Source organism: Sphaerulina musiva, assembly GCF_000320565.1.
Source record: "Sphaerulina musiva SO2202 unplaced genomic scaffold SEPMUscaffold_11, whole genome shotgun sequence".
Lineage (NCBI taxonomy): Eukaryota > Fungi > Ascomycota > Dothideomycetes > Mycosphaerellales > Mycosphaerellaceae > Sphaerulina > Sphaerulina musiva.
Window position 1 is genome coordinate 278,273 of NW_016017393.1, and position 131,272 is coordinate 409,544.

General features: G+C 50.5%; 43 protein-coding genes across 43 annotated transcripts in view; 23 read left to right on the plus strand and 20 right to left on the minus strand.

Moving 5' to 3' along the window:
* SEPMUDRAFT_151688 (taurine catabolism dioxygenase TauD) overlaps window positions 1-28 on the minus strand; it is a 3,466-nt gene extending 3,438 nt beyond the window's left edge. The window contains exon 1 of the mRNA XM_016906981.1: window positions 1-28. This exon is cut by the window's left edge and continues 312 nt beyond it. The gene's annotated coding sequence lies outside the window, so the exon portion shown is untranslated.
* A 1,290-nt stretch (window positions 29-1,318) lies between these two features.
* Window positions 1,319-4,895, plus strand: SEPMUDRAFT_151690 (uncharacterized protein). Its single transcript, XM_016906982.1, has 2 exons — window positions 1,319-1,462; window positions 1,743-4,895. Exons 1-2 carry the CDS (start codon window positions 1,412-1,414, stop codon window positions 3,753-3,755), a joined length of 2,064 nt encoding a protein of 687 aa, XP_016756860.1. The 5' UTR covers window positions 1,319-1,411; the 3' UTR covers window positions 3,756-4,895.
* Window positions 1,319-4,895, minus strand: SEPMUDRAFT_151691 (uncharacterized protein). The gene is made up of 2 exons (XM_016906983.1): window positions 3,822-4,895; window positions 1,319-3,764 (listed from the first exon to the last, which is right to left on the minus strand). The coding sequence occupies exon 1, from the start codon at window positions 4,602-4,604 to the stop codon at window positions 3,852-3,854; it is 753 nt and encodes a 250-aa protein (XP_016756861.1). The 5' UTR covers window positions 4,605-4,895; the 3' UTR covers window positions 1,319-3,764; window positions 3,822-3,851.
* Window positions 4,896-5,151: 256 nt separating this feature from the next.
* Window positions 5,152-9,211, plus strand: SEPMUDRAFT_72862 (ACN9-domain-containing protein). Its single transcript, XM_016910005.1, has 4 exons — window positions 5,152-5,521; window positions 5,709-6,514; window positions 6,574-8,435; window positions 8,496-9,211. Exons 1-2 carry the CDS (start codon window positions 5,197-5,199, stop codon window positions 5,825-5,827), a joined length of 444 nt encoding a protein of 147 aa, XP_016756862.1. The 5' UTR covers window positions 5,152-5,196; the 3' UTR covers window positions 5,828-6,514; window positions 6,574-8,435; window positions 8,496-9,211.
* SEPMUDRAFT_120647 (uncharacterized protein) lies at window positions 5,879-6,403 on the plus strand (the record flags this gene model as incomplete). Its single annotated transcript, XM_016901624.1, has 2 exons — window positions 5,879-5,925; window positions 6,004-6,403. The coding sequence occupies 2 exons, from the start codon at window positions 5,879-5,881 to the stop codon at window positions 6,401-6,403; spliced, it is 447 nt and encodes a 148-aa protein (XP_016756863.1).
* SEPMUDRAFT_52824 (uncharacterized protein) lies at window positions 6,468-6,883 on the plus strand (the record flags this gene model as incomplete). Its single annotated transcript, XM_016909241.1, has 2 exons — window positions 6,468-6,514; window positions 6,574-6,883. 2 exons carry the CDS (start codon window positions 6,468-6,470, stop codon window positions 6,881-6,883), a joined length of 357 nt encoding a protein of 118 aa, XP_016756864.1.
* SEPMUDRAFT_72865 (multidrug resistance protein 1, 2) lies at window positions 6,997-11,187 on the minus strand (the record flags this gene model as incomplete). The annotated part of the gene is made up of 5 exons (XM_016910006.1): window positions 6,997-8,435; window positions 8,496-9,288; window positions 9,356-9,892; window positions 9,962-10,773; window positions 10,845-11,187. The coding sequence occupies 5 exons, from the start codon at window positions 11,185-11,187 to the stop codon at window positions 6,997-6,999; spliced, it is 3,924 nt and encodes a 1,307-aa protein (XP_016756865.1).
* A 1,301-nt stretch (window positions 11,188-12,488) lies between these two features.
* On the minus strand, window positions 12,489-13,334 carry SEPMUDRAFT_26599 (uncharacterized protein; the record flags this gene model as incomplete). Its single annotated transcript, XM_016908414.1, has 1 exon — window positions 12,489-13,334. A coding segment is annotated over one exon (846 nt), but the record flags the coding sequence as incomplete, so codon positions are not given.
* Window positions 13,335-14,374: 1,040 nt separating this feature from the next.
* SEPMUDRAFT_52595 (branched-chain amino acid aminotransferase II) lies at window positions 14,375-15,589 on the plus strand (the record flags this gene model as incomplete). Its single annotated transcript, XM_016909234.1, has 1 exon — window positions 14,375-15,589. One exon carries the CDS (start codon window positions 14,375-14,377, stop codon window positions 15,587-15,589), a length of 1,215 nt encoding a protein of 404 aa, XP_016756867.1.
* Window positions 15,590-15,615: 26 nt separating this feature from the next.
* SEPMUDRAFT_166418 (cytochrome P450) lies at window positions 15,616-17,389 on the minus strand (the record flags this gene model as incomplete). The annotated part of the gene is made up of 4 exons (XM_016908232.1): window positions 17,081-17,389; window positions 16,661-17,008; window positions 16,017-16,606; window positions 15,616-15,952 (listed from the first exon to the last, which is right to left on the minus strand). The coding sequence occupies exons 1-4, from the start codon at window positions 17,309-17,311 to the stop codon at window positions 15,616-15,618; spliced, it is 1,506 nt and encodes a 501-aa protein (XP_016756868.1). The 5' UTR covers window positions 17,312-17,389.
* Window positions 17,390-17,913: 524 nt separating this feature from the next.
* Window positions 17,914-19,330, minus strand: SEPMUDRAFT_72869 (alcohol dehydrogenase; the record flags this gene model as incomplete). The annotated part of the gene is made up of 3 exons (XM_016910007.1): window positions 17,914-18,657; window positions 18,711-19,109; window positions 19,170-19,330. The coding sequence occupies 3 exons, from the start codon at window positions 19,328-19,330 to the stop codon at window positions 18,132-18,134; spliced, it is 1,086 nt and encodes a 361-aa protein (XP_016756869.1). The 3' UTR covers window positions 17,914-18,131.
* A 1,908-nt stretch (window positions 19,331-21,238) lies between these two features.
* SEPMUDRAFT_158881 (uncharacterized protein) lies at window positions 21,239-34,211 on the plus strand (the record flags this gene model as incomplete). The annotated part of the gene is made up of 4 exons (XM_016907811.1): window positions 21,239-21,487; window positions 21,611-22,300; window positions 22,353-29,251; window positions 29,495-34,211. 4 exons carry the CDS (start codon window positions 21,239-21,241, stop codon window positions 34,209-34,211), a joined length of 12,555 nt encoding a protein of 4,184 aa, XP_016756870.1.
* A 1,966-nt stretch (window positions 34,212-36,177) lies between these two features.
* Window positions 36,178-38,478, plus strand: SEPMUDRAFT_151695 (glycoside hydrolase family 17 protein). Its single transcript, XM_016906984.1, has 2 exons — window positions 36,178-36,568; window positions 36,870-38,478. The coding sequence occupies exon 2, from the start codon at window positions 36,914-36,916 to the stop codon at window positions 38,084-38,086; it is 1,173 nt and encodes a 390-aa protein (XP_016756871.1). The 5' UTR covers window positions 36,178-36,568; window positions 36,870-36,913; the 3' UTR covers window positions 38,087-38,478.
* An 800-nt stretch (window positions 38,479-39,278) lies between these two features.
* On the plus strand, window positions 39,279-40,532 carry SEPMUDRAFT_151697 (protein-L-isoaspartate O-methyltransferase; the record flags this gene model as incomplete). The annotated part of the gene is made up of 2 exons (XM_016906985.1): window positions 39,279-39,575; window positions 39,618-40,532. The coding sequence occupies 2 exons, from the start codon at window positions 39,279-39,281 to the stop codon at window positions 39,984-39,986; spliced, it is 666 nt and encodes a 221-aa protein (XP_016756872.1). The 3' UTR covers window positions 39,987-40,532.
* Window positions 40,533-41,373: 841 nt separating this feature from the next.
* SEPMUDRAFT_151698 (uncharacterized protein) lies at window positions 41,374-44,130 on the plus strand. The gene has a single exon (XM_016906986.1). The coding sequence runs from the start codon at window positions 42,107-42,109 to the stop codon at window positions 43,661-43,663; it is 1,557 nt and encodes a 518-aa protein (XP_016756873.1). The 5' UTR covers window positions 41,374-42,106; the 3' UTR covers window positions 43,664-44,130.
* A 598-nt stretch (window positions 44,131-44,728) lies between these two features.
* Window positions 44,729-45,844, plus strand: SEPMUDRAFT_52476 (uncharacterized protein; the record flags this gene model as incomplete). The annotated part of the gene is made up of 1 exon (XM_016909229.1): window positions 44,729-45,844. The coding sequence occupies one exon, from the start codon at window positions 44,729-44,731 to the stop codon at window positions 45,842-45,844; it is 1,116 nt and encodes a 371-aa protein (XP_016756874.1).
* Window positions 45,845-46,890: 1,046 nt separating this feature from the next.
* SEPMUDRAFT_92866 (PIN domain-like protein) lies at window positions 46,891-49,489 on the minus strand. The gene is made up of 4 exons (XM_016910595.1): window positions 49,458-49,489; window positions 48,738-49,306; window positions 48,408-48,686; window positions 46,891-48,337 (listed from the first exon to the last, which is right to left on the minus strand). The coding sequence occupies exons 1-4, from the start codon at window positions 49,468-49,470 to the stop codon at window positions 46,979-46,981; spliced, it is 2,220 nt and encodes a 739-aa protein (XP_016756875.1). The 5' UTR covers window positions 49,471-49,489; the 3' UTR covers window positions 46,891-46,978.
* Window positions 49,490-49,856: 367 nt separating this feature from the next.
* SEPMUDRAFT_92869 (uncharacterized protein) lies at window positions 49,857-50,924 on the plus strand (the record flags this gene model as incomplete). The annotated part of the gene is made up of 1 exon (XM_016910596.1): window positions 49,857-50,924. One exon carries the CDS (start codon window positions 49,857-49,859, stop codon window positions 50,394-50,396), a length of 540 nt encoding a protein of 179 aa, XP_016756876.1. The 3' UTR covers window positions 50,397-50,924.
* A 664-nt stretch (window positions 50,925-51,588) lies between these two features.
* SEPMUDRAFT_151700 (Gar1-domain-containing protein) lies at window positions 51,589-52,673 on the minus strand. The gene is made up of 2 exons (XM_016906987.1): window positions 52,393-52,673; window positions 51,589-52,336 (listed from the first exon to the last, which is right to left on the minus strand). The coding sequence occupies exons 1-2, from the start codon at window positions 52,517-52,519 to the stop codon at window positions 51,828-51,830; spliced, it is 636 nt and encodes a 211-aa protein (XP_016756877.1). The 5' UTR covers window positions 52,520-52,673; the 3' UTR covers window positions 51,589-51,827.
* Window positions 52,674-52,820: 147 nt separating this feature from the next.
* SEPMUDRAFT_92875 (S-adenosyl-L-methionine-dependent methyltransferase) lies at window positions 52,821-54,547 on the plus strand. Its single transcript, XM_016910597.1, has one exon. The coding sequence runs from the start codon at window positions 52,898-52,900 to the stop codon at window positions 54,092-54,094; it is 1,197 nt and encodes a 398-aa protein (XP_016756878.1). The 5' UTR covers window positions 52,821-52,897; the 3' UTR covers window positions 54,095-54,547.
* A 211-nt stretch (window positions 54,548-54,758) lies between these two features.
* Window positions 54,759-56,062, plus strand: SEPMUDRAFT_151702 (uncharacterized protein). The gene is made up of 3 exons (XM_016906988.1): window positions 54,759-55,289; window positions 55,346-55,544; window positions 55,602-56,062. Exons 1-3 carry the CDS (start codon window positions 55,113-55,115, stop codon window positions 55,772-55,774), a joined length of 549 nt encoding a protein of 182 aa, XP_016756879.1. The 5' UTR covers window positions 54,759-55,112; the 3' UTR covers window positions 55,775-56,062.
* Window positions 56,063-56,850: 788 nt separating this feature from the next.
* SEPMUDRAFT_144577 (Cu-oxidase_3-domain-containing protein) lies at window positions 56,851-59,351 on the minus strand (the record flags this gene model as incomplete). The annotated part of the gene is made up of 7 exons (XM_016903078.1): window positions 56,851-57,010; window positions 57,153-57,339; window positions 57,535-58,075; window positions 58,153-58,286; window positions 58,343-58,725; window positions 58,783-59,012; window positions 59,331-59,351. 7 exons carry the CDS (start codon window positions 59,349-59,351, stop codon window positions 56,851-56,853), a joined length of 1,656 nt encoding a protein of 551 aa, XP_016756880.1.
* An 898-nt stretch (window positions 59,352-60,249) lies between these two features.
* On the plus strand, window positions 60,250-60,934 carry SEPMUDRAFT_111263 (uncharacterized protein; the record flags this gene model as incomplete). Its single annotated transcript, XM_016900907.1, has 2 exons — window positions 60,250-60,463; window positions 60,579-60,934. 2 exons carry the CDS (start codon window positions 60,250-60,252, stop codon window positions 60,932-60,934), a joined length of 570 nt encoding a protein of 189 aa, XP_016756881.1.
* Window positions 60,935-63,254: 2,320 nt separating this feature from the next.
* On the minus strand, window positions 63,255-64,840 carry SEPMUDRAFT_151703 (uncharacterized protein). The gene is made up of 2 exons (XM_016906989.1): window positions 64,496-64,840; window positions 63,255-64,423 (listed from the first exon to the last, which is right to left on the minus strand). Exons 1-2 carry the CDS (start codon window positions 64,501-64,503, stop codon window positions 63,502-63,504), a joined length of 930 nt encoding a protein of 309 aa, XP_016756882.1. The 5' UTR covers window positions 64,504-64,840; the 3' UTR covers window positions 63,255-63,501.
* Window positions 64,841-66,001: 1,161 nt separating this feature from the next.
* SEPMUDRAFT_151704 (uncharacterized protein) lies at window positions 66,002-67,343 on the plus strand. The gene is made up of 2 exons (XM_016906990.1): window positions 66,002-67,156; window positions 67,213-67,343. The coding sequence occupies exon 1, from the start codon at window positions 66,031-66,033 to the stop codon at window positions 66,430-66,432; it is 402 nt and encodes a 133-aa protein (XP_016756883.1). The 5' UTR covers window positions 66,002-66,030; the 3' UTR covers window positions 66,433-67,156; window positions 67,213-67,343.
* Window positions 67,344-67,867: 524 nt separating this feature from the next.
* SEPMUDRAFT_166431 (cysteine proteinase) lies at window positions 67,868-70,292 on the minus strand. The gene is made up of 3 exons (XM_016908233.1): window positions 70,060-70,292; window positions 69,764-69,976; window positions 67,868-69,692 (listed from the first exon to the last, which is right to left on the minus strand). Exons 1-3 carry the CDS (start codon window positions 70,190-70,192, stop codon window positions 68,338-68,340), a joined length of 1,701 nt encoding a protein of 566 aa, XP_016756884.1. The 5' UTR covers window positions 70,193-70,292; the 3' UTR covers window positions 67,868-68,337.
* Window positions 70,293-71,877: 1,585 nt separating this feature from the next.
* SEPMUDRAFT_151706 (OPT superfamily oligopeptide transporter) lies at window positions 71,878-75,782 on the plus strand. Its single transcript, XM_016906991.1, has 13 exons — window positions 71,878-72,666; window positions 72,761-73,035; window positions 73,093-73,177; window positions 73,247-73,337; window positions 73,394-73,529; window positions 73,596-74,006; window positions 74,062-74,216; window positions 74,272-74,625; window positions 74,675-74,875; window positions 74,947-75,126; window positions 75,186-75,263; window positions 75,332-75,398; window positions 75,480-75,782. The coding sequence occupies exons 1-13, from the start codon at window positions 72,486-72,488 to the stop codon at window positions 75,567-75,569; spliced, it is 2,304 nt and encodes a 767-aa protein (XP_016756885.1). The 5' UTR covers window positions 71,878-72,485; the 3' UTR covers window positions 75,570-75,782.
* Window positions 75,783-77,391: 1,609 nt separating this feature from the next.
* On the plus strand, window positions 77,392-77,794 carry SEPMUDRAFT_52826 (uncharacterized protein; the record flags this gene model as incomplete). The annotated part of the gene is made up of 2 exons (XM_016909242.1): window positions 77,392-77,667; window positions 77,753-77,794. The coding sequence occupies 2 exons, from the start codon at window positions 77,392-77,394 to the stop codon at window positions 77,792-77,794; spliced, it is 318 nt and encodes a 105-aa protein (XP_016756886.1).
* Window positions 77,795-79,030: 1,236 nt separating this feature from the next.
* SEPMUDRAFT_72910 (cytochrome P450) lies at window positions 79,031-80,859 on the plus strand (the record flags this gene model as incomplete). The annotated part of the gene is made up of 2 exons (XM_016910008.1): window positions 79,031-79,252; window positions 79,333-80,859. The coding sequence occupies 2 exons, from the start codon at window positions 79,031-79,033 to the stop codon at window positions 80,791-80,793; spliced, it is 1,683 nt and encodes a 560-aa protein (XP_016756887.1). The 3' UTR covers window positions 80,794-80,859.
* Window positions 80,860-106,560: 25,701 nt separating this feature from the next.
* Window positions 106,561-107,324, minus strand: SEPMUDRAFT_120673 (uncharacterized protein; the record flags this gene model as incomplete). Its single annotated transcript, XM_016901625.1, has 2 exons — window positions 106,561-107,070; window positions 107,142-107,324. The coding sequence occupies 2 exons, from the start codon at window positions 107,322-107,324 to the stop codon at window positions 106,561-106,563; spliced, it is 693 nt and encodes a 230-aa protein (XP_016756888.1).
* Window positions 107,325-108,765: 1,441 nt separating this feature from the next.
* Window positions 108,766-109,703, minus strand: SEPMUDRAFT_151708 (Sm-like ribonucleo protein). Its single transcript, XM_016906992.1, has 3 exons — window positions 109,576-109,703; window positions 109,429-109,478; window positions 108,766-109,359 (listed from the first exon to the last, which is right to left on the minus strand). The coding sequence occupies exons 1-3, from the start codon at window positions 109,587-109,589 to the stop codon at window positions 109,025-109,027; spliced, it is 399 nt and encodes a 132-aa protein (XP_016756889.1). The 5' UTR covers window positions 109,590-109,703; the 3' UTR covers window positions 108,766-109,024.
* A 203-nt stretch (window positions 109,704-109,906) lies between these two features.
* Window positions 109,907-111,155, minus strand: SEPMUDRAFT_151711 (Pkr1-domain-containing protein). The gene has a single exon (XM_016906993.1). It carries the CDS (start codon window positions 110,577-110,579, stop codon window positions 110,001-110,003), a length of 579 nt encoding a protein of 192 aa, XP_016756890.1. The 5' UTR covers window positions 110,580-111,155; the 3' UTR covers window positions 109,907-110,000.
* Window positions 111,156-114,142: 2,987 nt separating this feature from the next.
* On the plus strand, window positions 114,143-116,551 carry SEPMUDRAFT_151712 (uncharacterized protein). Its single transcript, XM_016906994.1, has 3 exons — window positions 114,143-114,353; window positions 114,505-114,626; window positions 114,686-116,551. Exons 2-3 carry the CDS (start codon window positions 114,553-114,555, stop codon window positions 115,830-115,832), a joined length of 1,221 nt encoding a protein of 406 aa, XP_016756891.1. The 5' UTR covers window positions 114,143-114,353; window positions 114,505-114,552; the 3' UTR covers window positions 115,833-116,551.
* A 415-nt stretch (window positions 116,552-116,966) lies between these two features.
* Window positions 116,967-118,127, plus strand: SEPMUDRAFT_120676 (uncharacterized protein; the record flags this gene model as incomplete). The annotated part of the gene is made up of 2 exons (XM_016901626.1): window positions 116,967-116,980; window positions 117,626-118,127. 2 exons carry the CDS (start codon window positions 116,967-116,969, stop codon window positions 118,125-118,127), a joined length of 516 nt encoding a protein of 171 aa, XP_016756892.1.
* Window positions 117,516-120,449, plus strand: SEPMUDRAFT_151714 (uncharacterized protein). Its single transcript, XM_016906995.1, has one exon. It carries the CDS (start codon window positions 118,402-118,404, stop codon window positions 118,960-118,962), a length of 561 nt encoding a protein of 186 aa, XP_016756894.1. The 5' UTR covers window positions 117,516-118,401; the 3' UTR covers window positions 118,963-120,449.
* Window positions 117,516-120,449, minus strand: SEPMUDRAFT_136138 (uncharacterized protein). The gene has a single exon (XM_016902754.1). The coding sequence runs from the start codon at window positions 120,401-120,403 to the stop codon at window positions 119,831-119,833; it is 573 nt and encodes a 190-aa protein (XP_016756893.1). The 5' UTR covers window positions 120,404-120,449; the 3' UTR covers window positions 117,516-119,830.
* A 293-nt stretch (window positions 120,450-120,742) lies between these two features.
* SEPMUDRAFT_136139 (uncharacterized protein) lies at window positions 120,743-122,032 on the minus strand (the record flags this gene model as incomplete). Its single annotated transcript, XM_016902755.1, has 4 exons — window positions 121,842-122,032; window positions 121,112-121,788; window positions 120,940-121,056; window positions 120,743-120,859 (listed from the first exon to the last, which is right to left on the minus strand). Exons 1-4 carry the CDS (start codon window positions 121,906-121,908, stop codon window positions 120,743-120,745), a joined length of 978 nt encoding a protein of 325 aa, XP_016756895.1. The 5' UTR covers window positions 121,909-122,032.
* Window positions 122,033-122,066: 34 nt separating this feature from the next.
* On the minus strand, window positions 122,067-123,692 carry SEPMUDRAFT_166441 (uncharacterized protein; the record flags this gene model as incomplete). Its single annotated transcript, XM_016908234.1, has 2 exons — window positions 123,681-123,692; window positions 122,067-123,625 (listed from the first exon to the last, which is right to left on the minus strand). A coding segment is annotated over exon 2 (831 nt), but the record flags the coding sequence as incomplete, so codon positions are not given.
* On the minus strand, window positions 123,242-123,692 carry SEPMUDRAFT_120680 (uncharacterized protein; the record flags this gene model as incomplete). Its single annotated transcript, XM_016901627.1, has 2 exons — window positions 123,242-123,625; window positions 123,681-123,692. 2 exons carry the CDS (start codon window positions 123,690-123,692, stop codon window positions 123,242-123,244), a joined length of 396 nt encoding a protein of 131 aa, XP_016756897.1.
* Window positions 123,693-126,841: 3,149 nt separating this feature from the next.
* On the plus strand, window positions 126,842-129,269 carry SEPMUDRAFT_53456 (initiation factor 2; the record flags this gene model as incomplete). The annotated part of the gene is made up of 2 exons (XM_016909265.1): window positions 126,842-129,044; window positions 129,118-129,269. 2 exons carry the CDS (start codon window positions 126,842-126,844, stop codon window positions 129,267-129,269), a joined length of 2,355 nt encoding a protein of 784 aa, XP_016756898.1.
* Window positions 129,270-129,579: 310 nt separating this feature from the next.
* SEPMUDRAFT_111277 (uncharacterized protein) lies at window positions 129,580-130,575 on the minus strand (the record flags this gene model as incomplete). Its single annotated transcript, XM_016900908.1, has 1 exon — window positions 129,580-130,575. One exon carries the CDS (start codon window positions 130,573-130,575, stop codon window positions 129,580-129,582), a length of 996 nt encoding a protein of 331 aa, XP_016756899.1.
* A 325-nt stretch (window positions 130,576-130,900) lies between these two features.
* SEPMUDRAFT_136142 (uncharacterized protein) overlaps window positions 130,901-131,272 on the plus strand; it is a 7,722-nt gene continuing 7,350 nt past the window's right edge. The window contains exon 1 of the mRNA XM_016902756.1: window positions 130,901-131,272. This exon is cut by the window's right edge and continues 7,350 nt beyond it. Coding sequence (XP_016756900.1) covers window positions 131,031-131,272 — 242 coding nt within the window. The 5' untranslated portion in view covers window positions 130,901-131,030.
* The window catches only part of SEPMUDRAFT_151716 (DUF1744-domain-containing protein), a 7,722-nt gene continuing 7,350 nt past the window's right edge, over window positions 130,901-131,272 (minus strand). The window contains exon 1 of the mRNA XM_016906996.1: window positions 130,901-131,272. This exon is cut by the window's right edge and continues 7,350 nt beyond it. The gene's annotated coding sequence lies outside the window, so the exon portion shown is untranslated.

Genomic DNA, 131,272 nt, shown 5'->3' on the forward strand with positions numbered 1-131,272 from the left:
AGTGTAAGAGGTGGTGGAAAGGAGTGATCAATGGGCTGGTAGAGAAGGTAGCGTTCGCGCAAATAGGCAACAATGTGGAGAGTGGGATCACAGAATGGGATGAAAGAGCAGTGCAAGAGGGTGTACAAGTGTACATGTACCTATATATTCCATAGCTCACAGTGATGGTGGAGGGTGAGAGCTCAGAAGGGTGGTGCAATCTGGTTGGACAATGATGCGAGCTCTTCAATGCCGTATTGCTCACAGGGCATGGCAGCTGAGGTGCACAAGTCATCACGGCGAGCCGGATTGCGTGCTGAGCTGCATGAAAGATATACCTCCTACCTCATGTACCTGACCTTATCATAGCGAATAGCGACGAAAGATGCTGAGCTGGGGGGGAGGAGAAGGGGGGGGGGGGAATAATGTTCCGGAGATCAGATATACTGGATTGTCTACAGTCAGCAGTCAAAAGGCGGTTCGTCGGCAGGCGGTGTGAGGTGATGCGAAGAAGATGAGAGGCCTGAGGCGACGAAGCGAACCCTTCCCTTCAGGTGACCTCCTTGTCTCCTCAGGGCCTCAGGCATACCTCCTACATGTATCGGGTGGTTTCTGGCTTTCCACGTGGCTTTTTCCGCTTCCGCAGTCCCGCCACTCCGGTGACAGGGCCATGGTAAAGGTTGTCACGGCCGAAACAAGTGAAGGGAAGGGTCAACCGAGCACATGTCATCATCATCCGAGTGTGTTCTTCTTGAAGGACATGTCGAATACATGTTCCTTACCTTACCTCCTACACCTTACCTACATGTACCTGACCTTGAAAGGTATCTCGAATGGAATGTGGAGGGGCGAGTAGGAAGCTTGAATCGCGGAATGGGACTACTTATAATGCCCTCTCCCATTCGGGACCGGTGTGTCGCTGCTGCGGCTGAGGCGTCATGATCCTGCCTGGTGCAAGCATGGCATGGCATGGCATGGCAAAAGGTAGGCACCTGGCACTGGCAGGCGTGTTCACGGGACGGTGTACCTACGTGTGCGGAGTAGTCGAAGGATCATAATACTGACAAGACTACCTGACCTCCTATACCACCTGATTCTCCCACGGCCTCAACTTCCCTCCTGACTATACCTTACCTACCTGGCATACCCACCATTAGGTACTTCTACAGGATGACGAGAGGCTTGTGTTTGCTTCCACTCATTGCTTGAACCACTCCAGGCTCACTTCAGCCCCGAAGACCACCCTCCTCAACTGGAACCCCCGCAACACTGGAGGACGCCATCCCTCCCTCCCTCCCTCCCTCCCTCCCTCCCCTTCCATCCCCTTCCATCCCATCCTGGCCTCTGACCTGTCCGACTCGCTCCACCACCTCCCCTCAGCCTGCCCTGCCCGTCTTCCCACCTGAATGCATGCCTGAGGTCAGCCTCCAACATGGCCGCCTTGACGGATAGTGCCAGAGCAGACATGGCAGTCAGCATCACGGTCAGTAGCAGTGCAAATGCCAGTGCCAGTGCAAGTGCAAGTGCAGTGCAGTGCAGTGCAGTGCAGTGCCAGTGCCAGTGCATGCATGCCATATTATGCCATGGACAGGGACCTCGGGCTGTAGTCGACTTCTCTCACGTCGTAGTGCCCCAAATGTCATGCACCTATGGTCGCATACGTGCATGCATGCCACTACCTGACCTGCCTAATCCCGCAACCTGCCTTGCCTCGACCATAGCTATGGCTGATAATCGCTAACGGGCGGAGTAACCGCATACAGACCTGTCTCGATGCTACCAAGCAGGCCTTCTACGACGGCTCCGCCATCCTCGACAAGATCAAGAGAAAGCGCGCCCTGAAACGAGCCCCGCCCCCGCCGCGACTACTGGAGGAGAGCATCGATGCGGCCCCCGACGAGATTGAGAAAGAGAAGCAGCGAGGACTGGCTCGCTTTGGGAAGGCCTTTCAAGAGGGAGACCACATTGCCATCATTCAGTTGCAGCAGGTCACAATACAGTTGCAGGCGAGTCTGCTGGAGAAGCTGCGCCACGCCGCCTTCGACGACGACTATGCCATTACCGACTTCACCTACCTAGTCGACGCCGCTGATGGAGGAAGAGACAAGACCATTGCCGTGTTGCACGAATTCAAGCAGAGGCTGATCCATGGCACCTCGAGAGAAGACTTTCATTCTCCCCACTCCAGCAGGACCGAGCTGGGAGTACACACACCCACACAAACACCACCACTGCAGCCTCCCGTCGCTGAAATACCCCTCAAGTCACGATCAGAGCGAACCCTCTCTCAGCCACAGCCCCCACTCTCCTTCCAACACCCAGCCCAGCGACCGAGTGAACTCAAAAAACATCCAACATGGCAGAGGGACTTTCGCGTGTCACCTTCCGACGACGGCGATGCCACCTCGGGCGCAGAAGAAGTGCAAGATGTACAGCAGCGACACAAGAAGCGAAACTCTCTCCTACACTTTTTGAAGCACACTCGTACGAACAGCACCACCGACAAGAACCTCCCGGATGCTATAGCAGAGGCCACAGCACCGACCAGCACCGCATCATCAACAGCAACGACAACAACGACAGTCCCTCTTGCCCTGCGTCCCTCGGAAGATCTTGGGGCAAGACACTCTCACGATAGACCTACGCGAGATCGATCCAACACAGCTTCTTCTCATGTCACGAATAACAACAATAATGGCAACAATAGCACCGCCACCCGAGAAGCACGCTTCACCTACGAGGACTGGGAGGATAATCCGTCCGAAATTTGGGGTGCTCGTCCCTCTCCGAACGAACGCCGGGAAACCCTTTCTCTCGCTCCCAACGCCACCTCGTCCAGCGATATCGAGAACTTCACCGCCCTCCATCACGCAATCTCCAATACCAATTCCCTCGCACCACCCTCCTCTCCCAACCTCACTCTGAATGGCGTTCGCACAGCTAGTATTGCCCCGAGCTTCGCCAGTTTCGGCGCCGGCATGGCCGCAGGTCTTGGAGCCTCCAATTCCCATGCCTCTGGAGGAGCTGCAACAGCGCCTCAACCATGCCCGGACAACGAATTTCTCGGCCTCTGCAAATCGTCCTGGAAACTTCAAAATGGCGATAAAAAGGGAGCCTTCACCGCACACAAACAAGTCGAGCCGTGGTCCCGTCATCCGGGAGTATACGCTGCCGCCCCCTACTTCCTCGCATGTAACGCCAAATCGTGCTTGTTCCGCTCCTCTCACGCTCACACCGATGTCGAACTCATCTGGCGGAGAGTATTTACTTCCTCGGCAAAGGGCATCAGAGTACGTTGGAGATTTCTGGCAAAATCACATGTGGTGCAAAAAGTGGTCGTCAAAGGACAGTTTTCGTTCAAATGTCTCTTTTGCGTGTTTCTCGGAGTCGTGCAAGGTGGAGGTGGTGTATACCATGGAATCGATTTGTATCTGGATCACATCAATTATGCCCATCGGGGCCAGAAATTGAATGACGTCGTGTTGTATAAGACGGGTTGCGTGATGGATCGGGTCGCAGACGATGGCGAGGATTTTGACATTAATCTGTGGCCGGGGTATGGGAACGCTGTCATCCCCTGCGCGGGCATAAAGGGCGAGGTGCAGTCACGTCAGAAAGACGGGACTGAATGGTTGAGTGATGATCTATTGATGGGGGATCCGAGCAAGAGTCACAATGGAAGAGATGACTCCATGTTCTCTGCGAATGAGCCGTGGAATGAGGGGTTGAGCGACTTCCACTATAGGGGCGAGTATGATCGGACCGAATTGGAATAGGAATCTGATCTGTACTCCAGTCAGCTACCTATCGAGCTCTACCTTGACTTGCACAGGGAGAGCTACTGAACCGAATATGTCAACCGGTTGATGGAACTATGAACGCCAGATTCGCAGGATGCAGAGCTTCTCCCACCCTGCCGACTTCCCACTGGAAGACACAATCTCGGCCTGCCATGACCTCGGCCAGCTTCGAACCCTCCTTGCAACTTCCTCCGGCCTGTTCTGCTTGCACAGAAGAATGTACGCCACTCCACGATGGCTCAGCACTTCCGGGATCTGTTCCAGCAGCCGATCCGTCGTCTCCATACCATCTGCTCCTCCCGCATACGACAATGACAACAGATGTGAGTCTCGATCGAAGCGAGCCGTACGTGAGAGCGACTGGTAGTCCGACTGGTCGTTCCATTGCGCTGGTAGCTCCTCTGTGGGCACGTACGGCGGATTGAAGATGAGCACATCAACGGAACTGGGCCGGAGACAGGTGGTGAGGTCGCCGCATATGCTGTCGAGAAAGTTGGCAGTCTTTCCGGGGTGAGCGTCTTTGATCGCGCCTTGTACCGTCTGTGCGGTGGCAGTGCAGGCGAAGGGATTGACATCCACTCCTATACTGACTGCATCGATCCGTCCTATGATGTGATTGGCATTGGCTGTCGCAAAGGCCAGGACGACGCCAGATCCCGGACCCACCTCGAGGACCAGTGGTGATGGTGCAGTTGCTGGAAAACGGTTGTGCAGAAAGGTGGCCTCGGAACTGGAAGAGAGAGTGTCGAGGAGCAAGTACGAGTCTTCGGCTGGCTCGTATATGTGAGCATAATTGACGTGTGATGTTGATGGCGTTGGTAGCATGGTGGCGGTGGTGGTGGTGCACTGAGAGTTGTTGTTGTTGTTGTTTATTTATGGGAGATACCACTACTGTTTGGCGGGCATTCGCAGGCGAAGAGCTTTTCCTTTGGGACAGAGGACCAATCGCAGTCCTTGAAATATCGACAGTGACGTGCTGGGAGTTATAGCGAGCGTTTTGAGCGTTTTGTTGACCAGCGTATGGTGGTGAAAGGAAGGATTTGTCACATCAGGGTAGTCTGCACTTATGGCCGATGAAGTGGAGATATTGAGCTTCCCGCTGGTTGTCATATGCAATCTCGTTCCCATTCAGCTCTACCAGGCTCTTTCGCGTTCGTGATAATCCTGGATACCTGCCGGTTCGTCGCTGAGTTGAGCGGCAGTACTGGTAGAAGCTTTTTTTCACCCGAGAATCCATTGGAGGTGCCTGAGTGCTAACGTGAACGATGATGTCAACATTCACGGAAGGACGGACAGACTGACTGAACAGCTTCAAGCCTCCACCTTTCACCATTGCACCAACACCACTCTCACACGCCTATCATCGACACGAGCATCACCATCATCCCCGAGTGACACCGAGACAGACACAGCCAAGATGCTCCGCTCCACCCTCCGCCTCCTCGCCACGCCCTCCACCATCGGCTCTCAATCATCCGGCCTCAAACGCGTCCCTCCCGCCCTTCTTCCCCCCATCCTCCTCTACCGACGAATCCTCCGCGGCCATCGCAAATTCCTGCCGCAGGAGATGCGCGTCCTCGGAGACGAATATGTCAAGGCCGAGTTCCGGGCACATCAGAAGATTGACAACCCAATTCACATTGTAGCGTTTTTGAGCGAGTGGCAGAGTTATGCACAGCAGGTCGAGGGCGAGAATTGGAGGGGGGAGAAGATGGACCGGGGCAAGATTGATAAGATGAGTGGTGAGTTGATGTTCTTTTCCTCTCTCGCTCTCTCTCCTTGCTGGTGATGGCGAGGAGAGGCGTGGTGGTGGTGGTGATGGTGGAAGTAGGCGTGGAGTTGACGGTAGCGGATGCCTGGTTGGCGCAACTGCCTATATACATTGTTTGGGAATCAGGAAAGAACGCGTACTGACATGTCCCTCCACAGATGAGCAACTTGCACAAATGTACGAACTCATGCAAGCGATTCGGAAACAGGAACTAGAAGACAACGATCCCGAGTATACACCGCATCAGCCGCCTGCTGCAGCTGAGCCTGAGAAATAGACATTAGCAAACACTGGACACTGGACACTGAACACTGCATTTCTCAAGGACATGGCAAACGCCCTTGCAAACAACACTGCATCATATGCCCAGAAGATGTGCGATTACCACCAAGGAATCTCCACCGAATAGCCCACCTTGGACCTTCCACAATATCACTTCCTCGAATTCATCAGAGCCTTCTGGTACTTTGGAAGGCTGTGGCTGCACCGCGACGAAGCCAACATCCGTCGCCTCCTCTCCTGCGCGTGCCGAAACGAAACGCTGAAGAACCAAATTCGCAACAGCTCTGGAGGATTCACTCTCCTCTACGACGGCCCGACACCTATCACCTTCACCGCCGCATGCGACGGGCCAGTGGCTTGGAAGAGGTATCACGAGTGGTGGAAGTACATTGAACGGGGGAAAAAGTACTGCGAAAGCGCTCCAACAACACCACCAGATATCTGCCGCCAGCACCCACTCTACCCGGCAATCGCCCTGTCTGTCCTCGCATCCTGCGTCTGTGCCCTGGTTCTCTTTGGGCCTTGGCTTCTGGATCAGTGGGAGTCCTATCATCCCTCAGAGAACGAATAAGTCCTCGAAGAGAGGGAGAGAGGAGCGTGTGCGTGAGAGAGAGAGTGTGTGTGAACGAGCGACCATGTGTAGGACCATCTATTGGAAAGCGCCCGATTGCGGCCACACATGGTCAGTCACCCTTGAACTCACGTCACTCAAATTGCAATTCTGACACATCCACCTGACAGGCTCGAGTTAGCACGACCTTGTGGACCAGACATGAACCTTCTCACCTGTCCAGACTTCGGCGTTCGACAGCCTTTTGGCCCAGCAGAGAAGCCTCGTCGCTGTCGATGGGCACCACGCAGAGCATGCCCTTCGTGTAACCACGATTCGCATGACATGCGAAAGAGACGCATGATTGTCGTGAAGCGGTATGGGTGGAGATTTGGTCTCGGCCCGGCTAAGCAGGATATTGGAGTCGATATCATTACGCATCGCTCGGCCAGGACGCCAAAAGGAATGGACGTGGTACCGTTTTGTTGTATTCTCATGTGAGCGGTGCGTATGGTATGCTTGACGTGTGCACATGTTCTATTCTGTTCTTTTGCTGGAGGTATGCTACATTAGGTTGGGACAGTTATGCTCTGTATCTCTTACAACTACGATACCTAGGTAACTACTTCCTCGTTGCTCTCCGAACTCTGCAACTGCACCAGCTCAAAGTACCTCCCACGCAACGCCATCAACGTCGCATGGGTCCCGCTCTCCACAATCCTTCCCCCTTTCCCATCAGCATTATCAAAGACCAAAATAGCATCGGCATTCCGAACTGTAGACAGACGATGCGCCACCGCAATCGTCGTCCGCCCTCTTGCCGCAGCGTCCAGAGCCTTCTGCACCACGCCCTCGGATTCACTATCGAGCGCAGAAGTCGCTTCATCGAGCAGCAAGATCTTGGCATCTCGGAGCAAGGCTCGCGCAATGGCAATTCTCTGCTTTTGACCTCCCGATAACATACAGCCTTTACTACCGACTACCGTGTCGAACCCTGCAGGGAGAGAGGTGATGAAGTCGTAGATATTGGCTTCTTTGCAGACTTGGATGAGTTTTTCTTCGGGGACGATGGTTGTCATGTTTTGTGATTTTGCTTTTCCTTTTTCGTCTTCTTCTTCATCTTCTTCGTCTTGTCGGTTGATTGCGAGTAGCAAGTTTTGACGAATCGTGCCTTGGTAGAGAGTCGGCTCCTGCAGTACGAGCGCGATATGTTTTCGATATGAGCTGAGGTGAAGAGTGGTGATGTCTTTGCCATCGACGTAGATGGTTCCATTCGTAGGGTCATAGAACCGCTCCAAGAGAGCAATGGTCGTGGACTTGCCACAGCCAGAAGCGCCGACGAGGGCGACATATTGGCCCGGTTGTACCTTGAAGTTCAAGCCTGCCAGGACTGGCTGTCCTGTTGGATACGCAAAATGCACATCTCGAAACTCGATCGAGCCTTGGAGATGGTCTAGGACATCGCCATCTGAGCTCCATACGTCGATAGCGGGAGTTTGTTCGAAGAAAGTCTTCAACTCGGCAGCTGCCACTTTTGCTTTTGCCATGTTGGGGGCGAGGGAAAACATGTTTGCCGCTGAGCGTGTGCCGAAGATGACGAGGAAGAAGACCAGGTAGAATTGCTCCAGGGAGTAGGTCCCAATCAAGCTACTGCCGTACCAGAACGCGAGAGCCATGCATAGAAAACCCAGGCTCTGACTTGCGGCGTAGAGCACACTGGATTTGACATTGAATCGAAAGCTTCGAGATGCCTGCGCAACCAGAAGGTTGTGATATTTCTGCCACACTTCATTCTCGAGCGTCAGGGCGGCAATAGTTTTCGTGGAAGACGTGGCTTCGCAGGCATATGAGGCACTTTCTCGATAGGCATCCTTGAGATGCGCCTCGAAACGAGACATGCTGTAGATGGAGAGGAAGCCGGCCAGCAGGAGGATCGGTACTGTGGCAATGCAAACTAGTGCCAGTTTCCATCCGACTGCCAGAGCCACAATGTACCCAATGATGAGAGTCGCTAGTAATTGAAATATGGTCCCGAGGGCAAGGCCTGACATTCCTAGTTTCAACATATTAGCATCGTGTTGATCCACAGCGGGATATATCGTTGGCATCGTACCCGCAAGATGTGTAGTCTCTGTACTCAAAAACGACGTCAACGACCCGACCGTGTTCTCTGGACGATCGAAGAATGTTATATCTTGACGTAAAATGGATCGGAAAGCTTGGTCTCGACTGCGGTGGATGAGACGTTCACTGCCATAAGCGAACGACAGACCGAGTACTGTCGAACAAGCCAGCATCACGAATGCGATCATGACGAACATGCCACTCCACAATGCAATGTCGGAACGAAGTCGTAGGTACTGGGAGGGAGGCAGCGAGAGTGTCACAATGGCTTTCGCCAGGATCACACACTGTACAGGTTCTCCCGCTCCGGACACAATGGACGCTATGATTCCGAGCAGCATAACTTTCCACTCTTTTCGGTTCATGGAGCAGGTGAACTGGATGAGCGACCAGAGTGAAGCCTTCCGTCGAGGCTTCTCTATGGTAGTAGCGGAGTCATCAACAGGGACAGCGTCAGCATCGCTGAGACTGTCGAGCGATATCTTGCGGACAGACTGGAGGTCCAAGGCCTTTTCTCCTCCTGCTGCTTCATATGGCCAGGGGTTGGCCTTCTCGTCCCAGTCCACACCTGTTGATTTAGTATTTTGTGCCATGTTCTGAGCCTCCACGAGCTCGTAGAAGGCACCCTTCGCGGCCAAGAGGTCTTCGTAAGTACCTTGCTCCACAATCTTACCGCCCGCTGCCATGACGACGACGGTATCGACGTTCTTGATGGTACTCATGCGGTGTGAGATGATGATGGTTGTTCGACCTTGAGCTGCTCGCTCGAGCGCAGCTTGTACCTATCCATGCCATGGCAGCGTCAACAATCATTGCTTTCGCACATTCCGAAGAGACTCTCCTACTCACCACTTCTTCGGTCTTGCTGTCCAACGCACTCGTGGCTTCATCGAGGAGCAAGATCTTCGGGTCGCTCACCACGGCTCGTGCGATGGCGATCCGCTGTCGCTGACCACCACTCAGAGAGGACCCTCGCTCTCCAATGAAAGTATCGTAGCCTTTTGTTAACATCATGATGAATTCATGTGCATCTGCGAGCCTAGCTGCCTTTTCCGCCAGATATCTTTTGCTGTGCTCTCCAGTTATCGCCGCACCTCTGAGGCCGTGAAGAATGTTGTCCTCTACCGTGCCCGAGAACAGATTGGGATCTTGGGAGACTAGTCCAATCTGTTGTCGTAGCCAGTGCAAGTCCGCATCCTCGATGTTGCACCCGTCAAGGAGCAACTCGCCGGATACCGGGCTATAGAAACGCTCCAGGAGAGCGACAATGGTGCTCTTCCCTGAGCCTGATGGCCCGGTTATTGCTACAGTGTGTCCAGCAGGAATGTTGAGGCTGAGGTTCTGCATAACCACAACATCAGGCCGCGAGGGGTAGATGTGTTTCACCTGTTCGTGAAATGAGCGTTACTGTGTCACTCACTCACTCTTCGCTAGGTGCAGATGAGATGAACTTACATTTCGAAGCTCGATATGACCCTCTACCTTTTCCATGACTTTTCCCTGGTTTGTATGCTCGCCCCATGGCGGGACTCTGTCGATGGTTGCATAAATCGCTGAAGCGGCACCTGCAGCTTCGACAAATGCTTGAATGTGCTGTACAGCTTTCCCCAGGGCAAAGGATCCCAGCATGAGCACGAGAAGGATAGTGAAGACGGCTGGAAGATTCGTCTCGCCACTGATAATGTACTTGCTGCCCATCCAAGAAGCGAGTGCATATCCCAGGTTGAAGATGCCTATCAAAGCGCCTACCCCAGATGCCATAATGCATTTGGCACGCAGTCCGAACGCTTGTGCCCGATCTAAGCTCTTATTGTACTCCTTGGCTAGGCTTTCTTGTGTTCCGAATCCAGTCACAGTCCGTATAGAGCTGAGAGCCTCTTCGATGACAACAACCCCCTGGCCGTGCGCAGCCAAAGACAATTTGGTATACTTGACGACGTATTCTTTCAGGCCGTACATGAGAAGTACCATAACGGGAGTCATTGAAGTCATGATCAGTGTCAGCTTCCAGTATTTGACAAAGCCAACGACATACGCGGCAATGAATGTGGATATCGCTGACAGTGCCAGTTCGATCTTCTCGGACAAACCCTCTTGAACCACATTGGTATCAGCTGAGATGCGTGTAATGATTTCGCCTGGACCTAGCTGATCAAAAAATGCCGCGTTTTGTCGCAAGAGCGCTTTGAGATACTGTTCCCTGATTTTTCTGGTAATGCTCTCCCCTGTGTATTTGAAGCCGATAGTAGCAATATAGATGGTGAAAACTACAAAGGCTGTTCAGCATAATCTGGCTCAGATGCTGCTTTCTCGCAGAACTTGGATAGGGAAGACTGACACTCGCCAACTGCCAGGTAGACAAAGTATAGCGTCTGTCGATTGACGCGGGCATCGAACTCCGATCTGGAGATACCATTCGTGAAGTCCTGGAAAGCTCCAGCAAGACTGCCTAGGATGACGGTGTTCAATGGCACGGCGGCTCCTGCAGCAATGGCACAGATGGAGCTGACAGCAATGATAACCATGTCTTGCCGCGAGGCAAAGCGGAACAACGACGACCAGGTGGCCTTTGCCGCATCAGGTTTCTCGAGTTGCCTCCTGAGAATGAGGGCTTCATGATGCGGCAGATGTCCGAATGGATCGCTGTTGGCGCTGTCGCCTTGTGTTGCATGACTCGCCATATCTGGAGTTGCACATGTCCTTGCTGTTGGCTTGAAGCGTGAAGATATAGCCATCGTTGTTCTAGAAGATGACCTCGGGTCCGAAAACTAGGCCAACGAGTCTCTCTCTTACCACTCCATGCTTTGGCTTCATTGTTGAGACTACTGGATCCCACAGCTCGCTAGAAGCACCACCAAGATTGCGCGCTCTCTCTCTCTCTCTCTCTCAAGGCCAGCCTGAGGCACGGCGAATCGGGCAGACATGCCTTGGCAGATATGAAGGGGAGCATTCCAGTGTGTGCCCTAGGGGGTCAGTAGTGTGTCCCCATCCCCATCCCTCACCAGTGCGACAATATCGACACATCTTCGGGGGCCCATGCCGCATAGCATGCCAAGGAGTAGTCCATGGACCCGGGCTGTGATGGACCCAGGTGTGGTCACCAGTACAGCAGTAGCGTCTTCATTCGTGCGTTTCCAGTACCCACCATCTTCAACTAACACTTTCGGTACGTCTTCTTCTCGGCTTCGTATTGATGCTCTTGGGCTGCAACGTTGGCCATGGGTCACACATTATTGCTGGTGGCCACGATAATAATGCGTCGTCGTCGTGCAGCCCGGGTGTGGCATGCCCTGGATCTTCAGGCCTCATGTAAGCGATAGGTCGGCCAGAGCACGATAACAGTGATGATAATATTACCTTTGAGCACGGGGTTCACAAACCGGGGGCGGCGTCACAATAGAGCCGAAGTGAACTGTGTCAGCGCGCGCGGGTGAATATTCAGCCTTGGAGTCACTGGGGGGAGTAGTCAGTATAGCGCTCATTCGCTCGGTGTTCTCGCCGAACGTTCGGCGAAACGAAAAGCAGGGTTATTCTCGCCACTCTCCTACTGACCATTTATCTACTCGCCTCGCGCGATCCGCTGGCGGTAGACGCCTTCGTTCCGCTCGCATGCACGCCCCTCCAACTACTCTCACGTTCTTTTCGCCTACCTTATACCGTAGACGATGATAGTCGAACGAAGGGCTACAGTCTACCGGCGCTTTTAGATCAAATGGCTGAATACCGACTGCTCAACGGCTAAATCATAAATGTCCGTCCCCGCCCCTTGCCCCTAGCCCCTGTCTTCCTTCAAACTGGACCCCGCACCTGCGCCGGCGGACCAGAACGACCTCATCCTCTGGCTAGTGTGGACGATTTATTCCGTTTGTAGGTTGTGCAATTCGAGAATACCTTAGCCTCCTAGCATGACTGCATGATTCTAGCTACGACAACGACGACGACATCATTCCCTGTCAGCCTTGCCAGGTTACACATCACCATCCTGATCCTCCCAGAAGACAAAGGCTCTGAGCTCTACGCTTTCTCGTGCCGGACCGCTGTCCGAAGCGCACTGGAATGATGTATGCGGCACCCTCTTCGCGCGACCATCATTCCTGGAATCGTACATTTTGAAGAGCAACACCTCGTCGGGTGTCATCTTCGACGCATAGTACCACTTGTGCTTCTCTGGATCGGTGGGAGGCTTCACTGCCCAGAGATATGTGTCTGGGGCGCCCGCCTGATACTTGTGAATGTACGGATGTTTCTTCTGCTCCTCCGTGAGTTCCTCGGCCTTCATCCACTTGATGGTCTGCTCTGCGAGCTCATCGTCGGTGATGCTGTGTGCGTCTGCCACACAGAGAGCATCGCGCTCCACGGGCTGCCGGGGTCTCCAGAGATTGATCAGAGCCCAGCGACGTCGAGGGCTGACCGCTAGTGGTTTGAGATCATCCCTTCTGCCATTCGCCACAATCCGATCATAAAACTGTTCCGCTCCTTGATACGAGTAGTCGCAGTGGATGTAGCAATTATTAGCTGCGCGGAACTCGATGTCTTCGTCTTTGAAGTTCTCGATATCTTTCATGATGGCCGACCAGGTTTCCCCTCGCAAGACGTGATTGAAGACATAGGCGTGCGACGCGCCCGTCACCTTCTTCAGCAGAGACTCCATGTCTGGATAGTATAAGCGCTCAATCTCCGCGTCATTGTCCCATGTGTTCAAGGCTGCAGGCCATTGCACCCACTGGAATCCTTGCTTGTCGAGAGAGAAGTCGGCTTCGAAACCACGGACGTCTCTGACCTTCGTCGGGACCATCACACGCGGAACGCGCAACGCTTTGACTAAACCAGGCCATATCTCATCAGTGCCACCATTCTCAGGTGTCAGTTGGTACTGGAGTTCGGTATCGACAGTAGGCATCTGAGCGTCATTTCCAGACCCATCAGTGTTGCTTGTGAGAACAAGACGCTGAGTAGTCGTCGTCGTCGTCGTCGTCATGGTAAGGATTGACTTTGCTGGATCGATGGCACGAGGTCGAACTACAGAACAAGATTTCCCTTCCGGATATGGCAGCAGACAGGACTCTCCGGGCAGCCAGTATAGGATCTCCTCTTCGCGCCCGGAGGAAAGGGGGTGACGACTAGGCACAGTCCGTCGAGCTGAAGTCTTTGGCGTGTTGCGAGCCTGAATTGGTCAAAATATCCTGATAGGCTTACCTTTCGAGTGATGAATGATACCCCCACGCGAAATCCCCTAGTTCTACAACACGAGAAGTGGCAGCCAACACTAATGCTTCTGTTATCGAAACATGTTGTCACGCGATAATGAATCATGAATAACTATTGCTGTACCCGACTCCGCCGTCTGGTTCGTATCAGTCCCATCAGCGATCACACTGAAACGGTAAAACCGTACCTACGTACTCGACGAGTACACGGTCCGTGGCACACACTAGACTGACATCGCTACGAAGTTCCAAAGTCCCCAAGTTCATTTTAGCGTAGGGCGCGTCTTTTGCTGGCCTGCAACCCCAGACTGCAGCTGAATAGATAATCGAGCCCAGCTAGCCCCCTGCCTGCTAGCCTCTGTCCAGGGGCTTGTTGAAAAGCTAACCTGGAGACCTGGGGCAACATCGGGTGGGATGTTTCATCTCATCCCAGCCCTTCCAGAACAGTCGTGGACTGAGTATGTAGTATCGACGATGACGGAGACTTTGTTCGGAAGTTCGGAACCGGAATGCTGCCAGGGGCTCGTACAGATGTGAGATTCGCACGCTCCGTCCGGGCTGGCGACAATCTTGCGGAAGAGTGTCGTTATAGCTGCTACCACGAGTGAGTGAGTAAGAGTGTGAGAGAGTGGGAGACAGAGACAGAGAGAGCACAGCCAATATGGCAAACAACACGATTTCAAGGCTCGATGCCAGCCTCCTAACCACGGCATATACAACCTCCCCACGACCATATCCCTCGCCAACTTCTCTTGAAGTTCGATTACTAGAATACCACACCGATCATATGATCATTGCATCCTGGAATGTCCACGCTGGATGGTCCAAGCCAACCCTCCAGCCCTATGGGCCGATAGCAATGTCCCCGGCCGCATCAGCTCTGCATTACTCGACCGAGTGTTTCGAAGGACTAAAACTGTTCCGCGGACCGGACGGACAAGCACGACTATTTCGCTCCATCGAGAATTGTGAGCGTATGCGTCGATCCGCAGCACGAGTGGCACTGCCCGATTTCGATGCTGCAGAGCTCGAGAAGCTGATTGTTGCTTTATGCGCATGCGAAGCACCCAAATGGCTGCCACGGGAGGGTGGTGAAGGGGCTTTGTATATCCGTCCGACATTGATTGGGACTGATCCAGCTCTCGCAACACTGAGACCGCGATCTGCGATGCTCATGATCTTCCTGACGGTGTTTCCCAAAGCGATCAGCTCTATTACAGGTCCAGAAAAGCTACAAAAGACAGCACAGCAGCCGGCGGCGGCGGCGGTGCGTAGATCGATGAAGTTGCTCGCTTCGGACAAAGAACAAGTTCGTGCTTGGCCGGGAGGGTTTGGCAATGCGAAAGTTGGTGCAAATTATGGAACTACGTTGGTATCGCAAGATCAGGCAAAGGCTCAAGGCTTTGATCAAGTTCTGTGGCTGTTTGGATCAGAACGATATGTCACTGAAGCGGGAGCAAGCAATTTTTTCTTGGTGTTGCGAGTTGACGAGAAGAAATGGCAACTCATCACTGCGCCATTGGATGAAGGTCTGATTCTGCCTGGGATCACGCGCGACTGTATCTTGCAGTTGGCACGAGGACGATTACAGCAATCTGTGCAGGATATTGTTGTTGAAGTGGTAGAAAGGCAGTTCACGATAGCGGAAGTTTTCGAGGCTCACAAGCAGGGGGACATAATCGAGGCCTTTGTGAGCGGGACTGCACTCTTCATCACTCCTGTTGGCGCCATTCGCTCCGACGGGCAGGATTTGGAAATCAATTGTGAGCCCGTACATGGAGTGCTATGCTCTCAGATCATCAAAGGCTTGCTGATCGACATCATGTCAGGTAAGCAAGATGGGCATGGATGGACGTTCGTAGTAGACGAAACTTGATTTACGTTACCAATACATAAACCAACCTAATCGTGCTTGTTGCCAAGCGTTATGAGACATTTTCTTCCCCTGGGAGAACTCACAAAGAAGTGATCAGGGGCCATATCATCCAGCGACATGCTTTTTGCAAGGCTTGCCCCTCTGCACTCCCTGAAGAACAAAGCCAACCCCAGTCGGAGTTCTAGGTAGGCGAGGTTGATGCCGAGACACATACGAGTGCCACCTCCGAATGGCACATAGACTTTCTTCTGATTAGGCGTCAAATGACCCTCCGCCATAGAAGGGAGCTTGACGTCCAAGAAGCGAGTCGGGTCAAACTTCTTTGGGTTGGGCCAGATGGCAGGATCGTAGCGCGTGGTATACCTAATTGCACAAGCAAAAATCAGTTTTTCATCCCTCATTTATCGGACATTTCTTCTAGACCTACATCTGTGGCCAGACCAACGTTCCCGGTGCAAGGTCGAAACCAGCAATTCGAGCTCCCCCTGGAGGCACGACTCGTTGTAAACCGATCGAAACGGGACCATGCAGACGTAACGTCTCGTGGATCACTGCATTCAGGAGTCGAGCACTCTCAAGCTCCTTCGGCAGCAATTCACTTGACAACGCTGCAACTTCTTGCTCCAGCTGCTTTTGAACCTCAGGATGGTTGAGCACAGCCCAAGTGGCATAGGTCAAGGTGGATGATGTACTGTCGGTGCCACCAAGCATCAATGTAAGAGCTTCATCATGCACGTCCTCGTCCGTAATGGCTCGTACAGCGTCGTCGTCGGACTCGTCGGCTTGGGCCACGATCTGCGTGAAGATATTTCGACTAACTTCCGCTTTCTGTACGCCACGATTACGGAAGTTCTGCACTGCTTTTGCTGTGTACTTCTCCACCTTTGGTCTGGCGTTGAGAATCTCCTGTAAGCGAGGGATGGGCAGATACTTGAGCAGTGGCATGAGCGTAGGAAAGTTCCTGTTCAACGATGAGCATCGTAGTGTCTTCTTAACTGCTTCGATGTAACCCAAGTGCTAGAAGTATCGTCAGATCACATCTCTCGGAGGCAGGCAGATCTTTTTGCTTACTTCGTCACTCTCAAGGAGGTTAAGGTCTTCTCCAAAAGACAGCGTCGTAATGACAGAATTCGCCATGATATTCCACCATTTGTACGCGTCGCCTTCGCCGTTGGTCTCTGCGTCGTCCTTGATCCTCTGAACAGTACGTCTGGCTCGTTGGCGGACCTCATCAGCCCACAAGGACTGAATCGAAGAGTTTGCCAGAGGCCGAGCGAACAATCGACGTCGCTGACCATGAGCCACAGGATCTCTGGCAGCGAAGAAGCTTCGCAACAGACCATCGTATATGGGTCCCTTGAGATAGCCGCGACTGGAGCGAAATATGTCGGCGACGCCATCCGGATCTGCGACTGCTACCTACGGATCTCACATGTTATCCCATCAGCTACCGTCTTTGCTCCACTTATATAGGCATATGGTGTATCGTACCATCGTGGGCGTGATTCGCACGACTGGCCCATATATGCGGTGCAGATCATCGACCCATACATGCACCCGAGGAATCAATGCATTGATAATCAGGCCCAAGGACGTGTATCTGGTATACCACGGACCCGGTACAAGCGATAGAGGATCGCAACGTGCATGAAGCCATAGCTGCACGAGTTTGTACAACAAGCCCACACATGCAACAATCGTTCCCAGTAAGAATAGTTCCATAACTCGAATGGACACGCAAATGCACCTGGGGACCTCTCGTGATCTGATCGATCAGCAGTGTCGAGAACGAGCAAGAGAATTAGGCTCGTCGAGCGGTGTGGTAGAAACTACTTGAGCACCCTTCGCCACACTGAGGCGTGGAGAATCTCTCTGATGTTGTCTCTGTCAAGAGCCCAAGTCTAGCTAGGCAGCGTCTTAGTTTCGCTTCGTTCCATGAGTACTAGAGTGACTTAAGAGAGTGGAGCCATTGGCGTGCTGCTTCGCTATCTCTCCGCCTCGCGTACATCCTGGCCCCGGCACGAAAGAGGCTGATCCCTTTGCCATTCTGCCGAGAGGAGCCAAGAGCAAAGAGTATGTAGGCGAGTGTGGCGCATGCTTGTCTTCGGCAGGCTACGTTAGGGCTTATTAGTCCTAGGGGCCCGTCGGAACGCTCGTCTCGCAGGTCATACCCCTTCATACGTGGGATCGCTACATACGGCACTGAAAGCAGAATCAAAGCATGGGAGAAGAGAGTAAGAGGTCGACGATGGAGAGACTGGTCGGAATACCTCCTACTTCACATGCTTTCTTGACTCCCTGCAACCATCGCAAACGCCAAGCGCTCAGAAGCAAAGATACCGTACCTGAGGGAACGTGCACAGGCAATGTTTGATTCACTCAAGCCGTGACCACATGATGCAGAACATAGTTTCAAATTCGCCCGTCGCTGCGCCACAGATCTTCCGCTAGCAGTATAATTGAATAGCGCAGAGAGGGCCAATGAGAATAGCTACCCAGCTGAGGGACCCTAAAGTCTCTTGGACGGGGCTTGGGGTTGTCGCTAGACGATCGAGTAAACCAGTTTCCTGCCGTCGGTCAACCCTTTTCGTAGCAAGTCCACGCCTTCTGGTATTGCCGCCAGGCCACCACTTCTCATGTCGATGGGATGCGTCTCAATGCGACCAGAATCCAGCAGCTTTTGGGCCTCGGGATTCCACCTCTGTCCGAACAACTTGTGCTTCGGTCGGGGCGCTCTCGCATATGGCCGCTTCCATCGAATTGCCTCTCCACTCACAGTCCACGCTACAATCCAATCTGGCTGGACGTCACGTCTGCTATGAGAGCGGATGGGGAATTGGTCGAGACCGACATATCGACCGCCCTGGTCGCCTAGCGCATTGTAGCATATGTTCATGCTCACACTGTCTGAGATGCAATCCAGTGCTTTTGACATGCCGTTCTTCGTGAAGTCTCGCACATCGTCCGCAATTGTTCCTGACTTGTAGTCGAAACATGCAACTGCTCCTAAGGTTTTGAGGCGAGCAAAGTGGCGCGGTGAGCAAGCTACAACAGGCATCATACCGGAGCTGCCGACGTGATTAGCAAGTGTGAAGAAGCCGAAGAATGGTACCAAACTTACATGGCAGCACACTGAACAGCCAGAGTTCCTGTGGCTGTTCCTGCTCCGTAGATGAACACGAACTGTCCTGCATCATCTGCTTCTGTACGGTCTGAAGGCAATGGAACTTTCAGTGTATAATGAAGCGCAAGTCCTACGGTCATAACGGACATGCCCAGAGTCGCCGCTTGCTCGAATTTCATCCCCTCGGGCATCTTCCATGTGACTACTTCACGGATAGCGGCATACTCAGCGAAGCCACCATTCCCCGGAGCATCTGATGCATTGCCTTTAACGGGGCCAAAGACGCGATCTCCGACGCGTATCTTTGAACTGCACTTGCTGCCAATGGCGACGACTTCACCGGCAACATCGCATCCGAAGGTGGATCCGGGAGCTGGAGACAAATCTAATGATTTCCTGTGAACAAAGAATCAGCGCCGATGCTATGAATACACATTGCGAACTCAGTCAACGTACCAATCGAATGGGTTCAGCGCCACGCAATGTACTCGCACGAGAACATCCTCATCCTCCACATGAGGCAACGGAGTATCTTGTTCCACACGGATTACGCTGTTTCCAACCACTTTAATCGCGCGTTGTCGTTGTGGCAGACTTGGGAGTGGAGCGATCGCCATTTTGCTTGCGTCTGAAGGTTGTCGTTGCAGCTTTCCCTGGAAGACGACAGCTCTTCCCAGCTGTAAACAGAACAGCCTGAAGTTCTGGCAAGCTTTGGCGTGATTTCTTGCCCCCGAGAGGATCGCCCACTACTCATGGGTGGCAGGCTCCAGTCGGAGTAGTGTAGCCGGTATCTGGCGACCCTCGCACATGCGAAGTAGGCCAGGACATCTTCCACGTCGCCACGCACCGACAGGGCCATGCTCAGGCTAGTAAGGGAGCCATAGCGTCTGTGCCCGCTGTTGACGCGCGCACGTCAATGTCTCACGCCCTCCAAGACGATGGTGATGCATATCATTTGTGGCAGTGACATTGAACAATTAATTCGTGGTTGGGCAGGGTGCGTTAGCCGAGACCCAAGGGGGCCCCCTGGGATAGTGCCATGCGCCGGAGTGACCACCGAGATGAGACAAGAGTCGTCAGTCCAGCTATCACGCTGTCACTACGACTAGCGCATGGTGAGTGAGTGAGTGTTGATGATGTTTTGCATGGAAGTGTTGTAGTCGCGAGGGAAGAGGAGAAAGTGAGTTCGCCGCGGCCGTGCCAAGCCAAAGTGCCTGGCCGTGGGGTGGTGCCCGGCCCCAAGTGAATTTCGGAAGCGGTAGGGAGCTAACGAAGCTCGCGTGTGAAAACAGCGTATTGTGGATGTGACCTGACCTCATCGTCTCCGGGGTACAGTAGCCCAGGAGGAGATACATGTACAACCTGTCCATAGCACTACAGGTAAGCATCCGACGGCCGACGGTGCTATTGAGGGCGCCATCAATTGCACTGCCCTTCCCGTTATCCACTGCACTGGGTGTTTGTCGGATGACCTGCTACGAGAGGTATACTGGCATAATGGTGCTATCCGAGAGAAGAAGATAACAAGTCGGCTGGATTCTGGTCCAGAACTGACCCATCACACCCATCACACCCAGTGCACCCATCATCCATGTGATCCATCTGATATCTGCCGAAAGGGCTGCCCTAGTAAGAAGTTAGTAAGGTCAATAACACACCCACCTGTACAGTGTACTAACTATGGAGCTTCCAGTAGTAATTACCCCTTACCTGACTGGGCATAATGCAGGGGATGGGCACGTTTAGCCTCTGGTCATGTAGAAGCAGCTCAATCTGACTAGTTCTAGACTGTGGGGGTGCCCGTAACCCGTATGCTGTTCGAAAACATCGGGTTCACCATCGACCAACTAAACGGAGACAATGGCGGCGCCGGCGCGATAGCCATTATCGCACTGCGACGCTATCACCAATCATGCCCCTAGGAGGAGGTAGGCATATCACAGCCAGATCTACAAGCCTCAAGCTCGTCTGCTTCACGAGCTTGGCGACAGCGTCGCTTGTCGTCGTTCGTTGGTCAACGCCACACCGCGGGCCACTGGCCACTGGCGATATGAGACATGGAAATTATTATCTACCACCAATGTTGACGAAACCTCCCAAGTCGTCGGCACATTCGTGTATGCCCGCCCCGTTCGTACTCCTCGCCACTACTACGGCATCCCGAGCCAGCTAGCTTGCAATGGCCTGCGAACTCTGGCCGGACGCACGCACTGTGTGTAAGCGTCCTGTGGCCAGGGGACATGAATGGGATGGTGTGGTTATCGGACGACGCTGTAATCGGACGCTATGCGGTAGTACTTCTTGACGAGAAGTGTGCAAAGCAGAGGCCACACGCAGAGCAAGGGCGCAAGACTGATAACAGCCTCTATTCGATGCTGCCCACGTCTCTTGCACCAATGCACATGCACCTCGAATGCACAATCCTGAATAATATCTGTCCTGCCTTATACTTTCGATCGTCGCCAACAGGAATCTTTACTGCTAAGCCATAGTCCCCCCTCGAATACGGGGAAATTTGTCCCAGGATGAATGAGCCTATTGCTGTTGTGGGTTCCAGCTGTCGCTTTCCAGGCGGAGCATCATCTCCCTCAAAGCTCTGGCAACTTCTGAAGAACCCACGGGACGTACTTCGCGATATTCCCAAAGATCGTCTGGGACTGGGAGCCTTCTACCACGAAGACGGCGAGCACCATGGCTCCACCAATGTCGTCCCCAAGGCGTATTTGCTGGAGGAGGATCCCCGACTGTTCGATGGGCCATTCTTTAACATAAATGTGAGTGTGCTTATATCCCGATTTCGTGGTCTCTGCGCGTGAAGAACAACTTCGATATTCAGGCGTCCGTCTTGGGGACAGCAGAGGCACATATGAGACCGTCACTCACTCACCTGCTTGCAGCCGAAAGAAGCGGACGCAATGGACCCGCAGCAACGACTGCTTCTCGAAAGCGTCTACGAATGCATTGAGAGCGCTGGATATCCGCTCGACAAGCTTCAAGGCACTGCCACATCGGTCTATGTAGGCTGTATGACGAACGACTATCATGACATCCAGGGGAGGGACCTGGAAGTCGTCAATCGCTACCACGGGACGGGCTCGACTCCCAGCATACTTTCAAATCGTATCAGTTACTTTTTCGACTTTCGAGGTCCATCTGTGACACTAGATACGGCATGCTCATCTTCCCTCGCTGCCATTCACTTTGCGGTGCAGTCTCTGCGCAATGGCGAGTCGACGAGCTCGATCATCGGAGGCGTGAACTTGATTTTTGACAGTGTCGCCTATATCTCCGAGTCGAAACTACACATGCTTTCGCCCACATCGCGGAGCTCCATGTGGGATGCCTCAGCCGATGGTTATGCCCGCGGCGAAGGAGTTTCGGCCTTGATGCTCAAGACATTGTCCCAGGCCCTGGCGGATGGCGACCATATTGAGTGCATCATTCGCGAGACTGGCATGAACTCCGATGGCAGGACCACCGGCTTGACAATGCCCAGTGGTGACGCGCAAGCTGCTCTTATACGACAGACATATGCTCGTGCGGGCCTTGATCTTCAATCCAGAGACGATCGGCCGCAGTATTTTGAGGTTTGTGCTCACCTCCTCTTATTCACTGCTTGGTTTGCTGACCATCCAATAGGCACACGGTACTGGCACTTTGGCTGGGGATCCCCAGGAAGCGCGTGGGATATATAATGCCTTCTTTGACACTGCCACGACTAATCATAATACCGAACAAGAGACCCTCTTTTGCGGATCCATTAAGACGGTAGTGGGTCATCTAGAGGGCTGCGCTGGTCTAGCAGGATTTCTCAAAGCATCTCTAGCAGTACAGCATGGAGTGATTCCTCCAAACCTGCTCTTCAAGAGCCTGAATCCAGACATTACGCCGTTCTACCACAAACTGCAAATACCTACCGAGGCAATTGCCTGGCCTGCAGGGGCATCAACAAGACGCGCCAGTGTCAACAGCTTTGGTTTTGGTGGGACGAATGTGCATGCCATCATCGAGCAGTATGTTCCCCCTCCGCCGACTACCGCCTCCAAGGAACAAAAATCATGTACCGAAGACTTCTTCGCGGGACCGCTCGTGTTATCAGCATCCACAGGACCTTCGCTCGCAGCGACCATCGATCGCTTGGCGGATATGCTCGAAGAAAATGACCTTCAGTCCAGCATCGAGGAACTTGCCTTCTTCACGCAAGCCCGTCGAACCACATTCCAACAACGCATCTCCTTTCCAGGGGGCTCTACAAGCGGACTGCGAGAAGCTTTGCGAGCTACGACTCGTTCGACATCCGCCTCTGAGATTGGCACGCGAGCTCCTGCGAAACTCAAGTGGCATACGCCTGGCGTGCTTGGTATCTTCACGGGCCAGGGCGCGCAGTGGGCCACCATGGGACGCGACATGGTGAAGCAATGCCATGTATTTCGAGAAAGCATTACAGCTTGCGAGGCTGCTCTCACATCACTACCTGATGCACCAACATGGTCTCTCGTACACGAGCTTTTTCGAGAGCCATCAGATTCCCGACTCGGTGAAGCGGCACTCTCTCAGCCTCTCTGCACAGCTGTTCAGATCGCTCTGGTCGACACTCTTGCTGCTGCTGGCATATCCTTTCGCGGTGTTGTGGGACACTCCTCTGGTGAGATTGCTGCAACATATGCCGCTGGCCTCTTGTCCGCTCAGGATGCCATGCGTGTAGCATATTATCGTGGTGTGCACGCTCATCTGGCTCGGGGCGACACTGGGCAATCAGGGGCCATGTTGGCTGCAGGTCTTGGCATCGATGATGCGGAGGTATTCTGCATGCCCTTCGCTGGTCGACTGAGTGTGGCGGCCAGCAACGCTCCAACCTCGACCACGCTCTCTGGTGACGAGGATGCTGTCCTTCGTGCCAAGAGCCTGCTGGAGGAGCAAGGAACATTCGCGAGGCTGTTAAAAGTTGACACAGCTTATCACTCACCTCACATGCTGCCTTGCGCCAAGCCATATCTCGAATCGTTGCAAGCATGCAAGATTCAAGTTCGCCCCCAAAATGATGAATGCATCTGGATTTCGTCAGTCTACGGCCATGCTGAGCTACTAGAAGATCCAGAAGATCTTATGGCACTGGCCGACGAGTACTGGGTAGCCAATATGTGCCAGCCGGTCTTGTTCTCTGAGGCTGTGGAGTGCTCCTTGTATCGAGCAGGGCCATTCGATCTCGCTGTCGAAGTCGGTGCTCACCCTGCTCTAAAGGGCCCAGCATCACAGACCATCAGTGCCGCATTAGGTGTCAATGCGGTACTTCCTTATACACCCACTCTGCAGCGTGGCCACAATGATGTCGAGGCATTCTCTGCATCCCTCGGATCGTTGTGGACCACCCTCGGCTCCTGGGTTGACTTCAATGGCTGGAGAAGAGCTTATCTTGGCCCTCATTCAGGACCTGTTGTAGCGGTACAGAAAGGAATGCCCACCTACAGCTGGTCACACGAGCAGATTCATTGGAAGGAGAGCCGTGTATCCAGTCGATATCGATTAGCAGAACGAGCGCCACACGAGCTGCTGGGCAGACGTGCAGCTGACGACTCCGACACCGAGATGCGCTGGAAGAACATCATGAAGGTCAACGAGTTACCGTGGACACAAGGCCACGTCTTCCAGCGAGCAATCCTCTTCCCTACCATCGGCTATGTTGCTATGGCTATCGAAGCAGCTGCTGAGATTGTTGGTGGCGTTCATCGACTCAAATTAGTCGAGATTCGCGACCTGACCATTCCACGTGCGTTGGTACTTGAAGACAACCACAGTGGGGTGGAGACTGTCTTCTCTGTGCGGCGACTTCCAACGAGCAACGATGCCATCATCGATGCAGAATTCGTGTGCCACTCTAGCGTCAACAACACTTTGGAGAAGAATTGTGGTGGACGCTTGATCATCGAAACTCTCTCCGAAGAGAACAAAGACGACGACCAAGTCCCTCTACTACCAGCGCGATGTCCTCCGCGCTCTGGTACCACTCTGATTGAAGGCGAAGCCTACTACCAAGCGATTTTGAAGACTACTGGGCTCGACTATACAGGGCTTTTCAGGGGCATGAAACAGGTCCGCCGAACCTTGGGATTCTCCACTGCTCAGGCGTCCTGGACGGTCGAAGAGGTCGGAAACAAATACCTGCTCCATCCTGGGCTGCTGGATGTCGCATTGCAAGCGATTCTTGCAGCATTCGTCAATCCTTGTCGCATCCCCATTCGAGGGTCACTCTTACCATCCGCTCTATCTCGGCTGGTGTTCGATCCTCATGCCCAATCCATCTCTGACGATGGCAAGGAAGTGGTCTTTGAGTCCGACTGTTTCTTGACAAACAATACAGTCCGCTCAGTCGAAGGCGACATTCACGTTTTCGGTCCATCGGGCCAGTGCCTGTTGCAAGTTGAAGGCTTCCGAATGGACAACTGGACAGAACCGAGTGCCTCAGAAGATCGGCCTGTCTTCTCTCGTCTTGACTACCAGCCGGATATATTCTATACGGATGGGAACAACCTGCCTGACCTCCAGCCTGATGGTGCTGAGCTACAACTGATCGAGGCCATCAACAGGGCATCGTTCTACTATCTACGCAGTTTCTTCTCGACTGTCTCGGAGGATCAGGTCGCTGGATGGACGTGGGATCGTCAAGCTTTCTACAAGGCTGTCAAGACTGTTATCCAGAAGACTCTCGCGGGTACACATCCGGTGACACAAAAGTCATGGATGAATGACACAGCCGCGCTCATGGAGAGCTACAAGCAGACAACCGCATTCCAGGACCAAGCAGATATGAAGGCTCTCCATGTTGCCGGAGAGCATCTGGCCAAGGTGATGGCAGGAGACGAGCGTCCTCTGGAAGTGTATCTTCGGCACAACGTCTGGGCTCCATTATACTCACACGGTCGCTACCAAGTCCGCCTAAACCGCACCATCGCCGACCTTGTTCGGTCATTTGCGCACCGATATCCACGAGCCAAGATTATGGAAGTCGGCGCAGGCAGTGCTGGTACTACAGTGAGCGTGTTGGAGCAGGTCGGCGACGCCATCGGCCAATATACCTTCACAGACGTTTCCGCTGGCTTCTTCGAGAAAGCACGAGAGCGCTTAGCCCACACGACTGCGGCAGTATCAGATCGTGTTCAGTACAAGGTCTTGGACCTCGAGCGTGATCCTCTCGAGCAGGGATTTGAGGCAGAGTCTCAAGACGTGATTATAGCAGCAAATGTTCTGCACGCTACTGCAGACTTGACCAAAGCCGTACAGAGCGTGCGCCGACTCCTGAAACCGGGAGGCTATTTGTTCATGCTGGAGGTGACAGGAGAGTATCTCGAAGGACTGTTGCTCATGGGTCCGCTGGAAGGCTGGTGGCTGGCCAACCGCGAAGGCAAGACGAGTCAGCCTGGATTAACACTCCAAGGGTGGGATGAGATGTTCCAAAACACTGGATTCACTGGCGTCGAGAAGTACCAGAGTGATGTGCCCGATCCAAACATGCAAGCGGTGTCTGTCGTCGTAACGCAAGCCACAGACGCCCGGATTGACACCCTCCGCTCTCCTCTCGATTTCCTCGACGACGTGCCTGTCAGTGATCAAGTGCTGATCATTGGTGGAGAGTCATTGGCCATGTCCAAGACCGTACGTGCCATTTCGCAGCATGTCGGGCGGTTTGCTGCTCGCGTTCAAGTTGTTCATAGCGTCGACAAGATCGATCCTGATGTTCATCTGGGCTCGCCTACAGCAGTCATCGCGTTGTGCGATCTAGAGCGTCCGTTCTTCGCGCTTCCTGTCACTGAGGCTCGTCTGAAGAAGCTCCAGGCTCTATTCTCTCATGCCACAGATGTGCTATGGGTGACCACGGGACATCTGGACGATCAAGATCCTTCCGCAGCCATGATGATCGGCCTTTGCAGAACGATGGTCATCGAGATTGAGCAACTGAATCTCCAATTCTTGAACACCAACAACAAGAGAGTCGATCCTCGCTTCGTGGTCGAGGCCTTTGTCCGCCTCAAGGTGGGCTCCTCGGATGCTTTTGCAGCCACGCCAGTCCTGTGGTCGAATGAACCGGAGTTGACACTCTCGTCCAACGGCGAAATCCTGATTCCACGTCTCAAGCCAGATACTGAGCGGAACAACAGACTCAATTCAGCTGCTCGACACATCACCAAAGCTGTCGACTCTACGGAGCTCGCCAGTAACGAGTACACGGTCGTGCCACAGGGTGATCACATCTACATCGAGGAAGACTCGCCATGGTTGCACACTGGCAAGCATGATGGATCGAAGCTCCTCGACGCCATCACTGTTCGAACCACTCTTTCGGTCACTCTACCGCATTGCGCATCGACAACCCTCATAACTGGATACGATCAAGCCGCCAAACCTGTCCTTGCCCTGACCAACTCTCACTCGTCCAAGGCGTCCATATCTCCCGCCTCAGTACTGCCACTGGAGAGCAACACACCCTTCACTGCGCAGCAACTTCGAGCCTACGCACACCTGATCGTGGCCAAGCAGATTCTTGCCGCTGTCCCATCGGAGATCTCTTCACGACGCTCCAAGACTGTCATTCATGGTGCTTCTACTGCTGTAGCCAACGCCATCAAATCTCTTGCCGGAGGGGATTCCACCATACTGTTCACACATTCTACTGCAGGATCAGACCTGAGTGGCATCCAACTGCACGCCCGATCATCCAATTACATCTTGCAACGCTCGCTCCCCGCTGGAGTCGGGTTCGTGGTGGCTCTCACCAAGGACGACGCCGTAGCGGACAAGTTATTGTCTATCTATGCGGGCAGCAGGCTGGATCTGGACGCATCGCTCTTTGGAAACAGAACAGTGTTGCAGAACTTCACCGTTGATGTGGGAGCTTTCGACAATACGAACAGCGTTGGTGATGAGCCAACTATACCTGCATTCATGTTGCCCACCTTGTCAGCATCTGCGCTCAGCTTCCCCTCTGTGGTCGACTGGTCAGGCAGTGCCGAACACCCATTACAAGTCAGTGTGAAGCCCATCGACGGAAGCGGACTCTTCTCCCCTGATAAATCATACCTGATGGTCAGCTTGGTATCCACGCTGGGCAGATCGATCTGCAGATGGATGGTCGAGAACGGAGCACGCCACATTGCCTTGGCCAGTCGCAGCGCCAAAGTAGACCCGCAGTGGTTGGACGAGATGGCTCACTTGGGCGCTGACATTCGGGTGTATCGAATGGACGTTTCGGACAAAGCATCTGTACAAAGCACTGTTGCCATGATGCGCGCGGAGATGCCACCCATTGCTGGAGTCGCCAACGCTGCTCTTGTGCTTCGAGATCGGCGCTTCCTCGATATGGATACTGCAGATATGACCGAAGTGCTCGCGCCCAAGGTCGACGGATCGTGGAATCTGCATGAGGAGTTCAACGATACCTCGCTGGACTTTTTCGTCTTGTTCTCCACTCTCTCCTGTGTCATTGGCAATGCAGGTCAGTCCAACTACGATGCTGCTTCACTCTACCAGGTCATGCTGGCGAAGCAGCGCCGTCAACAAGGCCTTCCTGCATCAGTCATGGAAGTCGGATGCGTCGCAGACGTGGGATATGTTGCGGAGCGTGGTCAATCACTCTTTGACAAGCTCGCACGGACGATGAAACTCCCTCTCTCCGAGTCGGATGTGCATCAGGTGTTTGCGGAAGCTGTAGCAGCCAGTCCAGTCCGAGAAGGCGAAGTTGTAGACTCTACTACTGCAGAAATTGTCAGTGGCATGGGCTACTACACCTACAACGCTCGCACGCCAAGTGAAGCCCATCCTCCGTGGTTCAACAACCTTCTCGCCTCGCATTATGTGAGAGAAGAAGCAGGAACAAGTGCAGTGTCAGGAGGCACTGGCGCCGACGATCTATCCGTCGCCACACGACTCGACGCAACCAACACTGAAGAATCGGCAGCGGCTGCGCTCACGCAGGCTCTAGCCGGCAGAGTAGAAACCATGCTGCAAATGAGCGCCAACAGCTTCAAAGCCGACGCATCTCTCCTCGACGTGGGAATTGACAGTTTGCTCGCCGTGGAACTCCGAACATGGTTCCTCAAAGAAATCCACGTCGACGTGCCCGTACTCAAAATCCTCAGCGGAGACAGTGGTGAAGCCATATGTGCATTTGCTGCCAGTCAGTATCTGGCCGAGAAGAACAAGACTGCAGGAGGAGGAGGGGGAACAACACCACCACCGCTGCCATCTGGAGCGCTCAGTCAAGATATGATGGCCACATCATCAGACTCGGACATGGCAGCAGAAGATGCGAGCAACTCGTCCGATATCGATACTCCTGGTTCCAGCGATGTGGAAGATTCTGCTTTGGCCACGAGCATCAGCAGTATGGGAGCCGAAACCAACCACGGCCACGAGGCAGAGGCAGAAGTAGAGGCCGAAGCAGCGGCAGAAGAAAAAGATGAAAAGGATGAAAGGGGAGAAGATGAAAATCTTTCACCGCCGGCAACGCTTCGAGCAATTGCACCCATGACGCACGCACAGGCAAGGTGAGTCTTTACCCTCATCGTGTCAAGTCCGTCCGTCCGTCCGTCCGTCCATATGTAGTTTTTTTCCAAAACTATATATGTCGATATGATGATGATGATGACAATACCTTTTCTTTTGCTTTCTTTCCACTTTCACATATATCCATCTATCTATTATGTTATACCTTTTGAAAAAGAAAGAAACCGAAAAAATAACTAATCAAACCCCTCCCTCCTTTCTTCGGGGGCCTCTCGCATTCATAGACTCTGGACATCCGACCACATCTCTTCCTCCAATTCTACCACTACTACAACCACTACTACCCCGCAAAACAACAACAATCTCCTCCAATACCATGTCCAAGGATTCATCCACATCCCTCGCCTCCGCCGGGCCATCGAGACCGTAATCGCGCACCACGAAGGTTTACACACATGTTTCTTCCACGACGCAACGACAAATTCGCCTCGACAAGGCCTTCTTGACTCTTCTTCTTCTTCCACGGGCAAAAAGAGTCCAATCGAATATTTCAAACATATTCCCTTCACTGCCAACAATGAAAAAGACAGCAACAACGACAAAGAAACTCTCCTCAAAACCATCCAAACCTCCCTCCTGACGCGAAACTGGCGTCTTCACATGGGAGAAATTCTCTCCGTCGTATTACTCTCTCATTCTCACGAGACGCATACATTGTTGATAGGATATCACCATATCGGCATGGATGGGTCTGCTTGGAGAATATTTTTTCGGGATTTGAATTTGGCTTATCGAGGGGTTGTTTTACCTCCTTCTTCTTCTTTGGGAGGAGAGAAGGGGAATAGGAGGAGTTTAATCGAGGTTGCGAGAATGGAACAGCAACAACAGGAAGAGGAAGAAAATACTACTACTACAACTACGACAACGACAACGACAACGACAATGACAATGTCAATGTCCAGTAGTAGTAAGAGTAAGAACTACTGGAAAACCCTCCTCTCACCACCCCCCTCTCCCTTTCCCCTCTTGGAAATCTCCTCGGTCAAAACACGACCCATGATGGAGAATTTCACGAATAATATTTGTCTTGTGGAACTGGATGCAGAAATTGTCCAAGGTGTGAATTCTTGCAGTCGATCTCTGGGAGTTACAGCTGTGAATTTTTATTTGGCGGGAGTACAATTTCTCTTGTCGAGATTTTTGAGTTTGAGTACGACGAGTACTGGATGTGGAAGCACTACCACCACGGAAAAAGAAGAGGAAAAAGAAGAAGAAGAAGAAGAAAAAGAAGATTTCTGCATCGGCATCACCGACTCCGGACGAGATTCCTCCACAGCAGAAACAATAGGATTTTTCCTCAATTTGCTCCCATTGCGACTTGGACGAACGCGAAAAAACCAAATCAAATCCTTTGGCCAATTAGTCCGGCACGTCAACACCGTCTACCGCGCAGCACGAGAACATTCCCACATTCCCTTCAACACCATTCTCGAACAAGTCGGAGGAATCACGCGCGATCCCACATGTCCACCCCTCTTCCAAATCGGCTTCGACATCCGCCCGGGCGGACAATCTGCCAAACTGCCCCTGGGGGAAAATACGCAAATGACGATTCAAGAGACGCACGATTCTACTTTACCTTACGATTTGGCGTTTTGCGTGACTCCGATGCCTGTATCATCCGGACCGTCGTTTGTGCAAGTCGTGGCGCGACAGGATTTGTATTCTCGCGAGGCGACGGAGTTGTTGGCGCAGATGTATGTTGCTGTGATTACAAATGTGGTGCGGTCGTCGGCGGCGGCGGCGGCGGGGGGCGTCCTGGAGACGCCGTTGGAAGGGTTGAGCATTTATCCTCCTGCGGGTATGCAACGGGCTTTGGAGTTTGGGGCGCCGAGGGAGAAGGTGTTTGAGGAGTGGCCGGAGACGATTACGGGACGAGTGGATGAGATATCTCGACATCGTTCAACGACGGTTGCCATGAAGGATGTCTCGGGGTCAATGACCTATGCAGAGCTATCAACCGCTGTGACTACATTGTCAGGGCGTCTGCTTCCCTACCGAGGTCAACGGATCGCCGTCCTTGTAGAGCCTCAGAGAGAGTGGGTGATTGGCATGCTCTCCATTCTCAGGGCGGGCGCGACATTCATCTCGCTCGATGCGACTCTGCCTCCTGCACGACTCGGAGGCATCATTCGGGCATGTGAGCCAAGCGTTATCCTCGCTCATGCTGCAACTACAGCTTTATCCTCGCAAGTGCTCCTCGAATCGGGACCAAGTGCACAACCATCGGTCATGTTCTTCGAAGACACTCAGGAGGGCGACGAAGATGTGGGGAATTTCGAAGACCCAAGCAGAGCATCGTTTATCATTTGTACCAGTGGAACCAGCACAGGTGTTCCCAAAGCCATTCTGCTGTCTTCCCGCGGCTTTCTCAACAACCTCGCCAACCGGAAAGGATTGCATGATATCCACGCCGACGAAGTCATCTTGCAGAAAAGCGGACTAGGCTTCGATATGGCCATCGCAGAGACGCTGATGGCGATCACGCACGGAGGCACTCTGGTCATCGCTCCTCAAGCCAGTCGTGGCGATCCCGTGGCCATGACCGACTTGATGGTCCAGGAACAAGTGACGATGACTTTTGCGTGTCCGACCGAGTACCTCATGTGGATCCGTCATTGCAGCGATACACTTTCCAGGCTCACTCGCTGGCGGCTGGCCGAGTGTGGTGGGGAGAAACTCCCCAAAGCATTGCGGAGAGCGCTACAGACACTTCGCTGCCATCCCATCCCATTGCTGATGGATGCATATGGACCGGCCGAGGTGACCATCTGCGCAACTCTGCAATGCAATGAAGAGGAAGCGTACAGCATAGATGACGATGATGATGGTCTGACTGCAGGTTCATCTTCCGTCGGTCGACCTCTTGCCAATGTGGGAATCTTCATCGTCGATTCTCGTGGTCGCCTGTGCCCACCAGGTATTCCAGGGGAAATTTGCATCACTGGAGTCGGCGTTGCCTTGGGATATGTTGATGCAAAAGCCACTGCAAAGGCATTTGTGGAGAACTTCACCATTGATCGTGATGATGGCACCACCCTTTCCATGGGAAGAATGTACAAGACGGGAGACCGAGGCGTCTGGCGAGCGGATGGCACACTAGGCTATCTGAGCCGAATGAGCACGGACACGATGGTCAAGATCCGTGGTCAGCGCGTCGATATGAGTGATGTGGAAACGGCCATTCTCTCTGAAGCATCGGATCTCGTCTCCGAGGCTGTCGTCACACATCATGAGGAAGAGGAGGACGCGTTCCTCGTCGCGCACGTGGTACTCAGTGGTACCACCTCCAGTGGTGGTCGAGAAGACATCGCCGCCGCCGTCGATCTTCCCCCAAAAGATGACCTACAACTGGAGCAGCTGATGCAGAATCTAGCGCTTCCGCGATACATGAAGCCAGCACGCGTGAATCTCCTGGAGAAGCTACCTCTAACTGCCAATGGGAAAGTCGACCGTCACGCATTGGCTCGTAATCCTCTCCCTCCCAGACAACAAAAGAAGATTGAACAACAGCGTCATGACCAGGCGAGCAGCATCACTACCCTGAAAGAAGTAGAGCTGCATCTCCTGTGGCAGCGCGTGCTGCGTCGCGTCGATATCCCGCGGCATCGAGACGTCGACTTTTGGGCCATGGGAGGCTCGTCTCTGCATATGGTCAAGCTACAGGCCGCCGTTCGTACAGACATGTTAGTTCAACTCTCGATTCGGGACATGTTCATGCACAGCACATTGGGGAGCATGAGTGACTTGATCAGCAATCGCACAGCGCCGACAAGTGCTTCTATCAATTGGGACCAGGAGACGGAAGTCCCGTCCGCTTTATGCTTGAGTCTGGCCTCGGCACCCGCGAGCCAGCCGCTCTCATCGCTCTCAGGAGGAGGAGGAGGAGGAGGAGGAGGAGGAGAAGTTCTGATGACCGGTGCAGACGGGTTCCTGGGCAGGCATATCCTCTTCGCCCTCCTTCGCAACCCTTCCATTCGGCGGGTGCATTGCCTTGGCGTATCCTCATCCGCTTTTGCGAACACTTGTCCTGGTGCAGTAGACGACTCTTCACGCCTCACCTTCTACGAAGAGAGCAGTCTCCAGCAACAAAACTTCGGCCTGACGGAAGAGACCATCACCACACTCATGGACACAGTCGACGGCATCATCATCGCCGGCGCTCATGGGCATTGCCTCAACAACTATCTCTCCTTGCGCCGAGCAAACGTGACTAGCACCAAGACGCTGGCAGCGTGGGCAGCTCGCCGCCGAATCCCGCTCCATTTCATCTCATCCAATCGCGTCACGCTGCTGCAATCGGCAACGACAGCACTCCCACCAGTCAGTCTCCACCACTTTCCACCCCACAGAGATGGCTCCGAAGGCTTCACAGCATCCAAATGGGTCGGTGAAGTCTTCCTCGAGCGTCTCGCGGCGGCAGCGGCAAAAGGTGGAGGATCGGCAGGGACGGGAAGATGTTTTCCCATCACGATCCATCGACCATGCGCAGTCATTGGCAGCGAAGCTCCCTCTGAAGACTCTCTGAATGCAATATTGAAATTCTCGAGGGTGCTGCAGGCGGTGCCGAAGCTGTCGAGTCTTCCGGTGAAGGGATATTTTGATTTTGCTCGTGTGGAAGATGTCGCTGCAGAGATTGCGGGAGTGGTGATGCAGCAGCAGCAGCAGCAAGCGGAGAATTCGGGAGCGGGAGTGCAGATTCGGCATCATAGTAGTGGGGTGCAGGTGCCGCCGAGCGAATTCCGGGCGTATATGGAAAAGGTTCATGGCGGCGGCGGCGGCGGGGAGTTTGGTGAGGTCGAACTGGAGGAGTGGATAGAAAAGGCGTTGTTGGTGGGACTGGAGCCGATGATTGCCGTGTACTTGCGGGCGGTGGTGGAGAGTGGGAGAGATATTGTGTTTCCGTATATGGGAGAGCCATTGCCTGTGTGTGCAGTGTAGGTAGTGTAGTGTAGGATAGAATACAACACCTACCTTACCTTGCTGACCTTACTCCTACTCGTGTTGTAAAGACGGTATACCGCCAAGGCCTAGTTGATTCCCATCTGTTCTCGCTCTGCGATATTGTGCCATTGATCATCTGCTTCGGACATTCAGCGTGCAGGACATGTCTCCCACATGATGACATTCTACCCATCGGTCAGCGAGATGGCAGGCTAGCTTACCTACCTGTACCTAGGAAGTACCTTATGAAAGGGCAGAAATTGACCAGAGTGGTCAAATATTGATCGAATGATTTGATGAGAAAAAGAAATGGTGGGAACGAACGGTTCATGCATGGCCGGCTGCATACATGTGCTTTATGTACATGTACCTTACCTTATGCATGTATATTCCATGTCTTTTGATGCAGGCCAGAATCCTAGCGTAAGGTACCAGGTAGGTAGGTACACGAGCTTACCATCTGTTTCAGAAGGAGAGAGAACGAGATGATGATGACGATGATGAGTAAGTGAGAGCGATATGTACTTTTTATGGCTGCGTATATCTCGCATACATGATGTACCTACCGCCTACCTCCTACTCTCAGTAACGAACAAGACAAGCAACAAGACACGAACCACACATGTCGTTGTTCTGAGCGAGTGGAACCGTGGTAGAGATGCTTCTTTGATGACTTCTTCGTCGCTCTAGATCGTGTGCTCTGACTGGGTCTGACGGTCTGACCGGGTCGGGGCGAAACCGTGCCACGTTTTTTGGGAAAACTGTGCTGTGTATGTGCCGACCTTTACCGTAGCGTGCATAAGAACGGCAACGCTTTCCACCATTCGGAGATACCTACTAGGTGCTCATGTAGGTACCGCCTAGGTATATGTAGTATACCACTGGAGAGCGAATACGGTAGCAAGAGGGAGGTGGATGTGTGCGAGAATAAAAGATGCAACAAAAGTGTTATTTTTGGGTGAAGAGAGAGTCTCAAGAGATCATACCTCCGTAGATGTGTCTCTAGTAAAATGAAGAGGGACTCTCGAGTCGCATGTTGTCGGTGCGCCCACACGCCGCTTTCCAATAGTCTCCCTTTTTGCTGCTGACTGCACGCGCTCATCACAACCTAATCACAGCTGCAGTGAGCCTAAGGTATGCACCTCCACCTCCTAGTTCGAGGCGCTTGCCTTTATTTTGCCCACCCACAAATGGAACACCTCCAGGCTGCAGGCTGCAGAGAAGAGTCACCGTTTCACACCGTCTCGACTACACTTGGCAGGCACCAGGAACCCACTCTGCCAAGCACGAATCGAATCGAGTCCGGACCTGAACTGCCTCTGCCCTTGACGCTGGTGATGGTGATGGTGGTTGGTGGTTGGGATGATTGCTGATGAGGTCGTCGCTAGGAGGTATGCCTACTGTACATGAGCGACACAGTACTACTTTTACAACACGAGTAGTCGAGATGAGGATCGGAGTGGATGGATGGTGCATGGAGCTGGTGGCGGTCACTTGGCTGAACTGCGGCTTCCGTGCCCTCATTACGGCTGTTTGAGGAAGTCCGTATTATTATTATTCTTGTTTTTCTTTTGATTTTTTTCACGAATCGCGCCTCTTCCTTGGCCATGCAAGCATGTACCTGCAGCACCAAGGGCGGTCATACTGCTGACTATTACCTCCTACCTACAGGTACTTGTAGACCATACCGAGCACACGCTTGTTCTCACGCTCGTGGTAGAGGACACGATGTGCTGTGCTGTATGCCATCATGAATGGGAGAGTACAGGTGAGTGGGTAGGAGGTAGAGACGAGAGGAGAGAGGAGAGAAGAGACGAGAAAATCGAATGAAAATCCGAAGCCAATGCCAATCTCTCAGTGGTGCCGCCCGTCGTGATTCTCCAAAGTCTATTCGGGGGAGTGTGCAGAATTGCGAAAGTGACAGGCACGAGCGGGCGGGTACAGGGATGCCCAAAGTCAGTTTGGTTCCAAGGAGAGAAGAATGCGGCGCTGCCTCGCTTCCCGTGCGCTTGCGACCGTTTTCATCTTTTTCGGCTACTTCGACCACAACAACAACAACCACCACCACCGCTTCTTCTTCTTTTCTTCTTCACTTCGCACCCCGTGCACCCACACTCTCTCTACCACCGCCACCACGCTCTCTCCGTCGTGCCCTCATCCCGCCGACAGCACCACATCCTTTGCAAGGCTACTCCGTCACCACTGTCAACACACACACACACACACGACATTCCGCAGCTTCACCCCCAGCACCAGTCAAGCAGCACCAGCAGCATTCCTTGCGCCTTGTCAAAGCAACACTCAGCATTACTGCACTGCAAAGCATCACTTGACGTGACCCGGTCGCCGCCCTCGTCAGTCTGCCCTGCTCTGCCCTGTCCTGCCCTGTTCTGCCCTGTCATCACCATCATCATCATTATCTTCATTATCTTCACACACACGCCCATCGCACCGTGACCTTCACATTCATTTCCACCGCCGCCGCACATTGACATTGATCACGCCGCCCTGTCTGCCCTATCTCCTACGCGCATCACCTTCCCCCATGACATCCGTTCTCGCACGCTTTGCATTCTTCTTGTAACCCATCACCACTCTCCGACGACTGCACTGCACCTTGCAACCATCGGTAAACTGACTGGCCTGGGTCCGCAGTATCCATACAGAAGCACTTCCATAACCCCGCATCGTCATTCATCATGAAAGCTGGTCTTCTTACCATCGCGGCCTTGACTGCCGTCGCCTCTGCCCAGGTCCACCGCCGTGGCCACAGACACGCTCGTCGCGGAGATGCCGTCGAGTACCACCAGGAGGTGCAGATTGTGACCGCCACCGCTCCTGGCGCCATTGTCTACGTGGATGGCAATGGAAACCCCGTTTCGACCGACTACCCCGGTGCTCCTGCCCCGACCCCAGAACCATATGCGCCACCACCACCTCCACCAGCATATGAGGCCCCACCAGAGCCACCAAAGGCTTCCACCCCCGAGCCACCAGCAGCGCCAGCTCCTGCACCAGTCGAGCCACCAAAGGCCCCAGAGGCTCCCAAGGAACAGAGCCCAGCTCCGCCTACGTACCAGCCTAAGCCCGCTCCAGGCGGTTCTTCCGGCCAGGGCATCGTGTACTCTCCATACAACAATGATGGAACCTGCAAGTCGCAGGATCAAGTCAATGCCGACTTTGCCAAGATCAACGGCTACGGAATGGTCCGTATCTATGGCACCGACTGTGACCAGGTCAACACGGTCAAGACTGCCGCCACCGCCAAGGGCATGAAGCTCTTTGTCGGTATCTTCGACATCAACTCGGTCCAGGCCGAGGCCGACAAGATCATCGCCGCTGTCAAGGGTGACTGGAGCTCCATTGACACAGTTTCCGTCGGCAACGAGCTCGTCAACGCCGGTGGAAGTGTCTCTGCCGTCGTCGCCGCTGTCAACTCGGCCCGTTCGATCCTCAAGGCCGCCGGCTACTCGGGTCCTGTGGTCACTGTCGACACCTTTGTCGCCATGATTGCCAACCCCGAGCTCTGCCAGTGCTCCGATTACGCCGCTGCCAATGCGCACGCTTTCTTCGATGGCGGTCGCACTGCCGAGCAAGCCGGCGAGTTTGTGCTCGAGCAGTCGAAGCGTGTCGCTTCGGCCTGTGGTGGCAAGAAGGTCGTCATCACTGAGAGTGGCTGGCCATGGCAGGGTGCCACCAACGGCGCCGCTGTCCCCAGCAAGGAGAACCAGAAGGTCGCCATCGACAGCCTGAAATCCAAGTTCCCCGAGAACATTTTCCTCTTCACCGCCTTTGATGATCTCTGGAAGGAGAACAACGCCGCCACGCACGGTGCGGAATGCTTCTGGGGTTTCGTCGAGCAGTCCGCATAGATGCCTTGTCTCTGTCACACAGTCAGCCAAAATCATGCATATGCACAGCAATAGAAGTCCCAGGAAACGAGATATGGGTGCAAGCACGCCATTGTACAGAGGTCCCTTTTTGCACTCTCTGCTGCGATTGAGAAGCATTTGCATCGGATGGAAGGGAAGGGAATGGTACCGGGAATCGGGACCAGGGCGTTGGAACTCTTTTTTTTTTCCTCTTCTCTCACTGCAAGAGTCTGTTTCCAGTCGAGACTCCAGTGTCCGAGCGCAGTGCTGGTCATGTGCCTAGTCCTGACAGTATGATAGAACTAGCCTGTGCCTCTTCAACGAATGCCATGTCACAGATTCTCAGCTTCACACTTTTTCCACCACCAGTAGAATGGAGAGTAAGCATGATGGAAAGCTGAGGTAGATGGATGAAGAAAGGGGTCGTGTCAAGGGTAAGTGGGCCAGCAGCAGGTACTTGTACTTTTTTTTCCACTTTGCCTTTCGGAACAACTGCTGCTTTTTTTCATGTGGTGTGGTCACGGCCGATGTTTGCTGACGTGGTGGTGTGGTACAAGGCGATCGGTTGAAAGAGTGGGAGCTTCTTAGGTTTATATTACTCCACCTTTACCTACCTCTTGTCCTCTTTCACACCACCACCTTCTTCTCGACTTTTGACTTGTCCGAAGAACCTTGATTTTGCCTTGTACATGTAGGTAGGTACTGTATGAGGTATGATCTTTTTGTACAGGATTGGTAAGGTCAGGTATTCTTTATTGATTATTGATGGATATTGAGTCTTTTTAGGTTGTTGAGTTTTGATACCTACCTTACCTGGTTTTGTACCTAGGTAGTTCTAACTTCTATGGTACCGTTAGGTACTTACCTACCTATCTTGTCCTCATTAGTTCTTCCAGCGGGTTGAACGGCGCCAACTTCCTCTCTAGGAGATATCCTATCTATCTACCTATATCCATCTAGCTCCTCGTGCTACCTCCTACAAGCTCTAGACCTTCCATGGCACTATGCTCTAATCTCTAGCCTCTAATCCCTACTTACTACATCTCCGCAGTTCCTACTCTGCTCCACCCCATCCACATCACCCCACAGTTCCAACCAAAACCAACCTCTCCACCTCATCCTTCCCCTCATTCCCACCAAAGATAAAGAAACCAAGAAACAAATAAAAAAACAAATAAAAGATAAAAAAAAAATGGCCTGGCGAAGCAGCGGCCTCACAAACACCGACCTCATCACCAACCTCTCCCGCAACCACCTCATCACCTCCTCCCGCGTCCGCTCCGCCATGCTCCGCGTCGACCGCGCCCACTACTCTCCCATATCCCCCTACGAAGATTCTCCACAACGGATCGGTTTCCATGCGACAATTTCCGCTCCGCATATGCATGCGAATGCTGCTGAGGCGTTGTTGGAGTTTTTGCGGCCGGGGAATCGGGTCTTGGATGTTGGGAGTGGGAGTGGGTATTTGACGCATGTTTTGGGGGAGTTGGTGAGGGGGGATGATGGTGATGATGAGGGTGATGGGGGAAAGGGAAAGGGAAAGGTGGTTGGTGTGGAACATATTCAAGCTTTGGTGGATTTGAGTCGGGAGAATACGGGAAAGAGTGCAGAGGGGAGGGAGTTGATGGAAAAGGGAATTCTACAATATGTGAGAGGGGATGGGAGGTTAGGGTGGGAGGCAGAGGCGCCGTATGATGCGATTCATGTCGGTGCTGCGGCTGCGGGGCATCAGCAGAGGTTGATTGATCAGTTGAAGTCTCCGGGGAGATTGTTTATTCCCGTGGAAGAGGAGGGTTTGCAGCATGTTTATGTCGTGGATAAGGATGCCGAGGGGAGGGTGACGAAGAAGAGGGAGTATGGAGTGAGATATGTCCCGTTGACGGATGCTCCGGTGGAGTGAGGGTCTTTGTGAGGATGTAAATGTCGTTGCGGAAGAAGATGATATGGGATATACGGTACCTCGAGGAAGGAAATACTGGACGTTATGGATGGTCACAGCTCACGACAATGTGCATGGCTCTCGTCAGAAACACCACGCAACGGAATCCTGCTCTCCTCCGGGCTGACACCGAGGGTCTCCTAATCTACGGACCTCAAGCAGTCTCGCCACGCCTACCTGTTTACCATCATACTCCCCGGACGGATAACTGATGAATCGTTGCTGGCTTGGACCATGAAAACAGACTGGAATACGAAACTATCTCATACCTACCTACGTTTGGCGAGATGGAGACCACTGATGCGGGATTATTCTTGTCAATGGACGCTGTAGCGATGTCCCTCGCATCTTGCTCTATGGCAATTCTCTGGCGTAAGTGAGAGTACCTTCTCAGGTCGAGTGAGTGGGAATCCATGATCGCTGTCTGTGTCAAATTAGAGGGATGTGACAGGAAGGAGTGGGCTCAAGTAGTACTGTGAGAATGGCTACTAAGGTATCTATCAGGAGGTATGTATGCATGGTTGAGCCTGTGCCTTAATTGGTATAGAGAGTCACCCGTTCCACCACAGCAGCTCAGAGAAAGTTGACATCAGCACGCCAAGTCTACGTAGATTTGCTGCTCATACCCAAGGACTGACTGTAGAGTAAGTAATTACCTACCTCCCTAAGACTTCCATTTGTTAGCCGCAGCTCTACTAGTAATAGTTGTACCTAGTAGTCTTTGTAAGAGTTATCGGGGGTGTTCCTATAGCTAGACTTGTGAATACCTCGAGGTCGAGGGCACCTATATACTATATATTAGCTAAGGTATCGTATATTCCTCTACTACTACTAATAGCAGTAGTTTATAAGCGGAAGAGAGGGAAGGGAAGGGAAGTCTGATAATACATATAGATAGCTGTATAATAAGTACCTTATTAAGGTTAGATAATATAGGTAGAGATAGAGTACACTACGTAATTGCGACTTCATCATTTCACTAGCCAGACAGCAAGCTGCACTAGTCGTACTGTAGAGTAGTATAGTGTAGACTCTTATTATAGGGAAATACCTTAATAATTAATTATATCGTTGCTATATAATGTATCTCTCCAGCTCGTTACTCCCTCACTGACGGCATGAACAACGACGACGACGAGGCCGAGAGAGTAGACAAGGCGGGCTATACGAGGCAATTATACCTTTATGTATGGGGCGCGCATGAAACGCAGGCAGGCCGGTTTCAGAAAAGCATGCTGTTGACGTCGCGCGCAAAAAAGGTGTGCCAAGACGCGTCCATTCGCTGGCTGTAAACCTTGCTGTCGGACCTCACACTCCAGCTTTCTCCTTCTCATTCACCAGTCACCCCCTTCAACACAACTTACTGCCTGGGTATCACCATCGACACCACCACTTCGACTTCAACTTCAACTTCAAGGCTAAGTAGTAGTGACGGCGACCACGACAGCGCTGACTCTCCTTCTCTCCTCCTTGAGCGACACCTTCCTTGAACTCATCACCACCATCAACTCCACCACCACCACCATCAACTCCACCACCGCTCCGACTGCGCTCTTCTGCCCGCCAGCGAGCTCTCTTCTCCTCGACACCACCACCACCACCTCATTTGTTGTCCGTCGCGTGGCTCATCACAACCACCATCACCTCCATCACCACGCCACTGCGACTCATCCGCGACCTTGCTCTTCCTTCCTCCTCCTCCTCCACCTCCTCCTCTTCGTCCGATCACTGCACTGCTGATTCTCCGCCATCACGAGCATTGCAACTCTCTCATCCACCCACTTCTTCTCGGCTCTCTTCCGCCGCTTCACGACACTCTTGACCGCTTCAGTCACCACCCACTATCATCACAACCTCTACCACGCACACATCCACGCACACACCCACGCACCCACACACCCAAACACACACACCCACACCCACATCTCCGTTGCTTCCAGTACACTACTGCATCCGCCCGCTTTCCATCAGCACGGATTCCCACGCGCACGTGTACGTAGGCCAGACAGACAGCCACATCAATCGCAAGACTATACCACACCAACAACTTTCTCTTTTCAACCTGTTCCACCACAGCTGCCATGGCCGAGACACCACACGAACTCCCTGCCCACACTCAGAAGCGCCCGCTCGAGGAGCCATCTTCGCCATCTGCGCCCACCGACCAACCTGACGCCAAGCGCCCCGCCCTCGACAAAATGCTTTCCGAGGAAGTTGCACCTCTGGATGAGCCTGCCGATGCCGCAACAGATGTCGCGCCAGAAGAGCCAGTTGTTGGAGAGGTCAATGACGCCGGCGTCGAGCCAGAGGCGGACGCTGCTGAGACTGCTGAGGTCAACCCCGAGGTCGAGGTCACAGACAAGCAAGGTGATACTGTTGTGCCAGATGCGCCTACCAATGGTGGTGTTCTTGTTGATGGGTCTTCTGCTGCTCCTGTCGCCGTGATCCCAGACCAAGCCCACAACGGTCCAGTCGATACCCGTGCGACCCCACAAGGCGCTCAGTCATATCACCAGCAAGATGAGTCCCAGTGGCTGCACGTTCGCGCCATCATCTCTAGTGCCGAGGCCGCGACTGTGATTGGCAAGGGAGGCGAGAACGTGAGCCAGATCCGCAAGCTTGCGGGCGCAAAGTGTACTGTCAGCGAATACACCCGCGGCGCCGTCGAGCGTGTCCTCACCGTGAGCGGACAGGTGGACGCCGTTGCCAAAGCGTTTGGCCTCATCATCCGCACTCTGAACCAAGAACCACTCGAGGAACCCTCCACCCCACAGTCCAAGACCTATCCCCTGCGTCTGCTCATTCCCCACATTCTCATCGGTTCCATCATTGGCAAACAAGGAGTTCGCATTCGAGAGATTCAGGAGGCGTCCGGTGCACGTTTGAATGCATCCGAGTCCTGCCTTCCTCTCTCTACTGAACGCTCTCTGGTCGTCCTTGGTGTCGCAGATGCGGTGCACATCGCTACCTACTATGTGGGCAGTACCTTGGTCGAGCAGCTGACCGATCGCTTCGGTGGACCCGCGGCCTCGAACTATGCCGGACGTCACGGCGGACCTCAGGGAGTCGTGCCAGGAGGCATGCAAGTTGTGCCCTACGTGCCACAGAACACCGGCGGACAAGTCGGACAGCCGGATAACAACCGCCGTCACAATGGTCCTCCTTCTCGTGGCCCACCTGTGCCATACGGAGCACCGTCCATGCACGGCCAGTCCCCTTACCCTCAGCAGCCAGTCGCACCCGTCCACTACGGTGCTGGCTCTCCACGTGCCCCATACGCCGGTGCCGGACCTCATCAGGCTCATCCTTACGGTCACGCTGCGCCACAGCCAGGCCCAGGTCACGCCGGTCCTCCACAACAGCCCGTGCAAGGCGTGGGTCCGGGTCAGCCCATCACGCAGCAGATCTTCATCCCCAATGATATGGTAGGTGCTATCATCGGCAAGGGCGGCGCCAAGATCAACGAGATCAGACAGTTGTCGGGCAGCGTCATCAAGATCAATGAGCCCCAGGACAATAACAACGAGCGTCTCGTCACCATCACCGGAACCCAGGAATGCAACCAGATGGCTCTGTACATGCTGTACTCTCGTCTGGGCGAATCAAGCAAGAACTCCAACTCGATAATGCCAAGATAAATCCATCATACTCGAGTATACTTGAGCGATGGAGTAGCTGTAAGAGTAATGTACAGTTTACTGTTTCTGCTATTCGGTTTCTGGTTGTGTGTTCACAGTCATACTCGGTTGCGATGGCTGCCAGAATCGGCGGCCAAAGAGTGTGCACGGCCTAATGGTTTGGATCTTTCGGTCCGAACAGAGTTGCTTGAAGCGAGACACGCTTCCCATGATGCTGTACTTAGAGCAGGCGTTCGATTACTTCACGGCCTTTGATGAGGGAGGTTGCACAAGAAAGGCGTTAGGAGAATGGGTGGCAGCAATACCGGGGCGGCATCGTCCCAAAGCCGCGCAATTGGTTAATGGAATGCAAGATTGGTTCTCGATTGTTGCCACGTGCCGTTGACGCATTCCACGGGCTCGGTGCATCTGCTTGCTGCGAACACCCGTAGATAGGCAAACTCAACACAGTCTTCGCATCGACACGAGCCACATATACGCGCGCGTAGACCCATCCTCGTGCACCAGTACATAGGGTAAGTAACTTTTCTGCGTCACCCATTCACTCACACCTTTCATATTCACCCGTATGTCTTGTTCTATTGTTCTCTGCTACAACGTGTCTGTCGGTCCTCCGCATTCGGCGTGAAGCGAGCATGCGTTCTGTCTGACTTTTGCCGCATGCGACAAAGAAGAGAGACTTTGCAACGCAGTGAGATGCGACTGCATTGGTGCGACGGGCACATCTGCTTGCAGGTTTGTCTCGCCGCAAAGCTACTACCATCACCTCTCGACACTTACACTTCCTCTTCTTCTTCTTATTCCTCTCCCTACTTTCGTCGCCATCGTTGTTGGTTCTGCATGATCCCCTTGACACTACTTGTTCCCCCCCCCCCCTCTCCTGCATTACTGCTGTCCTCTTGCAGCAAGTCTGAAAGAAACACTATCCTCCTCCACCCAACCAGCATCCTGGATTCGATCGAGACGCCAGTGTGGTTTCGCCACTTACCCGCTGCGCCGACCACACCTCCCAACAACTTTGGCCCTCCGATGTCGACGACGGTTCATCATGTTGGTGTGCCCCCTATGGAGATACCCTCTCCTGCCCCAAGTGACACTTCGCAATCGACTCGACAAGGCGAGCAAGACACATCGATAGCGCCTCGCCGGACCGTCCGCGCTGGACGATCACCAGTTCGACCTTTGCTACGAACTGCCTTTCGCAACTTTTCGGGTGTGGCGACCGTCGTTGTGGGAGACTCTGGTCACAAGAGCCGACCACAGACACAGTACCTCGTGCACAAAGAATTGCTCACTTCGGCGAGTCCGTTCTTCGCCGCAGCCCTCAATGGCACTTTTGCAGAAGGCATGGAGCAAGTCGTTCGCCTGCCGGAAGAGAAGCCCGAATCTTTTGAGTGGTTCCTTCAATGGCTCTACACGGGAACACTCACCACCCAGCCCGTATCATCCCCGGACTCCTCCTCGTCCTCCTCTATCTCCGCTCGCGGCACCACGTATGGCCGAGGCAACGACCAACAAGCACACATCCGTCTCGCGAATGGCAACGTCCTCCCGCACCACCCCGCTCTCTACGACATCCACCTCGACGGCGACCTTCGCAACAACGCCGGCAGTCCCAAATACTTCCTCCTCCTCGACCTCTACTCCCTCAGTGACCGACTCCTCACCACCCCTCTCAGCAACCACATCCTCACCACCATCGCCCGTCTCTCCGAAGCCACCAACTCGGTCCCCACCCCCAGCGACACATGGATTCTCTACGACACCATCCGCGACACCTCCCCACTCCGCTCCCTCATCCTCGACCTCTTCGCCTACAAAAAAACCGACAAATTACTCGAAACCCACAAAGATGACTGGCACCCCCGCTTCCTACGCGAACTCGTCGTCAAACTCAAACGTCCCGGTCCCGAAGCCATTGAACGCCATTCCCTCGTCGCATGGCGCCCTCGCAGTTGGAGCACGAGCAAAGCGTGTGAAGGCTGCAAAGAAGTTTTGAAACCAGGCTTATCCGTCGACAAGTGTTGTGCGTGTGAGAAGGTGTTTTGCGGCGATTGTTTACGACGCTGTGGGGATGGTGTCGTGGCTGTGGGTCATGATGGGAGTGGATGTAAACCCTGGATGGGAAGGGGTATGTGTGGGAGATATCATGAGCATGAGGGAGGTGAGGCTTGTGGGTAAGGAAGGTTAGATATATAAAAGAAAAGAAACAAAAGATGGAAGAATTATCATCTACCTTGATTGAGATTAGAATCATTAGATGTAGTAGTCTCTAGAGAAATCAAGGGTTTGGGGCGGGGGTGGTTTATCATTTACATAGCGAGGAGTTGGGTTGTTTCAAACTGGGTTTACTACTTACTATACCTATGTACCGTACTTAAAGTGTGAAAGTAGTAATATAAAATGCAATCCGATAAAGATACAATTTGCATTCCGCGCACACGAATCAAAAATATTTCCTACGCAGCTTTTCTCTCATTCATGCCCCTGTCTAGCGATACGATACCCCTTTCCCCCTATTTTCCTCTTACAAAAAGAAACATACATAAAAAACAATCCCTTGTAAAATCCGCAAAACATTCAATCTTCTATGATGTATCAAAAGAGTGTAAGCCAGTTAACTAGCTCTCTCCTTCTCTCTCGCGTACGAATCGAACCCTATCCCCTCGAAATACTATCATATAGACCTCCTTTTTACCTCTAAAAGAATTCCTTACTACCTACCTGGCTACCTACCCTACCCAATCTATCCACCTATCTCCATGCATCTATCCACCTATCCACCCACTACACGAAACCAGCAAGTCGCAATTGAAGCATACCTATATAAAATAAGACAGTATCATGAATTGAAACTTAACAGTATAGTACTCAAAAAAAACCCCCTAGCCTATAAACCTCCAAAAAAGATTTCGAAATGTTCCTCGTATCAGAAAATTTCATTTCTTTTCCTAGATACTTACTACTACCCCCTAAGAAAAAACATGCTAGATTGCTTGTAGGTAAAAGACGTTACTTGTAGGAGACTCACCTGTCATTTTTGTCGCCCTGGCTGCTGCGAGATAACAAACATTAGAATTGTTAGAAGAGCTGTATATCCTAGGGCTCAGAGATGGGTAGAGCAAATCACACTCCAACTTCATTACAACTAATTGTCTCCGTTTCGTGACTTGAATCTGTGAGGATTACAACGCTTGCAATAACAGCGTGGTCTGTTCACCAGACCGGGGGTATCATACTTCGTGCTTATGTACTGTCTCCATCTATTTCATCCGTCGTAAAACTGGGTTGTGCTAGACACTGTTACCATGGTAGCTATCCATCGTAAGCGAACTGACTCAAGTTGAGACCCTGCTTGGCCTCTTCGGGACTCTCTGGCACGATCATGTCCTCACTTCCCTTCACGGGCAACTCCGACAGAGCCCGTGAGAAACCTCCCGGTCCCTTCTCGACCACAACCCATTCTTGCTCGTCCAGGATATCCTCATCAGCTTCAGCCACGTCAGAGCGGAAATTTGCGGCAGGAAGACCAGGCGGTGACTCCAGAACAATGCCGCTGTCGTCGACATCTGCAATGCTGTCTTCCACCTTGAACCCCATGTCCAATGCTGAAGGCAGTCGAGTCGGTGTGCGAGAAGGGAAAAGCGAGGAGGCTGGGCGTGATGGCGTCGTGCGTGTGGTCGATGAGTTATACCGCAGAGCGTTGAAGTTGAGACGGATAGACTTGCTGAACACGCTATGCTCTTGCGACGGGGTACTGCAAACGGAAATTGCGGATGTGCCGAGAGAGGCCGGCGACTCTGCAGTCATCGCACTTGGGGTGGCTGTCGACTGGAATGAGGTGTCAACTGTCGAGTCCTCGGCGGAGTCGGCAAAGACCTGCAACTTCTTCCTCTTTCGAGGAGAAGACTGTGTGGGAGCTGGTGTGGCCTCTGCATGCTTGACTACTTCGACGACCGCCGCGGCAGCCTCCTTGACAGAATCGTCGGACCACAAGTCAAACTCATCAGTCTTGCGACTCGACTTGCGCCGGATAGGAGGTCCTGGCTTCGGGCCATTGTTGACAAAGAAGCGACTCGTGGCTGTCTCGATCCCCGATGTTCCCTTCATGGCAGCGGCAATTCCAGAATCTGAGCATAGACGCTGCCGCTTAGGTGAAGCGCGTTGAGTGGGAGAGGGGTCCGTCACGGTGCGGCGCGAGCCCTGTGATGCCGAAGATCTCGGCTGAGCGTTGCTGGCAACCAAACCGTTGAATATGCGAGGTGCCGAAAAGTGCGATAATCTGGGTGCCGGTATGCGTGAAACTGGTTCAATAACAGAGGTCGGAGCTGCAGACCAAGATGTCAGACCCTGCGTCTCAAGCAGGTTCTGTTGGCTTGGTGAGTGTTTGAAGAGATTTGGGTCGAGCTCAGCAAGAGGCATGCGGCGTGACTTGAAGTAGTCGTCGATTGGCTTGCCACCGTGCTTCTCCATTGGAGAAGAGACTGATCGCCTGCTGTGGCCTAAGTGATGCAATCTGCTTGGTAGGACGATACGAGTCTTGGTATTCGGGTGGAGATCACCAATTGCCACACCGTAAGCATGGTCGGCTTCGACGTGATGTCCTATGTATGGCATCAATTCAACATTCAACCCAGCCGGGAGCGGGTTGAGATGGGTCAGGCATTGCGCTTCCTGGAGTGACACAAGCTGCTGTTAGCGAATGTAGCGCGGTGGCGACCCCGTTGAATGTAGCAGTACTCACTGGACAGAAAACCCATTGGTGCATGAAGGTCCGCTCTGCTCGATAGAAGGCGTCGAGATAGTCCTTTGGAACCTTCATCTTGCCATCAAACTGCACGGTGCGCACGATTTTTTCGATAGTCTTGTGCTTGCGAACTAGACGGTAGGCAGTCTTGAGTCCTATCTTGTCGATGCCGGGCAAGTAGTCGCAGCCACTCAGCATAGCCATCATACGGAACTCCTTGTCAGACCAGCCTACCAGGCTGATGTCGCGAACGGAGGTGAAGTCGGCGCGGTTGACCTAACATGAGTCAGCGAGTGCGCGAACGGGTTGGGTTCAGTCACTTCTTACCATGACGCACTCTCCAAACTGGTCCAGCTTGGTGAGGAGGCAGTTGACGCCAAAGACCAAGAGATCCGAGTCTTCGCTGAGGACGCCGTTGATAATACCTTCCTTCTCAAGGTAGGCCAGTTGACTGTCCGCTTCATACGGCGCCACCACGTATTCCACATCCAACTTCCTCAACTCCTCAATCACTTCTCGTGCCATGACCGGCGTGACATCCACCGCCTTCTGCAACTCTAGCTGCGCCTGTGACGGTCTGCCCATCCTCAACATGTCCAATCCCACACGCTTGCTCTCTTTGCGTCTCGCAGCCCGTTCCTTCTCAGTATGTGCTTTGCTAGGAAGATAATCGCCGTCGAACACGAGGTAAGGTTTCACGCCGAAGTGGATGAGCATACGTACGCGGTGCATGACAAAGTCGATGTGCTTGCGGGTGGGTTTGCCCTCGGCCAACTCAATGGCACACGCCACGGTGCCGCGGTGCATCCAGCCATATGCGTCGACTCCGAGCGTCTGGCCAGCAAAGTGGCGGAGATGAGTGGGCTTGTGGATGCTCTTCAGCAGAGGGAGCAGGCCTGTGCGGGCGCGATATTAGGTCAGTATGAAGTGAGGTGAGGTGAGGTGAGGTGAGGTGAGGTGAGGGTGAGGTGAGGATGAGGTGGTGATGGTGAGGTCGGCGGAGTGCAGGACAGGACAGGAGAGGGAGCGGAGAGGGAGGATGTCTACCTTGAATACCCATGCTGCCTGCGGGAGGTGGTGGTGGCGGTGGTGGTGGTGGTGATATGTGGTTAGTCTCCGGTGGTGGTGGGCATGTCGTCTGACGGTGCAGTGCTGAAGATGTCACTGGCAAGTCGAATGAGACGGGAGCGATTGGCGATGTCGACTGCAGCGCGCCTCAGTACATCCAAGTGGAGAGGCTTTGGCTGAGGTAGGAGGTCCCGTAGTCGCGTCAAGCCAGAGACGCGCTCTTGCCGCCAAGCCTGGAGTACATGCCTGCCCTGCCGCTAAGCAAAACTCTCAATACCACAGCGACTTTTCCGCCGGGAAAATTCATTATTCGAGTGGCAAAGCATCATTTCAGCACTGAACGAAAGAAACCGCCCAGACCCACACGCCACTGCAGTCATGCCGTCCCAGCACAGCAAAGTGGTCAAGCATGTCCACAAGAAGAAGGGCGCCAAGATCAGCTCGCTTCACGAAAACAGCCGTGATGCAAAGAGAATCCGCAACGCCAGTGCTCGAGACGAGCGAGTCGCCAATATGCATTCCACCCGTCAGAAGCAAAATCGCACTTTTCTCGACAGGATCGCTTTCTTCCAAGACCGTCTACCCGAAACTCTGCACCCTCTGTCGGTGGACGAAATCAAATCGCACATTGAAGAGTACATATCTCGGTACGACGAGGAATTGGCAACTCTCAAGTCTGAGCGGAGACCGGGTCGGCCGGCGAGCACGAGGCAAGCTTTGTTGGAGCAGGCGGTGGAGAAGGAACGGCAGGAGTTCGAGAGTGGCTTCTGGGTGCCGGATTGTCAAGATGAGAGTACCTTGATGAAGTTGGATGGGTGGAAGGGTCAATGGCTGGAATTGGGCGTGATGCGCTTTGTCAGGATTGACAAGGAGGGTGTGATGAAGGAGAGTTCGTTTCCGCCGAGAGGTGCGTCGTAGACATGGCGAAACGCACAAGGCGCTGTACGGAACGCTCCCTTCCTAGGGCAGCGACGCCTTCAGACTCGTCCGCGCGAGAGCACAACTCTGACTGATGCCTGAGAGTGGTACCAAGCTCTACGTACGGTAGTCAAGATGGCGCGCACCCCCCCATGACAGCGCTGGTATCGATTCCAGCGGCATCATGCAGGACTCCGATACGTCCCTCGAGTCCGAGCAATGAATCTACCACTTGGAGTCTGAGACAGGGATAGATATGAACTCACATGAGCTGATTCTGCCGAGTAAAAGGACTCCCAAATCCAACGCCACGAGAACTTCCTGAAACGGGGATCGGCAATCGTCTGTCTACCATACTGCTTCAAAGCCGTCGCTCACATCATAGAGCCGAACACATTGATCATGGAGCGCCCGGGAAAAACTGACGCTACGGTCCGAGGTCGCAGTGTCCTTCATCAATGTGGCACCTTTCACCTAGGTTCAATAATGTCAGTAATGTAATCTGACACGCCATCATGGTCAGTCAACCAGCGAGCTACCAGACCAGTGACCGTTCTGAGAAAAACGAGTCCGAGTTCGAGCTCAGTCTCAATAAATTGATGGTAGAGGCCAGATGAGGTATACCCCAAAAATATTATTCCAAATCACCAATACATTTATTACCTATTAGGTGTTTAGGTATGCTCGAAAGCTGTACAAGCCTTCTTTTCTTTTCTTCTTCCTTTTTTTTCTGCTTTTTTTTGGTTTCACTTCTGCCTTCGTTTTTGTTTTTGTTTTTTGTTTGTTTGTTTTCCACTATTTCTTTTTTTTTCTTTTTGGGGAGGAGCCCGGGGAGGGTTTCTCCATTTGGTGAAGCGAGGCTGAGGTTGAGGTTGAGGCTACGTAGGGAAAGGAAAGGACCCTGGAAAGGAAGGCACTGTACTGTACTGCACTGTACTGTAGGTACTGTACTCTATTGGACGGGGGTTTGGAAAAGTGGAAGAATACCAGGTAGCGGTCGTTTAGTCGGGAGGGATACGTGTAAGCCGGGAGTTACATACATGCTTTACTGTACTGTATTCGAGGCGATCACTTACGACCTATTTGATGAATGTATAGGATCGTGATGGCTTCCGTCGTTATTGGCCAGGCTGCGTGGTTAGCGTTCTTTCAGCGTCCATGACCTTATACACGTCTAGGTACCACTGCAGTTGCTGAAGTTTCACAATTGTACAAGGTTGCTAGCTATCTAGGTAGATAGTGGCATGACGCCAGCGAGCTCCATTCCTAGGCGCTCATACTAGCTTTCGTTTGGATAGTCTAACAGAAGACGAAGCTGTCGCCAAACCCTTGCGGCAGAGCATCCACCGTCTGATGATCGTATGCGCCATAACTCCTCGGGCTCCGCCAATTCCACGCCCAAAACGCCTCTCATGATGAGCATCTTGCCATCTAGTACCCTCCTCGACCTCTGCCACGTGGGGCGCCTCCTCGTCCACCACCACGGCTGAAGCCTCCAGATCCAGAGAATCCTCGTGATCCACCTCGACCGCCGCCTCTACCGCCACGATCGCCAAAGCCTCCACGACCTCTCGGCGCACCGAAACCGCCTCGGCCTCTCGGTGCGCCGCGTCCGCCACGTCCAGCACCACCAGCACCTCTTGGCTTCTTCACTTTTGGTGCTCCTGGCGGTGGTTTAGGCTTGGGCAAGAACTTCTCCAGCGGCAATAGCTTGTCTCCTCCAATGTAAAACTTGTCCCCACTCTTGAAGCTCGTGGCTTGAATTCCTTCTTGTGGCTTAATCGTGAAGTGAACCTGGTTCAGTGGGCCCAGGATCTCATCGACCTTTCCTACTGGCGTCTTGTTCTCGAGGTATATTGGTGCGTTGAAGTATGGGATTTTGACGTTGATGGATTCGCACACCATTTCGCCTTCGGTCGCGTGGAGGAAGGTGCCCATTTCTGGAGGTTGTCTGTTAGTTCATTGGCACCTTGGCGAAGATTGGGCTGTCGCATACCGTAGACAGTGTCGGGAGGGCCATATGACTGCTGAAAACCACCTCTTCCGCCTCGCGCGCCGCCTCTGAAACCACCGCGACCACCACGATCACCGAAACCACCTCGTCCTCCACCGCGGAACGACATTTTTTTTGCACCGCTGCTCGCTGGACGTAGTTCAACTGTGAGTCGTCGTCCTCAGCATGCGCAAGTCGTGCGCTAGTACACTGGTATTATTCGTCACTCAAGCAGGAATGGCTAGCGGAGTCGTGTGTAGTCGATAATCGTTGTTGCGTTGTAGCTATGCTGTGGTGAAGCTTGGTATTCTAAATTTTGCAATGGAAGTCGGCGGTCGAGCTATTTCCCGCCGACATTTCTTGGCATAGTTCTCTCCTGGTCACGATCAATATTTGCACAGGGCTTTCCAGGTGGTTCAGTCTGCCACCGGCAACCTCTAATATAGGCGCCAGCACCGCTTTCAGGTGAAGTACTGCACATTCTTCTGCTTCTCGGAGCATCTCAAGCATGACCAAAACCCATCGAAAGGCAGCTACAAGCTCAGTGGATGCATTCGATAGACACTACGTTGCTATATGGGGTGAAGAAAGATGGCAGAAATCACTGCGGCCAGCGCTAGAGCAGCCGACCAGATATGCTTGCCTCCTGAACCGATATGTGCCCTTGGAAGCCTCAAAAGAGAAGCTCAGCCATCCTAGCACTGAAGAAGTCCCCCTTCATCTCCCGAAAGCGAGCGATAGAGAAGCAACAAATGTTCTGCTCCCAAATCTTGTAGCTCGCTATGCTAAGTCTGCAGACGGTCCAAGTTCTGTGCCATCCAGCGAGCCATTTCCAGCACCAATACCGGTGGCAGGTCAGTTGTATTCGCATTGGAATCTCGATGCTGCATCTTCCCTGGTAGCGCATCTCTTGGACGTTCAGCAGGGTGAGAATGTCCTCGATCTATGCGCAGCCCCTGGAGGCAAGTCTGTCAGCTTGGCACAGAACATCTGGGCACACTACCACGCCGACGATTCCGATGCAAAGTCCAAAGCTTTGCAGGAGAAGCGCCTGCAACTAGGTACTCTCCACTCCAATGAAGCCGACACTCCACGACAACGCCGGTTGGCAGAGAACCTGCGAGCATATCTGCCCAAGGCTCTCTTCGATTCACAGAGAGTGGTGACTTTACGTGTAGACGGAACAAGTCCGAAGGCGCACTACGAGCTGGTCGTCAAGACATCTGATGGGACTGTGAATTACGACAAGGTCTTGGTCGATGCGCCTTGTTCGTCAGAACGGCACATCATTCACGCACATGCCAATGCCAGGCTGGGTGGTCGTGAGGCACCCGAGATGGCGAATTGGCGACCTGGGTCTTCTAAACGCCTGGCTGAGACACAGTTGAAGTTGCTGATGACTGGCCTGCGGGTAGCAAAAGTCGGCGCCACGATCATGTATGCCACATGCTCGATTGAGCCGACCGAGAACGATGGGGTCATCGAGAAGATGCTGTCTCAAGTGGAAAAAGAGCGAAAGAAGGGCGTGAAGTGGTCTGTCAAGGTCGGCCTTCGCGCTGGCACTGGCGATGATGTGCTTGAAGCTGAGCTCGAAAAGAACTGGGCCGAAAGGACGAAGCACGGCTGGATTGTGCTGCCCGATCATCCTGGCGGGGGCAAATGGGGTCCGCTTTTCTTCGCTGTCTTGACCAAGGTCGTACAGTGATGTCTTGGGCCAAGGACAGACGCTTCGGCTGAATGAAGACAGATATCGGACGGAGAGCACTCCATACTGCCTCTTCACTCTTGTGTCCAGCTGAGCAAAGAGGTGACTATAAACTGGCTCCGGCACGAAAAATGTGTTCACGAAAGACTGTATAGGCCATTGTTGCTCTCCTTGAGATCCATCAATTACCGACAGCAGTGATGCCGAAGATGCTGTGGTCAATACTGTCACTCAACGATCTGTTCTTGCAATCGAAGAAATGCATTCTGTGCACCATCGCCAGGCAGCATCGGCATGTTTACCGAGAGAACCCCACGAGACAGGACAAGTGGTGTTCCGATTTGCCGCCCAGGACATACACTGTGCAGCATGAGTCGCGCCACATCCAATCGCAGGCGCCTCTCTTCCACTCCTCCATCACGTGGATACACAGCTGAAGGATTGTGGCTCCCTGGCTTCTATTTCGAGCAAGAGGAGGTCGATCGCTACAGCCGCAGCAAGGATTCGTCCACACACGCCAAGACCCTACTCTGGCTTTCTTCCAACGCCCTCGCGTCGTTCCTCCAATCTTTACACAGCCCCGAATCCTCACATCTCACGAGTCACAACTCACATCCATCTCACCGCCCTCGAAGGAGCGCTTGACTCTCGTTCCACCCCGCCCTCGAAGCAATGATCGAGCATGACTTCAGCCACCCTAATGCACATCTTGTCTGCTCCTGGCTCTTGGCTCTTTCTTGTGCTCCCGAAAGGGTGGAGTAATCGCTTTGCTGTCACCAGAAGGATTCGATACAGCATTCGACCAATGCGGTGCAGCGTGCGCAGTAGTTCCTCCCGAAGTGCAGCCAGCAGAGTAATCTATGTAAAGCGGCGCGTGTAACTAGTCGTGTCTTTGCACGTCCTCTCCAGTCTAGCAACACCTCTCGAATGCCAAGTGAGCCAGACACGACATTGACCGTTTGACCGATCAATACAACACTCGTACTGCTCACTCGCAGCGACATTTCCAGTCGATAAAATGGCAGACATTCCGGCCGAGAAACAGAATGCGCCTGCTCCTCCGTACCAGTCGCAGGAGCAGCAGCACACCCCGCCTTCCATGGGTCATCAAACGACAGATACCATCAACAGAGGCAGTGCGGTGTCTCCCGGTCCTCAAATGGCCATGACACCCAACGCGGCACCCTCTCAACAGGTCAGAGGGCACCAATATTTCAAAGGCATGTCATAGACTAACACCTCGAATGATAGCCTGAGATGACACAGCTGAATTTGCTCCGAGAACAACCCGAGCACATATATTGTCCTCGGGTAGGCAGAGTCTGCCTCACCAAGTCCGAGAGCAAGGACTCCGAGAAGACGTGGTTTGCAGTCATCGGTATTTGTCTTATCTGTCCCTGTGTTGCGTGTATTCCACTGAAGGGCTGCTGTGGTGACGGGATGCTGCAGGGTAAGCTACCAGTCGTTCTGCCAACCGCATGTTAGCTATCCTGACATGAGGACACAGACTGGGACCATTATTGCACTGGCTGCGGAAAGCAGCTCACGCATCGTCCATACAACAGAGAAGCTCAGATTTTAGCACCCGATCATGCTGCGGTCAACTCAGGAAGTTTCCCTCAGATGCAATATCAGTCACCCGTATCATCTCAGCCGCAGTATGCACAACAGCAGCATTAGGAACAGCAAGCACATCCAGACAATTGTGGCCGACACGATGAGAAGTCTGGAGTGTGGGTTCCAGTGGTTTGAGGTGAAAGTTGAGGCGATACAGCTCGAATGATGGCGAATGCGACTGATGGCGATTGATGTGGAAGGGCGTTCAATGCAATCATTATCAATCGATACTCATCAATAAAGACCTGTTGTGGAACACAGTACCACACCAATCCAGCAACAAGCTACTCGGGCTCAACCTAAAGCTAGCCTAGCCACGCGAATTAGAACGAACGAACAATATTACACTTTGCGATTGGTAGGCGAAGGGGGCTGTTCACAATGCTGTCTTACTCTGCCATGTGCTCGCCACCTGGCATCATGTCATGTCGATGCGGAGCCTGGTGACAAGGAAAAGGGAGGACGCCACGGCGGCGGCGACGGCGGCGGCGGCGCAATTGCCGCTCGATGCGCCCCGGCGGCTCAGACATAAGCTAGCGTATGATGCGTGCGATTGGACGTTCGTGCGCCAAGCCCAATGACTTTGTCCTCAGCTCACCCTTTTTGTCTAGGGGGCTGCTCACATCTCACAGTCATCTCGCATTAACGTTATATGCTCTCTTGGCGTTGGCTTCAACTTCACTTTGCATCTGCTAGGGTACCCTTTTCGATCCTTGGCCCCTTAGGACCTTAGGTTGCCTAGCAATGCTAGGGTAGCTTTGACCCCTGTCGGAATTACAAAACTCTCGATAATTCGATATGGAGAACACCCAGAAGCAGTCAGTGCAAGAAAGCATTTTAGTAATGACAAGCTACTGAGCATGACGAACGGGTAGTTGAAGGGCTAATGACCAAGTAAATGTAAGTACAAGTAGTTTCAAGGGAGGTCCATACCGCACATCATCACTTCTCTTTTCATTCCTCTCAACCACGACATCTGTCGACAAAACATACATGACAGCCAAAAAACAAAAGCCAACACCAAACATAACGAGATTCTTCAAAGAAAAATTATTCTTTCAACCATTCGTCCTCTACTACGCTCACATCCTCTTACTGCAGCTGAAATCTCAACCTCGAATTTCCTCCCCTTCCTCCCCTCAAATCCCATCATCATCCTGCAAGATCCCCGCACTCGTCTGAAATGTACTCCACGCCTCGCAAGAGTCCTCCAACTCTGTAGAATTATACAACCCCGCAATCTCATCATATCGTTCCACAAACTGCAAAGCAAATCCCTCAGCCGTATGCCACCCAATGCTGTGAAAAAAAAAATCCATCAGTCAATCAGTCTTTCCATCTGGCACAAAAAAATTTTTTTTGAAGAAGAAAAAGAAAAGTCGAAGGTATCCAATAGATAGAAAAAGGAGAGAGGCGTTCTGCAGAAAAAAAAATCACATACTGACAGTGCGCCAACCACACTCCAGGATTATCTGCTTGCCATGCAATGACGAGGTAGCCTGCAGCGGGGAGCATTTGGACGTCTCGGCGAGGAGGATTTTCGGTTTGGAGAACTGCGTTGGAATCTGCGTAGGTTCCGGAGCCGGAGGCGAGGACGAAGAAGTCGTGGCCGTGGAGGTGGATGGGGTCTTTGTCATGATGGTTGATGGTTAGTTGGGGGAGAAAAGGCTTTGGTAGATTGTTTGTCTCCTTTTTGGAAGGGGGAGAGGGGGGGAGGGGATGATATGCTAAGAAGAAGGGCAAAAAAAAGCGATGAAGCGTATGTTCTGTACGTGTGTGTGTGTGTGGATAGATGGGTGGATGGAAAGATAAGTATGACTTACGAGGCAAAGGAAAAGTCTGCTCAATAATCAAAGTCATCCAAGTATCTTTCGTAGGCATCTCCGTCACAGCATAACTTTCATTATACGTATTTTCGCCCTCAACAACCAACAAAGCAGTCGGTTGTTTCCAATTCACCACAAAATTCACATCTCCCAAAAACCACTTTTCCACCACTCCAGTTTCGATATCGCCGGCTTCGACGGTGACTTCATCGTCCAGCGAGACGTCGGCAGCTGTGCTCGCTGTCAACGCTACAAAGGGCACAATGGACGCGCTGGGTTCGCCGAGACAGTCGTTTTCGGTGATGGTGTAGGCTGTTGTGGTGGGTGTGGCTGTACTGTCGTCGTAGTGGATGATGCCTTTGATTAGATCGGGGTTGTAGTTGGTTGAACAGAAAGTGTCGGGGATGGCACGGAGCCAGAAGTCGGATGCGATAGAGGCTTGGTTTGCTGTGACGATCACATCGTAGCGTTGGCCCATGCCGATGGAGATGGAGGTGGTAGTGTAGGGAACGATGGGGACGAAATCGGATGCAATGACCTGGGATATATATAATATCAGCGAATAGACTTTTTCCAATCATCGGAACTCGTGTGGAGGGAGGCAGAAGTTTTCACCTGTAGAGTGTGATTATCGATGGAGAAATCAAAGTGAGTGTCAATTGCAGCATTGACGACTCGAAGGAGATAAGATGAGCCAGAAGTTACAGTCTGCTCCCAGTACGACCCCAGAGTGTCATTCATATTCGTGCCTAGCATCGGTCAACATCGCAGATTCGCGCCCTTCAATACATCGTAAAAAACGTACCATTGATCAGACCCGAGTCTGCAACTGGCGGACCAGTATACTGCACATAACTGTACAGCTGACTAGCAGTGAGATGGTCCCACTCCATCAAGAACAGATTTCCCAGGTCAACATCATAGTTGGCAGTAGCTGGGCCATTAATGATGATGCCACCAAACACACCGTCCCAGGCCTGCATGGCATAGTGGGAGTGATACCAGGAAGAGCCATACTGAGTCGCCTTGAAGGTATATGTCATGGTATCCCCAGGCGCTGTTGGACATTGCGTGATAGAAGGCACGCCATCGTATGGATTAGTGAAGTTTTGTCGAATACCATGGAAATGTACTGTTGTTCCATTGATGTCCAGAGAGTTGGTAACGTGAACGACAATAGTGTCACCCCTGTCATTCGATCAGTTCGTGAGGAAAAGGGATTAGGCAATAGAAAGAAGTTCATACCAATTTGCAATAATGGTAGGCCCGGGTAAACTTCCATTCACTGTAAGATATGTTCGCTCCACTCCATTAGGCGCCAGTGTAACATTCTGAATATCGAACCAGTACTCCACAGTCACACCAGTATCGGGTCCTTCATCGTAGTAATTGGTGCTCGTATCATAATCGCACCAAGTGCTACGATCATCGGCTGTATTTCCAGTGCAAGCAGATTGTCTGACAGCAACATCCCCCTGGTTTGGTGCAGCAAGAACAAGAGCGGCCAAAGAGCTCAGAGAGAAAAGGTTAAGGATGAGCATACTGAAAAAGGCGAAAGAATCGTGCGTTGTGCCAACGTAGGTGGCGTGGTAAAAACTGAAAGGGGCCGTCTCCAGCCGTGTCAATCACAGAGGTTTATACGACGTTCCAACTCCTGCTTTCCCATGCACATTCGGTGTGGTCCAGGTCTCCTGCAAACGACTCGTCAGCTCGGCTAGTCACTCAATATTCGCAATATTTGACGCTGCGCCCCAAAACCGGCTTGGGAATGAACATATAGTACGAGTACGTACACACTGCATGATACCGCTCATCTTTGCCTGTGATTATGCGTTCAGTAGACCTAGACCCCAGCTGGACTCCTGCCTGTAGAGTAATAATTGGAACGTACACATCTCTTACGCCCTGTGATCTGACCAATCGTAGGACTATGGATCATTCTATAGATCGACCCTTGGAACACCATGTTCACATTGCAGTGTATTCCTCCAAAGTCTATTTTGAAGTGAAGTGTACTGCAACCAGCATGTGAGAGCCGTGTCGGGCGCGCATCGTCCGTTGATTGGCTACGAGCTGCGTCTTGGCAAAGTCAAGCGAACTCTGTTCGCATACAAGGAGGACGTGCGCTGCAGAAACATTGTGGTCCCGAGATATTAAAGTGACTTAGAGCGATATCCATTTTCCATCATACTTGTTCTATCGCGCGAGGGTCGGTCGAGCTTCTTACAGATGTCTCGGACGAGAGTCCGTCCTGGTATCTATGGCTCCGCTACAGTACGTGGACGTCGAGCTGTCTCTTTTCGTGACATACTCCTTTGCTGGTAAATAAAGGAGGCGAGCTTACGACGGTGACGACGTGGAGTGGAGACAAGCTATAGCCCAAGAGTAAGGCTTTCTTGAAACAAGCAAGACTAAGACCGTGTTAGTCTATGACCGCCTCTTCTCCAATGTTGCAAACACCGTGACAGCCACCCTTCGACTTACCGAGTGACCACAAGCCCACATGTGCCGAACGAATGGGTTACATAGGCCCACCATGTACGTCTTTCGTCCACTGCTAGCCATGGCGTACGCGTCCCGAACACATCCACTTTCTTCGTCGGAGTAGTATGCCTACCTATGTAAGTAGTAGAGAGACCATGAATCGCTGAGTCCAAGGAAGCCTAAGGTAATCAGCAAGATTCGTTGACTCCCTCCTCAGTACGTCTCATCATGAAGTTCCTCGCATTCACTTCTGCCATCACCATCGCCTCTCTGGTGGGTTGTTGTTCAGCTCTTATCGCGCCTCAAAAGCGAGCGACAAGCAAAGCTCTCGGCGAAATCTACGCATACGGCACCAATATCTCCGGTTCTCAAGTCTTTGTCGACAATGGAATCGCATACATTGGCGACTCAACAGCAATGGACGGCGCAATGAATGTTACCTGTAAGTCCGGCAAAAAGAGAAAACACACAAGCCTGCCAGCCAGCCTTTTCTCCATATCAGCACAGTAGAAAGACACCGATCGCTAACCCTCGAGAGAACCCACCCAACCATTCAGTCGTACAAACCGGCACCGAAATCTCCGTCCACAAACATTACAGAAACGGCACCGATGCCGGCAGCGACGAATACCTCGCCATCGACACCACGGCGGGAGCTTCCAATCCCGTATTGATTGCCAATTCCGCAGCAGTTGCGGATGGATACACAACCGAGGGATTCAACCTCTACGGCATGCAGATTACGTGGCTGACGTCTAGCCGAGCGATGCAATCGAAATTTTACGTCGTGGAGACGGAGACTACGGATGTCTGGGAGCTGTACTGGAACGCTGATAGCGCTACTAGTGATAAAGGCACGGATGTTATTCTGAAGGCTTTTGGACCTCCAGACTTGGGGACCTCAGAGCCGTAATTGGAATGCGAAGCTATGATGCTGTTGAGGAGCGGGATGGAGAGAGAGAAGATGGCGATGAAGCGGGCTTACCAGGGATGGTACTGATCGTGCGTAGTCGTTGCGAGGTCGCTTGTATTTAGTAGTCGTTGGTACTGCGAGAGTCTTTTCTGTATTGATGAACGCTGGCCTGTATTTTTTTCTCCGAACTCAGGCACTTGCCAATCCCCTCAAACATCCTATTTCTAACATTCTCGAGGGCTACTGCACATATATAGTGCTCTTCTCGAGTAGAATGCAGTCGAAGATGGCTGAAAACCGCAGCGCTGAGGCATCTCTTTGGGGCCGTTCAACACTGTTCAACACTGCGATCAGTCAGTCGAAGTGCGCGATGAACTGCGATGTGATACTAGGAGAGTACGTACGTTGCGAACCATAGTTGGTAAGACATCTCATAGTCACCGACGCCACTCCATAGAACTCCACTGTTGACGCACCTCGACGCGCATGCGACGCGTAGGTCATTAGGGATCTTCCGGCTTTTCGGACACATACAGTAGTCTCGTCAGATCCGTCGAAGAGACATGTTATATACCTTACGTATACGTAGTTCAAAGCAGAATGCCGGGTGAACTGCGATGAACTTCGACGTATTGTGAAATTGAACTGCTGCAGCAAGGCATATGCAACAGTGGTTTCATAGGTACACGCAACTCAGTCTCGGGACCACCACATAGTCTCGATGCGACCATCTTCTTCTTCGAGCGCCTTGTTCAACACCTTCTCGTAGTTACAAGGAGTCGGCGTTCAGGCACCTGGTAGGCTGTGTTCGGCTTGCTCGAGCGTGGATGCCCATCGGTTGTGTTCATCTCGGCCTTCTCTTGGGTTGGCTTGTCCTGTACAGAGAGAGAGAGAGAGAGAGAGAGAGAGAGGGCTGCGAGTGAATGAAAGTACAAATGATTGAGCCTGGTCTGTAGTATGCCTTTTGACTTTTATCATGGATGGTAGGTAGGTCGTGCATGCCCGTACAAACAGTCGAGTAATCCTATCCTAAATGTACGCGTCGGAGATAGCAGCCCTAACGCATTCAAGAAGACTTCTTCGTCAATGCCACGTAGAGTATCTGTAGATCTGATGTATGCAATTGTGCAAAAGCGAAGGACTAAGGCGTAAAAAGGTGAAAGGTATACAAAAAGTACAAAAAGTTCGAGAATCGAACTTGTGATTTCCAAAGATTGATAAAGCTGCGTAGTGGAGTGACCCAAGGATTCATCTGGTAAAAGGCAAGGTGAATTTCGATTAAGCCAACTCCGCAGTCTGACAAATCACAATCTCTTCAAAATATGATTGTAAAACTAACCTCTCGCCAAGCCCGTCCCGAAGAAAAGCCCGTGTATGGCCTCTTAACTCTCACTTCTCACACTGACTGTGAACTGCCTCCCGAATCAAATGTACCGCGTCTTGAGTAATATATATATTGACGTTGTTGTTGTATTGCTAATATATATTTATACATATTTTCTGGTCATGCACCACAGAAGCCAAGCTACCCTATGATCCCGTCCCTCTTCCCCATATGCGGTCGCAACCGGGTAGAATCAATTGGTTTCAACTCTATTACGAATTCAAACGCGGCATCGAAGGTACCTTATAGAGTTGAAAGGACTGCGGAATCGGGAAGGATTGCGTAGAGATGGTGAAGTTTACAGGTAGGTAGGTATATGATGGAGAAGCAGCAAGAGACGCAGAGAAAAAAAAAAGGAAAAGTATCAGTTGACTGTCGTGTATCTCTTGACAGATATACCTTGCCTGTTGCTTGCGCCGGAGAAATTTAACAGTAGCTGGCTGGAGGTCCCCGAAGCCACCAGGTATGGAAACATCCCGAAAAGCGAGTTTCAGAGTAAAGTAGCTACCATACCTAGGTGAGTACTGGATAATCGGATTTTCTTCTTCCATATTCATGCCTGATTCCCGACCGAGGTATAACATATTGGTTCCACTCTTTGGCCTTCCCCAAAAGAAGAAAAAGAGGAAGAGGAAGAGGAAGAGAAAATAGACTTACTTTGATCGTCTTCGCATAGTTATAATACCTTGTTATATCATCACTACTGACAAAGATAATCTGATTTTTCTTTTTTTTTCTTTTTTTTTTTCTGATTATTTTCTTGTAGCTGTAGACCACCTGCGGTTGAAGAACTGATGGTATGGTATGGCATGGAAAACAGACACCGGGTATTCCTATTCCCACTTGGAAGGCTTTCGTTCGTGTTTCACGTGTTGCTCGTTTTTCCACACCTTCCTTCCTTCCTGCCTTCCTTCCTTCCCTCTCCCTCCCTCCTCCCTCCCTCCCTTCCTTCCGCATACCATACCCATACCTACCCGTACCCACACCCATATCATCGCGGGGGCGCGGCCAAGTCCATCTCCAACCAACCAACCAGCCTTTCATCATGGTACTCGTGACTTCGTATTATCGTGGGTGTTGTCTCTTCTTCTGCTTCTTCTGTTCCCTAGGGAGATTGGTGGGAAAAGGGTCGCTTTTCACAACACCAGTCAATCCCCCTCGAAACACACCTATCTGAGCCATTCTAAAGTTTCTTGGCGACTTCCTTCGCAACCTCTTTGGCCATGTGTGCGTTGTACTGATGAATGCCCACGCATGTACACCCCGCCGTAGGATCGTGCGACAACGCACAATAGCGGAGCGTGGAAAAGGTATCGCGGAGCGTGCGCAGTTCCTGGTGTAGTCGCACATTGGTTTGTTCAATCTGTTGCGCGTGTTCCTCAATTTCTTTGGCTTTGGTTTTCTTTTTCCGACGCGTCTTTGCCGCCGCGATGCGATTCTTCTCTCGGCTGACCTTGAGCTTCACGTCTCCTGGGCTGTCATCACCAGCTTCACTGCCGGAAGGACTCTCGTCGACAGGGTTTTCTGTGCGGTGCATTTCTTCCGACGGAAGGCTGCCGCTACCGTGGGGCCAGCTGGATGGAGCGACGTTGGTCATGTCCACCGCGCTCTGAGCCGTGCGCAGCCCTGTGATATTGCGCTGGCTGAACATGGGGGATTGGAGCGGCCTTTCTTCGAGGCCGCTCTCTGCGACGTTTCCTGGAGTCAACGTACGCATCCCGGGATGAGCTTGATAAGTTGTTGCAGACGTGTCGCTTGTCGTAAACTTGTGTCCACCCACGGGTAGCTCGTGCGTGTGGTACAGAGGGTGTGTCTGTGTTGGTGGGTATGGAAGAGTGTTGGTGGTGGGCATGTCCGGTGACGCGGTCAGCGATGGGTATGTGGCGATCTGATCATCCCCCCAAAAGAAACCCGCATTGTGAAGACTTTGATATGACTGGGTTTCAAGATCTAGCGAGTAATGTTCGGGGAGCTGTTGCGTGAGCCATGTGTTTGGGGTGGGTAGTGGAATGGTTTTTCGATCATCGGTGGCGTCTGACACCTGGGCGTTGCCCGCTCCTTCGAAGGAGAGCGAAGGCTCGTGGCCTTCGACTCTGGGGGAGTTGCTGTACGTGTACTGTCAGCTTGATGGTGTCGATGACGTCTGGACGTAGCTCCCGTGGCACAATAACACGCACCTTGCCATGATATGCGCGCCTCTCGACTGTCGCTCGCGGTGCTTGTTCTGGTATGTGAGTTGTCAGGCGGATGGCGAGATGCTGGAGCTGCTGCTGTTGCTGCTGCTGCTGTGTTATGACCCCGTGACTAAGGGCAGTGACCTACTACACAAGGTCGCATTGGAGACTGCTCTCCTCCATAGAATACCCGACGCAGTCAATAATTGCGAGTAGGCGCCCAGCGTACCCGAGCACGAGGACTCGCTTGACATGGCCCATATAGCCACGGCTAGCACACTGCCGCCATTGATCGAATTTTGTGGCCATTCCAGTAGCCCACACCTACAATAAGATATCTATACAGCATTGGGAGGCTCGTCCATGACTGCAAGTCTGATGGTAAAGAATTGGAGACAAGCGCACCAGAGAAGCGCCTAGTATCTTCTTTCGGAGCTTCCGTGGCGTCACAACAAGGCACAAGGTAAGAAAAAATATAGGCCACGGCCTCGGAGCCGTGGATTCCTCGGAGGATGCTCCGGCACATGCGCATCCCTCACTGCTCCCGAGGCGTGTTCCGCGTGAAACAGCATCGGGAAATCCTGATGACCGCGTCTTCGCGCATCGGAGCCTCACAGAATAGGCACGGGCCGTCCGCGTGTGGACTGCCATTTGCTACAGGCCTTTGAACCTGGCAGGACACTCGGGATGCCCGATACGCAAAGACGCTGAACCCTCACTGCCAACTGGAGCACGATGGTCGGTGGAATCTCTTGGCGCGCCGTCGCTTACCATCTGAGCTCATCCTGACCTGGGGCATGACAAACCTCGTCTCTTCAGACGTCCCAACGCCACATCACTACCTACCTGATACGACGACCAGCAGGCAACACCCCAATCACCTCCGGCGCGATGGAAGGACGGGCTTGGTTGGCGGGCTGGCTGAATGCAGTTTCGGTACTTCCTCATCTAGCGGAAGAATCATCATATGACGTTGGTGGGCAGCATCCTTGCATGATGCTGCAGATTTCGCTTGTGCTTTCACGTGATGCCAGAGCGGCCGACCAGACGCCGTCCATGTGCGGCAGCGCGGTGGACGCGAGCTGGGGCCAGACTGCCAGAGGACAGTACATGAGGTGTCGTAGAGAATGCTACATATACGTTGCAGCCCATGTGTTGTTGTTGCATCGCAGGGGTCGGAGAGCAGTCCATGCGGGAAGCGGGTGCCGTATGATTGGTGGGGAAGTGGGAATGGTGACCGTGTGTGAATTTGACCGCGGTGTCTTGAAAATTTTGTACACGGCCGGAACGATTGTTATCGGTAGTCCCTCCGAATGTGTAGTGAGTAACCCGTACGGGGACGGAGCTGAGTCCACTAAAGCCGCATGAGTCTGGAACGTCGTCAGCCATTACATACAGGTAAGGTACAGGTGGCCATTGATTCCCAGTTGTGCAGGATACATGTACCCTCAGAGCGTTCGACAGCCGATGAAGGCAGCGCACGCGTCAGAAGCCGCTCGATACCACTGCACCTACCATGTACCTGACCTTACACAGACATGTGTGCACGAGGAGAACGTGTCAAGAGCAGCAGGATGGGGAAGATGGAAAACAGACAGCACGGGGAGGAGTGCTGGGTAAGGTGGGCTGGGAGTCTCTGTGAAGCTGAAGAAGATGGCAGCAGCAGGAAACGTGGACAGGAGCAGGAGCATGTCATTTCGACCACAAGCACGAGCACGACGGCGACCACAACGACGTCAAGAAGGGGCGAGCACGCGGTGTTGAAACATCCAGGCTGGCAGAGATGTCTTGCAGATAGCCACGTGGGATGCGCAGAGGTTGATCGGCCGGAAACCTTAATGGACTCCACCAGCAGACATCATCGTCATCACAGTCTCTCCCGTCAACTGAGTGTTTTCAGGTCCGCCTTCACATGCCAAGGCCAGTCATTCGGACCGTGAACGCATTCCACAGGCAAGTTGCAAGGAATGATGGAAAGCAGCACGCACCTTCTCGCTCTTTCCACCTCGGCCTCGCCCCTTCCCACTTCATTCAGCGTCACATGCCCGTCAAAGCAGCCTGTCCCACCCTACGTCACTGCCCTGATGGGTCTCTCTATTCGAAATTAATTGGCTTAGCTGGGTCGCGCCTTCACTTGTGAGCGCATCACGCGTCATACGCGCCTCCCACCTGCTTGCAGCCCACATTCACTCCAGCAAGAACGTTGTGGAGGGGTAGCAACCACACTTGACTATAAGACCACTTCTTCCAGCCTTCGTCCTCCCTCTCATCTACACCAACACAAGCAAGCCACTTCCACAAGCAACTCTCAACACACAACCACCAAAACCAACCACCAACCAACCCACCACCACCTACCAACAACATGTCTGCACCAAACGCTGATAAGCCAAATGAGGGCATCGTCGGCCAGATCGGCAACTCCATCCAGAACGCCGCCAACTACGTCTCTGAGAGCGTCCAGGGCAAGTCTGCTGAGGCTTCCAAGGAGGCCAACAAGGAGCAGGCCAAGGGCAACACACCAAACTCTGGTCTCGGTGACCGCCTCAGCGGTGCCACCGGCGCTGTCAGCGACAAGCTGAGCCAGGAGAAGCACGAGGGCGCTGCTTCTGCCAACAAGCACTCGGTCTAAAGTGGTTCGCGCTTCGTCCACGATTCACACAGGTTCGTTGCCACTTCCTGGCTCTTGATGTGAATACCATGCTAACTCTTATCTCCAGACACGACTTCACCACCTGAGCATGACTGAAGGATGATTGAAGCATGACTTTACGGCAGCATTGAGCCCGCTATTATGGCGCGGACAGGACAGACCTCAGATACCCCAGAATCAATTGCTTTCTGAAACCCCTACCCATTTGTTACTATGTTTCTCACTTCTTCTCTGGTGACGCCATGTTCTCACCTGCTCCTCCCATATATGTATCTGCCCTTCGCGGATAGTGCCTTCCGTGTCAACGATGCCTCTCATGCGGCCACCAGTGATGAAGTTTGCCTTGCAACAGCTGTGAATGCAAGGCTGCGGCCTGAATGTGTTTGGGAAGTTTCTAGCAAGACGGAGATTCACTACCTTGATGGCGAATACCTTGGGGCTTGTGCGAAGAGTTTACATGTAGGGCGGGAGTATGTATCGCGAACTAGATGTTTTGCCTTGGCTTTCTGTCTTCCTCAAATCAGTAGAAGGTACTAGGAGGTAGGAGGTAGGAGGTCGGTACCAAGGTAGGTACCTAGGTAGGCAGGAGGTAAATGTAAGGTACCCTAGCCTGGCTTGGTCTGGTCTGGTCTGGCTGCCAAGAGGGATAGCTTGACTCCCGTCTCCTAGCATTTTACCTTCAGGTAGGCAGGTACCTTATACCGTATTGGAACGCTCGTAGATGAATACCTGTAGTATGTACCTATGTACTCCAGCAACTTGACAGGAGCCACCAATCATGCTTCCTCAAAACAGGATAGGTATAGGTACGTACATACATGTACCTACCTGACCTACCTTACCTGAACGGTCATCACGACATGTACATGTGCCTACAGTACCTACGTTATGTACCTACTACATGTATGTAGGTACAGGTAGGTAACCAGCCATGGAAGAGAAATGAAAACCAACACCTACGCTATGCTGCTCATCGTCTTCTACTATCCCGCTGCAAATACGAGTCCCGCAGGTCTCGTTGATCTCGTCACTACCATACCGCCTTGCTGATATAATAATCGCTTTCCGCGTTCACAAGTCTTTTGCGTGCTGTATCTTTTGTTCTTCCCCAGACCCCCAGGTATCAGGCTCGTGTGATCAATGCGAGGCTGTTTTCCCCCAAATATCATTGGTGTCATAATCCACGGTGCGCCTACAGCTCAGCTACGACATAAAACAGCATGTACGCTTCGGCATTCAAGACTTCCTTGTCGTCGACTTGCACCACCATACTGTCGTCGAATCGGAACCAGTGTTCAACCTGCTTGCAGTAACAGATGTAGTGTCCGCTGTCGATCTTGCCCTTGTGCACAATAACAGAGGATAACTCGTAGATGGGTTGGTCGGGTGAGATGTCCTCTTCTTCTTCGTCCTCTTCTTTTTCTTCTTCTTCTGTGGACTTGGTTTGCCGCTTTTTCACTGGCATCTTATCTCCGTCTTCGTCGTCGTCTTCACCTTTGTGGTCTTTGGCCGCTTCAGCACCCTTGGAAACACCATTGCCCGCCTTCTTTGCGGGCTCGGTCGATGATTTAGCTGGAGCCGTCACATATGATGATAGGTCCAGCTTGAAGGGGAAGCGAACTCTCGTGTCTACCTTCTGACTCTCTTTGCTGCCCTTGGAATGCGAGAAGCGCTTGAAATGTATCGGAATTACTGGTGGAAGTCGAGTCAAAGTGAGCTTCTTCTTGGCTTCCTTGGGTCCATCGCATTTCCGGCACGTGTAGTTGTCACTGGACAACGTCTCCGCAGTGGTGTATCGATCCAGACACTCCGTCAGGTCCACGGGCAGTTGCTCTTTCACGGTCTGTGTGGCGCCCGTGAGCGCTAGTTTCTTCTTCTTAACGACTACGCCGGCGCTCTTAATGTCCAGACTGAGGTCCATGAAGGCTTCTGATGTGCTGTTCACCGTCTTACACGTGCTGCACGTCACGGTGCTCCTCATCATGCCCGCGAACGTCTGATGCACCACACATTCGCAGTCTTTCGCGTCCTTCTTCTCCTCTTCTTCCGTGTTCGCCTCATGTAGGCTGTTGAGTATGAAACCGAGAAACTCGTGCGCGTCTTGCTGGCTGTAACCTGCGAGATTACCACCATTCTTCCAGCAGCCCTGTAGCATGTGCACAGCGCCGTAACCCTCGTGCTTTTCCGTCCCGTAAAAGTCGGTGATGATGTCGTCGAGAGCGCATGATGTGCATGCTTCGCGCTCGCAATCGGACGATCGATGTCCCTCGGTGAGGTAGTAGGTTCGTATGAAGGGGTTATGAATGAGGGACTGCAGGATCACAGACATGAAGCACGTCTGGCCCATGTTGTAGAGCCCTCGCAAGCCGGTAGCTGCGCATGATATCGATGTAGAGTTGGCAGCCACCAGCTTCTTGTCGTTCTCGTCGGCCAGAGCGGACAACTTCCGCTTCTTGTTCGGAGGTGCTCGAATAGCTTCGAAGGAGATGTCGTAGACGAAGTCCTTGCACACGTGGCAGAAGATGAAGCCATTAGCGGACTCGATGGCTATGATGGGTCAGTCATGGCCGACCACATGTATGTATGCACAAGTACGATATCCATGGATGTTCACGCACCAAAGGTATGGTCTTTCCTGTGCGGCTCTCGCGTGAGGCTGACATAGGGACACTGCAAGCAGAGATATGTCACGCCTCCAGTCACCCCCGTGCCGCTGGGGCCTTTGTGAACTGCCCAGCTAACATTATCCTCCTTCTGCAGAGAAGTAATGGCCTTTTGGTAGCCGTTGATCGCTGCGGGCCGCGCGCTCGTGAGGAGTTGCTTGGTGTGTGCTGGCAATGATTGATTCGGTCAGTTGCACGTCTCATGAATATTTGCTGTGGAGTATTCGAATGTGGAATTGGACTCGGCATACCACAACCAAAGACGGTCTGCAAGGGCGCGCCAGATTTGATGTCCGTCGTGCTCGCCTTCTTGAGGAGCTTTGGCGCTGATGTCGAGGCCGACTCGGGGGTCGCGGACGGGGTCTGGCTGGTCGTCGTCGACATGGAGAAAGGGTCCGACCCACCCGCTGGATCCTTATCTCCCAGTGTGTCTCGTCGTCAAGGACGCGGTCGTTGGCGATGGTGGTGTCGAGTGGTAATTGCGTCGCTGCTCTCTCGTCAACTTAAGGTACTTCTTGACGCTCCGAGCATGTCTGCCCTGAAATAGCTCCGAGTAGCTGCAGCTTAAATCCGGGGAACGGGCCACTCCGCAAAGTCAAAGAGTGTTCAAAGCGCCACTGTGCTATGTCGATCTTCCGACTGCTACAATGGATGGAATACATACACATACAGTACTCCAGTGTGATCGCCTGCAACTCGTTCTCATCTCCGTGCGCATGGACGGGCGTACATCATACAAGACAGTGGCCTGGCCACGTCTATCTGGACACCATAATCAAATGTGCTGTCCGGAACGCGTATCAAGATAACCTGAGTCCTGCGATGTTGCGATCTCGCCTAAATCTCGCCGTGAAAGGTAACAGAAGGCCCCGAAGCCATTCTTTGCCAGTGGCGCAGCTTCCCTTTGGTTATTATGTGCCGGTCGAGATGGTCGGGACGGACACCCTGACATGACACGAAGCTTACGTAAAGCATGCCTTGTCGGGCCAGGTTGCCTCTCGCTGCAGACAATCAGATCGGCTGATTTCTTCGGAGGCATCCTGTACAATCTCAGGCTGTATATAGACGGACATTCAAGCGACAGAGTAGGCGGCGGCATATCCTCGTACAAGAGGTCTTTGATGTGTCGGGAAGCATACAGTCCTTGCCGAAGTGTTTGGTTCCGCAATGTCTACAACTTCGAAGTTGTTGTAGAGTGAGATCTACGGCGAGGAGTCTGCCTCAGGTATAAGAAGATACCTAGCCACGAGGTCCGCGTGATGTGAGACGGCATAGCTTTGAGGCGTCAAGATCTGATCAATCTTTGATAGTGACAGGAACATTCATTGGCGCGAGGCAATGTTGACGATACAGCAATCAGCAACAACCAGATGCTATGCCAATAGGATCACCTTGCCTCATATATACGAGGAGTTTCTAGATGAGTGTGTGCTCATAAGTAGGTATCTATGATCCGGAATACGTAAAGTCTGTATACAGGCAGCTTTACCTCTTCCGGTCATATTGTCGACACAAAATCCAGCAACCCAAATGACCCCTGGGGCCCTGTGTGAGGTGTGGTCGAATTCACGGTATCTCGTGATGCCAGTGTGGTTACATAACCTGTACCTCCTAGCCTCGGCTGTACGTTGAACTCCGTGAAGAGACAGACACTAGACAGAGGACACTGCTAGCTTCATCATCTCTTCACTTCAGTTCCCATCATGTCACATCCGTCATCGTCAATTGCATCTCTACCTCCATCATGACACTTGATGACTGACATAAGTCGTATTGCCGCTGAACATCACCTCAGGACTCAGGTCCTCAGTAATCAAACCACGCCGCCGCGCATCCCTTCCAGCCGGGTAGATCTGGACATGGACCCGACATGGACATGGTCAGATACTGGGGCACCGACGCGCGTGAGTTGCTCTCGAACAACACCCGCATAGCATCAGCAGCGCCGACCAGATGCACACAACCTTTGCGATTTCCTACATCGTCAAGCGTACTCAAGCCCACGCCATACGAGAAGATGACAATGATACCACCATACCTGGCTTGGCTCTCTGCCTGCTTTGAGGAACGCCGAGTACGAACCATCCTTTGAAACCTAGGTACATTTTGAGTTGCAAAGCTATCTGCCACCCCGGCTGTTTCTAGCGAACGAAGCGTTCGCAACAGATACCATTGGCCAACGGGCTGTAAGCCATTGTCAGCTATCGCTAGACGGCAGTTAACATCATGGCTGTCCTGTTCTCTGTCGACCGATCAGATCATCGCGTGAAGCTGGGAGTGGAAATAGTCTCAATGCCCTGCATTCCAGCAGAAGAACCAGCCACGGTTTGTTCTCGCGGCCATAGGACTATTTGCGTTCGGGACTCCGAGCTTACTTTATCAGTGAAGCCAGCATCCCCGTCCACGTGGTCAGTAGCCTATCGCCTTCCTGGCTGCTGCTATCGTGTCCAACACAGAGCTGTTGGTCGAGTTACAGCGGCTGTTTCCTCCAGTCGTACGCACCTTTTCCACGGGTAGGGTTCTAGCTAGACCTACAATGCTACATCTTTGAAAACCTGGTCTAGGTTACATGAGACTGGCTATGAGCTAGATAAGGTCTCGCAACCGCACCTCCTTCACTCGACACGTTTGGGCTCGTGCATCTTTTGCACTCTCTTTCCTCGCGCAGCGACTCGACATGGCGTCTATCGACGAGAAATCTGGCGTCGTCGAAGCCAGAGAGCTTTCAGATGAGAAGAAAGAGAGCACTGATAGTGGATCGTCAGAACTATTCGACGAGCCCTACGTTCCCGACGACAGTGATGAGTTCATTGATCCTCGCCTCAAAGACTACCCCATTCCGCTTGTGGCAAAGACCGGTATGCTCCATTCGGCGCCCTCGATGATTTTGCTATACGGCAGCCGCCTTGTGTGCAACATCGGTAAATTTTGCGCGAAGCTGACCTGCAACAGTGGACTTGCACAATGACCCTACCGAACCAATCTTAACCTTCCGCTTTTGGTTTCTCAGCACATTTTGGGTCATCATTGGCTGTGCCATCTCGACTTTCTACTTCTTCAAGCCATACGATATGGCATTGAGCTCTTACACGATTCAGCTTCTCGCATGGGGCATGGGCGATGCTATGGCTCGATGGCTACCGAAGCGAACGTACACTACCTTTGGCTATCAGTGGTCCCTCAATCCCGGGCCTTGGAATGCGAAAGAGCACGCGCTCATCGTTGTGGTGAGCATTACAAAGGCATCTTTTTCAAAAGCATAGCGTGCGCTAATTCACAGGAAGGCTTACTGGGGCTCCTGCTATACCGCGTATGGACTAGGACCTTTGAGCGCGCTTCAAATATATTATGGGCACAAGATCTCGACTGGTACGTTGCTGTGCCTCAGCCTCTCTCTCTCTGACTCCATTCATCTTCGAATGATACTGACCACACTAGGCTGGAGCATCATATTCCTCCTATCTACGCAGTTGATAGGGTATGGCTTCGCGGGTCTCTTCCGCGATATCTTAGTGCGACCGCCGAGACTGTCAGTGTATTGACAGTCAATTATGACTGCGTACAAGTCTTCTGACACGCTCCCAGGTACTACCCAGGCGTACTGCCGAATGTTGCGTTGTTCAATGCAATGCATCGCAATCCGACCGTCACAAAGAAATCCATCAAGTTCTTCGTATGGATTGCTACAGCTGCCTTTGTGTATCACTGGCTGCCAGAGCTGGTGAGATGATCACTGACTGTGTGAAGGTTACTTTTACAGCGCTAACCATAAACTCTCTATTTCCAGATGTGGCCGGTACTTGCTTCTCTACCCATCATCTGCTATATGGGCCACGGCAATCCCATAGCTTATGTCTTGGGCTCTGGTAACAAAGGATTTGGTTTCCTCACGCTCAGTCTTGACTGGAATTACCTCAACACAAGCGCGCTTGGCGGTCCTATGTACACCCCTCTCTGGTCATATATGACGCAGTCCGCAGGCGTCATTTTCGTGTGCTGGCTCTTGTATCCAATCCTCTACTACACGAAGACGCTCGATGCACAGACCTTCGCTGCGATGTCGTCGGACACTTTTGACAAGAATGGATCTACGTACAACATCAGCAGAGTGATGACCCCACAATACACCTTGGATCAAGCAGGCATGGACGCGTACTCGAGACCTTATTGGGGTGTATCCTACGTCTTCTCCTTCTTTGTCAGTAGACCCGTGGTAGCAACGGCGAAGGCTCACAACTGACTGATCTGGACAGTGGGGATTCGCATCGAGCACCGGTGCAATGCTTTATGCTGCGCTATGGTATGGCTCCTACGTCTGGGCTGCAGCCAAGAAGCCTTTCCAGAAGGGAGACACCCGTGAGGACTACAACGATCCATACGTCAAGCTCATGTCATTTGACCCACGAGTGTGAGTGCACTTACCAAGAAGGCAGTTGTAGGGCGAGACTAACCTTACATCTCAGGCCTCACTGGTGGTACGGCGTTATGCTTGCCATCTGCGTTGCTCTCTCCCTCGGCACCATTTACGGAGCTGGCCTGCAGCTGTCTTGGTGGGGCTTCCTCCTCATGGCACTCATCGCCTGGATCTTCACTTTCCCTAATGGCATCCTCTGGGGCGTTGCGAATCAGCAGATCGGAATGTCCTACCTGTCTGAGGTGATTGCCGGGAGTCTGTTTCCGGGACAGCCCATATCTGTACTCACCAGCATGACATATGCTCGTCAGATACTCGAGCAGAACCTGAACCTCATTTCAGATTACAAGTTTGGCTTCTATATGAAGATTCCCGAGAAGGAGATGTTCATTGGCCAAGTCTGGTGAGCTCAAAAGCATCTGCGTTGCTGGGATTGTGCTAATGCCATACAGGGGTACCGTACTGGGTCCTTTCGTCAACGTCGTTTTGATGCAAGTCGTGATCGATAAAATTGGCATTCCGACGCTCAAAGGCGACATTCCTTCGGTCAATTGGCTGGCTGTAACCTCGAGGAGCTTCTACTCGATCTCTGTTCTCTGGGGAGTCATTGGACCTAAAGTGTTTTTCGGAAGTGGATCGCCATACCACTTTGTGTAGGTCTTTGCCCCGTCATGCTTTCGGAAAGCGGCACACTTTTTGCTAACACAATCCGACTGCGCCGCAGATACTACGGCTTTATCTTAGGACCCGCAGTTGTCCTCATTGTCTGGCTTATACAGAAATGGAAACCCAACTGGAACAGCGAAATCTACTGCAACCCAAGTCTATTCTTTTACGGTGCCTGCAGGTTTCCAAATTCTCCGATGACCAACTTCTTCCCCGGATTCCTTGTGTCGTTGACATTGTAAGTTGGACCTGTCTCTGGAGATTCCGAGAAACGACGGCACTAATTCTTCCGCTCAGTATGGGTGCCCTCTACCGATGGCGACCAGCCTGGTGGCGCAAGTACAACTATCTTCTTGGCACAGGATTGGATTGCGGGTAAGTTGATCAATTATCATTTCACTGCGGCTCTAGATGACTTGGGATGATGCTAACAACTCCCTCAGCACCCAGGTGATGCAAACCGTTCTGATCTTTGTCGTCAATCTTCCTGGTCTGAGCTTTCCAACTTGGGTGAGTGCCCCACAATGATGTGATGAACCGACACAAAAGTCAGATGGATATATCAACTAACCAATGTGTTCTCTTGTGTAGTGGGGAAACAACCCCAACGTCGTGGATCTCTGCTTCCCACCGAATAGTAAATTGCCCCCGGCTATGCAAATCATCCCAGACTCTTCTTGAGGAAGACGCTTGGGGCTGGGGAGAGGAGAAGATGGGAAGGAAACATGGAGAGGCGTAACATTTGCCCTTTGATCTCACACCGTCTCGTCGACATATCGGAGAGGAACTGCGAGCCTGGAAATGTCGCACTATAGCTGACTGATAGATGATGACCCAACTTGAGTAACGATGCTTGATCGGAATAGTTGGTACTTCAATGATTTTACCTGTTTTAGCCACTACATCTGTGCACTACCACTGCACTCTGCTTCGCCCTTTCGCCACGCTCACATGACTGCTTTTGCTACACAGACACGGGTCAATTGGGTCCGAGCAGATATATTTGACTGCCTAGCTCAGGCAGGGTAGCCTCCTAGAAGACCCGCTGGAAGGCATTATTTACATGCTCTTAGATAGTATTGCAAGTGACTTTGGTACCTCTGTTGTAGCGACTGTACTACCCGGAGCCGTGTCCGGTCTCGGCGAGAGAATTGCGTTTCTGAACTTCCTCCCTTCATGTTCCCTCAAACATCGTCTCCGTTCTCCGTACCTTTCATATCATGACCATATCGTCCATACATCATCGTAAGGTAGACGGCCTCATCGCATCAGCCGCACCCGTATGCAGCAATTGCTTGCGAGCGGAGGATTGCAACTTGTCGGTAGATGCCGGAAGTACAGCTCATGCAGTCACTCCCTCGACCTGGCATGCCATGCCATGCCATGCCATGCTTTGCTCTCGCTCTCGCTCTCGCTCGCCACTGCTCACCCTTATTGATCCTGCTTGTAGTCACCATACAAGCCTCGTGGCCACGTCAAGGACTTCTCGCCGCAAACATTACTCAACTTGGCGACACAGGGCACTGTTCCTTGGCAAAAAAGACTGAGCTATTGTCAGAGCTGAAAGTAGGTGTACATGTACTTCACAGCGCTCCGACGGTATTGGTCATCATCATACCCATTGGGGACGCGCAAGCCCATTTGGACTATGAGCTGTGCAGAAGCGCTCAGTCCGGGCCATGTGGACGATCATTGAGCGTGGCACAGCAGCTTGTTCTCGAAACACCAACAAGAACAATCCTGCCGCAAGTATTTCCATCTACTGCACATGTGCTTAGCGATCTTCCAGACTGCATTCTCCACCTTTCTCCTACAAATCATGTGCCGGTGTAGGGGCACCCTTTGTCGTACAGCTCACGCTGCACAAGCAGTTCACTGACATTTGAAGTAGTCTCTTCCCACTTTTTGATCGGCAGTACTGGAAGCGATAGAAGACGTGTTTCAGCGTTTCAGCCCCTACCGACGGAGAATGTCTGGCCAATATTTCGAACCTCCCGTATCCTCTGGGGAACAATTCTACGACTTCACCGATCTTCTCAACGTGCCGCAAACTACACATGCAACCGGCTCAGGCCCAATCTTTGTACCGCATGTGTACGAGAGTGTTGCCGACCAGCATGGACAAATATACAACGGATATCCGCAGTTTTACCAGCAGCCGCCTCCAGCTCAGCAGTATTATATGCAAATACCAGTGCCAGAACAGCAGCAAGAACAGCAGCATCAGTATAAACAGCAATGGCACCAGTCCGTCAGCCTACCTACCGACGCCACCACCGCCTCTCACTCCACAGCAGGCTTCCCGCACTATTTAGATGCTATTGACTTCAGTTCCAGACTTCCATCCTCCACGTCAAGTCGGACACTAGGCGCTCATCTATCCCCCGAGATGAACAACAGCACACGAGCATCACGCGCAACTTCAGTCGCAGAATCCATAGCCAGCTCCGTCCTGAGTTCCCAAACGGATTTCTCGCGTGAAGACTCGCCCAGTACAACAGAAATGTCCAAATGGGCCCACCGCAACAGCTCAGGCACATGGTCGTGCGCATACCCCGGATGCACATCCCAATCGCGCTTCAAACGAGGCTGCGACGTCCGCAAACACTACAAACGACACACGAAATCGTTCTACTGTCGTCACCAAGGCTGTCCGCAAGCGGTGGAAGGAGGGTTTTCGAGTAAGAAAGATCGCGCTCGGCATGAGGGGAAGCATAATCCGGTGATTGTGTGTGAGTGGGAGGGCTGTGGGAGACTGTTTAGTCGGCAGGATAATATGGTGAGTGGAGTTGTAGTTGAATTACTACGTGATGTGTGTGTGTGAGAGAGGAGAAGAGAGATGCTTACTGTTACTTTCACTACAGAAGGATCATGTCAGGCGACTTCACAAGCGTCGCGTACAATGAGCCTACCCACGTGGCAAAAGGGGAACTCAGTGTGTGGTGACACGACAGCTGGACCGCGTCGGCTATTGATCACCTGATGTGGAGAGTCACGCTTGACATATCGTGTGTGAGGGAGAGAATATAGAAAGAAGATATGGGTGGTGGTAGTGTAGTTGGAGTCTATGCTGAGTAGGTATGTATAGTGTAGTATAGAATGATATACCATAGATTGAGTACTGATAAGGAGAAGATAAGGTAGACAACAAGCCGATGTAGTTCACTCGATGTTGCATCCCCAGGCACCTACATCTACTGTACGTGTAGGTATGCATATCCCTATCCTGATCTACACATCTACAAGTGTAAGTAAGACTTGCACTATTGTATTGTATCCACGTAAGCCATCTTCTTCTCGCCAACAACAACAACAAACAACAACAAACAACAACAAAGTCTCAAACTTTCCCACTCCCCGACAACCAGTCCAGTCTCACCCTATCCAACCAACTCTCTTCTCCAGCCTACAGCCTCTCTCAAAAACCATTCCTTTTTTTTTTCTTTTTCCTTATCGATAAACGATAAACCCTCCCCCATCTTCGTTTCGTTTCGTTCAAAACCATCCCGCCAAGCCTCCAAGAATCGGTAAGGTACGGGAGGTACCCGACTAGGTACATGTTAAAAACGCACCGACCACTGCAACGATGCATCCAATCAGATTATGCCAAACAGGCTACTAGTACCTCCTAGTAGAGAGAGAGAGAGAGACAAGAGATCAACGGCTCGGATCGGTTTTCCTCCTCCTGACCTTTCTTTATTGTCTTTCGTAGGTACTAAATGAGTGTTGAGGAACGAGTGTTCTGAAAGAATATTCTTGCTGCCTGGTTTGCCGAGGTGCGTCGTTTTCGTATTTTTTTTTTGTTACTGGAGGTATAGGAGGTAGGAGGTGGAATTTGACATGTGAAAAGGGTTGCCGAGGAGGAGGTTCCCCCACATTTGATTTCTGGGCTAGATCGAGGTAAAAGTAGAAAGTGTACCATGTTCAGCTACTGCAGGTAGCCGTGTATACATACCACATGTAGTGACTAGTCTGTACCGATGACCTAGGTAAGGCTGCTAAGGTAGAGGTAGCTATAGGACAAGGACATACTTTCACCATAAACCGATGTCATCACCTTTTCTTACCTGTACCTCCTACCGCCGACCACCTCACCTCTTCTTTCTCAGCTTCCTCTTACATTCGCCCAATACCATCCGGATATGGCTGCTGCTGTCCCTCCATCTCTGATCCGTCTGGGCATCAACGTCCTCGTCACTTTGACCATTGTCAACACTTTCCCGCAATACCTGCCCGACCATGCTCTCCTCTACGTCTTTGTTCGTCTGCTGGCTCTACAGCTCATCCTTCTCGCCATCTGGAACTTGGCCATATATCCCTTCTTCGTCTCGCCACTGAGACACTTGCCAGGCCCAGGTATCAAGGTCAGTGTGGGAAGAAGGCTGGAAAGAATGCATTGCTCGTCTATCATCACTGACTGACAGCTATACCACCACCACCACAGGGCACATTCCCTTTCATTGGCCATGGCCTCACCCTGTTTGAGAAGCCTGCTGGGACCACTCACTTGAAATGGATGAAGACGATCCCCAACGAAGGATTAATCCACTTCCGTGGCTTCTTTCACTCCGATCGCCTGCTCGTCGTCAGTCCCAAAGCACTTCAGGAGATTTTGGTCACCAAACCCTACGAATTCGAGAAGCCTGCGCCGTTGCGGAACTTTTTGCGATATATTCTGGGAGATGGATTAATCATTGTGGAAGGAGACTCGCACAAGTTCCTACGCAAGAATCTCATGCCCGTCTTTAGCTTTCGTCATATCAAGGAACTGTATCCCATCTTCTGGACCAAGTCGGTGCAGATGATGCAAGCTATTAGCCAACAAGTCGTCGAGTCGCCCGAGTCTGCAGATAGCAAGACGTCGATTGTGGAAATTAACCACTGGGCGACCAAAGTCACGGTCGACATTATTGGTCTGGCAGCAATGGGTCAGGACTTTCAGGCACTGAAGAACAGCGACGATCCACTGGTCAAGGTCTATGAAGAGCTTCTGGAGCCTTCCTTTGAGAAACAAGTCTATTTTGCCGGCCAGATCCTAGGCCCAGCCAAGCTCATTCGAAGTCTACCACTCCAGCTCAATTATCGTACCAAGCACATCACCGAGACACTGACCAACATTTGCCTCAAACTCATTGCCGAAAAGAAGGAAATGATCAAGACGGAATCCGAAAGTCACAAGGACATTCTCTCCCTCTGCATCCGATCCAACAACTTCTCCGATGTCCAACTCGTCGACCAACTCCTCACTTTTCTCGCCGCCGGCCACGAAACCACCTCTTCCGCTCTCACATGGACCGCCTACCTCGTCGCCAAACACCCCGAAATTCAAAAATCCCTCTACGAAGAAATCCACTCGACCCTCCCCTCTCCCAACCAAACCATTTCCTCCGACTCCGACTCCGACCTCGCCTCCAAATTCGAATCCGCCCCTCTCCTCAACGGCGTCTGCAACGAAGCTCTCCGCCTCTACCCCACCGTCCCCATCACAATCCGCACAAACCCGCACCCCGTAACCCTCCTCAACCAACACATTCCCTCTTCCACCCAATTCATCCTCTCCCCCTGGGCCATCAACCGCAACCCCTCCTCCTGGGGCCCCGACGCCGACTCATTCCGCCCTCAACGCTGGATCGACACGGATCCCACTACCGGCGAACCCCGAGCAAACAACCACGGAGGCGCGACGAGTAATTACGACATTTTGACATTTTTGCACGGACCACGAAGTTGTATTGGACAGGGGTTTGCTAAGGCGGAATTGAGATGTTTGGTTGCTGCGCTTGTGGGGAGGTTTGAATTGGAACTTGCGAGGCCGGATGAGGAGGTTGTGCCGCATGGCGTGGTGACTACTAAGCCGAGAGATGGAATGTTTTTGAGGTTGAGGCCGAGGGGGGAGGGGTGGTGAGGAATAGAGAGGGGGGAGTTAAGGGGGGTTTTTTGGAAAGGGTAAGGTAGGTATTATGTATACGAGTATAAGAAATTATTGAAATATATATATAACAAGTAAAGTCTTATTTTTCCTAGGCTATCTCTATGTCTTTAAAATCTCTAAAATTATCTAAGTAGTCTATCTAGTAGTAAGGTAAATAAGAGAAAAGTAGAGATAAGTAAATAGTTCTCTCTAACTATCTCTAACTCTAAAGAATACTCTTAAATTGTCTAAGTAGTCTATCTAGTAGTATAGTTAAGAAGAGACAAGTAGAGAGAGGAGAAAAAGAATTACTTACCTTTAGAAAAAACAAAAAATAATTCTAACTAGTTACCTTCTCTCTAAAGCCTATTAATTCTCTAATCTTACCTCTATTCTCTAGTAGTTAGTATAGTTAAGAAAAGACAAGTAGAGATAAGTAGAGAAGAGAAAAATAACTTACTTGCCTTAGAAATATCTAAAAGAATTCTCTCTCTTTCTCTAAATTCCCTAACTTTCTTTCTCTCTAAAACCTAATAATCCTCTAATCTTACCTCTATTCTCTAGTAATTAGTCTAGTTAAGAAGAGACAAGTAGAGAAGAGAAAAGAGAAAAAGAATTACTTGCCTTAGAAAAAGATCAATTACTTGCCTTTAGGAAAATCTAAAAGAATTCTGACTTTCTTGCTTTCTTACTCTTCTGCTTTCTTTCTCTCTAAAACCTTAAAATCCTCTAATCTTACCTCTATTCTCTATTCTCTAGTAGTTAGTCTAGTTAGTAGAGTTAATAAGAGACAAGTAGAGAGGAGAGAATAACTAGTTTTTGTCTTAGAAAAATCTAAAAGATTTCTTACTCTTTCTCTAACTCTCTAACTCTAAATTCTCTAACTCTCTAAATCCTAATACTTCTCTAATCTTACCTCTATTCTCTAGTAGTTAGTAGAGTTAATAAGAGATAAGAAGAGACAAGTAGAGAGAAAGAATTACTTGCCTTATATAACAGCTAGGCCTAGAGGCATATAACTCTAGAGGGTAGTCAGGTATTTAAGCCTAAGGTACGCTAGCCTAAGACAGGACGGGCTACGGAAGCAGTACGATCCGAGTCGTCGGGCGATCGGCTATTAGGCGACCGCCCGCGTAGCGTAGCGCTAGCGTATACTTGGCGTAGAGGTATATTATACGACGCCGCTCTCTCCTTTCTAAAGGACAAGAATTAGTTTGTTCCTTTTCCTACGTAGTAGGAAGGACGCTCTATATATTACTATATACCTCTACTCTTATATTTCTAATTCTTCTATCCTTCTAAAGGGTAGTAATCTATAGAGGTCCTATAGCCCTACGATAGCAACGCGACTATACCGTAGCTATAGCGTAGGCGGGCCGCGTTATCGGCAAAGTAGACGAAGATGCCTAACCTTCCGAGGAGACGGTATCGGGCCCTATAAGTACCTAGGCAGACGGGAACCTAAGGGAGACTTCTTTCGAGGAGGCTCCTACCTAGCTAGAAGCCTACGTAGCCGACCTGTATACTAGACGTATATAGCTCGAGGAGGCAAATTAGCGTCTCCGTATAGAGTTAGAAGTTTAGGCCCTCGAGAGGGAAAACTAACGTCTATAGGAACAAATTTAGGGCCGAGTACTAACCCTAACTATTATAGTTACTATAGACGACGACGACGCCGAGCCCAACCTTCTTAACGGGCTCGAAGAAGACCTTAGGTTAATAGATCTACGCGACGTATACAGACGGGCTACGAACCTATCGCGTAGCTTGTATTCTCTATATAGAGGTTCTAAGATTCGGGAACTAAAGCCCTTTAAAGGAGACACCGACAAAGAGTACCGTAATTTTATTAGATACCTCGAGGTTGTCTTCCTTAGTACCCTCCGAAAATATCGAACCGATTAAGACAAGGTCCTATATAGTATTATATAGCTCGTAGGCGAAGTATAGGAGACGTAGTACGACGAGTATTCCGACGTAATCCCCGAGGACTATACTTAGGAGGAATTTAAGGGATAGCTTCGTAATACCGTTAGCGATTAGTCGAACCGTTAGATTAGCGTAATAATCGAGTACGAAAGAGTACGTTAAGGCCCGGACTAGAGTGTCTATTATTTTGCAGTATAGCTTAGTTATCTAGAAGCCTAGTTTGACTATACGCAAGCGTAGCTAATACGCTACTTCCTCGCAAAGTTAAAGCCGTCGCTACGTAGACGGTAGGGATATCGTTAAGGGACATACTATCCCTAATACGCGAGTAGAGCTCGTAAACCTAGTAAGGCGCCTAGAATAAGTAGACAACGCCCTAGCAGTCCGTACTAAGGACGAGCCCTATCGGCGCGACTATAGTATATAGAGCAAACGTAAGCGTACCGAGAGCGACGTACCGCGAAACTACAATCGATAGGATCGTAGTAAGAGTAGGGCCCTACGCGACGGCCGTACCTTATCGACCGCAACGCCTTCGATAGTACGCGGATACGAGAACCTAGAGTATTACTCCTATAAGAAGAAGGGACATATCGCGACCGACTCCGTATACCCTAACTACGCGAGCCGCGACAAGGCGAATACGGACTAACGGTTCGTAGGGTTACCGTACCTAAAGAGTAAGCGTCGAAAAAAGAGAAGGTATTAGAGAAGAGTCGTAATCTCTAGATACTAATCTTGACGGCGATATACCTTTGCCTATCTAGGTATACTATACTCGTATCCTCGAAGGATAAGTCGAGACGTATAAGGGGCGTACCCCTACTACTATACTACTCGACGATGCCGCTAACATTAACGTAGTATTACGTAGCTTCGTACTAAAGTATAACCTTGCGGTCTATAGGAACGTACTCCTACCGCCGGCGAGCTCGTTTATAGGCTAGTTAGGCTACTACTACGGAGCGTACTATATCTATATAACCCTTATAGACTCTATAGGTAACGAGTGTACGATAGGCAGCTTGTTTTATACCTACGATACGCTGGAACCTAATCTTATCCTAGGGCGGCCGTAGCGTCGTACCTAGTAAGTAGTAGTAGATAGTACTACCGACGAATAGCGCTATAGTAGCGAGCACTTGTACGTTAAGGTCCGAGAGGTACCTGATTTCTTTAAGGACTTAAAGAACTCGTCCTACGTATACGTAATAATAGTACGTAGGACAGACGTAGGATTAGAGCTTACGGAGTTGCCGATAGAATATTAGGACTACTACGACGTCTTGTTTCCTATAGACGAACAACGTAGTAAACTAGTAGATAGTATAGAGTATACGATCGACCTACGGCTAGGTACTGTTCTACCGTTCCGACTGTTGTACTACTAGTCCGGCGCTAAACTTAAGTACCTATATAAGTATATTACTAATGTACTAGAATACGACTAGATTAAGACTAGTATAAGTAAAGTAGGCGCGCCGGTACTGTTTGTACCTAAGAAGGATAGTTTACTACAATTATACGTAGACTACTATAGCCTAAACGAGATTATAGTTAAAAACCGGTACCCTCTACCCCTTATAGGCGAAACGCTAGATAGGCTTATAGGAGCCGAGTAGTTTACGTACCTAGACTTAGCCGATGCCTACTACCGTATTAAGATTAAGGAAAGCGACCGCTAGAAGACTACGTTTCGTACGCGCTACGGCTACTTCTAGTATAAGGTTATGCCTTTTAGTCTAACTAATACCCTAGTAACGTTCTAGGCGTATATTAACCGAGCCCTAGTAGGATTAGTTAATATTACCTACGTAGTGTACCTTAACGATATCCTTATCTATAGCAAGATACGCGAGTAGTATATAAAGGACGTACGCGAAGTACTTAAGAGGCTCCGCAAATTCGTACTCTACGTATAGCGCGTAAAGTGCAAATTCTTTATAAAGGAGGTTAATTACCTTAGGTTTGTCGTAACCCCCGGCGGCGTAAAGATAGACTCTTGTAGGGTAGACGCAATTAGAGCGTAGCTAATACCGACTACCTTAACGGAGGTATAGTCCTTTCTAGGATTTGCGAATTTTTATCGTAGATTTATCTTCGAGTACTCGAGGATCGTAGTACTCTTAACGGTACTATTAAAGGGAGCCGTAAAAGGTAGGAAGCTAGGACCGATCTAGTAGGGCGCAGCTAAGGAGTATACGTTTTAAGAGATTAAGCAGCGTTTCTAGTAAGTACCTCTATTAAGGCATTTTGACCCGGCGTTACGGCTACGTATCGAAAGCGACGCCTCGGCGTTTGCTATCGTAGGTATTCTAAGCTAACTCTTCGGCTCTAAGTAGTATCCTATCGCTTTCTACTTCTATAAGATAATCCCTATAGAATATAACTACGAGATATACGACTCGGAATTATTAGTAGTAGTCGAGTTATTTAAAGCTTAGCGGCTATACTACGAAGGCGCCTAGTATACGGTTAAGGTACTCGTCGACTACGCTAATTTAAGAGGCTTTATAGGCGTAAAGAAACTTACAGGTCGATAGGCCCGTTAGGCGATATTCCTAGCGGCTTTCGATTTTACTATTATCTACTAGGCAGGTAAGCGAAACCTAGCCGACGGTCCGTCGTAACGTAGCGATTATATACGTAAGTCGCGTAAGGTAACTAACCTCCTCCCTACCCTATAAACTAAGCTGTAGCTATAGGACGGACGTACGCTAGAAGTAGATAGTCCGAAGGTATTGCATATCTATATTACCGGCGATCGCTTGTACTATAGCGTTAAGAGAAGTACCGACGCTAACCTATAGTAGTACTATACGTCGCCTATCCGCGTCGCCTAAGTAGTATTAAAAGACGAACAACTATACGCGAACGTCTCTAACTTAATTCTAATATATACCTGCGCGTAGGCCTTATTATAGGTACAACCTACCCTAGTAGGTATATAGGGTAGGTTAGGTATTAGCAATACCTAATAGGTATAGGTATTTAGCTAGGTATACCTAATTTATCGGGTTGGGTACAAACCTAGTAGGTATTGCGATACCTAGTAGGTATTGCGTACCTATTAGGTATTAAATCTTCGTATATAAAAATAAAAAACCTAGAAACCGGGTGCCCTAACGAGAGCGAAGAAGCGATTTATTTGGACTAGGTATAAGAAAAGAAACTGTATATAAACCCGATATAGATACGAAAGTAAAGATTATAGTTAAATTAAATAAAGAAACTTAGGATTATATATACGCTATACTACAAGTTGTAATATTTTAAATCTTAAGAAGTATAGTCGGTAAATATAGTCGGTAGGTAAACTTTATACAAGCTTAAAGCAATCTCCCTATAATCGTCTCGTAGTATCCCGGAGGCACTCCTACGTAAGCTTAAAGCTTAGATATACTAATCGCCTTAGCTCCTCTACTACATTACCCTCGTTATCGCTAATCGTATCTAAGTTACTAATCCGTTCTATAAGATCTTTCGTCTACTCTCGATCTTTACTAAGGATCTCCTATAAAGTTAGAGTACTAAGAAGCGCTTAGGAAACCTCTATAGCCTCCTAGGCGATAAGAACTCTAGTATCGTACTTATCGTCCCGATAGCGAAAACGAGATACTATTAATCTAGAGAATATTGCTATAGTGTATTAGCGATTAAAACGACTTTAGTATCGAGCGATACTGAAATCGCGCTTATACCTAACTCCGGCGGTAGGAATATAGAGAATATCCCGCGCTATTAATACGAGAGTAGGGTACTTAGACTCTATTAAAGACTACGTCTTTAGTACCTCGAATAGATCCCCTTTATCTATATTAGCGTCTAAATAGTCGGCGAGCTCGTTATCCTCGTTAGTACTACGTCTTTGACTTTAAGAAGACTCTATACTCCTACTAAGAGTAAAGTCGATATAGCCTTTATACCGACTCCTTCTAAAACGGCCCTACTAGGTAGAGGTACTCGATAATAAACGATAGCTCTTCTCCTACTCTACCCTTAGCTTACCCTCGTAATACGCGCGGTAACTTTTATCCCTAAAGTTATCGCGTACCTAGAACTTCCGCTTAAGGCAGGGGGTAAGGAGGACGCTAATACCGTAGTAATCGCTAAATCGATCCTAGGTATCTCGATAATATTTCTCTAGCTTAGCCTAAGCAGCCTCGTATGCCTAAAAGACATCCTTCTTCTAGGGTATCCTCTTATTCTTAAGTCGCTTTATCGCCTCCTCTAGAATATCGAAAAGCTTGTTATAGTATACGAGGACAAGGTAAATCGTCGGACCTTTCGTAGTTCTAATTACCGCTATCGCCGCTGTAAATAGTTTCGTAAGGTCGATAAGGTACTCTACCCTTTGCTATTCTTCGGAATCGATACCTATATCTTTACTTAGGTCAAGTCGCTCGATATAAGATTTAATAACTACTTAGAGTCTGCTAAAGCGATCGAGCATTAACGTTATTAAGGACTACCTTGTCTTTACGTCTTAAACGACCCTTAGGATACGATCTTGAACGCCTTTCTACCGACGGTACTTTGCAAATAGCTACTTCTTTTAAAGTATCTCTTTCTAGAGGTCGATAAACTATTCGAACCTTTAGGAGCTCGAGTTAATAAAGACGTAAAGCTTCCGGATCTAGAGATTAAGATTAGCTAGAGTAACGAACTACCGACTATAATTACCGACTACGTAAGTCGACTATACTTTCGAGGTAGAAGGGTTTATAGTTTATTAGGCGTAGATACTAATCTTACCTTCAAAAGAAGATAGGGCATACTATTAGCTTAAGGATAGCTAATTTGCTTACTCTATACTCTTCTTCTCTATAATATCTTTCTATCCTTATCGTAATCCTAGAATTCGGAAAGGTCGTTCGTAGGACAAAGCCCTAGGCGGTCGAAAAAGGCCTTTAGAGGAAGTTAAGCAGTATAGGCGAAGTAGGGAAATCGCTCCGGACGGCTACCTTAATTATACTCTATAATTGCCTCCTCCTCTTCCTCTCCTATCTCTAATTCGGGACTAGTCTCCGTACCTAGATAGAGAGGTAGCTACTCCAAGCTCGTTAGTAGCTTAGTAACCGTTATACCGTACCTCTCTTAACAAGTATTAATCGCTAAAACACTATAGAATATTAGAGGAGAGTAATAATAGTAGAGTAAGTATCCTTATATCGTATTGTATAGCGTCTTATTGTTAGAGGCGTTGTCGTATATAATAGCAGTTAATCGGCGCTTAATCTCGAACTCTTATAAGATCTCGAATAGTATCTCCGCAAGATAATTACTAGTATAACGGCTAGTAATATAAGGGAAACTAAGCATCCCTTCGTACTAAGTCTATTAGTCGTTAATCTAGTAGACCCGTATAGTTAGGAATAAGGTTTTTATAGTCCTAGATTGCTAACTATTATACGCGATAGCTATCTTGAATCTTCTAGCGAGATAGGCTTTAAGGGAGTTAGCGGAGTCTATAATCTTAGTATCGAGCATCCTTTAGTATATCGATACGTATTTAAACAGAATTGTCTCGACCTGTCCTAGGAGTAGTGCTATATAAGTCTGTTTTACCGAGGGTCGTTCAAAGAACTAGAATAGTAGACTATTGTCGATAATTATCTTAAAGTATAGGCGTAGGAAATCGTCTAGTATATAGCCTAGGTCCCTTATCTACCGTAGATTGCTAATAGTCTAGAAATATCGTCTTAGTATAAGTAGCTAGACGTAGTCGGCATACGTAGTCGGTAGGTATAGTCGGCGTTAGTTAGTACTTACTTGTCGATACTTCGTAGCCGTAAATATCTCCTTTATAAACCCTCGCTTATCTTGTTTCTCCTAGTAGTTCGAGGAGTCGAGATACTTCTCGACAGATGTTATACTAGTATTTAATACTAGATGTTTTAGTATAGCGTTATAGCATCTGTATACGACTTTAGGCGTCGTATCTTCTTAAAGTATTCCCTCCTCTAGGAAATCCTATACCTAAAATGTCCGAGACTTACTCCTCTAGGTAATTAGGGACCGATCGAATATAGTACGACCGTTCCGCTTTTTAAGGCGCTTTCCGGTATAATTCTACTACCGTACCTCGTACTAACGCTTAAAGTTGTCCTTATATCTAAGCCTCTATAGCTAGTAATTTAACTTAATATCCTACTCTCCTATATAATTAGGCTCGATAGGGAGAATAAGGGAACTATCTAGTTCCTCTTCTACTAGACTCGGCCGTCTCGTTCTACGCTGCCTAACGTTAGGTTGTCGTCGGCGTCGACCTAGTATTAGACTCGATAGCGCGTTGAGTATCGTCCTATAGCGCTAGCGTAGCCGTACGCTCGATCGTATAGGGGTCCTAGAAGAGGTATCGGGCTAGGAGGAGGATTCGAGCCGGGAGCTTCCTACTCCTAGGGAGGACGAGAAGGAGGACGAAAATATAGTAGATAGACGACAATAGCGTAAAAGTCTAGAGGTATCTTAAAGAAGTAGGAGTAGAAAGAGGAAAAAGAAAGAGAATTTCCTATACTCAATTATAGTATTACGCTATAACAAGGGTATAGCTAATAGGATATACCGATATTCTACTATATCCGAGCTAACCTATCGAAACCCTAGTTTAGGCGTCGCTTACTATTTACCTATCGCTTCCGCTTCTTAGTCTTAAACTTTAATAAGGGTAGCTAGTCTCTTATCCTTCTTAACTAGTTCCTCGAGACTAGAAATCGAGAGGTAGAGTTCGTCTTCTTAGAGGAGGAGGAGTAGGATAGCTTCGAGAGTAATACTAGTATACTCTTTTACGCTACAATAGATAAGGCTATCTATTACTACTAGCTATATTGTCTGTTCCTTAGTAAGAGAGTTCTCTTTCTCGTACATCTTATACGCTATCTTCGCGAGATACTTATTCTCCTTTATTATCTTTAAAGGCAAAAAGCCGTTAGCTATATAGTCGTAGGTAGGAGGAATAAGCTAAGAAGGGCCTAGCAATCGCCCTCTATAGTAGGCTTGAGCTTTAGTATCCTACGATAGGACATTCCGGCAAACGGCTCGCTTAATAGGCGAGAAGATCTTATATAGTAATAGTATTCGGACTTCTTTAATACAAATCTAGAATTATAATTAGTTTCTATAGTCGGTAAATATAGTCGGCAGATATTTACCTTTATTATCTCGCTACTAACGATTTTCAAGACCTCTTTTATACCTTTCTTATCTAGTATATCTAGGTTCTTAAGGATAACAATCTTGTCCTAGAAGTAGTAAATAGAAGAGCGCTATTGATTGTAGGCCGTCGAAAAAGTAGAAGAGGATGCCTAGATAGCAAAGGTACTAATAGACTTAGCCCTCGCTTCCTCTATCTATAGAGTCGAGAATAGATTAAAAACTAATTCCGAGGGAAGGCAATAGTTGCTAAGGCCGCTAACCCCTTTGTCGTACTCCTCGCTAATAGATAGATACTTCTATTCCTACTTAATCTAGTCTTCTTTCTAGAATGTCAATCGTTCCTTAGAGTCGATATCGCCGAGTTCGAGAAACTAGTCGGCTTTATTAATCTTTGCCTACTTATCGGAAGGAAGTATTATACTCTTTCTAGTCTACTTCTTTATACTAAATCAGAAGTTAGTACTTAAATCTGCCGACTATATCCGCCGACTATATTTGTACTTACGCTTTTTGATTATACTCCTTTGTATATATCTTTCTCTAGCCCTCGATAAGTTCCTATTACTTATCTTTAGCGAGACTTTCGAAACTCGTATACTCCTTAATTTGTACCTTTTTGAATCGCGCGAAGGATTTGTTACGTACTTTACGGTATCGATCCTATACCCTCTTTTCTTCGTCTATAGCGGTAGTATACTCTCGGTCTCGTAAAGTATTTAGCTTAAGGGAGTACTCCTCGAGTAACTTCGAGGCTACGCCGAGCTTTATACGCTTGCTTGCTAGTGCCTCTAGGGTATTACTCTTACGTTTCGGTATAGTAAGGTTTCTAATATTAGTATAGTAGTTAAAGAAGAACTCGGTCTAATTATAAAGGTAGGTATCGACGGCGCTAGTAAAGGTACGGAGGTATAGGTATTATAGAGGTATTATAGTAAGGTAGTAAAGTAAGAGAGAGAAAGTAAATTTACTCTACTAGGGCAATTTAAGGTTTAGGCAGCTGCCGAATCCTAGTATTAGTTATACTAGGCAACGATACTACCTATCTTTCCGGACTAATAACACTCTACCGCACTACTATACCGCCGACGTTATTCTAGATAATAAGTATAAGAACTATACGTAAGTCGCCCCCTCTAGGCGTTATTAATTTCGAATATAAGTTGTTATCCGTTCGTTCGCTACTACTAGGATAACTACTAGTAGGGGTTATATATATATATAGTATATAGATATCTATATTAAAACGATATATATATTAAGTATAGATATCTAGGACCTATATATAAAAACGCGTCTAAATTATATATACGCCCTAGAGAAAACAATAGGTCCTATAGCTATAGAAGAACGTATTCGGCAGACGTAGTCGGCGTATAAGGCGTATATACTACTAGCGGCCTCGGGATATATATAGAATCCCTGTATAGATTACTAATTACCTTCCTACGAGATCCGATATACTCTAGAGATAAGCGCCTTAGCAAATTCCGGGTTTCCCTTATACCCCCCGTATTTTCCTTCTCTCTTTTCTTCTCTATCCTTAACTTTGTTAATCTACCGAGACATACTCAAAGCTCTTAAAATGCCTAATATAGATACTGTTTCCCTCTCTACCTACGTCTCTGCCTCTCTCCCTAGGGATAACGACGACTAACTCGACTATAGACTCGATTTACTATAGGACGAACAATCGAGACCTAGAGGGCTTCCGAAGGCTGCTTTTAATAGCGGAACTAATATAAGGACTTAGAAGTAGTTAGATAGGACATAGGAGGAACGAATAGAGCCGCTCGAAAAGATATCCTATCTCGGAAAGGGGAAAGAAAAGCAGGGAACTTAGGGTACCGCAAAAGTAATCTACGATCCTAATTATAGCGGAGAGAAGGAGGACAAGTAGATAACTTAAGGTACTACGGAAGTAATCTATAATCCTAATTATAGTAGAGAGAAGGAAGAAAGGCAAGCAAATTAAGGTATAGGTCTAGTAATCTATAGTCCGGAGACTAGCGAAGATTCGGATATACCGATTAGGCAGCGTATACGATAACTACCTCAACCGATAGCCTCTCCTAGACTAAGTAAAAGCCTCGCCGAAAGGAGGCAGGGACGTACGAAACTAGTCGTAAAAAAGTCCTATCTAGGGAATAAGAGGCCGATAGGGAGTTAACGGCCGTAGAAGAAGCCTATAATACGAAAGGTACCTAAAGCGAGAACTAAGCGACGAACAAAGCCTAGTATAGCTACTCTTCGCGAGATTAGGAGATACTAGAAGACGACCGAGCTGTTAATACGTTGACTACTATTCTAGAGGATCTGTCGGGAAGTTACTATAGATATCGTAAGTAAATCTTCGAGTAGTATATACCGGTTCTAAGTAGAGGCCCTCCTCTATCTATAGGAAGCGATAGAAGCGTTTCTTATACTTAAGTTCGAAGTCTCTAATATGCTTACAATATATACGAAACGAGTAACGTTGTAGCAAAAGGATATAGTACTTTGTCGATAGATTCGGAAGCGCTTCCTAGGGGAAAATAACGGAAAAGATAACTTTTAAGCTTTTAGGAATCTGCCGACTATATCTGCCGACTATATCTGCCGACTATATCTTAGAGGAAGGATTAGGACTCCTACCGAGAAGACTTTCCGATAATATTTACTACCTATACCGACCGTACCTACCGACCGTACCTACCGACTGTACCTACCGACCGTACCTACTAACCGTACCTGCCGGTTACTCCCGGCAATTAAAGATTATATACGCAAACCTTATTTGGATCTCGTATAAAGTACGCATATATTATTACTTAGGCAGTAAACAATCCTATAAGAGTAGGGGTATATAGTAATATATAGAGCGTCCTTCCTACTGCGTAGGAAAAGGAACAAACTAATTCTTATTCTTCGGAAAGGAGAGAGCGGCGTCGTATAATATACCCCTACGCCAAGCATACGTAGGCGCTGCGCCGTACGGGCGGTCGCCCGATAGCCGATCGCCCGACGACTCGGATCGTACTACTCCTATAGCCTATCCTGCCTTAGGCTAACGTACCTTAGACTTAAATACCTAACCGCCCCCTAGGGCTATATACCTCTAGGCCTAGCTATTATAATTATCTCCTCTCCCTAATAGAGCTGTCCCTAGCGATATATTCTACGTATCGTATACAGAGCGTATATAGAGCGTATACGGAGATACTCGCATTCTATATAGAGGCTAGTCGTTATACTAGGAATCCTAGTAGTTATCCTAGGGTATTCTATATAGTAGAATGTAAGGAAGTTAATAGAACGTAGAATACAATAGAAGAAAGCCTACCTAGCAACAGGTAGTAGCAACGAGTAAGTATATTTCGTCCTCTATACTACGTCTTTTTCTTCGTTCCTTAGTTCTTCCCTAAACTATTTTTTTAGGAAAAACTCTAAGCTCTTCGTACTATCCTCGTAACCTATATGTACGAGATATACCTCCGAAGCGCGCGATAGCCGTAAAGGTACCTAAGAAACCCGCCCTAGAGCGCGATCCGCGTCGCGGTTATACTATAGCTAGAGTATACAACATTTGCCTCCGCTGTATAGAGTATATATTTAAGGGTACGTCGATACCTACGCGTTACGTACGCCTTACCTACGTTTCCTTACTAATCTAATAGTAGTAGACGCGAACGGCGTCGCCGAGCGCGCCTATAACGGCGTAATAGCTCCTAGCCGAAAGAAGAAGTATTAGAGGTATACGAAAGGGCGCTACGCGTACAAACGTATAGTAGACCTAGACCTGCTTCGGTAGGCGCGCTACCTACGCATCCTACGCGCGGCGCTTCGTTCTTGTATAGCTAGTATACGCTTAGTATAGGTAATATAGCGCTTGTAGCGGCTAGAGGGTAAGATTCTAGAGAGTAAGAAGGTGCTTGCCTCTAATAAGGGTAAGGCCGTCGGCGTCTACGAGACGCCGAAGAAGGGTAGTAGTAGTAGTAGTATAGTTAGCGCGCCGGCGTCGAGCGCTCTAGCCGTAGCCGACTACCTAGAGATAGCGAAAGCTACCTCGGCCCTTTAGGGCATTTTTGAGCTATAGTACGAGGTAAGTTCTATCGCTTCGTACCCTACTCGTAGGCGTCGCTAACGTCTATCGCAGATAGCTCGCTTAGCCGGCGCCGCCGGTACTGCCTTAGATAGCGCGGTAGCGACCGCGTATCCCGATTATAGTAGTTAGAAGCTGTACCTATCGGACGGCGAGGCTAAGATAAGCCTGCCTAGCGATAGCGACGACGACGACGACAACGACGACGACGACAATAACGGTACCGGTAACGGTACCGGTCCTACCGTTCCCCCTATTAGCCCTACTCCTACTGCTCCCTCTTCTAGTACTACTAGTACCGGTAGTGCCGTAGGTACCTAACCCTCTTGTCGCGTTCGGTTAGCCTACGCTTCTAGTACGCTATACGTGTTTTTAGTGTTTTGTTTGTATATAGTATTCCCGGCTCGGCCGGTTAAAAGCAAATTAATTCTTAATCGTTCTACCTACGTCTCGCTCGTACTATACTACTACGTTTCCGCTACGCTTCGAACTCGTCGAGGGCAGCGTACTTACTAATATACTTCTTAGGTTCCTATTAATCGAATTCCTCGGGCTAGCTACGCTAGCGTACTAAGTACTATCGGATACCCTTCCTTAGGCGCGTATCTAAGATCTTTTCTACCTTGTAGAGTCCCTCTTTATCGGCGAGTAGGAGGGTTCCCTCCTACGCGTTACCTACGTAGCCCTTGTAGGGCTCGAGGTATAAGACGTAGAAGACGTTATAGATCTAAGATCCTGCTAGTAGGGCTAGGCGGTACGCCTGCTTCCCTACGATATTAATTACCTTAAATAGTCCTACGAACTTATCTGCGAACTTCTTCGTAGGTACCTTTAATCTTAGGTTCTTAGTAGATAGTAGTACTATATCCCCTACCTTAAACCCTATTATAGTATACTTCGCGTTAAAGTACTTCGCCTACGCTTCGCTAGCGCGTTACTAGCGCTTACTTAGGGTTTCGTAGTTCCGTTTTAGTCTCTCTGTAGCGTCTACTACGGCCGGTACCTCCCTCTCCGTAAGCTCGCCCCGAGTGTTACGCGTACTTGTCGCTAGCTCCGGGTTGAATCTATACAATACTTTGAATAGTAACATCTTTAATACAGCGTAGTTGCTATTGTTATACGCGAATTCAGCTTGTGTTAGTATACTAGCCTAATCGTCCTACTAATCTAAGTAGTAGATACGTAGGTACGTCTCGATTACCTAGTTTATCCGTTCGGTTTGACCGTCGGTTTGTGCGTAGAACGCTATACTAAGCCTGCGTTTTACCTACGCCTTATAACAGAAGTCTAACTAGAACTAGCTTGTAAACACCGAGCCTCTATCGCTTACAATGCCTATAGGTATACCGAACCGTTATACGATTTCGTTTACTAGAATATCTACTAGATCTACGCTAGTATATTTCTTCGTAGTTAGTACGAAGGTTACTATTTTAGTATACCTGTCGACGATTACAAGGATTGTATCGTAGACGTAGTCGCCGCGCTTGCTTAGCGGCAAGTCTATAATAAAGTCCTAGGTTAATTCTTAGAACGGCCTTTCTAGTATAGGCAGCGTAGCTAGTTCGCCGTATAGATAGTAGCGTCGCGCTTTCGACTTTTGATAGGCGTCGCAGGTAGCGACGTACTCTACTACCTCGGTAGCTATCCCTAGCTACGAGTACTTTCTTCGGATTAAGGCCGTTGTCTTATCCTTTCCGAAGTGTCCTACTAACGGGTCGTCGTAGTATATACGTATTAGCTGTACTCTAAGGGCGTAGTCCTTAGGCATATATAGCGCGTCGCCTACCTACAAGTTACCTTTCTAGGCGACGTAGTCCTCGAATACGCCCTAGTTGCTTATCGCCTACTTATATACTACGTATACGTTAGGTTCTGCCTAGACGAGCGCGTAAGTATATATTAGAATTAAGTCGGAGACGTTCGTATACGGTTATTCGTCTTTTAATACTACTTAGGCGACGCGGATAGGCGATATATAATACTACTATAGATTAGCGTCGGTACTTCTCTTAATACCGCGGTACAAGCGATCGCCGGTAATATAGATACGCGATACCTTCGGACTGTCTGCTTCTAGTATACGTCCGTCCTATAGCTATAGCTTAGTTTGTAGAGTAGGGAGGAGATTAGTTACCTTACGCAACTCTTATACGTAATCGCTACGTCGCGACGGACCGTCGGCTAGGTTTCGTTTGCCTACCTAGTAGGTAATAGTAAAATCGAAAGCCGCTAGGAATATTGCCTAACGGGCCTATCGACCTATAAGTTTCTTTATACCTATAAAGCCTCTTAAATTAGCGTAGTCGACGAGTACCTTAACTATATACTAGGCGCCTTCGCAGTACGGCCGCCAAGCTTTAAATAATTCGACTACCGCTAATAATTCCGAGTCGTATATCTCGTAATTACATTCTATAGGGATTATCTTATAGGAGTAGAAAGCGATAGAATACTACTTAGAGCCGAAGAGTTAGCTTAGGATGCCTACGATAGTAAACGCCGAGGCGTCGCTTTCGATTCGTAGCCGTAACGCCGGGTCAAAATGCCTTAATAGGGGTGCTTACTAGAAACGCCGCTTAATCTCTTAAAATGTATACTCCTCGGCTGCGCCCTACTAGATCGGTCCTAGCTTCCTACCTTTTACGGCTCCCTTTAATAGCGCCGTTAAGGGTACTACGATCCTCGAGTACTCGAAGATAAATCTATAATAAAAATTCGCAAATTCTAGAAAGGACTATACCTCCGTTAAGGTAGTCGGTATTAGCTACGCTCCGATTGCGTCTACCCTATAAGGGTCTATTTTTACGCCGCCGGGGGTTACGACGAACCCGAGGTAATCGACCTCCTTTATAAAGAATTTGCACTTTGCGCGCTATACGTAGAGTACGAATTTACAGAGCCTCTTAAGTACTTCGTATACGTCCTTTATATACTACTCGCGTGTTTTGCTATAGATAAGGATATCGTCGAGGTATACTATATAGGTAATATCGACTAATCCTACTAGGGCTCTATTGATATACGCCTAGAACGTTGCCGGGGCGTTAGTTAGACCGAAAGGTATAACCTTATACTAGAAGTAGCCGTAGCGCGTACGAAACGTAGTCTTCTAGCGGTCGCTTTCCTTAATCTTAATACAGTAGTAGGTATCGGCTAAGTCTAGGTACGTAAACCACTCGGCTCCTATAAGCCTGTCTAGCGTTTCGCCTATAAGGGGTAGGGGGTACCGATTTTTTACTATAATTTTGTTTAGACTGCAGTAGTCTACGTACAATCGTAGTAAACTATCCTTCTTTAATACAAACAGTACCGGCGCGCCTGCTTTACTTATACTAGTCTTAATCTAGTCGTGTTCTAGTACGTTAGTAATATATTTATATAGATGCTCAAGTTTAGCGCCGGACTAGTAGTACAATAGTCGGAACGGTAGAACGGTACCTAGCCGTAGGTCGATCGTATACTCTACGCTGTCTACTAGTTTGCTACGCTATTCGTCTATAGGAAACAAGACGTCGTAGTAGTCCCGATATTCTATCGGCAACTCCGCAAGCTCTAACCCTACGTCTGTCCTATATACTATTACTACGTATACGTAGGACGAGTTCTTTAGGTCCTTAAAGAAATTAGGTACCTCTCGGACCTTAATATACAAGTGCTCGCTACTGTAGCGCTATTCGTCGGTAGTACTATCTACTACTACTTGCTAGGTACGACGCTACGGCCGTCCTAGGATAAGATTAGGTTCCGGTATATTATAGGTATAAAACAAGCCGCCTATCGTACGCTCGTTACCCGTAGAGTCTACGAGGGTTATACGGATATAGTACGCCCCGTAGTAGTAGCCTAACTAGCCTATAAACAAGCTCGCCGGCGGTAGGAGTACGCTCCTATAGACCGCGAGGTTGTACTTTAGTACGAAGCTACGCGATACTATATTAATATTAGCGGCATCGTCGAGGAGTATAGTAGTAGAGGTACGCCCCTTATATATCTCGACTTGTCCTTCGAGGACGCAGGTATAGTATACCTAGATAGGCAAGGGGGTATCGCTATTAAGATAGGTATCTAGAGCTTGCGACTCTCCTCTAATACCTTCTCTTTTTTCGGCGCTTACTCTTTAGGTACGGTAACCCTACGAACCGTATTCGCCTTATCGTAGCTCGCGTAGTTAGGGTATACGGAGTTAGTCGCGATATGTCCCTTCTTCTTATAGGAGTAATATTCTAGGTTCTCGTACCCTCGTACTATCGACGTCGCTACGGTCGATAAGGTACGTCTATCGTATAGGGCCCTACTCTTGCTTCGATCCTATCGATCGTCGCGGCTTCGCGGTACGTCGCTCTCGGTACGCTTACGTTTGCCCTACGTACTATAGTCGCGCCGATAAGGCTCGTCCTTAGTACGGACTACTAGCGCGTTATCTACTTGCTCGAGGCGCCTCGCTAGGTTTACGAGCTCTACTTGCGTATTAGGGATAGTATATCCCTTAACGATGTCCCTATATAGCGACGGCTTTAACTTAGCGAGAAAGTAGCGTATTAGCTACGCCTACGTATAGTCAAACTAGGCTTCTAGATAACTGAACTATACTACGAAATAACGGACGCTCTAGTCCGGGCCTTAACGTACCCTTTTATACTCGATTATTACGCCGATCTAACGGTTCGACTAATCGCCGACGGTATTATAGAGCTATCCCTTAAATTCCTCCTAAGTATAGTCCTCGGGGATTACGTCGGAATACTCGTTATACTACGTCTTCTACGCTTCGCCTACGAGCTATATAATACTATATAGGACCTTGTCTTAGTTAGTTCGATATTCTCGGGGAGCGTAAAGGAAGACGACCTCGAGGTACCTAATAAAATTACGGTACTCTTTGTCGGTATCTCCTTTAAAGGGCTTTAGTTCCCGAATCTTAGGACCCCTATATAGAGAATACGAGCTACGTAGTAGGTTCGTAGCCCGTCTACGTACATCGCGTAGGTCTGTCGACCTAAGGTCTTCTTCGAGCCCGTTAAGAAGGTCGGGCTCGGCGTCGTCGTCTATAGTAACTATAACGGTTAGGGTTAGTACTCGGCCCTAAATTTGTTCCTATAGACGTTAGTTTTCCCTCTCGAAGGCCTAAACTTTCAACTCTATATAGAGACGCTAATTTACCTCCTCGAGCTGTATACATCTAGTATACGGGTCGGCTACGTAGGCTTCCGGCTAGATAGGAGCCTCCTCGAAAGGAGTCTCCTCTAGGTTCCCGTCTGCCTAGGTACTTATAGGGCCCGATACCGTCTCCTCGGAAGGTTAGGCATCTTCGTCTACTTTGCCGATAACGCGGCCCGCCTACGCTATAGCTACGGTACGGTCGCGTTATTATCGTAGGGCTATAGGACCTCTATAGATCACTACCCTTTAGAAGGATAGAAGAATTAGAAATATAAGAGTAGAGGTATATAGTAATGTATAGAGCGTCCTTCCTACCGCGTAGGAAAAGGAACAAACTAATTCTTATCCTTCGGAAAGGAGAGAGCGGTATCGTATAATATACCCCTACGCCAAGTATACGCAGGCGCTACGCCGCGCGGGCGGTCGCCCGATAGCCGATCGCCCGACGACTCGGATCGTACTACTCCTATAGCCCGTCCTACCTCGGGCTAACGTACCTTAGACTTAAATACCTAACCGCCCCCTAGGGCTATATGCCTCTAGGCCTAGCTGTTACAAATCCGTAGCCTCTAATTAGCCGAGCGGTTGTCTCCTAACAATACAAAGTTACTCTCTATATTACAAAAAACCTAACTTACTATATCAATATTGCCCCCTTCCTTTCTCTCTCTCCTTACTACCTCTACTATACTATACTACCTCTACTATACTATACTATACTACCTCCGCTATACTATACTATACTACCGCTACTATACTATACTAGCGTACTAATCTACTATAATAGCCTCGGCTATATCGATTACGTAGAAGCGCAAACAATCGATCGTACGTAAGACTCCTCGTACTAGTAGAAAGGGAATTCCTTCGCATATAGGTAGTAAAAAGCTTCTAGGTACTCGTATTAAGAAAGGACACAGATATACCCTAGGTAGTAAGTAATTCTAGAATCCAGATTTGTAGTCGGCATTTGTAGTCGGTATTTGTAGTCGGTACTAACTTTCTTAAAGTATTAGCTCTTAAAGAGATTAGGAAGTGCTAGAAGGAGAGCCTGCTCTATATTAAGAAAACCCTATTTACTAGACTTATTAAGGAGCTCGTTATAGATTAGGCTTATATACCTCTTCGCATTTAAGTAAGCGCTCTTAGTGTTCTTTAAGAATATACTAAGTCTCTCTTAGTAAGAATCTTTACCTATAAGTCTTCCTATTTCTTATTTCTTCTAATTAATTACTTACTTACTTACTTACTTACCTCCTCTAGCGGCCAACCTTTTAGCTATCTACGCTAAGCGCGTTATACTCTAAGGCAAAGATATAGAGTGTCTTCGCTCGCTTCTTAAGGAGTAGGGTGTTTAGCCTAACGATTTCGTAGTCTGCCCTTACAATTCTAGTCCTATTAATCCTAATTTCATCTATATAGAGCTAAAGAAGAATAAGGCTACTAAGGCGCTAAAAGCAAAGGCTACGCTAAAATACAAGCCTCTCCTAACTAAGCAGCCTCGACGAATCGTTAAAGACGATTCTAACGAGGATATACTAGACGCTACTTAGAATCCGACTGTAGACAACAATAATAGCGAGGATACTACTACTTAGTAGGTAACTCTTAGTAAGTTACTCTTTTATTATTAATTATAATATACTAATTTAATAGCTTAGGATAATACTCCGCTACTCCTAGATAATAAGCAGGACGATAATAAGCAGGATAAAGATAAGTAGGAGTAAGATAAGCAAGATTAAGATATCCGAGATTAAGATATCTAAGGTCGAGACTTTTAAGCTAGTTATAATTAAGAAGAGCTAGATAATAATTCTAGCGATAATAAGCAAACTCTTAAGCAGAGGCTAGAAGCCTATATTAATAAGCTGGTAGCGGCAGCTTATGCGCTTACTATTGCGAAAGAGCGTTTAGAAGATAGCTTACGCCTTACTTAGGAAACTCTCGAAGGAGACGTAAAGAAAATTGCGCGTTAGTTTTATCGTTAGTAGCGGCTGAATTTCGACGATTAACTTTGCGCTTATTAAAAGATACAAGACGCTAAGGTAGAGGCCTTAAAGCAGTAAGCAAAGGAGCAAGCTACTCTAGATACTTAGCTACTTACTAAGAACTAAGGTAGTTTCTATCCTTAGTATATAGTAGCTTATAACTATAATTAATTAGTTAGAGCTTTCCTTATTATTCTAGTAATCCCTTTTTGATTAGTATATATAGTCGGTATATATAGTCGGCAGCTGCAATAAATATAGAATATATTCCTATTAAATTCTACACTCTAGGAATTAGGTAGTAGGTATATATCCCTTATTAATATTTCTTTCTACTATTTTGTAGGTATTCAACTCGTATTATATAATACCTATTGCAATACCTATTAGGTATACCTACTAGGTTTTTACCGTTAGGTTATACCCCGCTTATAAGCTAGGTATCTAGCTTATTTGTAGGGTTGGGTATTTAAGTTAGGTTGTACCTAACCTATACCTAACCTAACCTATAACGAGGCCTACCTACGCGCTCGTCTAGGCAGAACCTAACGTACGCGTAGTATATAAGTAGGCGATAAGTAACTAGGGCGTATTCGAGGACTACGTCGCCCGGGAAGGTAACTTGTAGGTAGGCGATACGCTATATATACCTAAGGACTACGCCCTTAGAGCGTAGCTAATACATATATACTACGACGACCCGTTAGTAGGATACTTCGGAAAGGACAAGATAATAGCCTTAATCTAAAGAAAGTACTTGTAGCTAGAGATAGCTACCGAGGTAGCAGAATATATCGCTACCTACGACGCCTACTAAAAGTCGAAAGCGCGACGCTACCGTCTATACGGCGAACTAACTATACTACTAATACTAGAGAGGCCGTTCTAAGAATTAACCTAGGACTTTATTATAGACTTGCCGCTAAGTAAGCGTAGCGACCGCGTCTACAATACGATCCTTGTAATCGTCGACAGGTATACGAAAATAGTAACCTTCGTACTAACTATAAAGAAATGTACTAGCGTAGATCTAGTAGATATCCTAGTAAACGAAATCGTACGACGATTCGGTATACCTATAGGCATTATAAGCGATAGAGGCTCGGTGTTTACGAGCTAGTTCTAGTTAGACTTCTGTTATAAGGCGTAGGTAAAACGTAGGCTTAGTATAGCGTTCTACGCGCAAACCGACGGTTAAACCGAACGGATAAACTAGATAATCGAGACGTACCTATATATCTACTACTTAGAGTAGTAGAACGATTAGGCTAGTATACTAACGTAAGCTGAATTCGCGTATAATAACAGCGATTACGCTATACTGAAAATGTTACTATTTAAAGTACTATATAGTTTTAACCCGGAGCTAGTAATAAGTATATATAACGCTCGGAGCGAGCTTGCGGAGAGAGAGGTACCGGCCGTAGTAGACGCTATAGAAAGACTGAAACGGAACTACGAAACCCTAAGTAAGCGCTAGTAATACGCTAGTAAAGCGTAGGCGAAGTACTTTAACGCTAAGTATACCGCGATAGGGTTTAAAGTAGGAGATATAGTACTACTATCTACTAAAAACCTAAGATTAAAGATACCTACAAAGAAGTTCGTAGATAAGTTCGTAGAGCTATTTAAGGTAATTAATATCGTAGGAAAGTAGGCGTACCGCTTAGCCCTACTAGTAGGGTTATAGATCTATAACGTCTTCTACGTCTTATATCTCGAGCCCTATAAGGGCCGCGTAGGTAACGCGTAGAAGGGAACCCTTCTACTCGCCGATAAGGAAGGGCTCTATAAGGTAGAAAAGATCTTAGATACGCGCCTAAGGAAGAGTATCCGATAGTACTTAGTACGCTAGCGTAGCTAGCCCGAGGAATTTGATTAATAGGAACCTAAAGAGTATGTTAGTAAGTATACTGCCCTCGACGAGTTCAAAGCGTAGCGGAAGCGTAGTAGTATAGTATAAGTAAGACGTAGGTAGAATAATTAAGAATTAATTTGCTTTTAACCCGGCTAAGCCGGGGAATACTATATATAAAAAACAAATACCAAACATACGCGTAGCGTACTAGAAACGCAGGCCAACTAACCGCGACGAGAGGGCTAGGTACCCGCGGTACTACCGGTACTAGTAGTACTAGAAGAGAGAGTAGTAGGAGTAGGGCTAGTAGGAGGAACGGTAGGACCGGTACCGTTACTAGTACCGTTACCGGCACCGTTGTCGTCGTCGTCGTCGTCGTCGCTATCGCTAGGTAGGCTTATCTCCTTCTTACCGTCCGATAGGTACAGCTCCTAGCTGCCGTAATCGGGATATACGGTCGCTATCGCGCTATCTAAGGCAGCACCGGCAGCGCCGGCTAAGCGAGCTATCTACGATAGACGTTAGCAACGCCTACGAGTAGGGTACGAAGTAATAGAACTTACCTTATACTATAGCTTAAAGATACCCTAAAGGATAGAGGTAGCCTTCGCTATCTCTAGGTAGTTAGCTACGGCTAGAGCGCTCGACGCCGGCGCGCTAGCTATACTACTACTACTACTACTACTACCCTTCTTCGGCGTCTCGTAGACGCCGACGGCCTTGCCCTTATTAGAGGCAAGTACCTTCTTACTCTTTAGAATCTTACCCTCTAACCGCTATAAGCGCCGTATTACCTATACCGAGCGTATACCGGCTACGTAAGAACGAAGCGCTATACGTAGGACGCGTAGGTAGCGCGCCTACCGAAGCAGGTCTAGGTCTACTACGCGTTCGTATATATAGCGCCCTTTCGCGTACCTCTAGTACTTCTTCTTTCGGCCGGAAGCTATTACGCCGTTATAGGCGCGCTCGGCGACGCCGTTCGCGTCTACTACTATTAGATTAGTAAGGAAACGTAGGTAAGGCGTACGTAACGCGTAGGTATCGACGTACCCTTAAACATATACTCTATACAGCGGAGGCAAATGTTGTATACTCTAGCTATAGTATAACCGCGACGCGGATCGCGCTCTAGGGCGGGTTTCTTAGGTACCTTTACGGCTATCGCGCGCTTCGGAGGTATATCTCGTACGTATAGGTTACGAGGATAGTACGAAGAGCTTAGAGTTTTTCCTAAAAAAATAGTTTAGGGAAGAACTAAGGAACGAAGAAAAAGACGTAGTATAGAGGACGAAATATACTTACTCGTTGCTACTACCTGTTGCTAGGCGGGCTTTCTTCTATCGTATTCTACGTTCTATTAACTTCCTTACATTCTACTATATAGAATGCCCTAGGGTAACTACTAGGATTCCTAGTATAACGACTAGCCTCTATATAGAATACGAGTATCTCCGTATACGCTCTATATACGCTCTATATACGATACGTAGAATATATCGCTAGGGACAGCTCTATTAGGGAGAGGAGATAATTGTAATAGCTAGGCCTAGAGGTATATAGCCCTAGGGGCCGGTTAGGTATTTAAGTCTAAGGTACGTTAGCCCGAGGTAGGACGGGCTATAGGAGCAGTACGATCCGAGTCGTCGGGCGATCGGCTATCGGGCGACCGCCCGCGCGGCGTAGCGCCTGCGTATGCTTGGCGTAGGGATATATTATACGACGCCGCTCTCTCCTTTCCGAAGGATAAGAATTAGTTTGTTCCTTTTCCTACGTAGTAGGAAGGACGCTCTATACATTACTATATACCCCTACTCTTATACCTTAGAACAAAAATCAATTATTTGCCTTAAGAAAATAAGTATATTTCTACTCTTCTTTCTCTTCTTTCTCTTTTCTCTCTCTAACTTCCTCTCTCTCTAAAACCTAATAATCCTCTTAAACTAACAAAATACTTAATCTAGTAGTATAGTTAATAAGTAACAAATAGAGAGGAGAGAAAGAATTACTTAGCTTAGGAAAATCTAAAAAATTCTTATCTTACCTCTCTAACTCTCTCTAACTCTCTAAAACCTAATAATCCGCTAATCTTACCTCTATTCTCTAGTAGTTAGGAGAGTAGACTAGTTAAAACTTGAAAAGAGGAGAGAAGAGAAAAATAATTACTTGTCTTTAGAAAAAAATTAATTGTTTGTCTTAGCAAAAAAAAATATTTTTAACCTTCTTTCTCTAAATTCTCTAAATTCTCTAGCTCTCTAAATCCTAACAATCCTCTAATCTTACCTCTATTCTCTAGTTGTTAGTAGAGTTAGTTGATTAAAGAGAGAGAAGAGAACAATTAATTACTTACCTTAGAGAAAAATCAATTATCTAGCTTAAGAAAAATAAAAAGAATTCTTTCTCTTTCTCTTAATCTCTCTAACTCTTTCTCCCTAGCTCTCTAAAGCCTAACAACCCTCTTAAACTATCTAAATACTTAATCTAGTAGTATAGAAAAAAAGAGACAAGTAGAGAAGAGAAGAGAAGAGAAGTAAAAAAGAAGTACTTACCCTTTAGAAAAACAAAAGAATTCTTATTCTCTTTCTCTCTAACTCTCTTTCTCTCTAACTCTCTAACTCTCTAACTCTCTAACTCTCTAAAACCTAATAATTCTCTAATCTTACCTCTATTCTCTAGTAGTTAGTAGAGTTGGTCGATTAAAAGAGAAGAAGAGAAAAAGAATTACTTATCTTAGAAATACAAAAGAATTCTTATATTCTCTCTCTTTCTCTTCTACAGTTCTACTCTAACTCTAGCTCTCTAACTCTCTAAACCCTAACAACCCTCTTAAACTATCTAAATAGAAAAGTCGTTAGTATAGTTAAGAACAGACAAGTAGAGAAGACTAATAAGAGAAAAGGAATTACTTACCTTAGAAATATAAAAGGAATTACTATAATTCTTGTTTCCTTTAGATTCTCTCTAACTCTCTAAAACCTAACAATTCTCTAAACTTACCTCTATTCTCTAGTAGTTAGTACAGTTAGTCGATCAAAAAAAGAGAAAGGAGAGAAGAAAAAAATAAATTGTTTACCTTAGAAAAATCTAAAGAAATTCTTATCTTACCTCTCTAACTTTCTAACTCTCTAAATCCTAACAATCCTTTAAAATTATCTAAATAAATAGACTACTAGCAGAGAATACTAGTTGAAACTTGAAAAGAGGAGAGAAAAGTAGAAAAATTTCTATAAAGTCAACTTTTTGAAATTTTAGAACTTTTGTAAAATTTTGAAACTTTTTGAAACTTTTGAAAACTTTTACTTGGAATTTGAACTTGAAAACTTTTTGAACTTTTCACTTGAAGACCTTTTTGATGAAAACTTTTTGCAAAAACCATTTGAACTTTTTTCACTCCCAAAGTAACCAAAAAAGGGAAGATTTTCTTTTCTAACCCCTGTCTCTTAAGCAGCAATGCGAGGTTTCCAACCTTTTCTTCATACTGAAATGGAAGAAGTGTAGTATTCAGGTCAAGGTTCGAGATTCGAGGACGGGGTCGAGGTAGAGGCAGAGGTAGAGGTAGAGGCAGAGGTCAAGATAGCCTGCCCCTTTTATGCCTCCTCCTCGTCATCAGCGTCAGCTGCTTCTTCGCCTTCTTCGGCATCGGCAGCCTCCACCACCTTGTCCTTCTCCGCCACCTCCTTGTCGTTCTCCTTCTCCTTCTCCTTCTCCTCCACCGCTCCACCAACCTTCATACTCTTCATCTTCTTCTTGATTGGGCCCTCCGCCTCCGTCTCCTCCCCCTCTGCATCACCGTCATCAGCACCCTCAGTAGTAGTGCCCGCCTTTCGCTTGCGGGTTACCGGCGCCTTCTTGCCCGGGTCAGCCACGGCCACCTCTCCCTCCTCTGCAGCCTCTCCAGCCTCTCCCTCATCACCAGCCTCATCATCATCATCTTCAGAGTCCTCCACCACCAGGACGGGCTTACCCTTGCCCCGGGTGGCCCTACCAGCCCACTGCTGGTAGTCTCCAATTAGTTTTCTCCTCAAAACCGCGAAAGCTGTGTTCGCGGACGCCGCGGTCTTGTACCCGCCGAGGGCGGCCATTTTCTTCGCATCTATCTGTGTTGGGAAAAGGGTTAGTTTGGTGGGGTGGAGAGAAACGGGGAAAGCTAGGGGAGGGAGATACGTACTTTTGGGGTGGGAGTGAATGATCTCCACGCTAAAATTAGCACCCTAACATCGTGGGGTGTCAGGGTGGGGAGGGTGGTCGAGGGCGTGGCGATGGAGGAGGCGGTGGTGGTAGGAGTAGGGTCAGCAGTCGGGGCGGCGGTAGCGTCGGCGGCTGTAGGAGTGTTGTTCATGTTCTTCGCCATTTTCAAAATTTGTTGCTCTTGAAAGATCTTCTTAGAAGTCGTAAGGGTATTAGGGTTGGTCGAGGTGGTGCTGGTCGAGGGTCGTATTGGTCAATAGTAGAGCTGAGAGTAGGTTCGTCGTCGTTCGTCGTTGTTCGTTGGTAATGAAGAAGAAGAAGAAGAAGAAGTCCAAGTAGAGAGAGGATTTGAACAGATATAAGTACCTCCTAGAACAGAAACTCATATCGAGCGGTGTGTAGTACTCACTCATTCACTCACTGCCCCAGGATCAGAATAATAGAATATATAGGTATTGTGACCTCTCGGGAAGGACGGGCCGAGCACGCGACCTACACCGGTAAGAAAAAGGAGTAAGTGAATGAATAGGATTTGAGATTTGACAGGAGTAAACTACTAGAGGATTTTTTCTTATATTTGGTAGGAGGGGGGGTGTTCACCTAGGACTAGTAGTTAGTATAGCTGGATAGAATATACCATTCACATACCTAGCAGAATACCTGACCTACACCGGTAGGGAAAAGGAGTGAGTGGATGGATAGGATGTGAGATTTGTTTGGAGTGAATGACCGTGGGTTTTCTTACATTTGGTGGAAGGGGATTTCGTCTGGGACTACTGGTCAGCATGGTGGTGCTGGATGGGTACGGCATTCACATTCGCATAAGAATGAATGCGCGTTGGTACAGTAGAGATAGGTACCCGGCGTCCAATCCATTGTGTTCATGAAATTTCGTCTAGGACTACTGGTCAGCATGGTGGTGCTGGATGGGTACGGCATTCGCAGTCGTAGGAGGATACTTGCGCGTTCAATAGGGATGGGTACCCGACGTCCATTGTGTTCATGGAATTTCATCTGGCACTACTGGTCAGCATAGCGGTGCTGGATATGGCTAGCATTCACAGTCGTAGCAGAATGAATGCGCGTTGGTACAGTAGAGATGGGTACCCGGCGTCCATTGTGTTCATGAAATTTCATCTGGGACTGATGGTCAGCATAGTGGTGCTGGATGGGTACGGCATTCACATTCGCATAAAAATGCGCGCGCGTTCAACAGAGATAGGTACGCGGCGTCCAGTTGATTGTGTTCATGGAATTTCATCTGGCACTGCTGGTCAGCATGGTAGTGCTGGATGGATACGGTATTCACAGTCGCAGCAGAATGAATGCGCACTGGTACAATAGAGATGGGTACCCGGCGTCCATTGTGTTCATGGAATTTCATGTGGGTCTACTACAGGTAGTCAGCATGGCGATACTCTATGGATACGCCATTCACATTCGCAGCAGAATGCGCGCGCGTTCAACAGAGATAGGTACCTGGCGTCTGATTGTGTTCATGAAATATCATCTAAGACTGCTGGTCAGCATGGCGGTACTGAATGTAACATTTACAGTCGCGGCCGAATGCGCTGGTTCAACAGAGATACCCGGCGTCCAATGATGTTCATGTCATGGTTGATATTCGTTTCATACCAGTTTTTCGAGTCCTTATGGTACATCATGGCATCGCCGCGCCGTGATTCTTGCCGTGCAAAGAATCGAGCGAACCAGTTCCGCGCCTGAACTCCGTCCTACTCGCGACAAATGGAGCCCTAGCACACGACCATGTATGCGCGCATGGTCGCAAGTCTGACACATGGCATCGCGCCAGTTTCCACTCCAATCTCTCTCAGTGGTCCCAAAAGTGCATCACGAACCAGCTCAGAATCCGCGACCCCGTCCTCGTCCTCTGCCTCCACGATCGCCACGGAATCCGCCACGTCCTCTCCCACCGCGCATTCCACCACCTCGACCACCTGGCGCAGCGGATCTGTCCTGCTCCTTTCTCGCCTTGTTCTTGGGCTTCGGCGTATCATCAATCAGCAACGTGTCGAGCGGCAGCGAGTCTGGTAGAATGTAGTATCGGATCTCTGAGCCGCGAATCGAGACATGGTCGAGGCTGATTTGACTACCGCCTTTGGGAGTCATCTTGGCATTGCGGAGGTTGGTGTTCATCTGCGGAGAGACACTGGCGATCGTGCCTTGTACGATTGTGCCTGAAGGAGGGAGAATGTGGTTAGCAGTCTGCGCGAGATGTGGTGTGGTGTGGTCCCATCTCAACTTACCAGTCTTGAGCTCAATGGTGACCGTCTCGTTCGAGCATTTCATCAAGAACCTACCATGCCTGTCAGTCAGGCTCTTTCGCTTGCCTTGGAGGAGTTTCGTTCAGCATGAGCCAGCAGGCTTGCGATGTGAGCAAGAGAGTGTCTCACCTGACGAGCTTCATGCTGGCGGACGCGCAGCTTTGGTGCCGCTTCCAATATTGCGAGAAAAGGTACTCGGAGGTGCAGGCTGGGTAGCTGTTGGGAAGCGGTTGGTATGTCGGTGAGCTGGGTCGCGGTCGGGCAGATGTTGGTAGGTTGGCGAGTTGTCGCGCTTCTTCCCCAAGACTTTCTCGCGACGTCGAGCGGGAGCTTCCCGAACTCTATTCCGTATCAGGCACGTGATACATGTAGATATGGATGGCAGGACAGGGCAGTCGTGAAGACAATCTGCGCTACACGGAGAAACAATGAACGAGGATCACGAATAGGACATAGTTCAGTGGTGTTCAAAAAGCAGTATGGGTATCGTGACGGGTTCGGGCTCATTACAGCCAGCGCCCATCTCATTCATCGATCGCAGTGCGATCTCCTCCTCAACTGACCTTCTCCCATTCAGAATCCGTGCTGAATTCGCTACTCGAAAGATCGGCCTTGGTGGTCAGTCTCTGCCTCGTCTCTTTCATATCGGCCTGCACTCCACTCGCCGTGGTCCCCACCACCAGATCCTGTGCAGCTGTCTGTGCGACTCGCTCTCCAGCAAACCCACCAGCACTACCCACCAACTCTCCCTCACCACACAAACTAGCAGTACTCTCCCCTAGGCCTTTGGTCCCGCCCGCTCCCTCCACCTCTGTATCCTCCCCCTCATCATCCGCATCACCAACTTCACCCCGCTTCTCCTCCGCAGAGGAAGCTTTCCGTTTCCTCAACCTCTCCGCCTCATCCTCTGCTCGCTGTGCGGCTTGCAATTCCATCGCGAACCAATTGATGCTGTACCAAAGGCCTCCGCAGAGTACGGATAAGACGGCAAAGTGTATACTGTAAGTCGCGATAAGCAGGCCGAAGAGGAGGACTTGTAAGGAAGCAAAGGTGACGTTGGTTGCGATAAGGAGGGTGGGCGTAGTGCCGGGCGTGAAGACACTCTCCCAGAGGTTGGTTATGAAGGAGCCCATCGTTGCGATCGAGACTGGTGTGGTAGAAGTGTGTGATTGGTATTGGTGGGGGCGAGGACCACGACTTCGCGGGCGGGGATATACCGAGGCGGCGGTAGAGGGCGATGTTGATATTTGTCTGTTTGTTTATGGTAGGTCTGCTTAGATGGTGTTTGTATCTTGCCCGTTCAATGTCACGGCCTGTTCAGTTGCCTCGTCGCTGGTGTTCGTTGCAAAGTGGTGATGCGGTCACCAGCGGGTTGCAACTTCTCTCCGTCGGTCGATGCTCCGCTTTCAGCATACCACTACGGCAGAATTCGGCACTTTACAGACGTTGTGTATATTGTTGTAGAGAAGCATGACTACAGTTCTTCTCCAGCGCATAGCATATAGCGCCCAGACGTCATGCGGCACGCCGTTGGGTTCCTGTCACGCGACGTGCTCTGACATGGATTCGCGAGACAAGGTCTTCAGCCTGGACCATTCCCCTCTCCCTCGGACCGGAACTAGATGCTGGAGGCGTGAAGAGATATTTGGCATTGTGAGGACCACGAGGGTGAGATGAAGGCCTTGATGATGATGATAACGATAATGATGAGGATGAGGATAAGATGAGCAGAAAGACAAAAGCAAGCATTGCAAACAGATCTATCATACTTTGGAATTGTGGCTCCTTCAAGCCTGATTATCACTCCACCGATACTGCCAAACACATTGTCAGGGCACCCTTGATGAAACCCGAGGAGAGACTTCGGCTGCTGTTCGTGTGACTAGTAGCTGCAGAGTGCAGACATTCACGGGTCTTGTAAAAGATTTCCGAAGACAGACGGCCTTTGTACACTGTGCACAGCTCTTCGTCTCAAGCCCCGACTTTGAGGTGAGTTGTGCGAGGCATCATGGCACGTATGCGTGACAGACAATTGCATCACCTTTCTGCATCTCAGGCGGATAGTGGTAGGACAAGCCTGCCGACTTGCGTGGACATTTCAACCACGTGAGGGGTAGTCTGTGGATATGTGGTGGATGCCTCGAGCGTGATCTTGTCACTGCCCGCTAAAGGAGGAGGAGTGGCAATCGATTACAAAGCGTTGCCATAGGTACGGGAATAAGGCATCCGAGGTCTTTCTGCAGCAACACTGCCCCTGTGTTGTCGGATCTGTGCTCAACCCACTTGCCACTACTTCCATGTAGCTTGGATAAGTCGGGCTGGCTCTGGCTCAACTGCATGTGGGAACTGCAAGAGGAAACTGTAGTTTGCTGTACTTTGACGGCTCCTGACTCACGTCAGCTCTGAAAATTCGCCTCGTGTGTTAGCCCATACAGAGAGGGGGCTCCGGCCTCCGGCCACGCGAGAGACGACTGTGCAATGCATTCGCATGCGAACTGCTCGATCAGCGCGAGTCCTGGAACGGGCGGAGCGGAGCGGATGTCACCTGGCCGTCCAGCAGCTCGGTAGCCGTGCCAGTGGGGAGGACAATGTCTTTCCTCTCGACCAAATTATCCTTCTTCCTCTTGACTTGGGGGGCATACATACGCCCACCGCAGCACACATGCGTGAGGGTGTGGACAATGTGCGATGCTTCGAGTATATTATACGTCCAAGAGCAGATCGGGATAGCACACGGCTGAAGGCCAATGACACGCCAGAGGAGTGAGGGGTGGCCGCCATGTGCTTTGCGGAATGTGCCTGTCCATACGCTACCGAGGACCGGCTGAGACTCCGCTGTTTGTGTGCGACACTGCTGCGGGCCCAAGTCCTGTGTCGGTGGTCCTCTCATCAATTGCACACCACCATCACATGTTCAAGCGTCAGCTCGGCTCGCTGGGGAGGTGATTTGACCTGTTATCTCCGGTGCGCTGGCCGAAAAAATGCATACTCGGGATACTATAATCTCGAGGGTCTGGGTAGTGGAGGGGCACGCCGCACGGCAGGCAAGAAGGAGCGAAACGTGGTGAAGGAAGAGTAAGAGTGACATCGCAACAGGCATTGATCGTAGGGCCTCCCTGGTTTCGTTCTGCGCGGACACGAATCGAAATTTAAGCTCAGTGGATCGATCTTACAACCAAGATACGCGAGAAGCCAGTCCGTGAGATCTTGACTATCATTGCTCCACCGAGGAGGCGCTAGAATGCACTATGCACTATTCGGACTAGCACGAGTTTAGCACGATCGAGAAAGAGGTCAAAATCTCGAGACTCTCGCACATTTCTCTCCTGACGGACGGTACGTACCACCCCAGCTTGCCAGAAAGGCAGGGCGATGAAGAGCTTACTACACTCTTATTAATACGTCCGCGGTATGTCTCTGACGGTAGGCCTGTAGAGAATCAGTTGTATACGAGACGGACCCTCTCCACGCAAGATTGGATGGAGAAGACGGCGTGGCATAGTAACCGTTGCGCTGGAGAATAGGCCGGGAGCAGGCCCGCTTTTCTGCACATGTGTGCCTGACACAGCATCATGTTTACGGCGAGGTGCATGCCTTTACATACCAGGAGTTAGGAGCGTAGGAGGGATGTATATTGCCTGCGCTGCGAGTGTAGATTGATTGCATCAGAAGAGCATCAGAAGATGGAGATCATGTACATAGCACTATCAGGTCTGATATCACGCTCGGGGGGCTGACGCCGCGTGGTGTTAGAATTACTACTACTGCACAAGCTCGGTCCAGAGACGGCAGCAAGGTGTAGCCCGCCCGCTTGGACGTCGCTGAAGAGTGTAGATTGCATACTGGTCGCCACGCGTAGGTTCTGAAGAGGGCGTTGGAGGTACGAGATGGTGTATGCCGGCAGCGAGGCCGCAACGTCACACAATCTGACGACGGTTGACGGGTACGGCTGTACAGTACATGTAGGAGAGGAGGTACAAGATGGTGAAGAACATTCTCTAGCGGCGTCGGGTAGCGTGTGCGTCTCGTTCCACATGGGAGCGAGCAGCCAATGGGTGCAGAGGCACGGTGGCAGAGCAGATTGGCAGATTGGCAGAGCAGAGAGCAGACAGCAGAGAGCAGATCGGATCGGATGGTCAATCGGGGGGAGCCACTGCGACGTTCACAGATAGCCGTGCAGGCAGGCGCAGGCAAGCAGGCAGCCAGCCAGCATGAGCCAGCGCCAGAGCCAGCGCCAGCGCCAGAGCCAGAGCCAGAAGCCAGGCCTGCGGATGAACCTTGCAGCTGCTGCTGTGCTCTAGTATAAAGTAAGCTAACTTAACTCAGGTTAGTAAGCTCTGGCAATTGCAAGGGCGGAGCGGAGCAGTAGAGTCCGCCAGCCAATGACCGTAGCCCCCGCTAAGCTCGTCACCAGAAGGGAAGGTACTAGGGAGGTACCTCCTAGCCGGAAGCGGGAAGAGCTAACGGGGCGGGCGCTGGAAGGCTACTGGCTACAGGAATTCTATGTCCTTCGTCCAGACGCGCCTCTCCAGCTCCAGCTTTTGCCTTTACACCAAGCTCGACTCTCTCGTCGCTCCTCTTCACCCCCATCGCCACATCGCCACTACATTACACTCCCCATCACTGCACTTCACTTCACTGCACTGCACTTCTTCCTGCTGCAACATCGCCACCGCCTGTGCCACCATTATACCGACCGACATACAGACGATATCTTCTATTCCCGACGGCCCGCCCACGACCGATAGCACGACTGGCCTTCGCGCGATACCAACACCCCGATCCGCACTACGGGAGCAACTTCGTTTCCGCCGGTATCGCCCCGCACCACGAGGAACCAGCTGTGATCCTGGAAGCTGCATCTTCGATAACCATCGAGCTCGAACAATCGCCTTTCACTCCACACTGTAAGCCGCCCTTCTCCTCGCCTCCTCGCCTCCTCCTACTCTGCTCTCTATTCACCATCTCGCTTTCACCACATTCGAAACCTCGCTCTGCGTGTCACCCCCCGATTCTGATGCTGCTTGATGCTGTGTGCTGATTCAGCGCCTGGTACAGTCATCGTGGGCCATATTCATTTTAGCTTCGGCTGCCATCTAGGCAATCATGCCGCCCATCCGCACGATGCCGGTCGTGAAGCCCGTGAGGACTGAGCGAACCCACGAAGAAAACCAAGAGAGGTACAGCGACGCGCATCAAACCACTCGATATGGAGATGATGCTGACCACCACCTCACAGGGCCTACATCGCAGCTTCGCGACGAAGCGATCGCAGCCTCGAGGCTCGCGTCGAATCTGCTCGGCGCGCTTCCGAAATCCACAAGAAGCGCACTGGCCGCTCTCTTCGTGTGAGGGAGGAGGATGTGATGAACGAAGAAATGTACGAGGAAGAGGATGACGACCTCCCGATGCAGTTCCGCAGAATCAACGCCTTGAACCCAGGCTTCGCATACAGTGCCTTCAATGAACGGGTCAACAGCTACTTGCAAGGTCAAATTGGCGTCCGGAACTATCTACACCAGGCCATATACCAAGCCAACCAGACTTATCAGGCCAATCAGGCTTTCAACGCCAACCAACTATTTGGGACCACTCCAATGATGCCACAGAATCCTCAACAGCAGCAACAGCAGCAGCAGTTTCAAAACAACATGCAGGCTGCTCAGCAAGCCAGCCACGATCGCTCGGCGTCGATAGGCACACCACAAGGCTTTGCGAGCCAGCGACAGGCTCACATCAACACAAAGGCGTCGGCAGAGGCGCGACGTGGTTCCACCGCTTCATCGCCATTGCCGACAGGGACAAGACCAAGAAGCGCGCAGTCCAGCCAGCCTCCTACACCGCACGCACTGCAACACTCTTCGCCGGCGCCGCCACTGCCGTCACCTTCGGCGGATAATCCATTGTCATTCAAGCTGGATCCCAATATGCAACAACTGGTCGACGGCCAGCAAGGCGCATTTGGTCTGCAGCCTTACCAGATGACCAGTGGGCTACCAATGCCGTCCACCTACTCGTACCATCCCAACAGCAAGCAGGATAAGCGCGACTCCGGCACCGGCCTGCCCAATGGACATGGACTGGACCAGACACTGACTCCTAACAACATGCATAACACCTACTCCACACCACTGTATCAAGACCCACAATCATCGCTCGCCGCCCCAGGTGCAATGGATTACAGCAATGGTGGATTTGACATGCTGAACGGCGATTACAGCATGTTCAACGACAATAGCGACTCCAAGTACGCCTTTAATGTCGACTTTGGCAGCGGAGCTGCCACGGGCAATGCAAATGATAGTGGACAAGTTACTCCCGCGGCCGTGGAGAATCAGTGGAACCCAGATGACTTCTTCACCTTTGGACCCGAGGCAGCGGCGTAGAATGCCGAGCAGCGGAATGGCGAGTCTGATCCTCACTTTGGTGTAGTTGATCCCTCAACTTTGCACACCAAGGCGCAGCAGTGGAGCGGACTGCCATTGGTCGATCCTATCGATAGACAGTACACCCATCGAACACATCTCGTTCCGGATCAGACACATCTCGTCCCGGATCACTTCCAACTCGAAAATGGACACGGTGTGATCTACGTGTCCGCCAGCACTGCAACAGCATCTACGAGGCCCGCGGCTTGACAGTCCCATGCTCGTGCAAGCTCATGGACAGTACTTTGCACGCCCCTTCTGAGCAAGACCGACGTCTGTAAACATTCTCCATGTCGATCACGTCGATCGGTGGAAGGGTTCCAACTATACAATACTGATACCCGCTACTGTAATTCTGAAGGCTAGCGCCATCAAGTGTATTATTAGCGCCTGTGATCAGCTCATTGCCGACCAGGCATGGATGGGAGAAGGGCCGGTGAATGACAGGAAGAGTCTCCGGCGATGCGTGACGAATGAACGAATTTCTTTTGGATACCACATTGTCGCTCACAATGCCGGACCTGATTTGGCGCGGGGGCATGGCGCATAGACATGGGTTGAATCTCTCTCTTCTCTCCCAGAGGAATGACAGCGGCTTTTGCATATGATGGAGCGTACAGACAGCGTATACAGCTGGAAAAGAAAATGATAATCAAATACGTTGCGCGAGATTTGCAACAGAGTAATTTACACTCGACAACTAGCCTCTGTCACCTGTGAAAGTATACCTCGTGTACCTCGGAGGTATCTACAAGTAGGTACTTGTGGCCCCCAAAGTGTGGTTGTGGACCAAAACATTCCGAGTGAGCCTGGTCCTATAGATAGGTACATGTAGCCAGCCCAGCCAGTCATTCTGAACCCCGACCCTCCCCTCGATAATGTACCTCCTATCCGAGTCTATCCTACCCTACAAACGAAGATGTATTTACCTATCTTTACGTGGGTAGGTAGATAGGTGAAGGTAGGGTATAGCTGGAACCTGTGGCCACAAACAAGTTGAGAGCTACCGATCGGGATTGAGGAAGGATGCGGAATGGGGAGGGAAATATGTTCTGGATGGGTATGTGGGTGTGTGGGTGGGTAAGAGTGAAAATGAGAGCTGAGAGGTAAGAGGTAAGAGTGAAAGATGTGGTAGACTTGACTGAATCCATTTTTTGTACCCAAGGTACCTAAGGTTTTCTGAGGGCATAGCTTTCCTTTCATTTATTTTCTCTCTCTGTGCGGACGCCGGCTCAGAAAAGGAGTCGAGTCAAGCGAGTCGAGTGTTGCTTTGCTTTGCTTTGCTTCCAATAATAACAACCAAGGAACGAACGAACGAACGTGCGTGGATGAAAGAAAAGAAAACAAAATGTTTCAAAGACAGCGACTTCGACACATACCTGTACATGATAGCGGCGGGCTTGGTCAGGGAGGAAGAGCAGGGCAACATGTACTCTATCGAGCTCAACAGGCAGCCGTGGGAGCGAGGATAACCACGCAACAACAACAACACCAACGGGAAAATCTTGCCAAGCCCTCCGTCAGAGGCAATATCGCTCTAGTCGCACTAATCGTCCCAGTGCTACTCGTCGTGATCGGCGCTGGGATTTGGTGGTGGTGGAGGAGGCGGACGAGAAGATTTGGTAAGGGAGGAGGACATGGGTGAGTTACTACAACCTTACGGCATAACTGCAGTGTTCTTTCGCTTTCATCGCGCGCGTCCTGACAAAAATTTTACTTACGATTTTTTTCTTTTCTCTTTCTTTAAACAGGGGCAATGATGATCTTGCAACTCATCCACGCGTCGCGAGAGAGATTCCGGCGTTGCCGGATGAACGGGAATTGCAGAAGCGCGGGGTGGATATTGGTGGGAGATGGGGACCGACGCTTAGATGGTGGTGGATTGAGCGTGCGAGGGCTCGGGGAGAGTTGAGTACAACGACGACGACGGATGAAGCGGATCACAATGATAGCCCACGGAGAGGTGCAGCGTTGAGTGATGGTGGTGGTGATGATATGGAGATGCATCATGTCAGTCAAGGGACGACGGTGGCTGCTGGTTCGAGGGGGACGTCACAGTCAGCTGCAGCGCAGGAGAACGACAATGCCAAGACTCATATGCTTTCAGCTGCAGCTGGAGTGAGGCCACAACCACAACCACATCGACAGCATTCCGTGAGTCGAGTTTCAAGTGCGTCGAGCTTGGCATCAAGACCGGAGCCTGTTCGAGATGTGCTTTGGTGGGAAGGAATCGATTTTGACGACGAGGATTGATGCCACGCTGCATCGGTAGCAGCTACGGTACCTTAGTCACGGATATTCCAGGTTACTTTTTTTTCCGTAATTCCAATTCGTTCTCGAAACCTTCCCGGTCGTGATATCCACTTCGTTGTTCGGGAAGCGCAAAAGGAACCAAACTTCCTCGATGTGATCAAGGTTTCCCTTCCACCATATAGCTTTCGCTTCTTTCTTCCCACACCCACACAACTCACAACCATTTCGCAACTTGAACTGGCACGCAACTCCATCGTGAAAATCATCCGTCACTATGGCCAGAGGCAAGACTCCCTCGCTGCAGAAAGTGGGCGCACCTCCCAACCGCGCTGAAAGACGCAAAGCCACCAAGGCCGAGGAAGCCCGGTTGAAGAGGATCACTACCATTCACTCTAAGAGAACGGCAAAAGATCTCAAAATCCTCCCGCAGTGGATGAAGAGTATCATCGGCCTCGTCATTTTCGCCTCTGGCGGCGGCTTCAGCATCCTCAAATTCATCGTCACCGAATCCGAACAGGACCCCCGCGTCCTCCTACTCTTCGGCCCAATCGTCGGTCTCTCCATCGCAGCTTTCGTTTGGTGGAAAGTATCTTCAGCCAAGCTTCCCAAAAATCACAAAGTGGGACTTGGCGAGAAGAACCCATTGGAGAAAGTTCATGGAAAGTATAGGCTGAATAAGGCGCTGCTGGACATGCCCACGACGAGAACTGCAGGGCAAATGAAAGAACGCCGACCTAGCAAGCAGTATACGATCGTGCCATCGCAGCCTACATTCGTGTCGACCAGTGAGGCTGGGCAGATTGGCAGCCAGCCATCCATCACAGGCGACCTCTGAGGGCCCATGCTCTTTGAGTGTCCGCTGACCAAAGCAAATGGACATCCGGAGTACCATGGGATACGCGGCCGAGAGTGAGTGACACTCTCCCGTGCTTCAATAACGAAGACGCAGGTCACCTCCGTAGAATGCTCGGTGAGAGAAGGGTCTCATCGTTGCGGAGGATTCCAAGAACAACAAGAAGATACCAGGAAATATTCCAGATGATTGAGGTGCGATGCACAAACAAGTGTGCTTGGGACCTAAGGAGGAGAATAACGAGAAGATACCAGGAAACATTCCAGATGATTGAAGTGCGACGCACCAACGAATATGCTTGGATTTTTTGAAAATGGTGAGAGGGTTGCCGTCGAATATGCTTGGGACTTTTGAAAAAGTCAGAGGGTTGCCACCGAATATGCCAGGGACTGTTGAAAAGGTCAGAGGGTTGCCGTCGAACATGCTTGGGGTTTTCGATGATTTTTTTTTTGCAAAGGTCAGATGGTTGCCAGGTCGTCCGTCTGTTGTTAGTTTTAGCACTTCAACGTGCTGTCTGAATAGTTATTGCGAATTCATCATTCATAATCATGTTCTCGTCGTCGTAATATCATCGTAGGTATGCTTCCTTTCTCGAGGAGCTTCTCCATCCCAGCAGGTGAGACCCGGATCGGGCGCGTGAGCTCAACGTGGCCTTTGAGAGCATGCTGGAGCGCAGTCAGGGTCGCCATGGAAAGACCTCAATATCACCCTCCCATCCTCTCTGCCACCAGGACCAGTCTCGCAACACCGCACTTCCCTATACTTCCCATCAATCCTCCACCCCCTAACTCCTCCATCGCCATATCTCTCGTAAATCCATCCCGGACTCCCTCACCAATCTTAAAACATCTCAATCCTCCTTCTCCCGATAAACCTCCACCCCAAAAACCCTACCCACCACCCAACTATGCCCAGCAACACTAATCGGCCCACCCCTCCACAACGGCAAGACCTGATCCCGATTATCCCTCCTCCTCTCCGCTACAGTCCGGAGAATATCCCCTCTCTTGAACTCCTCCACATCCTCTCCCTGCAATAACCCACTCTTCACATCCGCTGCCAGAGCCCACAGGCCCGCGCACTCCACGACGCCCATGATCCCAAAGTTCTGTCTTCGGGCCTCACTCACCAGTTCGGAACACGTATACTCCTTTTTGGCATCCACCTGTAAGCCTTCGAGGGGCGTACTTCTCCATGAAATGGTGGGGACAAAAATCGATAAGCTGAAGAAGCTGACATTGCGGAGGAAGAGATGTCGACCGAGAGCTACGGCACAAGCAACGGGAAAATCGAGTCCCAGGGCGAGGTTCCCTGTGACGCTGTCTTGTAGTCGTATCGTCTGTGAGTCGTGAGGGTTACGATTCGAGTAGAAGCTGAGTAGGCGGTGAAAGGGCGGGACGCCGGAGTCTGTGGAGGAGGTCATCTTATTTCAATAGGACCGACTGTATCTCGAAGCAATGTCAGGATTGATGAGCAGATGCAGCAAATACGAGTGGAAGAGAAGCGGATTCAGCGAAACAGGAAATACGAAGCTGTCTGTGATCAATGCTCCTTCAACCTTTGTCGTCGTCGACGTCATGACCGTGATACGCGCCGTGCTGAAATGTACGCGTCGTGATGCGGCCACCACTCCGGGCAACCTCACTTGCAATGCTATACAATTGCTGCTCTTTCATTACGACGGTTCCTATTCCGTCTTTGCCGAAAATCATGATTCATGTACTATGCTCAAGTTTTCTCGGAAACTGCAAAAGTCTACACCTCAAACCAGAAAAGGGTATGCAGCCAGCATGGCCAGCACTAGGAGAGGCGAGCCCACGTCGTGTGCGGCGGCGCCGAGGAATGGCACAATCGACTCAGACACAGCAGGTGTGGTCGCCTATGTATACTTGGTTAGCAATGCAAGCCTCGGAGAACCGAATTCGTTCAAGCAGCTTCGCGAACGCGTAGAATACTTACAGTTGCCAGGGTGCCATTGGCCGAGTAGCTGAAAGTGCCGCTTGCGGCGCCAGTGCCACCTACTGGACCGACCGCGTTGGTCGAGAAGGTCGAAGCTGCTGTAGTGATCGGAACAGTCTAAGAAGGTGTCAGAAATGCGCGGCATTGGCGTCAAGCTTGTCAGTAAACTTACGCTGTTGGCAGAGCTGCTTGGGCCGCTGGCAGAGCTGCTTGGACCGCTGGCAGAGCTGCTTGGACCGCTGGCAGAGCTGCTTGGGCCGCTGGCAGAGCTGCTTGGACCGCTGGCAGAGCTGCTTGGACCGCTGGCAGAGCTGCTTGGACCGCTGGCAGAGCTGCTTGGACCGCTGGCAGAGCTGCTTGGACCGCTGGTAGAGCTCGAGGCGGTTGCTGGGAGAGTAATGGTAGCGTAGACGAAAGAGGTCGATTTGGCGGCGCTGGCAGTCTCCGTCTTGCTTGCTTCCTCTGGCGAAGCGAGAGTGGCCCCTGGCTGCTCACTCGAGGATGGTGCGCCGGAGGAGCTCCAGCCGCTGAGGGCGACGCTGGAGGCTTGAGCAGGGGCAGTCTCGGTGCTAGCCCACGCAGTGCTCGAGTTGGTGAACGTGATGGTGACAGTTTGAAGTGGGCCCGAGTTGCTGGGATTCGGCACACCGCTAGTGGACATAATAGCCGTGGCTGTGACGGGGCAGATGGTGGTGGTGCTGTCAATGACAGAGGTGAGGACGCCAGTGATGTCGGGACAGTCGGTGACGTCCGCACCACATTCCGTGACGGTCTGAACGCGAGTCGAGTAGACGACCGACGGGCTGTAGGTGACGACTTCATGGACGATCACTGCGGCATCGTCGCGAGCTAAGAGAGGGTCAGCCAGATGGGCAAAAATGTCTGGGCGAGGGCGGACTCACCGACGGCGGCGGAAACGGATGTAGCAGCCAGGCCAGCACCGGCGGCGAGAATGTTCTTGAACTGCATTGCGAAGAACTAGCGGTATTGTAATGTGCGTGTGCGCCGGATTGTGTCTGTGTGTGCGTGTGCGTTTGTGTGTGTGAGAGAGCTGGGAATGGCGGAGCGGAACAAGAGAAGAGAGTGGAAGGGCGAGCGTGGAGTGCGGATGGAAGAAGACGGGAGGAGGAAGAAGAAGCAGAAGAAGAAGAAGAAGGAGAAGGACACGAAGGAGACGCAGGAACGAGGAAGACGACTACCTCGGGAGCGGCCGCTGTGTTTATTATGAGGAAGAAAGTACAGGTACGTGCGTGCATCGGCGGCCGGCAGCAACAAACAACAGCCGTGAGGTGGAAGTCGCCACGACGACTGGATCGTGCCCGTCCGATTAGCGAGTCTTCCAGCATCGAGCGATCTCGACTGCGGTTGCAGCAGTGCGCTATACTCCAAGATACCGCGGGTTTCTACAACAACAGCCTCCAGGTCCTTGGTCCCTCTTCGTTCAACGGCATCACCTTGGGCCTCGCACAATCGGCCGAAGCAAAACCGATAGCCATCTGGTGCACATCCAGAGCAGGCTCCAGGGGCATCTCGCAGCCAAGGCAGCACACAAGACGACGTGTGTCCTGTTTGAAGCTGAAGTTGCGAGCTTGTGCGAGTTACCGTCATGGCGCCGCACAGTGGACATGGCAGAGCTACATGAAGCAATATCCTGGCCACATTTCCGACTTCAGGTGCGACTTTGGAGCGAAAATGAATGGCGTTAAGGACTGCCAAAGCTAGAGATCCACTAAGACCTGGGTGAAGGTGTGCTGTAAACACTGTGCTGAAGGAAGCCACAGAATACAATCTTGACCTGCGCCGTATGCCAAAAAATCTTGTCAATGCCAGCGAAATTTGGTTCGATATCGGTGGCCCAAGTAAGGAGCAGAATGCTTTGATGCGAATAAGGTGAAGACGAGGGCGCACTGAGATTATAGCGAACGCGACTCGTGGATCTGTCATTGCCAATCTCGCCATTGAGACAAGTCATGGTACAATCCCAAAGACCGAGTCTCCCTCAGTTGTCCATCGTGACATGCAGACAGTTTCCTACATGCTCCGACGCCACAGACGGGACGTGCATCATCCTCGAGAGTTCCATGGGACCTGCCAATCGCGATCTTCATATAGTGCGCCCAATCATGGTAGCAACATGCTCCATGTTGAAGCACCCGATGTGGTGGCAGTCTCTCCTGCTTCAGGCACGCCCTATAGGCAGATATGGTACTTGTTCCCACACCCAGTCCACGCGCTCAAATCTTCACACATCCTCGAATGCGTCATGCCATGTCTTTGCCCTCGCTCTTGCTCGGGCAATCATTCACTTCATCCTCACCATACTCTTCATCCTCTGCAACCAATTTCCCCACAGACTCCTGTTCGGCAACTCCTCCAACTCTCTTCGCAAGTTCTCATAATGTTTCGGATTACTCATCGGTTCCATCAACCGCTTCCCAGGTCGGAATTGTTTCGAGAAGCTATTCTCCAGCAAAAGATATGCAGCATTGACTTCGTTGTTCTCGTTCCTGACGTACGAAGAGGTGGCGGAAGGGGATGAGATAGCCTCGGACGTGACGCCTGCGGGACTTGCAGTGGGAGCAGCTTGCAGTCGGGGCTCGAGGATGATTTGCTGAAACGTCTTTTCGGGACGGAGAGCGTCTTTGGGCCAGCGGGCGAGGAGACGTGTGTAGTGGGAGACGATGTGCTGGAATTTGTTAGTGGTGTGCACATTTCGCGAAAGAGATGGAGGAGATGCGTACTTGACGAGACATGGTTGGCTATTGCAAAAACAGATGAGAATTGTTCCAAAGAACAGGATATGTCTCTCTAAAATGGAATGAATACATGCATGGACGCATGTCGACGGGAATGTTAGAACTAAGTACCTGGTAATCGCCGTCATGGATTGGCTATAGAATTTCGCATTCGTACCGAAGACCCCCGAAGTGCCCGATCATAGAAGTGGTCGACTACGGGAAATCGCGTGTTTCTTTGAGCATTTGTTGTATACAGCGATTATATACAACGTCTGGGTGTGGGAGTATATGATGAGAAGACAACGCATCTTGCGGGTATTTACTCAGGCTCCTCCCTCCTCATATGCCTTTCCACTAACCAGAAACTGCAGACAGCCTCAGTGTCGTCTCTCTGCATCTTCTGCGCCTGTCGACTGGGCGCCATTGACCTGCCAGCAGCCACTTCGGCTTCCTTCTCATCCTCTTCTTTACCATACTCGTCTCAACGACGGACCATCTCCAGTACACGATCTCCCTTTCAATCAGCTCCTCCGAGTCCTGCTCTTGAAAATGGCTCCGAATCAGCCAACCTTCCCCCGTGGTACGACCCGGATTCTTCACTCTCCATGTCGGAGCAAAAAGAAAAGGCCAATCGCATCTCATTGAAGCAGCAGTATGAGGATGAGCAAAATACTGCCGTGCAGGAGCGACTGTCGAAAGAGGAAGAGGCCAGGAATCGAGCAAAGCTGGAGAGTGTAACGAAGGGGAAAGCGGAGGGCGTTGCGAACAATGATTCGGCTAGGGAGGTAAAGATTGAGAAGGAAGCACCACGCCCGGCGAGTATGAGTGGGATAAGAACCTTTAAATTCGGCCCGTCAGAGTCGCAAAGTGCTGCCCAGGCGGCGGGAGGCATGACTTTGGGACAGGCTATGCTCGCAAATCGTCCACAGGCTCAAGGGCCCGTTTCGTTACCGCAGCATTCCAGAAATCGTAACAACGATAGCGATGGCTGGATGACCAATCGATTTCGAAGAGTCGTGATCCATCCCGAAGACTATGCAGAACCACAGTCCCAAAGCACCGACTCTCGCAACGTGAACCACGCGGACCGTCCACCTGTGCGAAAGAACGTGGCGGCAGAAAGAGGTCGCGACAAAAAGGGTTCAACGACAGTCAGAAATGTACCGCAGAGAGTGCCAAATCCATTTGGTGCTCCGGCTGCGACAGCAAAGTCTGCTGCTAAACCAACGTTTGGCTGGGGTGCTGGTAGCACAATAACGGCACCGCTGCCACATAGCCAGGGTCCAAAGGTGTATGTGGCGAGTGGGGTGCTGAAGCCGGGCGAGGCAGGCGAGGAAGCGGGTCCGAATTCGGATAACCAGGACGAGAGCGCGCAGAGAGTGCCTCGAGATGGCCACTACGCGAGTGCTAAGCCCAATGATAATGCGACAGAAGAGGTCCTCGGCTCGCAAGACCCGGGGACTGAGGTTTCTAGCCCAAAGTCCAGCAGCGGGGAAGGCAACGAGGGTGCAAGGAACACAGGCTTACAGAAAGAAGAGAGTGGAGGACAGACAGCAGAACAGCTGCAGCCTTCATCGACTGAGACTGGGGCCTCGGAAGCCTTCGATCATGGTGATTTCCTCAATCAATCAGGTTATACCGAATCACATGGTGCGGAACCACCGTCAGCATCAAGTATACCACAAGATTCAACATCTTCCTTGGAGGTTGGTGCGCCTGAAGCGCATGACCTTTCACCTGCCAACGAGCAGACACTGGTCGAACCACCTGCTATCTCTTATAGCAGCGAGCCGTCAGAGCCTCCACCAGGCACTGTCTCATCTGGCCGCTTTGAGGACGACGGAGAGCCTGCGCCGCAGCCGCAAAGACAACAGCCACCGCAGACCGAGCAGAGGCTGAAGAGCCTTGAGCAGCAAGAGCCATTGGACAGAAACCTTTTCGGTTCGTTTGAAAATGATGCAGAAGTCATCCCGGAGACAAGGCATGACGATCCGCCAGCTGCAAAGGATGCCAAGTCATCCCCTTTGGCACAGGAAGCACAGCAGGCGCAACAAACTCAGGAGAAGCATGCAGATCGCGGAGCAATTGATCGACATTCTTCGTCTTCCATATCTGCACGACCACAGCCACCTGCTGCACCTGTGGCGCCTTCTCCACCGCCCCCGCAATCAGCAGTCCCGACGCCGCCGCCGCCGCCAACAGTCTCACCGCCACCATCTTTCATGATTCCTGCAGGCGGACAGCTTGCTTGGCAGCCAATCGAGGGCCATACTCAAGGAGGTCAGTGGGTGTGGCAACCTTCACCTGCTCCTTCTTCTGCTCCACCAGCTATCGCTGCACAAGTAGCACCGCAGGTAAGCACGCAAATTGGACCAGATTTGTCGCAACGGTCAAATTACACTCCTCCAGTCCGTACGCCTGAAGTGCCCAGTATATCTCTTGGCGACAGCGGCTACAGAGCGACACCTTTCAGAGCAGACGAATACCAACCCCACTCCACCTTCGACGAGGGCACAGCAGCCAACTGGCAACATTTGCGCAAGAAAAATGATGAACCGATGCAGTCCCCGTCCCAGCCTGCTCTCTCCTCCAATCCTGCGCCACTTCCCCGACAGCAGACCAACTCACATATCAAATACGATGACGACTCATGGGTCGACAACATCTTTGACAATCATGTTCGCGAGCGAGAGGAGCGTTTGAAGGCCCAGAGCGCGCGACAGCAGCAACTGCAAGTACGGTCAGAGGGCCGCGAGGCGCCCGATCATATCCAGACCCGAGCGACTCAGCCGCCGTCCTTGCAGCAACCAGAAGGTCCACGCCGATTGTACGATGGTTCCGCGCAAGGCTATAGAGATTCTACGTGTGCAAGGTGTGGCGAAAAGGGCCATATTGCTCGCTTCTGCCAAAAGTCAGATATCAGTCCATTCGACCTGCCAAGCGATGGAAGTCGAAGCCGCAGTGCTCTTGGCAGCCGCCTCAAGAGCACTGACAGGGTAGGCAATCCTTTTGAGAACCGCGAACCTGAGCGAAGCAAAGCTCCTCGTGCAGCCTGGGGGTTTGGCCAAGGCCGCTCGACTGAGCGGGCATATGAGCCGAGTCGCGAGCCCAGATATGACTCCGTGAAGCGATTCGTGCCTGGTCCTGCTCCTGACAGCGGCCTGATGCAGCAGGATGAGTCAGCTGCATCGCACAGGTTCGAGCCTATAGGAGGGCGACGTTTGGAACGCGCGGGAGACGTTAACTATTCTCACTCGGACCGCGACGCTAGCGCTCACCATGCTCGCCGTTCGGACCGACTTGACGTCGACCAGGAAGGAGGCGAGAATGCACCCGCCCTAGACACTCGCCAGTTGCGCAGGAAAGCTGCCAGGAAGAGCAGATGGGCAGACGCTGAAGAAGATGAAGTTGTAGTGGAAAAGAGCAGAGGTGCTGGCCGCAAAGCTCAACGTGCTGGCAGACAGGAGTATGACGAAGACGAGGACGAGGAAGCTGAAGCTCGTGAGAGGTTTCGGGCCCGCAAGGCAGCTCGTCAAGCCGAGAAAGAGGCAAGAGAAGAAGAACGACGTAGGAGTGCTCGTCGCGAACGTGAAGTCAAGAAAGCCGAGGACGCCACGCCCATTGCCATACCTGAATTCGTCAGTGTTCAGCAGCTCTCGCAACTGCTGGGAGTCCGCTACGAGCAGTTCATTGAAAGTCTGCAAGATCTTGGCTATGATGATGTTTTTCCAGGCATGACGCTGAATTCCGAGACCAGTGGTATGATTGCCATGGAGTACAACTTTGACCCCACCATCGACACTGGCGTGCGCGAGGAAGAGGAGCGCGATCTCAAGCCCAGACCCGAGCTTGAAGATCAGCAGTTTCTGCCAACCCGACCTCCTGTTGTGACCATTATGGGTCACGTCGATCACGGCAAAACTACCATCCTGGACTATCTCCGCAAGTCATCAGTTGCAGCAGGAGAAGCTGGCGGCATCACTCAGCACATTGGTGCCTTTAGCGTTCCGATGGCAAGCAGCGGCACGACGATCACTTTCCTTGACACACCTGGACACGCAGCTTTCTTGGCCATGCGACAACGCGGTGCAAATGTGACAGACATTGTCATTTTGGTCGTAGCAGCCGACGATAGTGTCAAGCCACAGACTCTGGAAGCCATCAAGCACGCCAAAGCTGCCGGAGTGCCTATGATTGTCGCCATCAACAAGATCGACAAAGAGGAAGCTGATATCGAGCGCGTCAAGCAAGACCTTGCTCGTCATGGTGTCGAGATTGAAGACTATGGTGGTGAAACTCAAATCGTCCCTGTTTCTGGCAAGACTGGCAAAGGAATGGACGAACTTGAAGAAACCGTGGTCGCGCTGTCCGAGATTCTCGACCGCCGCGCAGAAATAGATGGGCCTGTGGAAGGATGGGTCCTCGAAGCCACTACCAAGGAGCGTGGACGCGTCGCCACAGTGCTTGTTCGTCGCGGGACTCTCAAACCAGGCGCGGTCATCGTCGCCGGTAAGACATGGGCGCGCGTCCGCACCTTGCGCAACGAAGGCGGCCGTGAGTTGAGTAAAGTAGGCCCTGGCATGCCTATCGAAGTCGATGGCTGGCGAGATCAGCCCATGGCCGGTGATGAAGTCCTTGAGGCCCCTACTGAGCAAAAGGCCACTTCCGTGACCGAATTCAGACAAGAGCTCGACGAAAGGCAAAGGGCTGCAGCTGATATGGAAGCTATCAATGAGTCCCGACGAAGAGCATCTGAACGCCAGCGAAAAGAACGCGAAGCCGCTGAAGCCATGAAACAAGCCCAACGAACTGCAAATGCTGAAGGTGGCACGGCAGATGTGTCCATCAAACCAGACAATCTCGATGCTCCTCAACAAGAACAAACGACAGGACAGATGGACGTCCCTTTCATCATCAAAGCCGACGTTTCCGGTTCCGCAGAGGCTGTCTCGACGTACATCTTGTCCGTCTCCAATCCTCTCATCGCTCCCTCTATCCTCCTCTCCCAAGTAGGCCCCATCCACGAAAGCGATATCGAACTCGCCGATGCTGCCGGGGCTCACATCATCGCTTTCAACTTACCTCCTGATCCCCAGATGCAAGGACAAGCTGAAGCACGGGGCATCAAGATCCTCGAGAACAATATCATCTATCGAGTCCTGGATGACGTAAAGGCTGTGCTAGAAGAGAAACTCCCCCCGATTGTCAGCCAACGCGTCTTAGGCGAAGCCGAAGTCAGCGCAGCATTCGAGATCAGCCTGGGAGGACGCAAGAAGATGATGATTGCCGGCTGCAAAGTGAGAAACGGTACGGTTGGTAAGGGGTCCCGAGTGAGGATCATGAGGGGAAGCGAGAAGATTTATGATGGTATGTTGGGACTTGCACCGCACCTACGACTTTGTTGTTGTTGATCTTACTGACCGAACTTTGTTCTTCTTAGGTTCCATCACGTCTCTCAAAAACGTCAAGAAAGACGTTACGGAGATGCGCAAGGGCACGGAATGTGGAATAGGATTTGATGGTTGGGAAGGGTTTGAAGTGGGAGATCAGGTCCAGACGTATGAAGTAATCAGTGAGAAGAGGAAGTTGTAAGAGCTACAGTATCACCTTCTGCAGCCCGGGGAGGGGATATACACATGTGTACAAACAAAGGATAAAAAGCGTGCATAGCGTGGGGATGGCATTTGTGTGTAGGATGTTTGGCCTACATCTGCAACATGGGGGGTTGGATAGAGGATGTGAAATAGGGCCATGTGAAATACGTATGCGTGTATATATACATACGGGACTGAGATGTGTTTGTTCGCCTTTTTTTGTATCAGACGGTCTCTGGAATATTGACGATAGAAAGAATCTCCGGGGTGGGTGCATGGTCGTTCTGTTCTTCTTTCCCCCCGGTTCATCAACCCACCCAATCCGAAAACCATACACCACCCCCAATCAACAACTCTTCTTCACAAACATCATCATCACCATTCCTCTCCTCCCTCTCCTTCTTCTTCATCATTGACTTCCTCCCCAAAAACTCCAACCTCACATCCCCAGGCAAAATCCCCCCATCCACAAAATCATGTCGTATCCAAGTCCAACGACAATAAAGACTCTCATCTCCTCCTCCTCCTCCTACCATTCGACGGAAAATCCAGATTGCGAGGAAAGATATGAAATTGCTTGGCCACCAGCACCACAGTAAAGAAGAGGGAAGAATCCACCAACGCCTCAGAGATGTGGATGGTGGTGGCTTGTTTTTATGGTCGAAAATAACAGTCCTAACATCGAGAACGTTGCCAGTTCGCGAGAGATGTGTTCGAAGGAATTGGCAAATTTGAGTTGCGGCGTGGTGGTCGGAGATGTGTATGAGGATGGAATTTTTGGTTGTGGAGAGGAGGAGGTGGTCGTCGTCGTCGTTATTATTATGATTATCATTATCATTTTGATTTTTATCAGCTAGAAGAAGTAGCTGCTGCTGCTGCTGCTGCTTGTTTTCTTCTTCTCCTCCTCCTCCTCCTCCTCGGAGTAAAAAGATCTTGGCTCGAGGGTATTTTGTCGCGTAGGAGATTTTCAATTCTTCGGCAGCGGCAGCGGTGGCATCACGCCATAGAGCTAGGATGATGGTGCTTGGATTAGGGGACATTGTCTTTTGTCTTTTTGGCTGGGGTGGTGGTGGAAGCAAGTTAGAAAGTCCCGGGGCGGGTTTGTATCTTTCTTCTTTTTCTTTTTCTTTACAGGAGAAGCAGACTCGTATAGGAGTTTTATTTTGCCTACTCCGGTTTCTATCTATCAATCTACCGGCGAAAAGGGAATATTTCCAACGGTAATGATGAATGAACAGCGTCGGTACCGCAGATGAAAGTCGAAGACGGAACACGGGTCTCCGCAACGAGTCCGGGAAGTTCATCTTTGGATAATTTTGTGCGTTGATGAATAGGCGAACGTGGCAGGTATGTATGTCTGGTGTAGTCTGTTTCTATGTCTGGCCGTTGGGTGATAGCCAGTGTTACTATTATTATTGTTGTTGTTGTTATTCATGATATATATATGGTGGTGGTACCTCCTAAATCCAATAGGAGAAGCTTCCGAAGGGGACAGGAGAATTGCAAATACTTTGGCCAAAGTGTCCCACCTCTTCTGTCGATCAATGTCACGCCCTGTCAACCTCACCTCGGCCTCATCCATCTCTTACTGCCCGACATCTTTCACATTTTCGGGTGCGATGCAGTCTCATCGATCATCTCTCGACGACCTCTTCACACACGCTCTCCTGAGAGCCCCTTGCTCACTGACGGCAGCGAAGATGAATCATACTACTTCACTTGGTCCATAAGATTCCCGGATCACTATTGCTGCACCACCATGAGCGGCAAGAAACCTGAAAGCAACAACAACAACACCTCCTGTTCCTCCTCCGGCTCAGGCCCAGGCTCAGCACGGAGGTCGGTCTTTGGCTTCTTCAAGAAACGGACTCCTCTCGTCCACGACAGCCACGAAATGTCGCTGGCATCGCCGAGCACCACCGCCGTCGCCAGCCTGTGCCGCCTCCCAACGGAGTTGTTGTTGATGATTGTGGCGGAGCTCTCATTCCCCGATCTGCTCCA

What these genes read in the sequence shown, in the direction of transcription:
- SEPMUDRAFT_151690 (XM_016906982.1), top strand. Translation starts at nt 1,412, where the DNA reads ATGGCCGCCTTGACGGATAGTGCCAGAGCAGACATGGCAGTCAGCATC. An exon ending in ACATGGCAGTCAGCATCACG is followed by an intron (nt 1,463 to 1,742) that starts GTCAGTAGCAGT and finishes AACCGCATACAG; the next exon opens with ACCTGTCTCGATGCTACCAA.
- SEPMUDRAFT_151691 (XM_016906983.1), bottom strand. Translation starts at nt 4,604, where the DNA reads ATGCTACCAACGCCATCAACATCACACGTCAATTATGCTCACATATAC.
- SEPMUDRAFT_72862 (XM_016910005.1), top strand. Translation starts at nt 5,197, where the DNA reads ATGCTCCGCTCCACCCTCCGCCTCCTCGCCACGCCCTCCACCATCGGC. An exon ending in CAAGATTGATAAGATGAGTG is followed by an intron (nt 5,522 to 5,708) that starts GTGAGTTGATGT and finishes GTCCCTCCACAG; the next exon opens with ATGAGCAACTTGCACAAATG.
- SEPMUDRAFT_151695 (XM_016906984.1), top strand. Translation starts at nt 36,914, where the DNA reads ATGAAAGCTGGTCTTCTTACCATCGCGGCCTTGACTGCCGTCGCCTCT.
- SEPMUDRAFT_151698 (XM_016906986.1), top strand. Translation starts at nt 42,107, where the DNA reads ATGGCCGAGACACCACACGAACTCCCTGCCCACACTCAGAAGCGCCCG.
- SEPMUDRAFT_92866 (XM_016910595.1), bottom strand. An exon ending in AGTTTGGAGAGTGCGTCATG is followed by an intron (nt 48,687 to 48,737) that starts GTAAGAAGTGAC and finishes GACTCATGTTAG; the next exon opens with GTCAACCGCGCCGACTTCAC. An exon ending in ACCAATGGGTTTTCTGTCCA is followed by an intron (nt 48,338 to 48,407) that starts GTGAGTACTGCT and finishes GTGTCACTCCAG; the next exon opens with GAAGCGCAATGCCTGACCCA.
- SEPMUDRAFT_151700 (XM_016906987.1), bottom strand. Translation starts at nt 52,519, where the DNA reads ATGTCGTTCCGCGGTGGAGGACGAGGTGGTTTCGGTGATCGTGGTGGT. An exon ending in CCCTCCCGACACTGTCTACG is followed by an intron (nt 52,337 to 52,392) that starts GTATGCGACAGC and finishes GACAACCTCCAG; the next exon opens with AAATGGGCACCTTCCTCCAC.
- SEPMUDRAFT_92875 (XM_016910597.1), top strand. Translation starts at nt 52,898, where the DNA reads ATGACCAAAACCCATCGAAAGGCAGCTACAAGCTCAGTGGATGCATTC.
- SEPMUDRAFT_151702 (XM_016906988.1), top strand. Translation starts at nt 55,113, where the DNA reads ATGGCAGACATTCCGGCCGAGAAACAGAATGCGCCTGCTCCTCCGTAC. An exon ending in ACGCGGCACCCTCTCAACAG is followed by an intron (nt 55,290 to 55,345) that starts GTCAGAGGGCAC and finishes CTCGAATGATAG; the next exon opens with CCTGAGATGACACAGCTGAA. An exon ending in TGGTGACGGGATGCTGCAGG is followed by an intron (nt 55,545 to 55,601) that starts GTAAGCTACCAG and finishes ATGAGGACACAG; the next exon opens with ACTGGGACCATTATTGCACT.
- SEPMUDRAFT_151704 (XM_016906990.1), top strand. Translation starts at nt 66,031, where the DNA reads ATGTGTGCACGAGGAGAACGTGTCAAGAGCAGCAGGATGGGGAAGATG.
- SEPMUDRAFT_166431 (XM_016908233.1), bottom strand. Translation starts at nt 70,192, where the DNA reads ATGTCGACGACGACCAGCCAGACCCCGTCCGCGACCCCCGAGTCGGCC. An exon ending in GCAGACCGTCTTTGGTTGTG is followed by an intron (nt 69,977 to 70,059) that starts GTATGCCGAGTC and finishes AATCATTGCCAG; the next exon opens with CACACACCAAGCAACTCCTC. An exon ending in CAGGAAAGACCATACCTTTG is followed by an intron (nt 69,693 to 69,763) that starts GTGCGTGAACAT and finishes GACCCATCATAG; the next exon opens with CCATCGAGTCCGCTAATGGC.
- SEPMUDRAFT_151706 (XM_016906991.1), top strand. Translation starts at nt 72,486, where the DNA reads ATGGCGTCTATCGACGAGAAATCTGGCGTCGTCGAAGCCAGAGAGCTT. An exon ending in TTAGTGCGACCGCCGAGACT is followed by an intron (nt 73,338 to 73,393) that starts GTCAGTGTATTG and finishes ACACGCTCCCAG; the next exon opens with GTACTACCCAGGCGTACTGC. An exon ending in TTCCTTGTGTCGTTGACATT is followed by an intron (nt 75,127 to 75,185) that starts GTAAGTTGGACC and finishes TCTTCCGCTCAG; the next exon opens with TATGGGTGCCCTCTACCGAT.
- SEPMUDRAFT_151708 (XM_016906992.1), bottom strand. An exon ending in CACCATTGAGCTCAAGACTG is followed by an intron (nt 109,360 to 109,428) that starts GTAAGTTGAGAT and finishes TCCCTCCTTCAG; the next exon opens with GCACAATCGTACAAGGCACG.
- SEPMUDRAFT_151711 (XM_016906993.1), bottom strand. Translation starts at nt 110,579, where the DNA reads ATGGGCTCCTTCATAACCAACCTCTGGGAGAGTGTCTTCACGCCCGGC.
- SEPMUDRAFT_151712 (XM_016906994.1), top strand. Translation starts at nt 114,553, where the DNA reads ATGCCGCCCATCCGCACGATGCCGGTCGTGAAGCCCGTGAGGACTGAG. An exon ending in CACGAAGAAAACCAAGAGAG is followed by an intron (nt 114,627 to 114,685) that starts GTACAGCGACGC and finishes ACCACCTCACAG; the next exon opens with GGCCTACATCGCAGCTTCGC.
- SEPMUDRAFT_151714 (XM_016906995.1), top strand. Translation starts at nt 118,402, where the DNA reads ATGGCCAGAGGCAAGACTCCCTCGCTGCAGAAAGTGGGCGCACCTCCC.
- SEPMUDRAFT_136138 (XM_016902754.1), bottom strand. Translation starts at nt 120,403, where the DNA reads ATGACCTCCTCCACAGACTCCGGCGTCCCGCCCTTTCACCGCCTACTC.